Here is a 144179-nt window from a genome sequence, read left to right on the forward strand (position 1 = left end):
CTGCATTCATTCACGTGAGCTGCCAAGGGCAGTTGAGCATACCACAAAGTTGCTCCTCGCGTGCAATTATGTCAGGGGATAGCCATGGGCAGTTGATTCATCTCCATTTAAACAATAATGTAATTTAACAGTATGGATAGAGTGTCAGTTCAAGCAGGATCAGCAGTAGGTAAGCGGGCCCATCTGTCTATTGGTCTCTTCAAATTCATTCAGGCCATTGTACACAGTATCAAGAATGTGTATCCACCTACACTCTTTTAGATTCAGGGAGGAGGTGATATTCCCCCCCCCCTCCCCCCGGGTGTTGGTAAACCTTCTACCAATGGGGCCCCTTGGACCTTACAGCGAATCCTGCTACAGTGCTGCAGAATCCTGGTTTTAACCTTCAGGGTTGTTTGGCCTACATTCAACTTGTTACACGGCCATTTTATGGCATAGATGACATTCATAGTGTTGCAGTTTGTGTGTGTCACCATTGTGTATGTGCACCTTAAGAGTGAGAAAGAAGTGTACTCTACTGTCAGTTTACATGCTTTGCAATGACTACACTTAAAGTGCCCAACTAAAGGGGGTAGACCAAGTTGGGTCCTGAGGTCAGATGCAACTGGAGGTTTCATGTAAGAGTTAACCACTGTTAGAACTGGGGGTCTCTAGTTGGCTCAGGCAGTTACCTTAGTCCAAATAGGGACCCTTGCTTCTAGTCAGGGAAAGGAGTGACACCCTTTTTGATAACCCCTACTCACCCCCTGGTAGCTTGGCACGAGCAGCCTGGCTTATCTTGAAGGCAATGTGTAAAGTATTTGCAACCACACTCCCAGTGACGAAGTGATAACACCACAAATGGACACCATACTGGCGCATTAAAATAGCGGTATCTTTATCATGAAGAAAAATACGGGAAGACCAACATATGCGTATTCGTAATAATTCACTTTGCCGGTAATTAGGCCAACAAACACTTGTAGGTTCTTATGGTATTAATGAGTAGTTTACGATGCTCAAATGCAGTCCTAATGCAATGCTGTGCAGTTCGTAATGCAGTTCGTATTGTCAGACTAATGCAGTTCATAATGCAAGAATAATGCAATCCTCAATGCAAGTAATAAGGCAGTCCGTAATGCAAGTATAACGCACTCCTTAATGCAAGTAATAAGGCAGTCCGTAATGTGAGAATAATTCAATCCTCAGTGCACATAATCAGGCAGTTCGTAATGCAACAATAATGCAATCCTCAATGCACGTAATCAGGCAGTTCGTAATGCAACAATAATGCAATCCTCAGTGCACGTAATCAGGCAGTTCGTAATGCAACAATAATGCAATCCTCAATGCATGTAATCAGGCAGTTCGTAATGCGAGAATAATTCAATCCTCAATGCACGTAATCAGGCAGTTCATAATGCAGGAACACTACAATCCCTAATGCAAGTAATAAGGCAGTTCGTAATGCAGGAATAATACCAGGCCAATTGATGCGAGATTAGCGCGCCACCACTAGGCCCCAACCACAGACAGCAGTCCTGAACTTCCGAGGGCGTCCCCGGTACTGCCGGGCAGGTCTGGGCTGCTCGGGAGAGAGACGGGAGCACTCCTGTACTCCTCCCCAGGCCACACACGCTTGCGTCACCCGACCGGAGTCCAAGCCTTACTTGAGGGATGCGCTGCCTCGCTCTCTCTCTCTCCCCGCTCGTCGGACGTCCTGCTGGGCACTCCTTATGACGACGCAGCTCCGATGCAAGGCGATGCTGTAGCAGATTCCTCTTGTGAACAACTATCACGATTATCTCACGACTTCCTTAGCTTTACGAAATCCTTTAGCACGATGCGGCTCGGGCTGGCAGCGGCAAACTTGATCCGCAGCCTCAGTTACGATGACGGCTCGGACCACAAACAGCTACACAGCAGTGTGGACTGCGGGGTCACTGCAGTCACGGGGCACTTTCCAACCAGCCCCACGGACCCCACGGCAGTCTCAGGCTGCACACGCACAAAGCATCGCTGAGACTCGGTTGGGCTTCGGGTCACACAGTCCCGGGGCAATGCATACACAGGTCTCAGGCTGCAAAAAGCACATGCACACAGCGCCGCTGAGACACACTTGGAAACTTTGATGTTCCTGAGTTTCCACAACAGGGAGCCAGCTCTCCTCGAGCCCGTGGAGACAAGTTACTTTGGGACACCGCACTCAGCAAAGTCCTTTGAAGCAGGGGGACACAGCACACAGCAAAGTCCCTTAGCCTCTCCTTAGTAAAATCAGCAAACCCACAGGCCAGCCCCAGAACACACAGCAAGGGTCAGTCCTTCTCTTCAGTCTCTTCAGCTGTTCTTCCTTGGCAGAGGTTCCTCTTGACCACGAAGTAGTTTCAATCCTTTTCAGTCTTGATCAGTCCAAAGTCCAGGGGTTTCAGCTCTCATAGTTATACCCCTAAATGTCTTTGAAGTTTTTGTGTTCAGGGGCACTGACCCCTGTCCAAACCAGTTTTGGGTGTCTTCCTGCCAGTGGCACCTTCTTCCTTTGATAGTGGGGGTCTGGTTCCTCAATCACTCAGCAGGAGATGGAGCCATTCTTTTATGGAAGCAGCCCAGACCTCTTCACCTCCAGGGGTTACTCCTCCCCCTACACTCCAGATACAGGACAGCCTGTTGCTGTCTCACCTCCATCTCCTGGGTCAAGACATTCCCCAGATCCTATCACATTCAAATCCAGACAGTCAATCCACAACCAGGCAGAGACACACAGAATTGTTAGAACAAAAAAACAGCCACTTCTAAAAGTGTGGTTTCTAAACACACAATTCAAAAACCACCTTCACAAAAATATGTGTTATTAAATTGTGAGTTCAGGCACACTAAACTTCACCTTTACATTTTAAACCTATGGGAAGATAGGCTGGAAACATATTGCACAGCCTTCCCCATTCTGTCCTATGGGAAAGATGGCCTTGCAACAGTGAAAAACGAAATGGAGAGTATTTCACTGTCAGGACATGGTACACGCTTCAGTACATGTCCTACCTTTCACACTGCACCCTGCCCAGGGGGGTACCTTGGGCCTACGATAGGGGTGTCTGATGTGCATGGAAAGGAAATGGTAAGGCCTGGCAAGTAGGTGCACTTGTCAGGACAACATGGCAGTTAAGAAACTGCGCGCAGGCACTGCAGTGGCAGGCCTGAGAGCTCTCTTGAGGGCTACTTGTGTGGGTGGCACAATTAGTGCTGCAGGCCCACTAGTAGCATTTGCATTACCAGCACTGGCACACATGGTGCACTTTAGTAGTAAGGCAAACATACCAATTATGGACAACCAATTACCATAACACTTTACACAGAAAGCATATGCACTTTAGCACTGATCCACAGTAGTAAAGTGCCCAGAGTCCTAAAACCAACAAAAACAGGTCAGAAACAATACAGGAGGAAGGCAAAAGATTCAGGGATGACCCTGCAAAAAGGGCCAAGTCCAACAACCACATAGTCCTTTACATTTTTGGCTCTTTTGACGGCAAAGATGGGATCTTCTGTGTTGGAAATGTCAGTGCTGACCAGATTCCAATATTTCTTGATTACTTTCTTTATTTCATGACTTCTTGTGCTGAAAGTTGTCACACAGACCAACTTCTCCTCAGTGGTGTCCTTGGGTTTTACTTCCAGTTGTGCTTCAAGGGGGCAGTACCAAGCTCTTTTTCTAGCACTCACTAGTAGGCCCTAAGGCAGGGCCAGACTGGGAACCAAAACTGGCCCTGGCAAAGTGCTCGGCCGGCCTCCGGGGGGGTTGGGGATGCGGAAGAGCTGATTGCAAGGGCCGGTTTCGGCCAATTTTGTTACATGGGACGATATTGCAGCTATGCTGCAAAAACGACCCTATAGCAAAAACGGCCCCCCAGGGGCCCAAAACCGGCCCCCACCCTGGCGGCCCACCGGGAAAATGCCCGGTACCCGCTACGGCCAGTCCCGCCCTGCCCTTAGGGTAGCCCCTCTCTCTCAGTCTTGACAACAGGGTGTCAGTTTCTTTGAAGAAATCAGCCCTATGTGAACAATTGCGTCTTAATTTCAGGAATTGCCCATAGCGCAAATTATCCCTCAGGCTCCTAGGATGGTGTGAATTATACTTTAAGAGCGTATTGAGTTCCGTCTACTTCCTAAACAACGTAGTGTAAATCCTTGTGTCTTCAACTTTTAACATTAAATCCAGGAAATTAATGGATTCGTTGTTATATTTCATTGTGAATTTAATATGCGTTGATCTTGCATTTAACCAAGTGTGGAAGTTCTTCAAATCATGTTCAGTGCCGGTCCACATTAACAGGATGTTGTCAATGTATCTCTTCCACATACTTATGTTGTCAATGTATGGGTTGTTCAAGCTGTAGATGTTATCATCTTCATATTTAACCATGAAAAGGTTAGCTAGACTAGGGGCACAGCCTGCACCCTTCGCTACTCCTTTGCACTGGAAGTAGAACTCATCCTGAAACACAAAAAAGTTCTTAGTCATGACGATGCACAATAATTGAACTAAAACATCTGTGGGAATTTGGTGTGGTGCTGATCCTTTATTTAGTACTTCTTTGATTACTCCCATTGCCTGATCTTGTGGAATGGTGGTGTATAGGGATGAAACGTCCATAGTTACCAGAAACTGGATGGTACCATCAAACGGTTGGTTTTCCACTATTTGTATCATATGCATCGTATCACGTACATAGTGCTTGTTTTCTGTTACCCATGGCTGTAAAAAATTGTGGATGTACCTAATTAGTGGTTCAAGAGTTGAGACACATCTGGATACCATGGATCTACCTAGTGGATGGCTTGAATTCTTATGAATCTTAGGTAGGGTGTAGATAGTCGGTATTCTGGGGTTCGGTTTATTAAGATAGTTGTATTCAGGTTCACTGAGGTAGCCCTCATCCAAGCCTTTCCGTGTCAATCTTTGTATCAGGGTGGCTACCTCTGGAGTAGGATCTTTGTTGGTTCTTTGATAGCTTTCGTTAGCCGATAGTTGTTGGTTAATCTCAGCAATGTAGTCCCTGTTGTTCTGAATGACTACTACACCACCCTTGTCTGCGGCCTTAATGACAATGGTCTGGTTACTTTTTAGTGTTTCTAGGGCCAGTCTTTCATCCTTCGTGATGTTGTACTTGATGTACTTCCTTTTGTTCAGTAGTTCCATCACTTCTTTTAGCACAATCCACTCGTAAGCCAATATTTTTTCACTCATTAAAGTTGCTGCTGATGTAAATGTAGATGCAAAAACAACAGTTGATGGACAGAATGCAGAACAATGTCATACATTCACCCCAGTACAGAGATCTGGGCCTAAATCCATCGTTTTTTTGCTCCCCATGCCGTTCCAGTTTGGACCCAGCCATATGCAAATCAGTCTTGACCCTGTGCCTCATGGGAACAGTCCAACCCGAACTGCCAAGCCAGGTCCTCCCTGGACTGGAAACAAGCATCCTAGGACCGGTTTCGGGGTTTCACCCCTCTTCAGCCAGGATAGCTTGATTCCAGTGGCATGGAGAGCAAGGGACCCACGTCTGGGCATACCTGTCCCACTCGGGGTGACCAATGCAAAAACAACAATTGATGGACAGAATGTAGAACAATGTCATACATTCACCCCAGTACAGAGATCTGGGCCTAAATCCATCATTTTTTTGCTCACCTTGCCGTTCCAGTTTGGACCCAGCCATATGCAAATCAGTCTTGACCCTGTGCCTCATGGGAACAGTCCAGCCCGAACTGCCAAGCCAGGTCCTCCCTGGACTGGAAACAAGCATCCTAGGACCGGTTTCAGGGTTTCACCCCTCTTCAGCCAGGATAGCCGGGACCCACGTCTGGACATACCCGTCCCACTCTGGGTGACAAATGCAAAAACAACAGTTGATGGACAGAATGCAGAACAATGTCATACATTCAACCCAGTACAGAGATCTGGGCCTAAATCCATCATTTTTTTGCTCACCATGCCATTCCAGTTTGAACCCAGCCACATGCAAATCAGTCTTGACCCTGTACAGGGTTATCCACACATTTCACGGTTGAACGAGCCCACCAGGTCCACACACGTCGCCCAATACCTGGTGCAAATCCCCGTCCAATATTAGCCAGGATATTGAATTACATGGATCGAGATCATGTGTTGCAGGCGGCAAGAGACAATGGCTCACTACAGGTAGATAATGTGAGAATCTCTATCTTTCCGGCAGTGCAACGTAAACGCTTTTCATTCATGGAAGTAAAAGCACGGGTCTGGGCGGCGGGCCTCACGTTTGCATTGCTTTTCCCAGCTAAACTGAAAGTCAATTACAATCAATGTTCTTTTTTCTTTGATACCGCAGACAGTGCATGGGAATGGCTGGACAAGAACTTCCCGATGTGTTGCCTACCAGACGTCAGGAGACACTGCAACCGAAGTTACAACATGCTGAACACGCAGAGTCTCCCACCTCACCAGCAAGTAATGGAGGGCAGGCAAGAGGAGCTCCAGTCTGCGGAGGCGCTCCATATCCCACGCCCGCCTATCAGTACCAGCCCTTCTGATGAAGCGAATACAGACTCTGACTCAGGAGGGAGTATTGCATTATTCCCATCAGGAACTTCACAGCTTAGTCAAGATCCATTGGGCTGACCCAACAGAGTATAAAGAAGTACTGTCCCTCCGGATAGCATGAGGGGGCGTTCACAGATAATAGCTGATGATGTCGACTACCAAATCTTACACTGTTATATCCTGGAATGGTTGGGGATGGGGTCGATCCACAAACGGCACAGAATAGCTGCACACCTCCACCGCCATAGAGCCCGAATAGTATATCTCCAGGAGACGCATTTAATACCATTAGAGACCAGCAAATTACAGAAACGTTGGAGAGGCCAACTTTTTGCAATGGCGTATTCCGCCTTTTCCAGAGGGGCTTCAATTTGGATACGGGTGGAAGTCTCCTTTTCCCATAGTGAGAGTAGAATAGATGAGCAAGGCAGATATGTATTTATACGGGGGCCCTAGACGGTAAGGAAGTAGTATTAGGCTCCATCTACGCTCCCAATGTTGACCAGGATGCCATCTTATCGCTGGTATCTCAGGCTCTCTCAGTCTGATCTCAATACCCATGGGTCCTGGGTGGGGACTTTAATGCGGTGTTTGACGTACAGCTGGACCGATCCTACCCCCCTTTATCGAATACTCACGATAACACAAGCTCCTACCCTGACTTGGTGGGCACAGGGATGGGACCTCCTGGATGTTTGGAGATTACAACATGTAAATATGTGGGAATACTCGTTCAATTCCCACCTGCATAACTTGCATACTCGGTTAGATCACTTTCTCGGTACACCAGATTTGTCTTCGGCCATTAAACAGAGTACCTACTTGGACAAAACCATATCTGATCATAATCCCTTAGAAATGACATTGAACTGGGGCTGAGTCCCTATGCCTATTTCAACGTGGCGGCTACAGCCCTTACACGTAGAGGATCAATTATTCCGCGCCACGTTAGCTACGACTATAACTACATATTTCGAAGAAAATGAAGGCACAGCCTCGACCAAATCTGTAGAGTGGGAGGCCTTTAAAGGGACTATACGGGGAGTTTCTATGGGGTCCTTGGTAGGAGCTAGAAGAGAGGTAGTTAGAGATATAACAATGTTAGAGGACACTTTGCAGGCATTGGAAGTAGCAGCGCAAGCCGACGAGACGGGAGCAGACAGACTACAAGAAGCTAGGATAAAATATGCTGAAGCATTGGAGCGCTTAAGAACGATCGACTTGAACGCTTATACGCTACGCACACACGCTGAAGCAGATAGGGCTAGCACATTATTAGCATGTATGATCAAGCCCCAACCAACACCCACTCCTGTTCTAGCAATATTTAATACCCAGCACACGTTGGATACTACTCAACCCGAGATAAATAGGACTTTTCAGGAGCACTATATAAATCTTTACACAGCCCCCCCCTCTAGATACGACAGAAGCAACTGTACACTTTCTCTAGGAGATAGACCTCCCCTCTATAACAGATCCAGATGTTGAGGAATTGGCAGCCCTGCTTACTACAGAAGAGATCCGTATGGCAATAAAAGCACTGGCCTGTAATAAGACTCCGGGTTCAGATGGCCTCCCCATCGAATTTTATTCAACTTTTGCAGCGTCATTGACTCCAAAACTACTGCAACTATATACTACCTCACTTTCAGAAGGCACGCTACCCCCTACTACTACAGAGGCTATAGTCACATCATTATTGATGCCGGATAAGGCCTCTACTGATCTCACATCATATAGACCTTTATCAATACTTAATACTGAATATAAAATACTTAGTAAAATATTAGCGTCAAGACTACTCCCTCTACTTCCCAAACTAATACACTCGGACCAATGTGGGTTCATACCCCAATGCAGCACGTCACTAAATATTCACTGTCTACATGCCCTGATACATGCAGTTTCTGAGTCAGCACCACTAGCGGGATGCCTGTCACTAGACGTACGTCAAGCGTTTGATACTTTGAGTTGGTCATATATGCTAGCTGTGCTGGCTAAGTTTGGGTTACCCTCAGAATATTGCAATTGGGTAAAATTGATTCACACCAACCCCACAGCCCGTGCTAGGACAGGTGCAACTATTTCTCCCGCATATCATATTTACCGTGGAACCCGTCAGCGATGCCCCTTGTCCCCCTTTTGTTTGTATTAGTGTTAGAACCCTTAGCACAATACTTACAGCACATAATGACCCCATATGGCATCCCAACGAGTGCGACAACCCACTCAGTATCACTTTGCGCTGATGACATGTTACTGTTTTCTAAAGATCTAAATATGGACATGGAACCTAGTGCAGCCATTTTTTCACGGTTTGGGGAAATATCTGGTCTTTGCCTTAATGCCACAAAGTCAGTGGCGTACGCCTATTAAGACACTTATACTAGACCCCACTCGCAGTTTGGTCAATTACAATTTAAAGTAGAACCCACGACCTTCAAGTACCTCAACGATACGCATCTACAGAATTAGTGCAGACACTATAGATGGGAACGTAGTTAGGGCTATAAACTCTCTTCATTCACAGGTATCGTTTTGAAACACTTTGCCATTAACAATGGCTGGCCGATTGGCTGTGCCTGAAATGGTCATGTTGCCCAGACTCCTACATCACTTTGTGAATCTTCCTGTGATCCTTACGGCTTGGATTTTTAAAACATTGGATACCTTGTTGTTCTCTCTATTATGGGGAATGGGCGGCATAGATTAGCCCTGGCCAAAGTGCAACTTACGAGCACCGCAGGTGGGGTGGGGTCTCCTGATTTTACAGCATATTGCATTGTTGGGCAGTTGCAGTGGCTGGCATATTGGTTGGCTGGTCATAATTTATTTGAAATAGATTATTCTCCTGAACGGCTGCAGCGCAGAACACTACAGGCATTACTGTGCCCTGGGGCGGACAGTATATTGCAATACAATATTGGAGGTAGGCATTAAAATATGCAAAGGTGCCCATTCCATATGCCCCAAATATTCCTCTATGTGGTCTTCCCACCTGACGTGGAATAAAGTCAACTACTCGGTTGTGGACTTGGACACAGGCAGGAACGACAACAGTTGGGGACCTATTTCTAGAAGGTAATTTGATGCCCCATGACGAGTTTGTGCGCATTAATGCAGTCCCAGACACTTTATTTCTTACACATGCGGCTATTACACAATTTATCTGGCGATACTGGCTGATTGACCAGTTTGAGCCCCAAACATTCCAATTATTGCGAGCCATCCACTTAATGGGAAATGGACGCCACCTAGTTAGATGGCTATACCGGAGCCTGAAGGAGCATTTGAATACGTCACTACTATCTCTTCGGCAGAAATGGGAAGTGGTGCTGGCAAGGGAATTAGATGATAGAGAATGGAACTTAGCCCTAGCACATCCTAGGTGGGTTTCCCATAACTTCCGACTAAAAATAATACAGTTATGTATATCACACAGGGCCTACCTCACACCGCTGACACTACAGAGAATGTACCCTACTGCTTCTGCGGACTGCCCACGATGTTCGCATCAACTCGCTGGCTTTACACATATGTTAATGACCTGCCCTACGTTGGGAAGGTTTTGGTCGGAGGTGAATCGGGGATATCCCAACTGACGGGGTGCTCTCCTTGGACGACTATAGAGGCTTGCCTGTTAGGTCTTTTCCCTGTTCCGAAGAAGGCGATTTTTTTGTGCCGTTTTGAGGGGTTGGCTCTGATGCTGGTTAAAAGATTAATTACACAGCGCTGGAAATCCCGCATGGCGCCTCATGAAGGCAAATGGAGGGAGGAGGTCGTTAGATGGGCTGTGGCCGAAGGAGAAGCGTTACGGCGTGAGGAATATAGGGGATTAAGGAAGAAGCCGATTTCACTAGATTGGACCCAACTACGAGAACAGTTTAAAGCAGAAATGGGTGAGGATTCAGAGGTTCCACAAAACACACTGAATGATCATACAGACAGTGCCTGACTCTACACCTAGTTGTGACTTGGACATATGTGTTGGCCTACCTCTTTATTGTTCTCTTCCTCTCTCCCCCCCCCCCCGTTCCCCCTCCCCCCTCCCTTCCCTTGTCCTCTTCTCCAGTATCAGAATGCTTGCCCTGGGGGGCAAGTCACCCGGGCAAGGACAATCGGATTACTGCAGCAAAGTTTACGGGAACGCTTTTGGGTGGGATGTGTTGTGGGAGGGTTTAAGGGAAGATTCTGTTTCAGGGAAAGGTTAAAAGTTTATCAAAAATAGAACCACATGTGCTGTAACGTGTGAACTGGTTTATAGATGAATATATGTCTCCGCTAAAAGCAACATGAGACGCTATTGTTTATATGAATCATATATAAGTATGAAAACACTGTCATGGTATATAGACTGGGTAACATACCTAAAAGCTATGTAAGACTGTATAACATGAATACAAACCTGAGAACTTAATAAAAATATATATTTTTTAAAAACACTAAGATGGTCAAGATTGGTTACGGTCTGGCCCAGCAAGGACCAGGAGACTCACCACAGCAAGGGGAGTCAGGGCAGGCCTGGTGCAACCAGGGGAGCCCAAGAAAAGTAGTGTTGACCCTCTAGAGGACCCACAGGCCGGAGGCACAGGAGTCGTGAGGGGACCTCAGGTAGTTTCACCAAACCTCAGCTTGCAGGGCACAGAGTGCGAAGTGGCCAAAGTGCTTCGTGGGAAATGTGTGCAGAGATTGGGGCTATCAACAGCCCAATGCACGAAGTTATTGGTCGTCAACAAGCATATGCTTGTTCTCAAACTTGGTGAGAGGGCAGCTCGACCTCAGGGAACTTCAGAACCCACCTCCAGGGTTGCAGGAGCCTTCGGAGTGTGCAGGAGCTCAGGATCAGCAGACCGGTCAGATGCGTTACGATGACTCCTTCACCCCAAGGGAGATTCTTCAGTTGTCTGGGAGTTCCACAGGGTCCTGCACGGAGCCTGTATGAAGCACGGACACAGACAAGGCTTTGGACGGAGAGGGAGATGAAGTCGGGCCCAGTCGAAGTCCAGCAAAGTCCAGCGTGTCCAGACGGTCGAAGGTCAGTGGTTTCTTGTTTAGAATCTTGCCCACATTATATCTAATGTCCTGTAGCCAGGTAATCCCTTTTATACCCACGGGAGAGGGTTGGACAGATTCAGGGGATTCTCCTAGGGGAGGGTCTGGACAGAGGGGAGGATACTCCCATGTCCTTTGTCCAGTTTCACGCCAGAGCAGGAGCCAACGGCTCCCAGAACTGGTTTGAGCTGGACTATGCACAGGGACAGCAAATGCGCCCCTCGTGCCGACTTCCCTGGCTCTGAGACAGTGCACCCACCCAGCCCCAATACACTAAATACTATCTGGGAGGAGGTCACACCTCCCTGTGACAGGATGTCTATTGTTCTGCCTTCCCCTGCTTGAGCTTGGCTCAGCAGCAGGAGGGCTGAAATGTGTCTGTGGCTAGCAGCAACCATTTTGTGCTGTCCGGGTCGAGAAGGCTGGTACCAGTAGAACCAGGGACTCAACGAAGCTTGCTTCAGAAGGGGGAATCATACCTCCCACACCAGTTACTGGTGTGGAGGTATGATTCCAAGGTGTTTGATACCAAACACAACATATTTTGTTGCAGCCGTTTTCGAGATAGCATTTACCGCTTGTTAGAAAGCACCTCTACCTATATGTCTGGATAAGTCACAGACAACCCGGGAGAATGGTCTCTGAAAGCTGCAGAGGGGCTCTGCTCATGCAGGAGCACCCTTTCACGTAAAGCCCAGCACCCTGCCTTCAGAATTGATAAGGCCTGCTATAGGGGTGACTTATTGGTTTTATGTGTATTGACCTATATATATATAGTAAACCTATATCTTTCGTAAGTGGTGCAAGCACCAGCTTAAACAGGCTGCAATGGCAGGCCTATAGTTCCATTTTGCATGGCCTCTCATGGGTGGCATAATACATGCTTCAGCCCATGGGAGGCCTCTGGGGTACCAATGCCCTGGGTACATGTGCACCATATACTAGGGATTTATAAGGGTACCTCAGTATCCAACCTGGAATGTACCTAGAACATGTTCTAACATTTTAAAGGAGAAAGCAGATAGGCTGGGGTCCTGATTAGCAGGATCCTAGCCAAACTAGTGAAAACAGTGGGTGCAATCAGCAAAACGTGGGGGTAACCGTAAGAAAAAGATCCTACTTTCCTACACTGTTGAATTTGGCCCATCCCCTGCCCTGACAGACCATTCCCACAACTGCAGCATCATCTTGGACAGCCAGTTATCTATGCAGAAACAGGTAAGTGCTGTCCGTCTGCCTGCTTACACATCCTACGCATGCTCCGTAAGATTGCCAGGTGGCTCCCAAACAACACCTTTTCATGTGTTTGAACCCTATTTTGATAAACCTATCCAGAAATAAACAGAGCTCTCTACATCAGATTCAGAATAGAAACACTGCCAGTGAAATTGCATACTAGTACATGGACCAAGGGAGGAAATAGCTCAGCTGCCTGAAGTTGCCAGTTGTGGAGGGCGATGTCATGCATTTTATGCCTCTTTGCTCTAGCTGCTGGCTAGAAGAGATTATCTTCGCCCCCTCGTCGTTAGTCAAAACATGACACTGTAGAGACACCTTGATTTTTTTGTATGTGCACTGACACTAACTTAATTTTTAATCAGGTCTCTCTCTCTCTCTCTCTAACAGCATAACAGCAGCATCTGATGAAGGTGGACATGCCGAAATGCATCATGCAAAGCTGTAACCGGTGAATAAAGAGTCTCCCACAATATTCCCCGCTGTGGCCTTGTCGATTGCTTTTAAGGAGGTGGTCGTTTGGAGATATTTTGTCGCGCTTGCCAGTAACGCGAAACAAGGCCCCGTCTATCAAGCGTTCTGGATAACACTGGCACATGGACTGTTCTTAATCAAGGTATCGATTCATCCAGGACCGCCTTGAGAACGAACCATGCCAGTGGCTGCTGCCATCGCCAGCCTTTGACTGCACGGGGAGGTGAGCTTGATTCCAGCTTACCTCACGGTCCGGTTTGATTCAATTTTGGGGCTGGACGTAGGGGACTTGAGTGAGCCCTGAACACTATTAATTACGTGATCACCAGCTGCTACACGCCCCCCCCTTGCTTGCCAAACAACAGCACTCACATGAGTAACATCGATTCCTGCTGCTGCACTTACTTCATCTGATGCATGCTGGGCACTGTGGTCTCCCATTTTACTGCTCATTGCAGCAGGGTCAGCTGATCACCCACCAATGGGAGCGCCACAGGAAGTTCAAAGGAGGGAGGAGGTGACAACGGGGTATCAGCAACATCTGATGAAGGTAGACATGCCGAAATGCATTATGCAAAGCAGTAACCGGTGAATAAAGAGTCTCCCGCAATATTCCCCGCTGTGGCCTTGTCGATTGCTTTTAAGGAGGTGGTCGTTTGGAGATATATATATATATATATATATATATATATATATATATATATATATGATTAGCACTTTGCTAATCCTATGCTTAAAGACTTTGCTGTGGAAATGGTAAAGGAATTTGTCCTTTTCTATCTCGGCGTGGATGGCACTGTGCTAATCCTATGCTTAAAGACTGACAGACAAGCAAGCAGACATTTGAGGTTTAGCAAATTTAGAGTGTCGCTGGTGTTGAGAGTGCTCTATACTGGAGCTGCTATCCACCTAAACTTGAGAACTACCCAGAGTTCTCTGCTTCTGTTTCTGTATATATACCTCGGGATACGCATCTACAGAACTAGTGCAGACACTATAGATGGGGACGTGGTTAGGGCTATAAACTCTCTTCGTTCACAGGTACCGGTTTGGAACACTTTACCGATTGGCTGTGTCTAAAATGGTCATGTTGCCCAGACTCCTACATCACTTTGTGAATCTTCCTGTGATCCTTCCGGCTTGGATTTTTAAAACATTGGATACCTTGCTGTCCTCTCTATTATGGGGAACGGGCGGAATAGATTAGCCCTGGCCAAAATGCAACTTGCGAACACAGCAGCTGGGGTGGAGGCTCCTGTTTTTAAGGCATATTATATATATATCTTGGAATGCCACTAGACCTTTATTATTTGTTAAATGCAGTAACATGAGCAAGTGATCGCAAATATTTTTTTTTATATATATTTATGCTTTTGTGTTTCTGTCATTTACAATAGCAGTTAGTGCACGTTATTCCTACTCTGCAGCACTGTATGATTATCAATATGGTCGGATTATTTGTAGAAACAGAATTTGCTCTTTACTACTATTCTGTTTACATACAGCATTGCAGTACTGTATTGTATTGTTGGAAGCAGGAGTCCCAGTCCCGCACTACTGTCACTAAATGCACGACCCGGGACTCCCCGCTCAACGTTAGGCCAAGTAAGGACACCGTTTGAGATAGCCCTGCTCGCCCCCTTAGAAGCTTGGCACGAGCAGCCAGGCCTATCTCCAAGGCACGAGTGTACAGTATGTGCAACCAAGCCCACACCAACCCACTGGTGACACCACAAATGGACTCCACACGAGTTTGATAAAACAAGTATAACTTTATATCAAAAGATATATGATCAGACCACACGATACAAAAGTCAACATAGAATAAAGGGTAATATTCGTTCCGGCTGGTTGGTAGGTTCAAATCCCAACCACCGCTTTCACAAAGCTATGCTGGTCATAATGCTAGAATCACACACGTTGCAATGAACAAACAATAGTGCGCTCTGTAACGACACAATCCTGTGCTGGGCAAAGGAGAAATAATACCATGCGTAATGATCCACTCCGGTACCTTGCAAGGGGAGAAATAATGCAATGCGCACCGCTACAGTCATGTACTGCGCAATGAAGGAATAATGCAAAGCGTCACACCCCAATCACGTACTTTGCAATGAAGAAATAATGCAATGCGCACCGCTACAATCATGTACTTTGCAATGGAGAAATAATGCAATGCGTAGCTACAATCATGTACTTTGCGATGAAGAAATAATGCAAAGCGGGGTGCTACAATCCTGTACTTTGCAAGGGAGAAATAATGCAATGCGTAGCGCTACAATCGTGTACTTCGTTATGCAGAACAATGTCTGGCGTCATAAGACATTTCAGCAGTTCGTTAGCAGCAATATTTGGCAATGTGTATTACGACAATCAGCCTCTTCGATAACAGTTGCCCCCCACACATATCAACAATCACATATAGCACCGGTCCTCCTACGGGCCCCAGTACTGCCACTCCTTTGGTCAGTACAGGCCCCAATCTGAGCCAAAGCAAAGGCTCATGTCGTCAGAAGGACTGAGAGGCCGAGAGAGTGTCCCTCCAAGCCCACACCCTGCCCAGGCAATGCTCCAAGTTACCTGGGGGCGCTACCTCACTCTCTTCTCTTCCCTCCGCAAACCGGGCCTTCCATGTAGAACTTTCTCAATGGGCCTCAGAGGCTCAGCCTGGCAGCTCAGCTCCTCCGGGGCTGCTGGTCCGGGCTGTGACTGTTAGGAAGGTCTCAGGCGGACGCGGGGCACATGTACCCTACGCCTCTGAGATTGCTTTCACTTTGGGTGCACGTTCACCACAGCACCCTCCGGTCTCCTCAGGCATGAAGCCACAGACACAACACTGATGAATCTTCCTGTCGACTCCGAGTGCACGCTCACCGGGCACTCCTTCTTGCGGTCTCAGTTGGCACCAAGACACACACACTGCGCTGCAGAGACTCACTTTCTTCCGGTGCACACAATGATCAGCCAATCACCTCCACAGTCCCAGGTTGCACCAAAGCACGCACACTGCTTTACTGAGACTTACTCCAACTCCGGTGTTCTGATATCCATGCGCTCTTCACCAAAGCCTCCAGCCTTACCTTGACATGCTCACCGTGTCCGAGCCTCACTTCTCCTACAGTGCACTCGACGACCAGACGCTCTTCACCAGCGCCTCTGGTGCACCCTGACACGCACCCAGCGTGTCCGAGACTCTCCTCACCTTCGATGCACACGTTGACCAGGCGCTCCTCGCCAATGCCTCCTGTGCACCACGACACGCACCCTGCAACCTGCGCGTCCGAGACTCACTTCACCATTGATGCACACGCAGACCAGGTGCTCCTCACCAACACCTGCTGTGCACCACGACACGCACCCTGCACGTCTGAGTCTCACTTCACCTCCGGTGCACTCGATGACCAGGAGCTCCTCATCAACGCCTGCAGTGCACCATGACACGCACCCAGCGCGTCCGAGACTCACTTCTCCTCTACTGCACTCGATGACCAGGTGCTCCTCACTAACGCCTGCAGTGCACCGTGACATGCACTCAGCGCGTCCAAGTCTCACTCTTCTTGCGTGTGTCCAAGATCACAGGGCACACCTTCTGAGGGTCTCAAGCTGCCACAACACGCGCCCCCCGCGTCGCCTGAAACTTCTCCGGAAACTTTTATGTTCCTGTGTTTCCAAATAGGGAGCCAGTTCACCTTGGGCCCTTGGAGTTACAAGACACAGCACAAAGCACAGTCTTCTTCAAGCAGAGGGACACAGCACCTCCAAGCACAGTCCCAAGAGCCTCTTCCTTGGTTAAAACAGCAAACTGCAGACCAGCCCCAGATCACGAAGCAAGGGTGGGTCCTTCCCAGCAGTCTCTTCAGTTGTTCCTTCCTTAGCAGAGGTTCCTCTTGACCACGAAATGGGTCTAAGCCTTTTCAGTCTCAATCCATTTTTATTCCAACGTTCAGGGGCCTCAGCTCTCCTAGTTATATCCCTAAATGTCTTTGAAGTTCATATGTGCTCAGGGGTCCCTGGCCCCTGCCTAAATCAGTTCTAGGTGTCTCCCTCCCAGTGTCACCTTTTTCCCTTTGATACTGGGGGTCTGGATCCTTAATCACTCAGCAGTAGATGGGTCAATTGGTTTATAGCACCAGCCCAGGCCTTTTCACCTTCAGGGCTTCTCTTCCCCCTACTCTCCAGATGCAGGGCAGCCTGGTGCCATCTCAACCCCCTCCCTGGGTCAAGACCTCTCCCAGCGCCTCGCACCTCTCAGATCCATACAGTCAATCCACATTCAGCAGAGACACACAGAAATGCTTAAAGCACAAAACTCAGCCACTTTCTAAAAGAGTGGCTTCTGAACACACAGTGATAAAACCACTTTCATAGAAAGATGTGTTATGACTCTGTGAGTTCATATATACTAAACTTCACCTCACCATTTCAAACTTATAGGAAACTAGGCTAACAAAACACATTCTGTCCTATGGGCAGAATTGCCTTTCACCAGTGAAAAACGAAATGGAGTGTTTTTCACTGTCAGGACATAACACACCTTCAGTATATGTCCTGCCTTTTACTTACATTGCACCCTGCACAGGGGTTACCCTGGACCTACCACTGGGGTGCCCACTGTGTACGCAAAAGGGAAAGTAAGGCCTGACAAGTGGTTGCACTTTCAGGACAACTTGCTAACTTGGCAAACTGCGCGCAAGCCCCAACACTGAAGGCCTGAGTTCCCTTCTCTGCACGCCTTTGCATTACTAGCCCTTGCACACACAGTGCACATCACTAGGGACTTTTACTAGTAAGGCAAACATACTAATCATGGCCAACCAATTACCATTACACTTTACACAGGGAACATTTGTACTTTGACACTGGCAGTGGCAAAGCACCGAAAGCATCTAAATTGGCAACTCTAGGTCAGGAATACGGTCTAGGGGAAAGCAAAAGGTTTAGGGGGAACTTTAGCCAAAAAGGCCAAGTCCTACATGTATGATCAATCAGTCAATCAATCAGCATTTGTAGAGTGCAGCACCACCACCCCTGGAATATCTGGGTGCTGTGGTGCAAGGTGTCCGTTGAAAAGCCAGGTCTTGAGGAAACGGCAGGAAGAGGGAAGAAACTAGCAGAAAAGGGCAAAACCAAGGGAAGAAAAATGACTGAGCGGAAAAGGCAAAACAGAGTGCAAACAAAACGAGCAGAAAAGGCAAGACAGAGTAGAAGAGGGAAGAAAGCACTTGCTCTCTATTATTACCATTACATCTAATGTCAGGAGGCCTTGGTCCTCAATTTGACAAGGTATTAATTTACACACTCTCTGCATTTGCAGTCATTATGGGAAACCGTAGGTGCACAGATCGAGGAGGCTTGTTGCCTCATTTTTCTTTTTTTATACTTCTTTGTCACCAGTCTCATGTTTATCTGGCTTTGTGATGGCTTTGAAAATAATGCAGTTGGTTTTTGAAAGGGTTTGACCAACCAAGGTGTTCCAGTGGAGTTCCAGCAGGGTTTGATGACGTGGTCATATTTCTTTAGTCCCCTAATTTATTTTATTTATTCATTTTATTTGTTGTTTTCGTAAAGTGCATCGCTCATCTCCTAGGGGATATCACGAAGAAGAAATCACTGAGAACTTGAATGTCCAAGGCAAAGTTTTTCAGGGGTAGAGCTGGTGCAGCTAGAAGGGGATCAGTCTGGGAAAAGCCAAGTTTTCAATGTTTTTGAAGGTGCTGTGGTCTTCCGTTAGACAGAGGGGCTGTAAGTTCCATTGGGTCGATGCTAAATAGGAAAAGGAGTGGCCCCAAGTCCTTACTTGTTTTCATTATGCCTTGTTTTGGCTGACGCTAGATTCTGAGATCTCAGATTGCGGGATGGTTTGTAGAATTCTAGTTTGGAGCGTAATATCACTGGGCTTGAATTGTAAAGTTCCTTGTGTGCGTGACAGAGGATTTTAAAGTTTGCTCTTTGCGCATAGGCAGGCAGTGGAGAGTTTTTAATATGCTGAAGTTGAGCTGAGTCTATCTTTATTGCAAAATGAGCCTGGCTGCTGCATTTTGCATTACCTGAAGGCGGGAGAATAGATAATCCACCATGCCTACATAAATCGTATTCCCGTAGTCCAGTCGACTTGTAACCAGAGCCGAGACTACGGTTCTGTGCAGATCGACAGGAATGCAGCAAAGAGTTTTCTCAAGAGTTTGAGTATGTCAAAGCATTGACTGCATTTGGCATTGACTTGCTCTAGCCCATATATAGAGTTATCGATCAGAACCTCCAGGTTTTGTGCTACTTTCTTAGACTCGGGCTGAGCCTAGGGCAGCCGGCCACCAAAAGGAGTCGCAGGTCTGTTGAGCTCCCCTAAAAAGCAATAACTGTCTTTTCAGTGTTCAATTTCAAGCAGTGTGCTGTCATTCAGCTTGGCACCTCTGTTAGACAGCTAGTAAGATGTCCCCTGGTTTCCTGGTGCTTTTCTGATGTTTGTCCACTATTGAAATTCCCAGTTGGGTATCATCTGCTTCAGAACAGATATTGACTCCCCACTGAGACATACTCCAGTAAGTAGGATGCCTGTGTGAACTCTGGGATCATGCTGAGCATGGCACGGATTCCATCTAGATATGAAGGTTTAAGGGCTTAAATAGCAGTTCTGGAGTCACTTTCTGGGAGGAACTAATGAATTTTCTTTAGTAGAGACAGCTGTTAAAAGGCTCTCTTGTTTTTGTCCGCAAAGTGTTCCTTAAAGGTGAGATCAGTGTTCAAGATGAAGCTGAGTGACTTAGCATTGAGTGAAAGTTGGTTTTGAATCTATCCAGGTTCGTATCATTAAGCCGGGTTTGGTCTAGTTGTTGTATATTGTTCTTAGCGAACAGCAAGAATTCTGTTTTGGTCGGGTTAATCTTCTGGTTGGTGCTGGGCATTTAGGCCTGGATTAGGTGCAGGCAGTGTTTGAGGTGTTGGATGTTTGGGGCAGTGGAAATTTTCAAATACTGTTATGTGTCATTGGTGTCCTGACGAATTTTGTTGCTGTTATCTGTGAGTGCAGCTCAAAGGGATCCATGTGGAGGGTGACGATAATGGGGAAAAGATGGAACCCTGCGGAAACTCCCCAGTCGATCAGATCTTGTGGGATCTGGAGATGTCCAGAAGAATGAACTGATGTTGATTGGATCAGTAGATGAGCCATACAATTGTTGTTTCCAGTAATTCCCATTAAAGACTACAAGGAATGGATGATGTGTGATGGTTGATGATGTCAAAGGTCCAATAATATTATGTTGCAACGTATATCTATATCTGTGGTCAGGAGGAAGTCATCTATGATTTCTGAGGTAGATGTCTCAGTGCTGCAGTGTGATATTAAGACAGAGGGCATGAGATGGTTGACACTGAGGTGATTTTGAAGATATGGATAGCTTGCTTTTGTGTGATCTTGCCAATGAAGAGTAAAGGAGTGATTGGCCAGTAGCTGCTTAAGCTGCCAGGGGCCAGTGTGGTGTTTTTCAGAAGTGGGAGCATCTGACCTGTCTTAAGACCATCAGAGAAGATGCCTTGAGTGAGGGAGGCTTGGGCGATAAGTAGGGATGAGATTTTCACGAGACAGGACTTTGATGAAGTACACGGGCAAGCCATTATCTTCATAGGCGATGACTTTGAGGGAGTCAAAAATAGTGATAAGGTCTTTGAGAGGGTGTTCAACCTTATCAACTCAAGAATATTGTTGGCCATTAATATTGTTGCAAAAATATTGTGAGATCCAAAATATTGTGTGACATAATATCAAACATATGAATTTCTTTATTTACTTTGTCAAGAAGAGGCTACCTTTAATATTGTTTTAATAATGTTGTGCACATCTGTTTGTATCTTTGTTATGTTTGATTAGTTTGAGTGTTATTAATATTTTATTGTTCATTATTTGTAATTATTTTTAGGTTTTTTTGGTAATAAATTTAAAACATATTTTTTTTATCACTGTAATCTTTTTTTTTTATTTCAAGTCATTTTTATTGAGTAATAACAAAAGAAAAAATGACAAATAGAAATACCATAAAACAAACAATAAGACACACCCTAAGTTATAGTAGTACAAGTTGTGAAGCACCGGGAAATAATGATAATAATAATAATGATAATACCAACAATAATAATAATAATAATAAGAAGAAGAAGAAGAAGAAGAAGAATGAGAAGAAGAAGAAGAAGAAGAAGAATGAGAAGAAGAAGAAGAAGAAGAAGAAGAAGAAGAAGAAGAAGAAGAAGAAGAAGAAGAAGAAGAAGAAGAAGAAGAAGAAGACGCTATAGTTTGCTCGAGTGCCAGGCCTGGACACTCGCAGCGAATCGCATTAGTGCACAGGTGGTCTTCCAAACACATCTACCCCATGAGAGTTGACAAACGATATTATGCAGCATATAGTGTGTCAACTGGGGGGTTATCACAATTGCGGTTGAAGGACTGCAGTGGAATGCAGAGGAGCACAGGAGTGTCATTGTAAATGTGGTATTACAGATTGAGGTGTAGTTTGGGTTTCCACGGGGGGTCATATGAGAAGGATGAGGCGTCAAGGGACTTCCACAGTTTCCTGTGTGATTTACGCCAGGGAGAGGTATGGAGTGCCTCGTTGTCTGCTCCTCTTAGAAAAGACAGCCATTCCTGCCACTTCCTAAAAGAGACCTCTCTGGCGTTTTTCCATTTACTCAGTATAACTTTACAGGCTAGAGTGAGCATGAGATCTAGTAAGTAGCGATCCTGTGTATCCTCTATCTTAGGATCAAGAGCCCCAAGTAAAATATAGGAAAATTCCTTTGGAGGAAAGATGTTGAAAGTCTTATTGATGCATTTGTAAACCTTATCCCAGTATGATTGTAATGTGGGGCATTAGAAGAGCATGTAGGCGCAGTTGCCAATGTGAGAATTACAATGCCAGCATGTAGGGCTCTCACTGAGCTTAAGTTTAAACATTTTCTCAGGTGTCCAACATCTTCTATTTATTAACATGAGTTTGGTTTGTGACAGTATGGGAGATATTTTATTCGAGAATGGGGTCATATGAAATTTTCTCCCAATCGAATGGGATGCTGCTGGAGTTGAGTTCAGGTTCCCACTTTGCTTCACATTTCCTGTGCGATTTGCGGGGTTTGGGGGAGAGAAGTTTGTATATCTTAGAAACATCATGGGAAGCACTTTTGCTCCAAGTCTAGTTTGCCTGTACATGGCCAATTTTAAAGATAAATTCATCTTAGGGAACAACAACTCCTATAGAGAAAACATTTTGATTTGGCGTCGTTATATCGACGATATCCTCCTCTTTTGGAAGGGGGAGGAAGAACAATGCATAACATTCTGTGGGTGGGTTAACTCTCTAGACCCTTTTCTTAAATTTTCCAGCACTATGTCACAAGACAACATCCCTCTTTTGCATCTCCTTGGACAATGATTCCCTACACACAACCAACTATAGGAAACCCACGGACAGGAATAGTCTCCCTGTCTATGAAAGCCATCACCCTAAGGCTCTCAGAAACAACCTACCTGTCGGCCAGTTCTTACGACACCGCAGGAACTGTGATACCCTGACTGAGTTTGAGAAACAAGCCGTGATACTCTCAGACAACTTGACTAAACGCAATTACCCTAAGAAAATAATACGCCAAGCACACAAAAGAGCCCGGAATAATCACAGGGAAGCCCTACTTGAGATCAAGGAGAGACCAAACTCTGAAGCCATCACATGTGTAACCACGTTCACACTGAGCTCGAACAAAGTCCAAAAAGTGATAAGGAGACATTGAGGCATACTAGAAACAGGCACATTTTCTCCTGGCCCCCCACCACTTTTTGCATTTAAACGTACCCAGAATCTGAGGGATCACTTAGTCCACACTCGTCCAAAAACATCCCCTACCACACAAGCGACCCTTTGGGCCCTTCCACCAGTGGAGGGACATTTTCCATGTGGTTCATGCTCTGTATGTGCTCTCACTAAAGTCTCCAAACATATCGACCTGGGTCTGGCCAGACCTTGGCATCAGAAGGGACACATCAATTGCAACACTAAGAATTGTGTCTACACCATCTTATGCCCTTGCGGCAAGAGATACGTCGGCATGACCACCAGACCTGTGAAGATAAGAATAGGGGAGCACAGAAGCACCATACGACGCAAAAAAACCAACACTAAGCTGCTGAGCCATTTCTTTGAGAAAGATCACAATCCTGACAATATAAGCTGAACAATTATAGAATCCAATCCTGAATGGACCCACAGCACGCTGTTCAGGCAGGAACAACGCTGGGTCCACAGATTGAAATGCGACACAGAAGGGTTGAATGATGAGATACCCTGGGCAGAATTGGGAACTTAGGGTCATGATTCACCCTGAGATTCTGCAACTTCCTATTTCCCAGTCATTCAGTACACAGCACGCTATCCCCGTATTTATACACATCATTCAACAGGACATCCTGAGCCTCCTTAAAACCATACTCCATCTACTCAGTCCCCACCACTTGTTTGACTTATAGTCAATCAGAGGCATTATAAGTACACTTGACGAACACACGTCTCTCACCAAAGCCATTAATATGATTATGACCACTCTTTCAACTCATGACACATACCAACTTGTGCACACTCACAATTTGTTCTGCAAAACTGTCAGGAATTGTACTAAGGAAACCTTATCATGACACATACCCATTCGTGTACACCCACAGTTCGTTTTACCAACTTGGCAGGAACTGTACTTAGGTTACCATAATCATCATGACCTGTAATTCACAGTTTTCACCAATCCTTTGACCTAAGGCTTTCATTACCTTATCGTGATACCCGATATGTAACATACGTGTTCCGACCTAAAATTATTCTTTGAGCACATTGGTTTTCATATGGATAAGAGCACACACTATCCTCTTTCAAAATGGCTGCCGCTTTTACCTCCGTTTACAGGTAGTCAGCACCCAGCTTTGGCCCCCTCCCCCCTGAAGCACCACGTCACACGCACGCATGCCCCACCCATCCACAAGGGGCACAGCATGGGAGATATATGTTGGCTACCTCCCAGCGAACAGTGTGTCCCGGCGCCACTAAGACGGACAGGTAGGTCTACGGACGTCTCAAGGGGTGAGCTACTGTAAGTGTCTCCTGAAATCATCATTTCAAGGTACGTGGGTTCTTAACTAACTAGCGGATCCCCGACTCTGGGCAGTAGTAACATTGCATGCCGTGATTTCTACCCACAGATACTCAGCCTCTTGAACTTAGAGAGCGCCGAAGGGGCCCACCTTCCGGAAATTGGGGGTAGGTTTTAAAACGTAGCGCTTCATTATGATTGATGCTTTTTCTTACATGGTGTATGTGACAGTTTTCCCTCGCGTTAATGAATACAGCTAGCTTCCGGCATATCGTAACACCCGTATTTACCCTCATAACCTTAACGCATGTGTCAACTTCTACCAAGCGCTTTATTGCCGCAGACTTCTGTTTGTAGTCATACCACAGCCTCTGGCAGTCGCTTTCTTTAGGGCACTAAAAGCGACCTGATCATTGTAAATTTAAGCATGACGATGTGTAGCTATTGTCCAGCTACCAACGATGTTCATACCTCTTATCTCACCGCCCCCTCGGGGCTGACCTGACACCAGTGTTTGTACGTGCCTGTATATCACCTTATTTGGCTCACCTCAGCCAACCGATACAGATACTGAATCTGTGTCTCCCATCTGCACAGGCAGCGGTGGCGTCTGGAGTTTGGTTCTGACCCACACTACACTTGATGTCGACCTAGTCATGATTTGTGGAGTGAGTCACATTTCTTCTGGCATGCACATACGATCGCATGCAGGGTGGAATGCCAGATCAATATTTAATCCAAGTACCAGTGAAATTCACTGTCTAAATGTGCTGTATGTAATTTTTATATATATATGTACGCCTGTCTCTTTTTATCTCACCAGGTTGGGTTTAGGAACCTGCACCATATGTTGGTTACAGCGCAAAGACGCATCTATACCTGACTAGGGGTACCAAAGGTATACAGGGATCTTATTCCCCCTGATTCCTTAAACATCTTTCCTTTATTCACACCCCTTACGGTCCTGACAAAGCGCCCTTGATCCCTTATTGACCGTCGAGAAGCGTGAAACATGTTGACCATTTTTCCTTGAAAACACACACACATAGAGATTCTGAGGACAAGGGGAATACATTCAACCCCCCCTCCTTATTTGTTGCACAGAGGTAGCTCCAGTCTCTAACTCTTGCTTTTAATCTTGCCATACGGACCCCCGAATAAAATTGGATTCTAGGTATCGTTTGGTAATTTTAACTCACTCACTTTCCTATCACCTTGAGCCAACATACCCACAAGCACAACTGCGGCATCTCCTTAAAAGATCTCCGATAAAGAGCCCTCTCGCGGGGCCCGTGGAGGACAGCAGCGCCACCCCCATGAGGGGCAACGCCAGATGATGAAGCATGACACTCGCAAGGGTGTGTGAGGGCACCATATCCTAAAAGGAGGGATCCCCCATCACTTGTTTAAATAAACCCAACTTTATTGAGATTGACATCTTACAAAACTAGATTTTCAACCACTAATGGTGGCGACTCTTGTTTATTTTTAGGAACAGCTACCCCCAAGTGAATACCGCATTTACCTTTGGGAGCACAGGTACTGGACCTACTTTTCATTAATAGCTCCCCGTCCCCCCCTCTACATTGTGTTGTGATAAAAGTACATAACCATTTATAAAAGGGGATATACACAAGTAGATCATAAATAATACATAACCATACATTTAATTTGCATACCAGTAAAATGAACTATACAATTTAAGAGCTTTTAGCCATGATAAAGTGCATTTCCAAATCTTCCTAGGCAAAGTCCTGGTCGTATGATATAGTACAGTACAATCACATGTTTAAAAACGTAATTCATCAATAGATTTTATTCATAAAACAATTAAAATTGGAAGAATAAGTACAGGGATAAAAAAAATGGGATCGATGTCGGTTGCTAAGACCGTGATTGCTACTTTAAAAAGGTCCACCGTGCACGCCACATTGAGATTAGGAAACGGGATACAGCGAAGACAATGGGGGCCTGGGTGTCATACTTTAGAACTCTAAGTGCCTCGGCACAATGTACGAAGCCTAAATTCTTACAAAGTTGAATGAGCCAACGCTGCTGGGGTAATAAGAAGCCGGGGCAGAGAAAAAGAACATGTAGCTCTGTCTCTTCCTTATAACTACAGGCAGGACAGCCACCAGATTGAGTTTTGGACCATTTGTTTGAAAAGGCACGGAGCGCTAGGATCCTAAGTCTACACTGTACATACAATTTCCTTGCCAGAATTGGTTGTATCTCATCCAGGAAAGATTCCATGGTATTGTAACGCCCTGAACGTCTCAGGATCGTTTAACAGACACGACAATGAGGACGCAACCACTTGTGAAGGGTTAGTTCTTTTAATGAAGGCAAATAAAATACAAAGAACAAACAAAAGTTATAGTCACTGGAATCCTCCAGGCTAAGTACGTTACCAGCCCACAGCACGGATGGTCCTAACCGTCCTCTGCATATACGCCGATCCCGGCGTATGCCAACAGAGGGCAGAAATGAAATGGCCGACAATGCCAATCGGTAGGCTGTGAGGGGCACGAAGAGTGTTGGGGAGAATCGAGGAGTCAGGGAAACACCCAGCCGGGGTCTCTACCTGAAGGGAGCAGCCGCTCAACCTCTTCCTCAGACTGCACCGGGACGCGGAGTCACCTCCTGGTGATGCGTCACCGATACCCCAATCACAAGCAAGAAGACTGAACCGAGAGCAGCCGCTCGATCGATCCTGTGGACTTCCGAGTCTGTAACGCGGCAAACACCTCCTGGTGTGCGTTACAGCTGGCAGTCCCTGTGTCTCTGGTCGGGCTGGGAGTTACGACTCCAACCAGCAAAAGCGCCACTGCGCTTGGACTCAGCCGAGTCAAAAAGCGAAGCTCAATGGTTGACCGGTAGAGCTTCCGGGTCCTTCACAGGTGACGATGGGGCAAGACACGGCACAGGGAGTAACGACTCGACCTACCTCCGTTCTTGCCTTACTGGAGCACCACTCCGGAACACTGCTCTTCACGAAGCAGGTACGTCGGTGTAAACACAATATCCGACAGCCTTGTACCTCCCGGTTCCTCCCTTTATAGGGCGTGTTTTCCTTGAGTTATGTAACAGCTCTCCTGTTTACATAAGGGCGTGTTTCCCTTGAGTTATGTAACAGCTCTCCTGTTTACATAAGGGCGTGTTTCCCTTGAGTTATGTAACAGCTCTCCTGTTTACATAAGGGCGTGTTTCCCTTGAGTTATGTAACAGCTCTCCTGTTTACATAAGGGCGTGTTTCCCTTGTATGACAGGAATTCTTGACAGTACATCCTCCCTCTCAGCGGCTCCCCACGGGTCCAGCGCTGGCAGGAAAACGCCGATGGAACAAGGAGACCAAGCGCGGAGCATGAACCCCTTCAGCCGGTTCCCATGAATGCTCCTCCGGGCCATAGCCTTTCCACGCAACCAGGTACCACAGCTTCCCCCTGCGCCATTTGGACGCCCGTATGCCCGACACTTCATACTCCACCTCCGACTCCACGCATACCGGCCTAGGTGTCCCAGACGGCTTGGAGGGTGCTGGTTTGAGCAATGATACATGAAAGACAGGGTGTATCCGCAATGACTGGGGCAAGCACACCTTCACGTTCACGGGACCCATACACTTGGTAATTCGATAGGGGCCCATGTACTTGGGATGGAACACACTGTTCTTTCGAAACCTCATGTTTCTTGTGGATATCCAGACGTAGTCTCCAGTGCGGTACAGTGGCCCGGGCCTTCTCTTCCTATCTGCCGCAGCCTTGTATCTTCTCTTGGCCTCTATTAGGACAGCCCTTGAGCGCATCAACGTGTCTTTTATGTGTGCCACCCTGTCCGCTGTGGCGGGAATCCTGTCCTCTCTGAACGGATGTAGAAATGGCAAGAACCTGGGATGTTGGCCATAGTTGCTATAGAACGGAGATGACTGTGTGGAGCTGTGAGTGGCGTTGTTATAGGCTATCTCTGCAACCCATAGCAAGTCGACCCATTCTTCCCTGCCCTGGTCCACAAAACATCGCAGATACTGTTTGAGCGTTTGGTTCAGGCGCTCGGTTTGGCCGTCCGTTTGAGGGTGGTAGCTGGTGGACAGGGCGGTCTTAACATGCAGCGCAGTGCACCAAGTCTTCCAGAATTGCGCAGTAAACTGCGACCCCCAGTCCGACACGATCACCCCAGGTAATCCATGCAGTCGTACCACATTCTTTAGGAGTAGTGACGCCAATTCCCCGGCCGTAGGGACTCTCTTGCAGGGGATGAAGTGCCCCATTTTCGTCAAGTAATCCACCACCACCAGTATTGCCGTCATCCCCTGGTCTACCGGTAGGCCCACCACGAAGTCCAGTGATATACTATCCCATGGTCTATCCGGGGTCGGAAGTGGATGTAAGAGCCCTTGGGTTCGGCCATGGTCGGCCTTCATGGTAGCACACGTAGGACACTCCTTCCCCACCTCCTGACATCCACTCTCATGGTTGGCCACCAGAAATGCCGTCCCATGCTAGCCACCGTTTTTTCAAAGCCCAAATGACCTGCGCATGGAGAGTCATGGCACCAGATGAATGCTTGTTTCCTTAGCCTAGGCGTGGGTATCAATAGGCACCTGCCCTTCAGGGGTATCCCGTCCTTCAGCTGCCATTCTCTGTGACTGAGGAGCCACCTCCGCCATGCGAATGACCTGATCCCTCTCTTTATTCCCCTCAGGAAAGTATCCGGTTGGATAACCCCCAATACCATCCTCGGGGAAATGATGGAACGCTCGGTTGCAGGCAATGGTTCCTTAACTGCAGATTGACGGGACAGGGCGTCCGCCTTCCGGTTTTCAGTCCCCGGCCGATATGTGATGCGGAAGTTGAACCCCGCAAAGAAGATCATCCACCGCAGCTGCCTGGGAGAAAGGTGTCTAGTGGCCGTCATGAACTGTAGGTTCCGATGGTCCGTGTACACCGATACCACATGTCTTGCCCCCATCAACCAATGCCTCCATTCGGTGAAGGCGTCCTTGATTGCGAGAAGCTCCTTCTCCGCAATATGGTAGTTGCGTTCGGCGTCGTTGAGTTTGCGGGACATGTACGCAACGGGATGAAGCACCCCTGTGTCGTGGTTGCGTTGGGACAAGATAGCCCCCAGCGCCACATCCGACGCGTCCGCTTCCACCACGTAGGGGAGATCCGGATCGGGGTGAGCCAACACCGGCGCCTTACCAAAGGCGCTTTTCAGGGCCTCAAAGGCTTTGTTCGCTTCAGGGGACCAGACAAACTCCTTGGACTTCCTCAGTAGCTGTGTGATTGGGGCCACCACTCCTGAAAATCCATCTATAAACCGCCTGTAAAAGTTGGCGAAGCCAATGAAACTTTGGACGTCCTTCACGCTTTGGGGCACCGGCCATTCTTTCACCGCCTTGATCTTTCGTTCTGCCATCTCCTGTCCCTCTGGACTCAGCATCACTCCGAGGAATTCCACGGATGTGACGTGGAAGTCACACTTGCTGAGTTTACAAAACAGCATGTTTTCCCTCAGCTTTTGGAGCACAGCTTTGACGTGGTGTACGTGCTCCTCCACACTGGACGAATAGATGAGGATGTCGTCGATATATACGACCACGTAGATATCCAACTCCTCTCTGAATACCTCATTCAAAAAGTACTGAAAGGCTGCCGGGGCGTTGCACAGACCGAACGGCATGACGAGGTACTCAAAAAGGCCGAACCTGGTCTTAAAGGCGGTCTTTCACTCGTCTCCGTCCCTCATGCGCACCAGATGGTATGCCCCTTTCAAATCCAACTTGGTGTAGATACGAGCTTTCTTGACCTGTTCCAGAAGTACACTGATGAGAGGCAAGGGGTACCGATTTTTTATGGTTATCGCATTCAATGCCCTAAAGTCCACACAGGCTCTCAGCTCCCCATTAGCCTTCGGGATGAAGAAGAGTGGCGAGGCGGCCGGAGACTTGGACGGGCGGATGAATCCTAGCCTGAGGAGTTTATCCAGGTACCCCCGGAGATGCACGTTTTCAGGCTCCGTCAGGGCATACAGCCTGCCGCTGGGAACGCTGGCACCAGGTCGATCTGGCAGTCAAACTGTCTATGTGGTGGTAGCACTTCCGCCTTCACCTCATCAAATACATCCTCAAAACTGTGATAAGCCTGGGGGAGAGCCACATCTTTTTCTGCCGCTGTAGCCACCGTCTGACTCCCGCTCTCATCTGCGTCAAGGGATTCCGTTCTTATTCCACAATGCAGGATGCAATACGGTGACGTCATTTCGATGCAATGTGTTGGCCAATCCACAAAGGGGTTGTGTTTCTGTAGCCACGGCAATCCCAATATGACGCCATATTGGGGCGCTCGGATGATGTTAAAATCGATTTGTTCCAAATGGTTCCTCCCATATCTCATCGGAAGGACCCCCGTGTGCTGTCCGATGGGCCCCGTCACCAATCGCCTTCCGTCTACCGCATAGACGTCTTCGGGTACTGCTTTGGGAAGAAGCACTAGCCCTAGCCTGCATGCCTCGTTGTGGTCCATAAACATGCCAGTGGCCCCTGAATCCACCATGGCCACAACGGGTATCCACTGGTCATGCACTCCCACGTGCACCGTGATAAACAGGTGTCGTTGTCCCTTAGTGACCGAGTTGGAAAGTGAAGGGATGGATGAGTGACTCCGAGATGCCCCTTCTCTGGTCTTGGAGTCCTCTAGTTTTCCGCCGGTATGTCCACCACGGCTGTTACCGACCAGTTGGCCCGATAACGTGACGTCTTCGGTTTGGCAGGGCATTCACGTACGTAGTGGCCTTTTTTGCCACAATATAGGCACAATCCTTGTTTACGGCGTGACTCTTTCTCCGTGGCTGTGAGGCTCGCTCGTATTGCGCTGATGTCCATGGGTTCTCCCTTGGATGCGGTGGAAGTTTCAGGACTTCCCACCGTCACATAGGATGGAAGGGATTTTACCTTTTCTCCCATGATCCCCCTTTCTTTCACTTAGCCTATGTTCCAGCCGTAATACCAGGTTGATAAGGCCCTCACATGTCTTGGGTTGAGGGTCAATATGAGCCACGGCGTCCTTGAGCTCATCGCACAGCCCTTGATGGAAGAGCGCCGTCTGTTTAGCAACAGGCCACTTGGTTTCCGCAACCAGCCTTCGGAACGCGTTGAGATACTGCACCAGGTCGTTGGATCCCTGTCTCAACTCAAGCATTTCACGGTCCGCCGTGTACGAGTCAGCCCTTCTGTCGAATACCTTCAGGAATTCCTCGCGAAAAGCACCCCAATCACATAAGAGGGGGTCGTCCCTGCTCACCAGAGGTACGGCCCATTGTGCCGCGTTTCCAGCCAAATAGGATATAAGGAAAGCCACACGAGCCTGACTCGTGGGGAACGCCTTTGGTTTGCACGATAAATGTAGCGCCACTTGTGTGAGGAATACCTGCACTGTGTTAGGATCCCCACTGTACCTCTCTGGTGTTGCCAAGGGGATGGGTACTGGCATTTCCACTACTACCGCAGGGGTCTGGTTCGTGAGGGAGGTGCTGGGCGTGAGCGGGTCCAATTGGATAGCATCCAGTCTGGCTTTTACATCGGCTGTTTCTTGCCTAGAGGCAGCCACTTCAACTTGCATGGCCGCTAAAGCAGCCAGCACATCATCAAGTGTTGCCATGTCTGTTATCGACCGGGAGACAGTTAGTGTTATTAAGGTCGGATATTTTGTAACGCCCTGAACGTCTCAGGATCGTTTAACAGACACGACAATGAGGACGCAACCACTTGTGAAGGGTTAGTTCTTTTAATGAAGGCAAATAAAATACAAAGAACAAACAAAAGTTATAGTCACTGGAATCCTCCAGGCTAAGTACGTTACCAGCCCACAGCACGGATGGTCCTAACCGTCCTCTGCATATACGCCGATCCCGGCGTATGCCAACAGAGGGCAGAAATGAAATGGCCGACAATGCCAATCGGTAGGCTGTGAGGGGCACGAAGAGTGTTGGGGAGAATCGAGGAGTCAGGGAAACACCCAGCCGGGGTCTCTACCTGAAGGGAGCAGCCGCTCAACCTCTTCCTCAGACTGCACCGGGACGCGGAGTCACCTCCTGGTGATGCGTCACCGATACCCCAATCACAAGCAAGAAGACTGAACCGAGAGCAGCCGCTCGATCGATCCTGTGGACTTCCGAGTCTGTAACGCGGCAAACACCTCCTGGTGTGCGTTACAGCTGGCAGTCCCTGTGTCTCTGGTCGGGCTGGGAGTTACGACTCCAACCAGCAAAAGCGCCACTGCGCTTGGACTCAGCCGAGTCAAAAAGCGAAGCTCAATGGTTGACCGGTAGAGCTTCCGGGTCCTTCACAGGTGACGATGGGGCAAGACACGGCACAGGGAGTAACGACTCGACCTACCTCCGTTCTTGCCTTACTGGAGCACCACTCCGGAACACTGCTCTTCACGAAGCAGGTACGTCGGTGTAAACACAATATCCGACAGCCTTGTACCTCCCGGTTCCTCCCTTTATAGGGCGTGTTTTCCTTGAGTTATGTAACAGCTCTCCTGTTTACATAAGGGCGTGTTTCCCTTGAGTTATGTAACAGCTCTCCTGTTTACATAAGGGCGTGTTTCCCTTGAGTTATGTAACAGCTCTCCTGTTTACATAAGGGCGTGTTTCCCTTGAGTTATGTAACAGCTCTCCTGTTTACATAAGGGCGTGTTTCCCTTGTATGACAGGAATTCTTGACAGGTATACTGGTCTTTAATTAATGAAAATGTGGCTGTCAAACAGCCGCAGGACGAGTTTTCCTGAATGTTTGCAAGTTTATAACTCCTAAAGGATTTTACCGATTCCATCCACGAGATTAGAGGGCACCATACCTCAGGAGTGCACCATAGACCTGCTTTAAAAATTCATTCATTTCTAGGTGTAAAGGTTTCAGTTTTTTTTGTTAATTTATTAAACTTAAGTTTTTTAATTAGTATATTAAAGTGTTCTGTGTGAGCTTGTTGTATATATTATGAAATATTAGAATTATTATTATTTTGCATTTCTCTGGCGTGTAGTGGAGTATTATGGGAAATCTGTGTGTTACGTTCATAGTATGTGACTTAGTACAGTCTAGATCTGAGTATGAATGTGGGAATGGGTGGTAAGGTGTTCTAGAAAGGGCACATAGTTATAACCTACCCTGTAGTTTAAAGAGGAATATGATTTCTTGCCCTAGGCCTTTTCTGGACCTAAAAAGACCAAAACGAGCCCAAAAACGAGAAACCTCTAGGGACAGATTTGGGGGAATCAAGTCCCCTTGTCTAGCTTCTTTAGAGACAGTTCTGACGGGAACCAGTGATTTTATTTCCAATAGAGATTGATCTTAGAAAATGCACTAGAGATGGATGCTGCAAAATCCACTTCCTATTGAAATATTGGAAAAGCTTGTGGCAGAGACATCTAAATCCTGTGAACAGGGCAGCAAAACTGTGTAGTATGTCATCTACTTTACAATGGTTTACTCTGCAGGTGATATGGATCAACGGTGATGGTGCCACTGCTCAGCAGTGTGCCAGGTCCTACCCGATGGTGCCGCAGCTCAGCTGTGAGTTATATTCTACCTCTGAAAGGACAATTCTCACCTTTACCTCTAATGGCAAATGGTGCATTTGAAACAGTCCATCAGAGAGAGAGATGGGCATAGGCATGCATTTAACTCTGGGTGTATGTCAACTGTGGTTTGAGTTGTAGCTACTAGTTTTGGTCCAGCTCTTTGAGGTTTACTGTAATCTCCATGTTGGTGAGAGGCAATATGTCTAGTCTTGAATCAATGCTCAGCACCTTCATGTGTGCCCTTCATGATATGTTGTAAAGACATGGAACTTTAAAACCACGACTCCTCTATGTTGTCTCGACCCTGTATGTTTGCCTATTTTTGGGTCTTGCGCTTGGCCCAGATTCTTGAGCATTTGTTCCGAGGGACCTGTGTAGTGTTGTAGTTGTCAACCCCCTCCAGGTTTTTTTTAATGATGCAGAAGCAAATGCTGCTTAAATGAGTTTTGCACAGGTCTGGGAACGTTCGAGCGAGAGTCTTAGCAATATTATGGGTATTTGTGACGCTCTGCACGACAGTATGATTTGGTCACTGACCTAATGTTCCAGGTTAATCTTCTTGCAGGAATTCCAACTTCCAAAAGGGTTCACTAGGTGATTTGTTAGATGTGTGGCAAGAAAGTTGGTTGGGGGTGGGAGGGATTTTATCTGTGCAAACTTGACCCGAAGGTATCAGGGCGCTTTACATGAGCACCAGTTGCGTTACACAAGAACACATTCATTTTAGTTTAATTCAGCGAGACGTTGACTAAGTCGCTGAGGAGACCGTGCCCACCTGCATGTGAGCTGTACTTCTTGGATTGTCCTCAATCCTGTATTCAATAGCCTATACTCCCGCCGAGCAAGAGCCCACCCCTATTATTATCCTTAAAAATATAGGGGCATATTATCAAGACAGGCGATAAAATTAACGCCGCTTTAGCGGCAGAAAACTGCCGCTAAAACTGCGATAATGGGCTTGATAATATGTTCTATGGAATTCCAATTGAACTCCATGTTAGATGTGAAGGACAGCTAACCTGAGCTTCAATTGGAATTCCATAGAGCATATTATCAAGCCCATTATCGCTGTTTTCTGCCGCTAAAGCGGCGATAATTTTATCGCCTGTCTTGATAATATGCCCCTCAAAGCGCTGCCTCGCTCCCCCGCCACGGGACGCAGGACGAGGCAGGGCTGGGCCGGGCCACCCCCCTGACATCTTGGCACTGGGGGATCCCCGTGATTTTTGAAATGGACCCTAGAGTGGTCAACTAAGGACTCAAAAGGTACTGTTCTCTTTTTTAACCTCAAAGTGCATTTAGCCCCGTAGAATGAGCAAGCGTAAGGCAACGGGCTCTTTGGTGGGTGGTGGGGTCACAGGGACTCTTGATGCTTTCTTAATTAGAGCGGAATCATTATTAGTCCATCAAATCCAGCTCACGGAGAAGAGACTTTCCCTGGACTCCATAGTGACCCAAAGACGATCATCTATGGGCAGTTTAGCCATGTCTAAATCACCTAATGACGGGGTTCTTCCATGCCCAGAAAAGAGGGGAGGTGGTAACAACCAAAAAAGCCCAGTTCCCGTTGTTTTGTCCTCACAGGTATCTCCCCCCCTACCCCCACCTGTTGAGCTGCAGTCTGTGGAAAGTGGATCCTTGGAGAAAGCTGTAAGAGATATTGGGGGGGATACTGATTCGGACGCATTGTCATGGCAGGGGGAGGGGACCATCGCACTGGTTGCACCAAGCACAAGTGCTGAAACCACATCACACTCAGGTGGGGAGGTTATTACTCGCTCCAAAAGGGCCGCCAAATTAAATAGTCATTGGACAACGATATTGTTCCAGCAAAGCGAACGAGGGGTGGGGGCCCTCTAATTCTAAACAAAAAACAAAACAAAAGCCCAGACCAGCGCCTAAGGCTATTAGGCCCCCAGATACAGAGAGCATTGTAGATAATCATTTGTGTCATAACTGTGTAGGGGATAACGCGGGGCAGGGAGTGGACACTGAACTTTGGACACGGATGGAAACGTTGTTAACCACCCTTTTGGGGCCCGTACCAGAGTAAATTAGGTCAGTAGAAGAAAAATTGTCGCTGCTCTTGACACAGAACAGTACCTCAATTATTGAGGGCAATGGGCATGTAACTAGCAGCCACAAGGTACAGGAGGGTCCCAGATGTACCAACCATAATATGCAGAGTGTCATCCCCAGGGCCCCTGGAAGGAAGGGCACCCAGTATACACATTAACCCCAGAGGTCATAGGCACACAAGGGAAGGGACTATAGGTCACAACACAAATCAACAATTAGCCCCCATCTATACTGGGGGTAGAGTATCCACAATCTGAGCAAATGTCAGCCCTCATTGTTCGGGGTACCCCAGATTTGCCGTCTTTAGATTGGCCGCCTGCTTCATGCCCATACACAGTGGTTCTGACACGGGTTCCGGCTTGTACAAGTGATAGAGAAGAAACCCCTCTAATGTTGATTAATAAAGCAGCCCACTGGATGAGTAGAAACGCAGAATTCTACATCATTAATCACAAGCATATTCTAATGGTCAGAAGGGTGTCCTTGATCGGCAAGTCCAGGAAATGTTTTCCAGGGGACTGCGTGATCGTGAATTTAAGGCACCCTGAGCTTGTACATAACTTGCTCATGCTAAGTAAGGGGTTTCATCATGATGAGGGTGGCTCCAGCATTGAAATGCTACCCCTGGGCTTCTTTTACAGGCATACAATTAACCCGAACAGCAGTGGTGAACACAAGGGCCACAGGGTGGGAACATATGGGGGTGGCTCAGCAATCTCAGTATGAAATCGGTATGCCTCACTTAAGAATGCGAGGGATCTAAATTATATTGATTGTCTGGATTGGCCGGGGGAAAATAGGGGCGCCCATGGTGTGGGGAGTCATCTTTCTAACACAGACTTGGGAGTAATACTTAGGGCAAATCCAAATGAGGACACCTCAAGTCCATCGCATTTAGAGCTTAGTTACCCACTTACAGAACCCCACAGTCCCCTACTTTGCCTTACACCAGATATTCCAGACGGACATAGCCTGAGGGATTTTAAGATAATCTCCTGGAATATAGCAGGTTTAGGTACTAAATTTAAAAATGAGGATTGGCTAGTTTACATTAAAAATTTTCAGGTTATCTGTCTACAGGAGACGTGGGAGGTAAATAGTAGTACCCTCCACCTTGAGGGTTATAAAACCTATTTTGTGCCTGCAAGTAAGGCCACATCGGGGAGAGCAAGGGGAGGATTGATCACTTATGTCGACCTCAAGTTACAGGGCAGATGGACCGATCTGGTCTGGAATTCAGATTTTATGCAGGGGATTAAATTTTATAATAAGGGTCACAAATTACATTTTATTAATTTCTATAATGCGATTTTACCGGGCCAGAGTACTGCAAGAGTGGACGAGCTGGAGAGTAGGCTCACGTGCATTCAGGAGCAAGGGGCGCAGATGTCCCAGCTGGTTTTAGTTGGTGATTTTAATTGCCACCTGTGCCTTCACCTGAAAGCTAATGGAGGGGACTGGTTGTCGTGCACTCTGGAAGAGGGCCCGCACATGGAACATACAAAGGACGGAAGGCCGTTAGGCAAGCTTCTAAACACACACGCCCTCACACATACCATGGACCTGGCTGAAGCTGGAAAGGATAAAACTGTGCACCCCCCATTTAAAGGCAGAGGAAGTGTTTATTTTATTGATTTTATCTTTGTTTCGAATACACTAAAAAAATGGGTCACAGGTTTCAAAATATGTCTAAGTATTTTCAGTGATCATAACCCTCTAGTCATGTCCCTCGTGGAGTTAAATCCGTACAAGAATCCACAGAGTGTGGGGGGGGTGGGGGGGGGAGGGGTGGCATGTGCCACAGATCAAGGGAGGAGGCTCAGATGGTCACAGACTAACGGCGAAGCTTTTTACAGAGCATTAGCTGAAAATGGCCAACAGCTGATCGCGGACTGTCTAAACCCAAATGTGGAGGGTATTGAACTGGTCATGGCATTCGAGGGTGTTGCCCATCCAATTGATGGTTTGCTTAGGGTCAAAACATACAAAGCAAGAACGGATGACCCAAGGTGGTTCGACCAAAAGTGCTCCCGCGCCCTGAGAGAGCTGAAATTAGCATTAAAATCCTCCCCAAGAGATAAGAGGAGGGTGACCCTATGTAGGGCAAATTATAAATCGGCAGTAAAATGCCGTAAAACTAGTTTGCAGCAGCAGGCTTGGGAGGACTTAAGGGCAGCGATAGAGCTAAAGAACACAACTGCTCTCTGGAAAGTTATAAATGACTCTTGCTTCCAAGAGGCAAATAAAGCAAGGGTAGCTAATCACATCCTGCCGGAGTCATGGTATGAGCATTTCCATGGGCTTTACAGTCACTGCCTGAATGAGGCCCAGACGGAAGCAGAAGGGGGGGAGCAGTCTATCAACCAGATAAGTTTCACCCTGGGGGAGATCAAGGTAGCAATTGAAGGACTGACTCGAAACAAGGCACGGGGCCCTGATGGGATTCCTCCCGATCTTTTCTTGAGCCAGGTAGATCTTTGGGAACCAATCCTGACCAGAGTCATAAATGCAGCAGTAGACACAGGTATGCCACCATCTTGGTACACAGCCATAATCGTTCCTATTTTCAAAAAGGGCAATAAGGACAGCCCACTTTGCTACCGGCCCATTTCCCTTATTGATGTGTCAGCGAAAGTTCTAGGAAGGGCTATCCTCAGCTGGTTAATGGACTGGGCGGAGGATCAACAGATTATCACTGACACCCAATATGGCTTTAGGCCGGGAAAGTCAACCACCGATCAATGTCTTAACCTTTATTTATTGGTAGCCAAGTACACCATTGTCAGTCAAGAAACTGTGTACTTGGCTTTCATGGACTTGACGGTGGCTTTTGACCGAGTCAACCGTAGGAATTTATGGGAAATTATGGGAGGTCTTGGTGTGGACCCTGGACTTATTAACATTCTAAAGGTATTGCACCAGAATACCACTGCCAGTGTCAGATACAATCAGGAGGGAAGTACCACCGAACCTTTCCCACGTTCAAGTGGGGTGAGACAGGGATGTATTCTGGCCCCATTTCTGTTCACCCTGTACATAAATGGCTTGGATCAGGCACTTAGCACTTTAATGGTTGATACACCGCGGATTGGCTCAAGAGGGATCCCCATCCTGCTTTACGCAGATGACGTGGTTCTCCTCGCGCGGACATCCAAAGGGCTCCACTGTTTGATAGACGGCTGTTTCCTTTATGGAGAACCTAGATCTGTCCCCCAATTTAACTAAGGCATACATCATGGAAGTGGAGAAAAAAACGAGTAAAAACTATGTTTACTCGATTGGTTCCCATCACCTGGGAAAGGTGCACTCCTTTTCTTATTTGGGGATAATATTTAACAGTCGTCTTAATTTTAAGGCCCTTGTAGAAGAGAAATGCTGCACACTAGTGAGCTGCTCTGGGTCGATCATGAACTTTGCACGAAGGTTGGGCCGTTGGTCCCCGGAGCAAATACTGAGATTATACAGCTCTAAATGTTGTGCCAAAATTCTTTATGGAAGCGAGGTATGGGGTTTTATTGACACGCAGCATCTGCAGACCGAGGAAATCAAGTACCTCCGGCGCCTACTGAAAGTGCCTCAGAGCGCACCGTCTCACATCATTCACGAAGAACTGGGTGTCAGTTATGACAGAGATAGGCTGGAACCAAACCCCTAACCTGCTGGGCCAAAATATGGGCAAATACAGAGGCCTCATTTAGTAAGCAGATTATAACAGACTGCCTTGCCCGTGACCAGGGGCTGAACACCCTATGGCTTAAGTATGTAAAGGAGACTTTAGAAGCCATAGGATGCGCAGATCTTTTTTTTGTCAAAATTATTTTTATTATAATTAAATAAAAGACACAAACAAAATAACCAAAGAAAAGGGAAGACATGTGACAATTCCGCCATTATTCCCATGCAGGGGAGGTGCACAAGATGAGGGGGGCCGCCATGACTAGCGAAGGTCCTGTTGTCCAGCCCAGCAAGGTAGTAGCGCTAAAGAGGATAATGAGGGGCCAAGACCGGGTCGCCAGATCGGGTACTTTACAGTTGGACATAGTCCGCTCTACGAAAATGTACACCTACAAGTGAATCTCCAGGGCCGGATCAGCCAAGTCCAGTATCTCGGGCCCGTCCCTCTCGGATTCCGGACTGTCACAATTATCTTTCAAACCAAAGAAAAGACAACCAGGGAAACTCCCCCCACCCTCCAACAACCCCCCCCTCCCCCAACCCTCCAGTGGTGGAAGCACGCACTCATACCGTTGCCAGCTCCCCGCGGTATTCACACTTGAAATAGATGTAGGGCTCTAATCGACGGTGGGCACACTGCAGCTGGTAGACCCCGAGAAAGGAAGCGCACTAAGGGCCCCCAGCGGAAAACAAAGTTCTGAAAGTCCCCCAAAAATATGTCCGCCATTCGCTCCATGCTCAACAACTTCCACAACCTCGCATGCCAGAGAGAGATCGCTGGGGCCTCCCTCTTTTTCCAGGCCGCTGCCAAAGTAATTTTAGCCGCCCCAGTGCAGAGCCAGAAGATTTTTTTGTCCGCTCGGGTCTGATGTTCTAGAAGCGGGTCCCTAAGGCCCAACAGCACATGTTCCAAGGAATCCACGACAGGGTACCCCAGGATGTCTTTCATTTGGGCCAGAATCTCTTCCCAATAAGGGCAGTCCCACCAAATGTGGCGGAAGTCCCCCAACAACCCACAGCCTCTCCAACATCTATCCGAGGTGTTAGGAAAGATGCGATGGAGCTTGGCAGGGGGGAGGTACCAATCCATCTTAGTTTTAACATGTGCCTCCCTCGGCTCCATCGAGTGATTGTGTCTGGCCAAATCCCGCCATAGATGGGACCACTCCTCGTTCGTGATGTCACGCCCAATTAGGCTCTCCCAGTGACCCATATATCGCGGCCTAGGCGTGACAGTTGTGGCAAGGAGGTGGCTATAGATGAAGGAGATAGCCCCACGCATGGTCGAGGTGCGGGAGAGAAAGGCTTCAAAGGGGGTAAGCGGCCGAGTGGCCGCCTCCCGTACTGACGGGGATAAGGCCCAGTGTAGCAACAGTCCGTGGTGGAACCTTTCCGTTTCAGCAATTCCGTAGTCCCGCCCACAATTCGGGAAAGTCAACGGGGCAGAGCCGTGGAACAAATGCGTGAGGGCCAGGCAGCCTCCCTCTCTCCAGGTGTCAAAGGGCCCCTCCTTAAGCGCAGGCGGAAAGGCCGGATTGAAGTGAATGGGAGTGAATGGCGATGGGAAGGTGGTCCATCGCTCGTCCCCGGAGACCGCATCCCAAACCTTAAAGGTGGTGCCGGTAGGGGTGCTAAGATAAGCATTCTTGGGCCTATCCCCCTTAGGTTTCCACACCAGGTCCCGGATCGTGTGGCCTGCAACACTCCTATCCATGTGGAGCCAATGCTTTTCCGAAAGCGGCTGGGTCCACTCCACCAAGACTCTCAATTGCGCTGCTTTGTAGTAGAGGTGCATGTCAGGGAGGCCCATCCCTCCCTCCGCCCGTGACCGCCGAAGAGTGGCAAAGGAAAAGCGGGCCCTGCCCCCCTGCCATACAAAGCGCAGCATAAGCGTCTTTATACGGCGAAAAAAGTCTCTGTCTAAGACAATAGGAAGAGCCTGAAAGAGGTATAAAAGCTTCGGAAGGAGTGTCATCTTGATCGCATGAATCCTGCCCATCCAGGAGATAAACAGCGGCTTCCAGCGCTGCAGCTCTGCCTGAATAGTTGCCAAAAGCGGGGGGAAATTAGCCGAATATAGCTTGCCCACTGTGGGGTTCAAGCGGACCCCCAGATCCATCAGCGAGGAGTGAGACCACGGTAGGGGCGAGAGCGGGCGAAGCCGTTCCACCTCCGCCGAGGAGAGCGTAAGGTTGAGGATATACGATTTGCTATAATTGACCCGAAACCCCGCTACGTCCTCAAAGTGCGCCAGGGCAGTCTGCACATGAGGGAGAGAGTGCGCCGGATCCGCAAGGGAAAGGAGGACATCGTCTGCGAACAGGGAAATCTTATGTTGTTCCCCCGTGAAGGGCAGGCCCCGGATGTCTGTCTGTTCCCGGATTGCCATTGCAAGGGGCTCGATACTCAGGGCAAACAGCAAAGGGGAGAGAGGACAACCCTGTCGCGTTCCCCGCGAGTGCGAGAAGAAGGGGGACAGGTGCCCATTTACTGCTACTCTAGATCGGGGGCTGCTATAGTTGGCTTTAAGCATGGTCACGAACTTGTCCGAGAAGCCAAAGGCCTGAAGAGTGCGGAACAGGAACCACCCGATCAAACGCCTTCTCGGCATCCAGCCCAAGCAACACCGCCGGGATACGAAACCGGTTGGCTTTCTCAATAAGGTGGACCACCCTTCTGATGTTATCATGGGTCTGCCTCCCCTTAATGAAACCGGATTGGTCCGGGTGGATCAGTGCCGGCATCAAATCCTGCATGCGCGACGCCAAGATAGAAGAGTAGAGTTTAGCATCGAGGTTGAGAAGAGCTATCGGTCGGAATGATGAACAAACAGAGGGGTCCTTACCCAGTTTGGGGTTCACCGAGATAACCGCCTCCGCCATGGAGACTGAGGACACTCCCGCCTGGGCCATTTCATTAAACAGGCGAACCAGAAACCCACTGATTTCTACCGCAAATGTCTGGTAGAAAAGGGCCGTGAACCCGTCCGCGCCAGGCGCCTTGCGAGGCTTCAAAGACTTAATGGCGTCCAGCCCTTCCTCGCTAGTGATGGGGGCAGATAGCAGGTCGTTCCATTCGGGAGAGACTCGAGGGAGCGGGAGAGCGCGAAGGTAGTCCTCCTGGGCAGTGGGGTCTAAGTCGTCCCCTGTGTAGAGTGCGGCATAAAAGTCCCCGAAGAGTGCTGCTTTGGTTGCGTTGTCGTGTTGCAGCAAGCCGGCGGCATCCCTTATGCCCCCTATGTATTCCCTCTCCCATTTGTGGCGTAACTGACGGGCCAAGTGTCTCCCCACCTTATTCTCCTGGGAGTAAGAGTGATGACGGAGCTTCAAAAGGGTGAACTCAGCCCTGTTGTTGTAGTGGGCCCGAAGTTTGCCCCTGATAGCCATGAGAGAGCGCAGCGTCAGCCTGGACGGGTTGGCTTTATGCGCCTGCTCCACTGTTGAGAGCTCCCCCTCCAGCGCCTCCCGGTCCACTCTCCGCAGCCGATTAAGTGCCGCGTTGAGGGCCAAGCAGCTCCCTCGGATTGACGCCTTGAAGGCGTCCCAAGTAGTGAAGATCGATGTGTCCCGCAACGGGTTGAGCCGAAAGAATTCCCGGATCGCCTTGCGGAGGTCGCTACAAGAAGACTCATCCCGCACCACTGACGCCGGAAAAAACCATCTACGCGGCGCAGACCCCTCCGGAGCCCACTGAAAGCCCAGAGCCAGTAAGCTATGATCAGAAACAGAGAGGGGGAATATCTTCGCGTCTCTCAGGGATCCCTGTAGGGATTGGCTGTATAAAACATGATCCAGGCGGGAGTAAGAGTTGTGCACGTGGGAAAAAAAGGTGTAATCACGGGAACGGGGGTGTAGCGAACGCCACCCGTCCCGCAGACCAAGCTCCTCGAATCGCCGTCGTGTCTCCTCAGCGAAGAGGCCGGCCTCGGCCCTCCGCTGGTGAGAACAGTCCAAGTCCCTGTCCCGTACCAAATTGAAATCGCCCATCAGAAAGAGGCCGCCCTCCACAAAGTCTTCCACCGAACGCAACAGATCCAGGAGGAACCGATTTTGCCCAGCATTGGGGGCATACACCACTAGGAACGTGCAAGTTCTGCCAAGGAGCACTCCCTTAACAACGAGCCATCTACCCTCCTTATCGCTGCGCACCCCCAGCGGATGAAACTGAAGAGTCGAACGAAACATCAGGGCTACTCCCCTGTGCTTTGACGCCGCCGAGGACCTGTAGATAAGAGGGAATTGCCTATGCTTGAGACGGGACTTAATGGGAAGCACCAGTGGTTGATCTCGAGGGGTGGGGAATAGAGGGGGCGGGGGGCCCTGCGGTACTGGAGCACCCGGCAGGAACCTAGGGGTGGGGGAGGCTAGCTGATTAGCTCATGGGGGCCGGGGGCTTTCCTTTTCCTTTCTGCTTGGGGCCTGTCTGTGGTGGTGGGGGGTGGCTCGTGGCTCCTAACACGGCTACTTCTGAGAGAGGTTTATCCTGGTAGTTGTCATCTCGGCACACTGACATGTGGGTGGGGGGGGTGTATTCGTTCAGGGGAGGGTTTGGGGACAGCACATTGGTAGGTGGAAGTGGCCCAGATTGTACCTGGACGTGGTTTTATATGCGGATGGCGGCCACTGGCCAGATGAACATTGTGGATGTCAACTGTGTCTGAGTAATGCAATAAAAATTGTTTTTGCAAAAAAAAAAATGCTTGAGACGGGACTCGTCACTCCGGGTCAGGTGCGTCTCCTGGAGCCCCACCACATCCAGGTGGTGGTCCAGGATGTATTTCCAGACCTTCTGGCGTTTCTGCGGCGAGTTCAGCCCCTTCACATTCCAAGTACCTAAGGTAACAGGCATCCTACCACACTCCCCTCTCTCTTCTCCGCCAGATCTCCCCCTGCTCTACACAGCAACCTCACACCTCCACTAGCACGACCAGCACTCCCTCTCCAAATTCGGGCCAGCAACGCCCCTCGGGGCCATCGCTCTCGAAGCACAGCACCAGAGACTACCAGATCACATCCCGGGTTGTCATGCGGCTCATCGTGCCTATCAGCCAGTAATTGCCTCATGCCTGGACATGGCAAAAAGACCAAGGACCCAAACCCATTCTGCCCCCGACTCCCTCGTCTGCAGCCGAGAAGAGCACTGTCACTCATGCCAGGGCCTCTCTCCATACCCCACCCAACAGACATCCCTCACATCGCTCGCACACTCTCCCCTTGGCCTCCACCACTGGACCCTCCCATCCCCAGGCCCAACCAACCCAACCCCCCATCCCCCCCCTCATCCCGGGAACCCCCCCAACCAGGGACCCACCAAAGAAAAACAGAAATAACCTGAGTATCCAAGAACCCCAAAGCCGGGACCACTGTGGTTATCCTCCAAGTCCCTGAGGCGGGGTCTCCGCCCTCACCCCTCCAGTGAACAGGTCCAGGGCGTTTCCTCACAAAGTACATCAATACCCAGTGGTACCTGAAAGGAGGACGGCCCTCCGCCGCCGATCAAACTGAGGTGTCCCGGGTGGCTAGGCAGCAGAAGAAGAGTCGTGCAAGGCTGCCTCCGTCACGTTCACCACCGAGGCCACCGCGGCGTCTCTCTCCTGCACGCTGGTCTCAGGGTCCGGCCGACCCGGGGCAGCAGAGCGCCCCACTCGTTGCCAAGGGAAGGAGCGCCGACGTTGCCTCACAGGCGAGCCCCCATCTCCCTGCGAGGGGGACCCGTCATCCAAACCAAGGAGATCCTTGGCAGCCTGCAGAGAGCGGACCTGAACCAGCCTGTTTTGCCACTGAAAAATCAGCCGAAACGGGTGCCCCCATGAGTAGGTGATGTTCTGGCCTCGCAAGAAAGACGTTACGGGGCGAAAGTCACGGCGTTTCTGCAGCGTCTACGCCGCTAAATCTTGAAACAGCTGGGGATGGTGGTCCCTATAAAGCAGTGATGGAAACCCTCTCGCCTTCCGGAGTATACGCTCTTTAAGCTGATAGTCGTGGACGCAAACCAAAATGTCCGGGGGAGGAGCCCCTGTCCCTCTTGGCAACCCCACTCGGTGCACCCTGTCCATCCGTACTTCGCAGATGTCATCCTCTCCCAAAATCTGCAGAAACAGGCCCTCCACATAGCCCCGCAGGTCCCCACCCTCTCCGTCCCAAGGTACCGAGCGAATGCGGATATTGATCCGTCGGGACCGATTTTCCAAGTTCTCCGCATGGGCCTGGAGGTCCAAATTCTGTTCTGTGAGCCGGAGAACATCTTGCTGAAGCTGATGGACGTCGCCAGCGAGCCCCAAGTCGTGCTCTTCCAGGGTGGCCACCCTCTCTCCAATACCATCCACATCTCGTCCCGTCAGAGGCCAGCTGGGAGCGGAGGCTGGTGATATCCTCCTTGATAGCATTAAACAGTTCCAGCATAAAGGCCTTGGTGACAGGCGCATCATTATCAGGTGGCTTAGAGGAGGCACTAGCGCCAGGCGGCGTCGAAGGGGCGGCTCCCCGCTGCGGACCGTCTCGTCCGGTTTTGCCCCCACGGTTCTTGCCAGACATCGTGTCCTATTCAAGGTAGTTCGGTGCCACCCACTGGCAGATTACGTGTCACCACCGCCGGTACCTCTCTACCACGTGCCCCCCCGGTCGGGGGAGATCAGTCTCCGGACACGGCCACTCCGCAGTTCGTGCCCAGCGTGGGGGAAAGTCAGACACCGCCCAGCTCTCAGCCATAGGCCGAATATCCCAGCAAAAGAGCCGCTCCACCGCACCACTGGCCACAGGGCAGCTCCCCGATCGGCCCCGCGTCTTCGGGCCCCCGTCTACTCTCCGCCTCTCGGGCCACACAACCAACCGGGAAAGTCGCGGGGCGATGGTCCCCCCAGAGATCGCCGGGAGGAGCCCCCAGAGGTATCGCCCACACCTCGGGCCCCAGCACAAGCTCACCGGGTCCTCACGGGGAGCGCCTGGGTCCAGGTGGAAGCCCTACAGTCTGCGGCTCCTCCAACAGTCCGACTGGGCCAAAGCAGGCCCTCCAGCGTCACTACGGCAGAGCGCGCTCAAGCTCCCATGCCGCATGGCCTCCCAGGCGCTGTTAGGCGATGGCCTCCTGTGGCCGCAGCTCCACTACAGTCTCCGCTGCTTTCAGAAGCCCCGGGGAGCCGGATACCTCCCCGCACACCGCGTCCTCGGGCTGGCCCGGTTGGGGCAAACTCCGGTTCCACAGCTCCTCGGTCTGGTGACTCCCTCAGGCTTCGCCCTCCTCGCCGGGGCGGGGATCCGTGCTCCCCAGGCGCCCACAGCTGCGATCACTCATGGGTTAGGGCGCTCCGCTTCCGCCTGCTGGGTGACCGCTTCTCCTCGCTGCCGCCAGCATAAGCTCCACCCTCGCCGGGAAGCCGGGCTCCACAGCGTCGGCCTCGCGCCGCAGGCGAGGTCCCGGCTCCTCCTCCGCCAGCCGCCCCACAGGCCTCAGATGTTACGGGACAGCCAGCACCTCAGGGGAATCCGCCGGCGACCCCAGATTGTCTCCGCCGCCACCGGACATCGGGCGCTACCGTCGCCAGGTCTTGGAAGTCCCCGGGAGGCCGCTCATACAAAGCTTTGCAGGTTCGGCGCCGGAGGGACCTAGGAGAGTGTCCTACTCCGCCGCCATCTTGACTCCGCCCCCGCGTAGATCTTTTTAATAACCCCACTAAAATGTCAGTGCATGATAAGACTTTGGTGCAGTCCCGGTTCCAGAAGCATGTTATATCACTCAGGGAAGATAGGGAACTGGTTAAACAGTCAGTTAGAGAACACCTCCTGACTAAATCATGTTTGGGTATTGAGCCCTATTTATCTTATTTCCATAATGCTTATGATAGATTTATAATGACACGGTTTAGGCTCAATCTATTGCACCACACACTACCTGATCCGGCAGGATACACCCCGTCCATAGAGTTGAAGGGTCCGTGTGGCTGCGACCATCGGTCTCCTCAGGATACCTTTCACTTTGTTTTATTATGCCCTTTTATTCACTACCTAGGAGTTTGTTTTTAAAAAGTATTTTAAAGACTTCTAGATTTAAACAGGCAAAGGTGGCCCTGTTATTTTTAAAATTGTCTACAGACACATTAACCCTGTTCTGCACTGTAAACTTTTTAAGGGCAGCCATCAGACTCAGAAATACAAGAGGTACCAGATGAACAAATGTGGCTCGTAATACCAGTTTTTAAAAGGCACCAAAAAAAAAAAAAAGAATGAATTTGAAGAGGGGAAGGTTCTTTTAATTGTGATGGGAGCGAATATATATCAATTCTAAGCTGTCAAACTATTATGTTCTTCTCTTAATTTTGATGATTTTATATGTACTTTTGTGGCCCGCGATGTTAGCCTCTCATTGGTCTTTAATATGAATTTCATGTGATAAGGGGTTCCCACTCAGGGAAGGATCGAACATGTATCATTTGAAGCTGTTGATTGTTTTGTTTCTATATTATGATGTATTTGATCTGCACTTTTATGGTATTTTTTTATACCGAATAAAGTATTATTATTATTATTATTATATGCCCCGTTGTTCCTTCAATTTCATGTATGCAGTAGTACGAACTACATGGAGTGCTAGAGTGCGCTGACAAGTCATTTTTAGGTAAATTCTAGATATCACAGAAGGATTCTAAATCCTTCTGCCAAAACATTGCCTCAGAATCTAGTCTTATTAGGGATATGCAGAATGTTCCTAATTTGCGTTTGCGTAACTATGCAAAATGTTGGGGGAAATATGGGAAAGGATACGAAATGTAAATATGGCATCTGGTGCTATATTTTAAAGCGAAATAGAAGGATGCATTTTGCCACCAAAAAAAGTTGCAATTACAAAAATATTTCGAATCACACCTGCTCGTGTGCCCGTCATTCATTTTGTTCCAGGGGTGTAACTATGCGACAACGCGTAATTTCAAAGAACTTTATAATGTCTCCATTTCTTGCATTTAGTGTCATGCATTCCTTAGGGGGTTGAAATGATTACCCCACGTCTGAATGCTTTCAAATTCTGCAGCAAACACAAGAAAACATGATAGCATTCGGGGTGGATTTGAAAAGGAAGCTAAACTACGTTTCGTCACGTGTATAACAGAGCATGTCACCTTTAAAATGCACCTATGGCTGCATTAAGCCACATGCATATACTCTGTCCATGCGGGGCTCCGTGGCAGGTCGCCCACTCTTACCACCACTCCTCGTGCCCTTATATGGACATGAAGGGAGGGACGGACCATCCCGCAGGGGTGCACATTCTACTGATCGCGTTGCTCTCTGTTTCCCGCTCCCGTATCTTAGCACAGCGCGTTCGAGGTGTCCCTCTGTCAGTCACGGCGTCGGTTGCGGTGTAATAACAGACTGAGCACGTCAGGTGCTCTCCAGCCTCGCCCCCCCTCGTCAGTCTTGGTCTCGCCCCCGTAGCTTCGCCGGGAAGTGACAGCTGCGCATGCGCGTCCAGTACTTCCGCCTTCCCGGACAGGAGCTGCGATGGTGAGTCCAGGGTGGGGTCAGTGCCGAGGGGGGTGAGTGAGGGGGTCTTGGGTAGGTGGCGGTGTCCTGCGGGGAGGGGGCACAGGCAGAGCTGGGGAGGGCTCTGTGTGCGGGGCTGGGGAGGGGCATGCAGCGCTTGGAAGAGGGTCTTCTGGCTGGAAGGAGCTGTGTCGTTTCACGAGGGAGGGTCGGGGAGGGGGGGGGGCGATATCAGGAAGGAGAGAATACAGGAGGGTGCAAGGATCAGAGAATAATGTAGAGACCATCCCACCGGAAACGAGGCCGGGGAACTTGGTGGCTGACAGAGGGCTGTGCAAGCCCCCCAGGGAAAGGGGGGTTCAGGTGACTATGTAGTGCACTGTAGGAGGGAGGTCATGTGGGATCCTGGTGGGTGGATTAGGGTCCTCAAACGGTGGAATGAGGTCCTCCTGGAAGGACGACGGACAAGTGAAAACCTGCAGTAGGGAAGTAGGGCATGTGAGGGAGGGCGGGTACGTGAGTGCTTGAGGAGGGCGAGTGAAAACCTGCAGGAGAGATTTGGGGACTAAGGGAGGGCAAGTGATGACCTGCAGGAGGGAGGGCAAGGGAGAACCTGCAGGAGGGAGGGCAAGGGAGAACCTGCAGGAGGGAGGGCAAGGGAGAACCTGCAGGAGGGAGGGCAATGGAGAACCTGCAGGAGGGAGGGTGGGCATGTGAGATAGAGGCAGGGTAGGTGAGTATATGCAAGAAGGAAGTAGGGTATATGAGGGAGGGAGAGAACTTGAGGAGGGCAAGTGAAAACCTGCAGGAGGTGGAGGGAGGGCAAGTGAAAACCTGCAGGCGGGGCAGGGAGGGCAAGTGAAAACCTGCCGGAGGGGGAAGGGAGGGCAAGTGAAAACCTGCCGGAGGGGGAAGGGAGGGCAAGTGAAAACCTGCCGGAGGGGGAAGGGAGGGCAAGTGAAAACCTGCCGGAGGGGGAAGGGAGGGCAAGTGAAAACCTGCCGGAGGGGGAAGGGAGGGCAAGTGAAAACCTGCCGGAGGGGGAAGGGAGGGCAAGTGAAAACCTGCCGGAGGGGGAAGGGAGGGCAAGTGAAAACCTGCCGGTGGGGGAAGGGAGGGCAAGTGAAAACCTGCAGGAGATATTTGGGGACAAAAGGGAGGGTATGTGAGGACCTGCAAGAGGGAGGGCAAGTGAGGACTGCAGGAAAGAGAGGGCAAGGCAGGACCTCCAGGAAGGAGGCTGGGCATGCGGGATAGAGGCAGGATATGTGAGGGACTGCAAGAAGGAGGGCTTATGGGATAGAGGTAGGGTATGTGAGGACTTGCAGGAAGGAGGGCACGTGGGATAGAGGCAGGGTATTCGAGGACTTGCAGGAAGGAGGGCACGTGGGATAGAGGTAGGGTATGTGAGGTCCTGCAGGAAGAAGGGCACGAGGGATAGAGGCAGGCTATGTGAGGACCTGCAGGAAGGAGGGTGGGCATTTGGGATAGAGGCAGGGTATGTGAGGACCTGCAGGAGGGAGGGTATGCGAAGACTTGCAGGAAGGAAGGTATGTGGGATAGAGACAGGGTATGTGAGGACCTGCAGGAGGGCGGGCATGTGGGGATGGAGGGAGGGCATGTGGGATAGAGGCAGTGTGTGTGAAGACCTGCAGGAAGGAGGGCACGTGGGATAGAGACAGGGTTATGTGAGGACCTGCAGAAAGAAGGGCACGTTGGATAGAGGCAGGGTATGTGAGGGCCTGCAAGAAGGAGGGCATATGTGGACATGCAGTGAATGGTTCGTTAGTAGAGGGTCTCCTGCCCACTGCAGGAGCATGTGAGCTGTCTGCGACTGACCCGAATATCAGCGAGGAGGGGGGCAGTGGTACAGGACAGCGGGTGTCGAGACGATATGTAAGTGCCGGCACTTGTAAGAGCCCGGAGAGGAAGGTCCCGGGGGATATGCAGGAGGGCGGCCTGCAGGCATTTGCTGTCGAGGGAACCTGCAGAAGGGAAGGCTTGTGGAGACTTGAAGGGGAGAGGGTACTGGAATCCCTGCACGGCCAAGTGACGAAGGAAATGCCTGTCGAGTAGTGTCTGTAGTACAGTTGAACATATATATCTTTTAAATACCACTAAATTAAACTATTAAATAGTTATCAGCATTCCTTCTGCTCATATTTTCTCTCCAGTTCTCTCTGGTAAATACCTAAAGACTGTCTATTGTAGAAAGTTTGATTGTCTGATTACACTGATTTTGTAATTTCCTGAACCAATCCACATTCGAGCAGCCACTAGTACTCTCCAGAGTTTTCATTGTGATCATTGTTTTTTTTTTTAACTCTTTATTATACTAAACGTAACCATTATACCCCCTTTTCCAGTTGTTTGTGTTGACTTTTAAGGAGCCTTTCTGTCGAATAGTGTGCGTGTTTATGCATTTTGTTTGTGCATTGGAGGGAGTAACAAATGGATATCAGAGGGTCAATAGGAACAGATTCGCTTCAACCTCTGACTAGGTGCTGTGTGAGCAGCATCAGTTCCAGACAGGCACACAGAGAGACAGCCCTCTATCCCCTGTAGCTCTCGCTTTGAGTGAGTGCGGCAATGGTCCAGCTGGTTTACATAAACGAGAAAAAGGATCAGCAACGTGGGCAATGCTTCTTGGCATGCTGCAGGGCATCTTGGTGAGGTTGGAGAGGAATGATCATGTTTTTACTCGGTGGGTGCAGTAGGCCTAGCAGAACATGAGCCTGGCTGCTAGGAGTATGGCTACTAGGTGTACCTGGTACCTGCGTTAGCACCACAACGATGTTGATTACTTTGAGCTGTCTCCAATCTAATGCATTCTATTAATCATTTCTGTATTCGTTCGAATGAAGCAGGAATGCACATTTACTCGCATAATCCAATTATTTTCAAGATGATTTCAACAGATTCAATAGTTGTCACATTTCGAACAGTGTAAGACCCCTTACTTTACTGGAAGAGTTAAATTTTGTGCGGTTCATGTATTTTATTCTGCTTTGTTCTTGCCCAATCAACAGAAAATAATAGAGAACATAATTATTTAACTAATGGTCTTACGCCGTATTTCATTTCCACCTTCTCATGAGGTAAGCTGTTTATTTTAAATGTACAGCTTTGTCAAAATATTAAATACAACCTTTTTTTTTTACTGAATAAAGCCTTAACTCAAGATCTGGTGTCGTCTTTTGTTATGATTGCTCCTGCTAACAGCTGAGAAGGAAACATTTTATCATATTTTGTACACGTGGCTTTATGGTATTTTCATATATCCATCTGTTTTTATCCTTATTTATTTTTGCTGTTCCGTATTCGTTTTGTATTTTATCAAAAAGTAAAGCTGCAAATATTTCCTCAGTTATTTAACCTGTAAATGCATGCTAATGCCTAATGGCTTTTAGAGCTATGACTTGCCATATAGTAGGCATCCTGTTTATTTGAAAGCGTGAACATTATAGGGCATGTATACAGCGGGTTAAACTGCATTAGGAAGCCATGTGTCTGTTTTAACCTTGATGCTTGTAAGTCTTCGTAGGTAATGGGTTGGCTGCCACGGTTTTCATCCTTCAAAAGCACTCACACACAATATTTTCCCCCTATTTTAAAAGTAAGTATGAGCAGGGAAATATACGGTTTCTGCTGGATTTATCAGTCAAATTTCAGTAGAAACAGAAATTTAGGAGCCTTAATTATAGTCGGTGAGTAATCTCTAAATGTTCGCTACGCTAATGCATATTTGCCGATTGTGATATTATCCTCGGCTAAATCTTCATTGACCTTGCAAATTCATCTAATTGTTACAGAGACGAATAGTTTGGGATCATCATCCACCTCCTTACATACCATAATTCTCTGGTCTTAAAATCTTGTTAGTTTCTCTGGAGCGTAATGCAGCTTGTGTAGGGTAAAGGCGTTATTTCGTTAGTTTGTTGGTCGTATCACACGGGTATGCAACACTTAAATTAGAAAACTTCCAGGTAGACTTGAATGTTCCAATTTGTGCCCTCTTAATTTTGGACGTGGAGAGTTGTTTATTTAGTACACTTGTTTATTCATATAACGGTCATATGTACTTTATCCAGATCAGAAGTTGCTGTTCATCGAATCGTCCACTTCGTTCAGCGAAGTTATGCATTCCAACTAATAAAGTTCACGATGCTACTCTTCTCCAAACTATGCACTTCTTGCAGTGCATTTTAGCGCAAACACAAGCATGTTTCTGAAGAGCCCCACTATGCTTTAATATTTCTCATCTGTTCAGTAAACTACGGTTTCCTGATTGCCATTCTGTCCCAGTATGAACACATCAGAAACATTCTTTCCTTTGCAATGTTGAACTATTGTCTATGCCGTGTAGAGGTCATCTTCTACTTATGCTGGTCATCGGCATGTTTTACAGAAAGTTGGCCACTATTACAGATAGTTGTACTTTCTAAATGCAACATTTAATGTGCATGTATTTGAACTATCTATGTTCTGGGTGTGTTCTCTGATTTGGGTCTTTCAGGAGGTTCTCTCTATTTTCAAATACATTCATTTTCTCACGATCCTCTATATTTCTATGGCATTTGCGTAGATCATCTTTAAAGAATTGAGGTATCCCTGGGGAATCGCATAGAGTAATATAGCTATTTGTTTTCTATATATAATTATTTGACTCGGGTCATAGCATTACCTAAGGAACATTGCAGTATACTTTGAGATGTTCACATTTGGGGTGCGAAAATCTTTAGGTTGCAGCCTACTAGACAGTGCAGCTTTCTGGCCATGCTAAAGACATCTTGGGGACTTTCAGAAAGTTGACCTGGGAATGCATTCCTTCCGTTGCTTGCTATTGGCTTTGTGGTTTGTAACTCGCGTTTCTGGCTTTCCATTTGCTGGCTTTATTTACTTAAGGCTGTCCAACTTGAGTTCGTGCCTCCCCATGCCAAAGCTGTGTTTCCAATATTCTTTCACAAACTCTTGTTCTTATCTCGTCACATTTGCTGCTCAGTGTCAGCCTAACGTGATGATCTTGGGTAATTTGCATTGTTATGGCCCATTCACTGTGAAGCACAGGATAAGATCTTTTTACAGGAAAGAGCCAGCCGCATTGTAACACATTTTAACAATGCTTGGTTTTCACTTTGATGGGTAAAGCATATGCTTTATTTATGACATCTGTGGCTACTCGTTTTGGAGACCTGGATAAGTTTAAAGGCACTTTTTATGGAAGCTTTTGTGTTCATGTTTTGCTACCCAATAATTATGTATCCTGTCTTCAACTGTTCCTTTTTCGGAACACATATATTCGTGGATATAAAACATTTCCACAGTTGCCCTTGCAGGCATTGGGGTCGTGATTTGAATGGTGCAGTGGCACAGGGGCCAAAAGCTCCCGGAAACGCACTGAATATCGATTATTGCTGTATTTTACTACTAAGCAAGCCGTCCCAGGTGCAGTTACCTTGCAGGCACTAGGATTATGATTTGAATGGCGAAATGGCATGGGGCCAAACGCTCTAGGAAACCCAGTGACCATGATTATTTCTATATTTTACTGCTAAACAATCGGTCAGAAGTGCAATTACTTTGCAGACGCTAGGGTCTTGATTTGAATGGTGCAGTAGGTGCAGTGGCACCGGGACCAAAAGGTCTAGGCAACCTACTGTTTACAGATTATTGCTATATTTTTCTATCACCAACTCCAAACCAGCTCTGGCCGCTATTCCCCCGATGCCTAACAACCATCAGCCATCTCAGTGCTCCCTGTGGCACAGTGCAATCGCCGCCGCCTCCTCCACCACAGAGCATCCTGACCCTTCCTCCCCCCCCCCCCCCCCCCCTCACAGGCTTCCTCCGTCGCAGGCTTCCTCTTCTCCTCACTTAGAATACTGGCACGTGTACTGAACACCTGCTTTTATAACAAGCATTGGCATAGCCAATAGGTCTCGCCTTTGGGACCTTATAAGTGTTTAGCCATCCAACACTTGATGATGTTGCACCAAGGATATTGTGCTGGATAACTAAACACTTATAAGGTCCCAAAGGCGAGACCTATTGGCTATGCCTTCTATTATCCTTTCCTCCACTGACTGGCATGGTGAGAAACCAGTGCACTCTGCTGATAGTTCACCTCTACCTGGTAAAAGCATTGGGCCTGGCTTGCTTGCTTTCGATGCCCCCCTCTTTAATAATGTCTCATTGTGAAAGCGTATTGGTGTTATAACAAGGACAATACATGTTTGCTTTATTTTTAATCAAATTATTTTAACAAAGCACAACCTGCTATATTAATTACGTTAATGGATTTTGGTGGGCAAGATATGTAACTGTACATTATTGCGGACTGTGAAGTCAAGATTGTCAGAAGAGAAGACGCATGATATCTCCGTGAGATCAAGCGCATGCTGCAGATGTGCATAACTAGTGCTTGTACTTTAGAGTGTGTGTCAATCTCTTAGCGCTTTCGAGAATGCTGTCCCCTTTTGTAGGAAAGAATAGCATCAGCAAGGTGGGGAAACTCGCCTAGAAAAAAACAGGGCACGAACATTACAGACTGGCAGGAAACCATACATTGTGCTCAGCACTCGAAAGGTATTCTCAACCATAGAGCTCACCATAGACTAACCTGTGACCAATTATTTGTCAGTAACCAATTACCATTCTAATTAACCCTTGGAAAAATAGAAGTTTGAAAATCAAAGTTGTAACGTGGATTATTATAGGCGGGGGCCCAGCCCCCAGGCTGAGCATAATATTTACATTATCAGAGCGATCAGAAACACACGTTTGGCAGTGGTTAACACGTGCAAACATGAAAAGAGTGATCAAAGAGGTGACAATTATCTTTTAGGAGCTATTCCAGCTCGACCTAATGTGACCCCACCGCGCTGGTGAAGTTACTTCAAAGTCCCTTTAGGGCACCAAAATGACCTGGGATGTAACGATCACAGACCTGCACCCCCTCGTGTGAGGCTGGTTAACAAGGAGGCCAATCAGCAACACACACGCACGCACACAGACAGCCTTGCCACGTCTCTGTATATATATGTGTTCAACAGCACATCTGCCCTGATGCTGTTCTATAGCTTTCAAATGCACACTACCAGTGCAGAAAAAGATGCAATTTAGGCACAACGTTTGATTCCAACTGCCTTTGCTTTGTTTTAGTTTCCTTTTTATACATTATTCATCTTCATTGTGTTAATGCTGACTTTATTATCAAAAAGACAACGAACTTTGCAGACTAAAACAAGCAGATGCTGTGTGAGGTGAAGAAAGTGGAAGAGAGGCTGTTGGGCGAGGAGGGAGTGAGAGAGAGGGAGAGGAAGAGAAAACCGATCGACCCACCAGACCGTGGTAAAGCAAGGTCTGACGTCAGCGGTGGATACATTACACAATCACACTCTGTGGAACTGAATTGCCCCTGAGGGGGACAAATGGAAGAATATGTAGGAAAGCCATGGAACAGGGTCCGACAGGTCATGAAATAGGGTCGGTGAAATGACAATGTTAAAGTTAAAAAAACAAGCTTGGGAGTTGTGTGTGCGCGTGCGCGCACATTAAAAGAAAAAAAGGACATGAGTGGTCCGCACGCGACGACAAAAGTAAAAGCAGGTTGGTGAGTGGTGTGCGATGTGCGTGCACCATGACGAGAGAGTAAAGCTAGATGGCACCTCTGCTCGTCCTTGTGCGCATAACCGCACTCTCTGCCAGCCAAAAAGCTGTGGTCGGCTTTTTAAAGCCCACACACTAAATGTCTTGCAAGGTCAGCGCATGCACTGGCTCAGGCGAGACCTAAAAAGCACTCAAAAGTTCTATAAAGTATTTCAGCGCTTTATAAGAGCACCAGTTATATTGCACAAAGACACTTTTTATGGCACTGGGGAGATTACGTGATTGGGCCAGGATCACAGGATGTTGAGCAGTTGCAGAGATTGGAACCCTGTTCCCCCTAGTCTGCAACTCTTTCCAGTATTTCACATTTTTAGGTCTATTGTCGCCGGGTTTGCTTCGGAAGTGGGATGGAAGCTCCACCCATGCCTCTTATTGGCACGTGTCAAAAATGGGAGCTTTTAATTGGAAGGGAGGCATGTTTGTACCCTCCCCGTCTCCTGTTGGCCGTGCCTGCCTAGACAGGAGATGTGCACGCGTACGGTGCACGCGCATGGCACACTTCTACTTTCTTCTCGCGGGCGTCTCTTTTGATCACGGTGTTTCAGCACATGCCTGCGCATGGCGCGCTTTCACTTTCTTCTACTTCATAGCACTCCTACTTTAGTTTAAGAAAATATTCTTACGCTCCTCATATTTACAGACTGAAAATAAAGTTATAAGAAGGAAACGGCAACTCATGCCACTTTATTATGCAGTGTGTATCTTCTTACATTTTGAAAGCTCTTCCATTAAAACATTTACACTCTTCTTTTTAGTACGTACCTATTCAAAACTGCTCAGCACATTCACTTTACCAAGAAGCTACGCTTTATTTGGGGGGGGTGTTTTTTTTTTTTTTATATTGTTATAGTAGTTTTTCTTTAACGAGTTACATGTACCTTATTGTTCTTAATTGGTGTCTATTAATATCAATTTTACCCTTAATGATTACATGTTCGTACCCTGCCACAGTCGTCCAGCAGTGTCCGTATGAATGTTAATAGTAACACAGCGCTATAATATTACGGCTTCTTACATGTACAACTCCCAGTTTGTTTGCCTTTTTGACCTTAAAGTGCTGGAAGAGTGCTATGTGCTGTTACTGCCACCCCAATGCACACTACTGCTACTTACTCCTCCTACTTACTCCTCCTGCCGCCATCACTAGCTGCAACATAAGTTATACATCCATATACTTACTACCCAAATACATACCACTACTTGTATGTAAAATACATACACTACACTCCAAACAAAAGCATTAAGCAACATTGTAATTACAACCCCAATAACTCTAACTGATGCGAGACCTGTTGCATTGCAAATGCTTGTTATTCTAGTGATCTGCAACATGGACAAAAAATATTGACAAAGACAATAGATTTCGTATAGTCGAATCCTCTGGGCTTTGCTAATGCTTGTTCTTTACTACATACAATACAATCTTAAAATGCATACCTTAAGAATGTGCGCTGTACTAAATGTCTCCAACATTTGATTTTACTAAAATGTTGTGCATGTAGGACAGCAACACAGGCCATCCAAAGTGTGGACATAACTGACTTGGCACTTCACTATTTTTTTTTTGCAGAGTTTTATATAGCGCGAACTTGACCCGAATCCAATCCGGTATCAGAGCGCTTTACATAGCACCAGTTACGTTACAAGAGGACACACATTCATTTTTTTGTTAGGCACAGGGAGATTAAGTGATTTGCCCAGAATCACAGGATGTTCAGTGTCGTTACCGAGACTCGAACCCAGTTCCCCATGTCTGAGGTCGAGCGCCCTAGCCGTTAATGCCAATTTGGAGAGAGGAGTTGGCCTGTCAGGATGAGTGGAATCATGAACATTTCAAAATTCATAAACTGTTCCTTAAAAAAAAATACTTGCCCTGATTTAGTCTGAAGTACTACTACCAAGATGAAACAGTTTTGCATGTGAATAAAAAAACATTTTTGGAAATTTTGAAGAGACTTTTTCATATTTTACAAGTTTGTTGCAGAATGACTTTAAAAATGAAGGTGGCCCAAAAGTAAATTGTGCACACCTTAGTTACTTGTTTTCTTTCACGTCAATTAACTTGTAAATAAATGCTAGCCTGTTTTGACTTGGGGGCCGCATGCAAAGGTCAGTAGTGTGCTTGCGGCCACCAGGCTATAGATCTACAGGAACGTTATAGTATAGATTATATACTAGTGCTGGCTTCAGTGCAGCATTGCTGCAAGTAAAAACAAAAAAAACCCGTTATAACGCAGTCTACGTTGAGTGTCATAAATCTCTTTTTTTTCTTTACTTTTAGCCATGTGCAACATGGCAAAAAAATATTGGCAAACCGAATAGCTCTTGCATAAGCAAGACCAATTGGCTTTGCCAATGCTTGTTTTAAAAATTCTCGCTGTTGTGCTGAAGTGGATGTAGGGAGCAGACGTAGATAATGCATCTCTTTGCTTTCCCTTAACTTGTATTTCTTAATCTCACCTGATAACAAATCTGGAGGTCTAGTAAAGACCAAACTCCCTTTTTGAAGGCTGAATATCCCATGAGATTCATTTTTTTTTTTTTTTTTTTTTGTGTTTTCTTAAATCTGTTTATTCTCATTTGGTGGTATCATTAGAACACCCGTTTACGTTATGAAACATCCTACCATCATTCAATACAGAACTCATCGTGCTATTACATAAGTATCTTATCTATTATATTTGGGACCTACATCCATACAAGGACATATCGAATATCTAGTTGGCGTTAACTTGTTTCTGTTTCGCTGTTTAGTGTTGGCAGCGCACATATCCCCCCCTGTAGGTGTTCCAGCCTCCCCATAATCTCATCCATTTTTTAGGACAACCTCTGCGCACATATACCTTTTGTTCCGCCATCATGGCCATTTCCATATCTTTACAACATTCCAGCTTCGTGGGGGTGGTGACTGCTGCCCAGTGTTTAGCAGTGTTCCTTTTGGCTAACATCATTCCTAATGTTGCCCAAGTCTGCGCTGTTGAATTAAGGTCTCTCGCCTCCCAAATATTAGAGAGGCAGCGTTTGGGCGCTGGTGGAACTGGGCTCCCGCTTACTCTTGTGATAATGGACATGACTGATTTCCAGTATGACGCTTTTGCGGGGCACTCCCAGAGTGTATGATAAAAGGTACCGGGCGCCCCACAATGTCGTAGGCAGAGTTGTTTGTCGGTTTTCCCTATCTTGTATAAAGTGGTTCTAGTGTAGTAGATTCTGTGAAGGATCTTAAGTTGTACAAGGCGTGGTTTGGAAGGAATCGCTAATTCTCTGGGTGATGCTAGTGCTTCCTGCCACTCGGTATCATCTAGGTCCTCCACCTCCTCCTGCCACTTTTCTCGTTGCTTTTGCATGGGGTCGGACATGTTATTAATGATCTTTCGGTATGTCATAGATGTTGCTTTCGTGGCCATATGGTCTGTTAATAACCTATCCTCCAATGGTGAGGCCTCTGGGAGACTAGTGTCTGGGGGGATAGCTGCCTCTAGAGCGTGTTTGATTTGAAGGTTAACGGAATCGCTCCATGGTTGCCATTTAATATTTGTCTTGTAGTTGCTCAAACAGAATCCTCTTCCCCCGCGCCCAAAGATCTCCCACTTTTCATATACCTTTATTGTCCCAATGCCTGAAGCCTTTACTTTTGCCCAGTCTGTCCGTGTCCCAGAGAGGTGTTGCTTGTGTGATTTTTGTTGTTCCACCCTAATCTTTTGTTTACTAAGTTCCATACCTGAAGTGTGTGATTCGTTGGGCCCATATATCCCTTCCTGCCCCAACCCTAATCTATCAAGGCTGGATTTGTGTGGGGGACATGCAGCCAGTTGTTAATCACTATCAATTGGGATGCCCAGTACTATATTTGGAAGTGCGATTCCATCATCGTACCAGGTTCGCCACAGTTTTGTCATCGCCATACGCGGTGGTTTGTTATCCCAGAGGAGTTTGGTGACTTCTGCCTCTATGGCTCGGAAATAGGACTGGGGAACCAGAAACGGTGTATGTTGAAGGGCGTAGAGGAACCTCGGGAGCGCCATCATTTTAAAAAGTGCCGCTTTACCCCGAAGCGTCAGTGGCAGGGATTGCCAGTGTTTAGTGTCCGTTTGGAGCCGTCGCAGGGGGCCTGGAGGTTCAACGTCATGAAGATGTCTGGGTCATGGGTGACATGAATTGCCAAATACGTGAAACTACCATTAGCAATTGTTACCTCACAAATAGTCGGTAGCGTAGGTGGAGACCCTCTCAGGACATATAAAACGGATTTAGCCCAATTGATCGTGTATCCGGAGTGCCTGCCGTAGGAGCCACATATGTCCAATGTGCTGGATAGGGAACGCCTGGGGAAGGCCATATAGAGGAGAACATTGTCTGCGTATAAGGCTATTCGATCCTCGCGTCCTTCCGTCCATCAAAGCCTGTGAATAACTGGATCTTGTCGTATCTAAGCCGCCAAGGGCTCTAGGACCAAAGCAAAAACAAGTGGTGACAACGGTCACCCCGGTCTCATAACACGATGCAGTGGGAACTCCTTTGGTATATGACGATTAGCAACTACATGAGTCGGGGGACTAATATATAGTAATCTAACCCAGGAACAAAATTATCTTTGTAAGGACTGCGAAGAGGAAGGGCCATTCGATTGTGTCTAGGGACAGTATGATCCCAGCCATTGAGCTCCAGATCGGTTTCGTCCTAGAACGGGCATACAGTGCATCGCCACCCCGCCCGGACTGAAGTCTTATCACTGCATCGCTCATATCTCTAAGTTAAGATCCCTTGTCACAGCTTCAATCCTACTCCCCCAAGCAGATCCGCCAATTGCAGCCACTCAGAGGCTCCATCCGAGACTCCATGTGCTCTGTGACCCCGCCCGTATTTTACGAGGCACTGTAAAATTCAGGCTTGTACTATACCCGTCCTGATGATGATGCTAGTATTGTTTTTAAAACTATCAAAACGTCGTCGACTTGTTTAAACAGCATACTCATTAATCCAATGTGATAAAACAAGTGCATTAACTGTTTTTTTCCAAGCTTGCCCCAGTTATCCGTATTTTCCACAAGCTACCTTTGTCTTGACTGAAATGTTTCTGTCCAAATGTAATTGTTTTGTGTTTGTGTAGGATGCAGGATTGTGTCCCACTGTATTGATGTGCTCCTATTTGTTTTTGCGTTTATAATTCATTAAATTGATTGTCTGGCTGGACATCATCAATATAGCACTGATTCAAGTCTATATTTATCCCATCATTATTGTTTCTTTTAAGGACCATTGTTTTCGTATTAAACTGACACCCCAGGTCCTTATCTACCTTGCGGGTTCCCTTGTTTGGTATAAAATAGGGACAATATGATGGCTTTCTCTTGTATGGTGTGTTTACGTCCCAGTACTTTATTGAGACGTCTTAAATTTAGGGCCGTGTTTCTCCCTGGCATGAACCCTGACTGATCTCGGTGTATTAGTGTAGCTAAGTGTGGCATAAGTCTGTTGGCTAGAGTTTTGGCCAATATCTTGGCCTCTGCATTAATCAGGGATATTTGCTGGTATGAGGCACAGTCCTGAGTAGGCTTGCCGTGCTTGTAGATAGCTACTATTGTTGCCATTCTCTGGTCACGTGGCAGTTCTCCCTTTTCCAAACTGGCCCTATACATATCCAGAAGTTAGGTCGTGAATGTCGTTGCACTTCGCTTATACCACTCTATAGGGATACCATTTGGGCCCAGGGCCTTCCCTGATTGAGTTTTTCCGATTGCTGTCGCCACTTCTTCCATGGAGAGCTCTGCCTCTAATAGCTGAGCGTCTTCTTCTGGGAGCTTGGGGAGTCGGATATCACGGAGGAACTCCTCCGCATCCTCTTGTCTTATTTTACGCGTCGAGGCATACACTTGCTCGTAGTGCTGCGCTATGAGGTCTGTTATGGCTTGAGGATGCAATGTCACTATTCCTGTGGGGAGCTGGAACTCCGCTATCCATCTATCTGCCTTTTCTCTTTTATCAAGCCAGGCCAAAAGCTTGCCCGCTTTATCACCGATTTCGTATATTGTATGTTGAGTAGTGGACATTCGCATCTTCGCATCCACCCACAAGTGGTCTTTATATTCCTGTTTCTTGAGGAGTAATAGCTGCGTATTTGTGTCTGAGAGGTCCTGCCCGTGGGCTCTCTCTAGGTCGCTCACCTCCTGTTCGAGTGTCACTAGTGCTTGAGTTTTTTAGGTCTCGCCTGAGCCAGCACGCATGCGCTGCTCTGCAAGACATTTAGTAAGGGCCTTAAACTTTGGAATACACGCTCGTGCCTGTGCTGTTCTTTTCTTTTCTTCACCCGCTATTGGCCTTTGCATACATCTTTCTAAGAAAGACCGCACGCAATTGGCCAAAGGCGGGTGCATGTCCCGCCTTCTCTCTGCCCTGGCCTAGGGTCCGCGGGAGCGAGCGCGGCTTTCCTCTCTCGTCATTGCTTACTAAGCACAGCGTGCACTTTCAGCTCCAAACGCGGTCGCTTTCACTTTCGCGTACCGCACTTGTTTCACTTTCCCGTTATTCTGCATTGCTTTCAGATAACTCCACTATAGACGTAAAAAGGTTTCTTGGACAGAAACCTTTTCCATCACGTCTCTGTGTGACTGTTAACTAATGGCATGCAGGGCTTAGGTGGGGGCGCGTATGGGCTTACACCTCACAGTATCAGAATTCTATCATCTGGTTTGAGTTAGAGGTAGAGTGGAAGGTTTGAGTAAATCACTGGAGACCTCGACCTTCGTACCTTGAAGTTGGGTTGGCATGAAAAGGGTTGTGAAATATCGCTCGTCGCCCGAGACACATTGCGCCAGGTTAGCCGAGAGGGGGCAGCTATCCGGCTGCAGGACACATGCTAAATACGTTTCAATTGGGTCCAGGCAGCAGGTCTGACTGATTCTGCTCGCCTCCTCAGCACTGCACACCTTCCCCTCGCGAGGAGAGCTGTGAAAGAGAGTCCTTCTCGGCAAGGGAGGCCAGTCTCGCAGCACCGGAGCCCTCTGCATCATCGCGTGCCAGGAAGGCCCCGCTCTCCAGCTCCAGGTGCACGAGGCAGGGCTGCGTTCCTTCAGCTGCGGGTGCGCGTGCTGGTTCCTCTCAGAAGCCCCTTCGAGTCCTGCCTGTCTGTAAATTGATGGATTCCCCGCACCACCCGAGGACCGGGCTGCTGGCCGTGCTGCTGACTGCCCTGCTTGGACAAGGTGAGAGAAAGGACTCTAAGCCTTGGGGACTTCGTCTCTGCTTAATTTGAGAAAAAACACACAAGTGCAGGTTTCTCATGACCACAAAGTAGGTGCTGTCGAATGGTTAGATAACGTTAGTTGTGTAGCTCTGATTTCACCCTATGCCTCCTTTCTTCCACTTCCCTACGTCTTCTCTATTTCTCACTGTTGCACGTTCCTCTCTATTTTTATTTTTGTATCTTTTTTTTTATTCCATGTTTCTCTTTTGCTTGTCGCCAAATTATGAATAAAAATAAGCTCATGGCAGTGGTTCCCAAAAATCGGTGCCGGTTCCATCACCTGCACATTCCTGCGCAAATTAAGCACCGACATTTCTTAAAGTTAGGGACTCGCACCCAATATGAGGTTTAAGCAGAGTGAAGGAGGCTCGATGAGGGAACCGAGCTGTGTGTTTTAAAGCGTGACTTTTATTGGGGCCTTGAATGTGAAGGCAGGTAAGTGGTTTCGCAAAGCACATGGGCATTGAAAGTGCACTGTAGTTTAAAGTTCAGCTTCCTTCCTATAGGCAGAGCAGTATTACCAAAGACGTGGGTCAGCTAGTCCGGTATATTTTAAATCGTCGTACCTAAGACCCCGAAGCGTACTCAGTTGGAGAAGTTACCAGCTCTGTGTTTTTGCTTTGCATTCTGGTATTCGCAGTCCTGTTGTGATCATGACTAGGACTCTTATATTGCACAGAAAACAATCGGGAGCTCTCCGGCGTAGATGGTATAGGTTTACTTGTGAACTTCCAGGTATTGTTAAAGCCAAGGTGTATCACGTGTGGTGCAAGGATTGGTTTCTTGCATCACAGGTTGGGCACACACATTTTGGCCCGTGTGTACGTGTCAGAAAATCCGCACTCTTCGGTGTGCACTATATGCAGTTCTGTATAATGCTGCATATGGTGTCCTTGGTGAGCAAAGCTACTGCACACCGAGCATTACTTGATGAGGTAGTGCAGTGAGAACGGTGGCGCGTGTATCACACCTGCACATGTCCTGTATGTAAGCAAGATTAATAGAATATTGTGCACGGGTCTTCGGTGGCAGATGTTCACAACCCAATGTATTGTAGTTCTGATTCACTTCGTCTGAAATGAAATAGTACCTCAATACAATGCTGTGTAAAAGAAAGGTCAAAACCATTGAGCCATCTTGTAAACTTACATTTAGGAGGGTTCTGCTACTTTCTAGTACAGAAGACATAGCACAATTGCTGTTTTTCTTAGAAATATACGCCTTGTAGTCTCACTTAACCCAGGACAGAACTAGGACCGCCATCCTTAGAATGCTAAGGAAACACCAAGACTAGGCTCTTGAGTTATTCATGGAACTGGGAAACATGGCAGCTTTGTAACACCTCTGCAAAAGGTTTTTGCTTCAAGAGCGTTGTAACTTGCCCCGCTTTTAGAAATGCCTCAAAAAATTACCTATATGCTGGGGAGAGTGAGCTCTGCACATGCACATAGCATCCGCAAAAAATACAGACATGAAGCATATGCATGAGATGGATGAATCCATTTACAGATGGATTTGCAGTTTGATTTTGAGCACAGAGCTGCAGACTGATCAGAGCCTGTGACGTTGCCGCCTACAGTGAGCTGTTGGTCCATATCGACCTATCTATGTAACCTCCTACTATGTTTCTAAAATAGCATTTGGTTTGCGTTTTCTGCGTCTCCAGATGTGGCAATTTCCTTTGTTTATCTTGAGCATGACGCAAAAGAATGGAACACAACGTGCACCGAATTAAGATGGTTATTCGCACACCTAGGTGGGCCTGCATTACTGGCACTTTATTCACATGCGGCAGGTTATAGGTTGGCGATCCACTGAAAGTTCAAGCCTGGCTCCAGATCAACTCGAGCTCATGTTGGAACCTTGCGCCCATGACGAGCTGAACTTTAATGTGTCTTCTGCCTGCCCCCCTCGCTCTACCCAGATTGTGTCTTACTGGCCAAAGCTTCCGACTTTGGAGCTGGGTAACTAGGTTGGAGTTTCAGCATTGGCTCAACATACTGCGATTCTGGGAAAACCACTTCAACTCCCCATGCCTGAAAAATTGAATCTGACATTGTGTAATATAGTCTGTGTTTATGTAAAGCGCTGCAATAGCTTCCGGTCGAGTTCCCTAGTATATACAAGCTGCAGAAAAATGCACAGAGAGGTAAAACAAAGCATGACCTAACAAGCATTGGCATAACCAATAGGTCTCGCCTTTGGGACCTTATAAGTGTTTAGTTATCCAGCACAATATCCTTGGTGCAACAACATTAACTGTTGCATGGCTAAACACTTATAAGGTCCCAAAGGCGAGACCTATTGGCTATGTCACTGCTTGTTCTTTTTTTGTGGTTTGCGATGAGTGAAATTGCCTGTCCACGAAGCCCTGTTTTGTATGCTTCCCACAATATGAGTGGGGAAGAGACTGAGGGTGTGTTTTCATTAAAATAGTGTTTGGTGGTGTCGGTAAGTCCCTTCCAGATTTTGGGGTTCTTAAAGTATCCCGGGTACATAGGGATCATTCGACGCCGTGTTGCCGCGTGTCGAGAGTATAAATGGGGATAATGGTCTGAGATGCCTTTAGAAGATGTGACACTTCTGTGAAGTTCCCTATTTCGTCCGCTGGTGCTAATATGTGGTCTATTCTGGAAAGGCTGTTATGTGCTCCTGAATGATGTGTATTGCCGTGCTTGCGGAAAGCGGAGTCGCCAGATATCTACCAGGTCTATGGTATCTAAAAATTCCGCTAGGCTAGAGTGTGCCCGGTGTTCGTGCCGGGTGGACGTTCGATCTATAGTGTCATCCAGTGTTGCATTGAAGTCACCTCCTATGATTAAATCACCCTGTGGAAGTTGGAGTAGGAATGCGCTGAGTGCCGGGAACACCAATAAGTAGAGCGCAGGGGGACATAGGCTGACACTATATTGTTTACACGCCCCTCCCATTGACATGTCAGTGCAGAAAAGCGACCTTGATCATCCGTGTATGTGCTTTTGATAACAATCTGGTGCGATTTTTCAATTGGTTTCCCCACCCCCGTGAGCCTGACGTAAACTCTGAGTGGACCGCCCACCTATGAATCAGTGACGCAGTCTCGCTGTTCTTTTCCAAGTGTGACATCACCACTGTGCAGAAGGTCCGTGTCTTAGCAGTGCCTTATGGGAAGAAGGGTCCATGGAGCCTATTCAGTTCTCTTTATTGTGGGCCTCCATTGCCGTTGTCCTTTCCTCTCGCTCTGAGGAGTTTGGCCCCGTCGCCTCGCGATTGGTACTTCATCCGGGTTTGCCTCGATGTCGGACCTGACGCCATCCCTCAAGCCAGTCCTGCGCCTCCTCTAGAGTTGTGAAGAACCATGTCTTCCCGTCGGCTTCCACTATCAACTTTGCTGGGAACAGCATAGAGTATTTAAGTTCACGATTCTCGAGTTCTTGTTTTACTGCGATGAAGTTCCGTTGCTGTTTAGCCACTGCGGCCATGTAGTCCAGGAAGAAGGAGATCGTACTTTGCTGATATCGTATCGGAGGGGCCGCCCTTGCTGTCTGGAGAATTAGGTCTCGGTCCCAAAAATTGAAAAAGCGTGCCAGTATGGGCCGAGGGGGCGCACCCGGCCTGGGTCTACCCCCTGGGACACGGTGGGCCCGCTCAACCGAGAAGTAATTGGAGAGTCCTCTGGGTTGCAGGTGGTTCTTGACCAGGTCCTCCACGAAGAGGTCCACCGCCAATTCCCCCCGTTCCCTCGGGCACTCCCACAATGCGGACGTTATTGCGACCGGAGCGACCTTCGTAATCGTCCAGTTTTGCTGCCATTGCTTTTTTTTTTTCAATTTCTAGATTATTCTTCAGAGAGGTAGTGTCTACACATAGAGCGGCTGTTGTCGTTTCTACGTCTGTCACTCTGGAGCTGCGTTTCCTGAAATCCATGCGGATTAATGAAAGTTCAGTAGTTACTGTATCTATGCGTGATTCCAGTGACGTGTGCTCTTTAAGTGTCGCCATTATGTCCTGCAATGTAATCTCTTTTTCTGTTGTGGGCCCCTTGGTGTCCACCGTCTCAGCAGCGGCGCGGTCTTGTGGATTTTGATCCGGTTTCGTGTATGCGTATTTTTCAAGTTAGTTCTGTTGTCACGTGCTGGCCACGGCACCCCATTGTGCCTTGTCTTGGGACGGTGGTAGGTATTAGCCGGCTACTGGCTGGAAGTACTCACCGCCGCCTGGCTGTGCGATCCCTCGGTGCACGCGGCCTGTTGGTTTTCCTGTCAACCAGCTACTGCGCCGGTATCGTCGTATGGGAGGCTCCAAAAGCGGTGGTATGCAGGCCTTTCCTGCTGCGCCCTGGGTGATTTACCTCAATTATCTGACGGAGCTCAGGTTTCAGTCCGGTCCACGGACGGACCCCAGTGCCCCCGCAGAGAACTACCATGTGATGCGCCTCCAGTTGCTCTTCTCTGCTGGGCAGAATCTCAACGGGGGACACCATCCCACAATATGGCACTACAGGCTATTGAGGGTGTCCAGGCTCTTCATTGGTCAATCCCTTATTCGGTGGTTGCTGCTTCTGCTGGACCCTAACCCTTATTGTTAAGCTGCAGATGGGCATCAGCGTGTCCCCCATGCTCTTCTGGAGGCGCCCTCCGCTGCCACTTCTTAACCCGGCTTAGCGCGTCACAGGCACCATGCTTTCCGAGTGTGCCTTACATCGAACGCGAGCGCCTTCATAGTTGCGCAGCCCCAGCCCTCCGGAGAAGAAATCAGCGGGTCTCTTCTCTCTCCGCCACTTGCGGCCGCTTCGCAAGCAGGGTCGTCCTCACCAGAGCCTCAGGAAAGGATTCTCGCGTCCAGGGTTCGTCCGTGCTTATGCTCCACGGGGCACCGGATGATAGCGATACTTAACGGGCACTGGCTACAATCGAGGCCCTGGTCTTAGCGCGGTCTCATGGCTGTGCCTTTCACTGTCGGTCAATCTTCGTCGGAGTAACGAATTGTGGCATCGCGACCAGCTCGCCTTGTTCTGCTGGGGTTCCGACACTGGTTCTACCTTTTTCGGACTGTTTGGAGTGCGGATCAGTGTGCGGATTGATTTTAAGGCCTCTGGGGGCTCAGAGCACTCCTAGGTGGCGCCCATCTTTGTCGGCTGCCGATCACACTTCTTCCCCCCCCCCATGAGATTCTTGAACTTATACTATCGGAAATAAAACAGCTCATCTTGGATGGATATTTGGAAGGTTTTACCTTTTTTGTGCCTACCCATTTAATGGAATTGATTTGACATAGTACCATTATTTTAGGTATAAATATTTGGCCCCTGTGTTTATTTCTTTTTTCCATTTTTGCTACAATTTACTTTAAAAGACTTCCTATATATGATCGAATTTCCTGCTTTTACTTTCTAAATGCGTTTCACATTCCAGCTTATTTCCCCAATTTGTTTTTTTTATATGTGTATTTTATATCAAGTCCTTCTTTGGACTTTATTCTTAATATTGTTTAATCCTTCTAATACTACATAATTCAAGTGGTGCAACCTGACCTCTGTGCACTGTTGCAACAGTGCACAGAGGTCAGGTTACACAACTTGAATTATGTAGTATTGGTTTCATGACATATCTAGACAGCGTGTCAGCCCCTGTAGCACGCCGAATTTTAACTCTTCAAAAAACATTCAAACAGGTGGTTTTCAAAAAATAGGAGTGCTCCTTTATATCACTATTCGTATTAATCCTTCTAATGCCTTTTTGGCACAGAGGCATTACCTAAGAGGCCACAAGGGTAAAATGCTCTCTTTCCAGTTGTTGTGTAATATTTAAATAGGGTTAGGCTTGTTTTTTGCGGGCATTCCATAAATATCACAAGTAATACAAGGCATAATTGACAGTCTTGCTTGGTACCTAGTAATAATCATGCAAGCCACTAGTTTCATTGATTTACCTACTCGGGGCTCGAAAACTAATTAAATTTTTTACTAGCCCTGCAGGTCTAGTAACCTAAAAACTGTACTTCCCTAACTGAAAAGCACTTGATCTCAGTTTCTGGAAGCTGGGCAAATGTGACGGTTAACAAGATTTAAAGGCATTTTTATTGCTCATTCACTTTGTGAGCAATAAAGATGCCTTTAAATCTTGCTATCTCGTCACATTTCCTCTGCTTTCAGAGACCGAGGTCAAAAGTCAGTTTGTCTTCCTACGGAGTAGGACCTAAGAATAGTTCGCCCTAATTGAATCTGGCTCGCAAATGCGAGCGGGCGAGTGAATGTTTCGAGACCTGACTACGCCTGTAGATCCAGCTTCTAACCCCACAGCTGCCCACAGTAAATCCAGACTAACCCCATCGAAAGACTTTTTCTGCATCTCTCAATATTGTTTATCCTTTCCTACTTATAGCAGTGTTTGGGTTTCTTTCCGGTGAATAAGTTCGATCTTGCAATCTCTCTGGACTTAGTTTAATTTTAAATGATTTTTGTTTGTTTCATTAAACAGACTTTAGTGTAATAGTGACCAGCATATAACGCAGGTCATAAATGATGCGCACTACATATACAATAATTTGCTTTAACCCCTTCAGCGCTGCGCGGATTTCCGCGCAGTGCTGAAGGTTCTGAGCGCGGGCGGTGCCATGACGGAACGGTTCCGTCATAAGCACAGCCCAACCGACGTGCATGACGGAACCGTTCCGTCATAAGCGTCGAAGGGGTTAAAAAAGAAGATTTACATTGAATTATTGCAATCTCTCTGGACTTAATCAGTTGTGGTCTGGATGTATTAGGTTTTGTGTTAATCTGTTGGTTCCAATTCACCATTAATATACATTTTATATTATTGTTAATATTATTAGAGAAATTGGCTTGCAAGCCTGTATACAACATTTTCCACACAGGCTTATAAATGTGTCAACTATCGGACTGTTTGCAGTATTTTGGACCATTATCTCATTACTTCGATAGTTGGGTATTTTGCCAAATTGTTTTTAATCTGTAAATGTTCCCAGGAAAACCATTTAGACAAAATAAAATTTTAAATATCTAATGTGTTCTTTCTTTCCTTCTCTTGTGCTTTCTTACCTCCAGTATGTTACTCATCTTTGTAAACTTTCTGAAGATCAATTGGATCTAAAAACGGATTTTTCGTTGCACCTCCTTTACGTGGTTCTCTTGCAAATAATCCACTGAGGACTTCCTTTAGGGATGATACCAGATCATCAGATTCCTACCGTTTGGTTTTTTTTCATGTTCATTCTCTCTCCACTGCGCAGCAATTCAACTACTCTGCTATATTCATAATCATTATACCAACACTTTTCATGTTAATGTGGGTCACATGATCTTAAAAACTATCCTCCATATTGGATCTTGAAAAATTAGCCAAAGAACATTCCGGGTTATAAAGAACTAAAAATGTATTTTGAAGGGAGTGCATTAAACGGGTATAGAATCTGCTTCAGAAGTCTTCTGTTGTTCTCCTTGGAATTATTGCTCTTTCCCTTAGTCTACGTTTACTTGGCAGGTCCATAACCTTTAATCTAGGGTTGCAAATTGAGGGAAGTCAGCCGGGGTTATAGAAAGATTGTTCAACCACTAGATATTATCATGATAGCAACCATATACTAACCCTTCTACAATAATATTCTATATTTTTTGCAACTCATTGGCTTATCTTCCATCCTTAAGTTTTCCTTTGACTATCCGTATTTCTTGGTATTTTTATGGTGCCACTCTTGTACGAGAGGGTTATGTTTTTTAGAAAATTATGGGTCCCTTGTACTAATCTTCAAAATAAGTAATCATGATTTGCGAATAAAAATTTGCAATTTCTGATTACTTTTTTTCGAATGTACTAAAATGTATTCAAATGTTGTTTAGGCCTGGGCTAAAATTACGTTTCGCTCGCGGAAATTGCGATAATTTGACATTTTCGCATTCCGCGGAGAGCGCGAAAATGTCGTCATTTCCGCAATCCGCATTTTACCGGAATTTTTTGCTTGCTTGCGCTGTAAAATAATACATTCTTGCGTGCGCGCGATCGCCTTACCTGAATCCCCGCGTTCGCTGACAAGTTTTCCCGATCCGGGCGCGTTCTCCACGAGATGTTGGATTGTTGGTAGCCATTTGCGCTGTCTCGCGACAGTTCGCGCCCGCAGTAACGTCTTTCTTCTCGCGATCACGTCTTTCTTCTCGCGATCATGCATCGCGAATCAAGTGAAAACAAGATGGCCGCGCCCGTGAGCAAGTAAGTTGGCGAGCCGCGACCACGCAGAAAATACCGCAAACGGGCGGGAAAAAAACTTCCGCATCTTCGCGATATTTCCGCGTGTTTGCTGAGATTTTTAACATTTTCGCGATAATTTGCGAAAGTGAATTTTGCAAATTCCACCCACCCCTATGTTGTTGCAATTTGCACACTGATGTCTATTGAATCCCATTCGTATTTTGCGAATCAACATCTATATTAATAAGTTGGATTACAAAATAATGAATCGTAGTGTGTCACTATTTGACCTAATTCATTAATATGCATGAGGTAGATCTCAAATTGCTGCCCACTACGATTTGCGTGAGTCACATCAATGTTGATCTGCTAGGGTCCCAAAACCACCATATTTGTGATTGCTTTTAAATCAAGATTTTTTTTGTTTAAATGTAGATATGTTTCTACGAGGAAAATAGGATGAGTTTAACATAAAATACAACCATTTTTAAGAACATACAGTGGTCCCAAGGACCACCGCCTGCTCTTAAATAAAAAATATTAATGGCTACAGTCACAGGGTATATGAATGGTTACCACCTCCTTTGAACTTGTTGGTAAAATATTAATTATTTTGCGACCAGATTTGGATCACAAAGCATGAATACATAATTTAAAGAATCTGTAGTTGAAAGTGACGCCCTTTACATTCCCCTTTCGAATACCTATTGGGTATTTACTCACAACCCTCACAATTTGCGTTTTGTGCGTTTTAGATGCAGTTGCCATGGCTCAGATATGACCTTTGTGACTGTAAATTTGCTTTGCAAGTTAGGCCCAACATTTTCAATCCAAAGTGCTGTATTCCACTCATTAACTTGTTGACCCTCTAGGTGAGTGTCTTGAAGTCAGAATATCTGTCTTTTAATTGCCTTTTTGTTTGATATGGTGTTTTCCACTTTCATTCTGTTTCATATACAGAAACGCAACAGAATATAACAGCTGAATGGAATTACTCCAAATTTGGCAGAAATGTTGTTCTTTTCTTAGATTGCATGCTTTTTGTGGTTTGGTGTAAATATGTTTAGCTGTTTTAAAGCTTTAAGGGCTTGTAGGAAAAAATTGTGTTGTGCTGCCATTACAGAACTCAAGGACATAATCCAGGAGTCCTACAAAATAAAACATTGAGCAAAACATAGAAGGGGGCAGGGTAGTAATACCCTGGCCTAGTATTTCCCAAACTGTGGTTAGCGAGCCGGTTGTTGGTGGGTCACAAAAGTCAGAGCAATAAAATAAGATGACTTTAAATGCTGTATTTATCTTGCCACATTTACTGTGCTTCAAAGACATGTCAAATATCAGGCTAGGTCTACTGACAAATTGCTGCTTATTTTTTGACATTAAGGTTGGTGTTTGCAATCTCGTCTCACTCTGCATTCAGAGAAAGAAAAGTAAAGTGGATTATGTGAGAATATTGCTGGTGTACAGGGAGTGTGAAAGGAACGGCTGTAGGATGTAATTATTCTTGTACCACACAAGAAAATGTAAATACTGGCAAGTCAATTGTACATTTTCCGCAGTTTTAATCCAGACACTTTACTTGGTGATGCACAGTTGATATTCACTGAAACCTGATTTTCACACAAAATAATGTTATGCAGTATAGCTGTAGAACAGTTTAACTGTCTGTGCACATTTAGTGGTCATTTCACTGGATATTGTGCTGTCTGTAAATCCCAGTGCACTACAAGTAAAAAAAAAAAAAAGGCCAAAATGGAAGAAAAAAATGTCTATTTTTGGGGTCAAGGTCCCCCTGTGCTCCAGTGGAAGGCCAGCAGGACCGGGAAAACATTTTAAGAAAGGTAGATTGATGGGTGGGGTTCCTTGGGTGGTTGGCTGCTCACGGAATCTTGTCCGCCTGCAGTCGTTGGACTCGGGATCTGGCCAAAACCAATGAAAGCACGCTATCTGAGTAAAGTTCTACTTTTATGCCAGGTTTGGTGTAAATCCATTAAGAGGTGTGGACTGTAGGCACAACCACATTTCCTATGGGAGATACAATGGGAAAACACTTCTTTTTCACCTTGACCTATTTCTTGTTGATCCGTCCATGGGGGCAAATGTTATAGGCAAATCAAAAAATGCCTTTTCAATGGAAATGGAAACTGCTTCTCAACCAGAACTATACAGTAGTGACCCAGTATTCCTTGTGTTAGCACTGTTCATCCATTGGTCTTTTAAACCGCCATTCACATTTTGCTTCTGCCCTCTCCTGCATGTGTGCCAATAGGTTAGTCCACTTTTGCATTTGGCTATCTTGCACCGTGAAAATGTCATTTAGCTTGATCCCATGTACACAACGTCCTAAATGGAAGTACTCTTCAGTGCCGGAGCTTGTAGGGTAATACCATTCTTTGGGCCAGATATATGTTGGTAGCATTTTGCGATTCCCTAATTGCGAATCATAAGGATTCGCAATTAAGAAATCGTAAAATGTAATGTATGAAGGTGTATAGTACACCTTTTGCGATTCCTAAGGGGTCGCAAATGACCTACCTCATGAATATTAATGAGAGAGGTCGCAAATGTCCGACCCCCTAGGAATCGCAAAAATCACTAGGATGGTGGCCTGCTGAGATCAGCAGACCACCATGTCCATGATTACTTTTCAATAAAGCAATCTTTTTTGTTTTTAAAGCAGCCCGTTTTCCTTAAAGGAAAACAAGATGCTTTACAAAACGAAAAATTCAAAGTTTTTTCTTTTCATTTTTTAAGAGCAAGCAGTGGTCCGTGGGACCAGTGCCTGCTCTTCAAAATAGTCTTACAAACATTCACAAAGGGGAAGGGGTCCCGTGGAGACCCCTTTCCATTAGCGAATGGGTTACCACCTACTTGAAGCAGGTGGTAAAATGCGAATGTTTTGCGACCGCAATTGTGGTCACACAACATACATACATACCGATGTGATTCGGTGTTAGGAAGGGACGCCCTAAACACGCCCCTTCCTAATACCGAATCGCAAAGCCATTTTGCGATCCGGTAACAGGTTACCAAATCGCACAATTAGGTTTGCTGCTTCGGAAAAGCAATCTTTGCGAACTCAAAAATGCTAGATACATCTGCCCCATTGTCCTTTAGTTTTTTGTCATTCACATTATATCTTGAAGGTATAGTAATTCAAAGCCAGTACATCCTTTTCTTTGCACCGATAAGAATATTTTTTTCTTCCTGTCCTGTGCATTAAAACTAGCAAGGGTTTCTATTCCTGTCCTTGGTACTCCTGCCTTCTAGGAAGCATGGAATTTAATCAAATATCTACTTGTCTGTGAAACAGAATGCTTCATTGATCCATTTATCCTGTAAAAAAATTCCATGTGTCCCTTTCGATGCCAGGTAATGAACTGAGAAATTATGACTGCGTTCTCACACCAGAGCTCTGATAAGGTTCACTCTGGTTATGTCAGGTCTCTTATTATATCAGGGTTTGGATTCTTGCAAGGCTATGATTTTGCTGTCATTCTGCAAATCTGCATACAGGGACTGGAAGAAGACGGGAAGTAGTAATTCTAGGGTTTTAGTGCAGTCTGCACATACCTACAGACTTGCATGTTTAAAGGTATTCACCAACTCTTCTCTGATCTCTTCCCATATGGTTGGAAATCTACTTCTGGCAAGGGTCCGCGGTGGGTGTAGGTAAAGTAAATTTGTAGTCACTTGCAAATTCAGAAATGGAATTCACAAAAATGTTTGAGGAGTTCTGTTTCCAGGTCTCCTTCTGTAAACTCTTGGGAATCGTTGAAATTCATAAATGTGCACCACGGTGCACTGTTGTGACTATCTTTAAGAGTTGGGCACCTAAATTAGAGAGTTTTTTTTGTGCATATTTTTTTTTTTATTACATTTTATTTAGAAAGCCATCAAACACCAATTTTGCTTTGAGGCTCTTGCTTATTAATCGGGGAGCATCCTGGGAGCATTATCAGTGGCCTCAATTATTAAACTTTGCGAATATGTAACCATTTTATACTGCTTTTTCTATTGAGATTTACCGTTAGAAAAAATGTACATTTCACTACAAAATGGTATCCTCAATAATCTTTTTCTATTTTATAATATTTCATAGACTGCCACACTACGCCCGTATCTTAATGCAGTCCGTGCCACTCTACAGGCGGCACTATGCCTGGAGAACTTCTCATCACAGGTGGTAGAACGGCACAACAAACCTGAAGTGGAAGTCAGGTAAGACTTGAGTTGAACTTGAGTAAGACAAGCCTTTACTGCAGGTGAGAGTCCTTGTTCTGTTAAGCGGGGTCTGATGCATCCATTTTCTAAGGTAATGATTTGTACAGCCCAGTGTCCAGTTTGGGTACCCGACACTGTGCTGCCTAAATTCAGGGCATTTAAATAGCTGCAGGATTCCAAATAAGTAGCTATACCTCTTGCAGGTCTTTAACAGCCCAGACCCTACAGCAGAGGTCTTCAAACTTTTGGATGCCGAGACCCCCGTGTCAACATTTTCAAGCGTAAGAATCTCCTCCTGACAAAAATTTCTAAACCTGTAGACAGGGCTACTGGAATTATGAGGCAGGTGCGGACCAAATTACGCGGCAGGCTTGACTAAATTGTGTGGGAAGAAAATGTAAATGATGTTATGTGATGCAGCGTATTTTGGGATAGCATTGCTTCATATTTTGACATTTGTTTCACACAGTAACACTGAAGAAAGATTCCACCCCATCAGTACCAGTTTATTACCAAAATACAGCAATTCACATCAAAAAGATGTCTAGTCAACCTTTGTGAAGGGCCTTCCACTCTGCAGGAATACGTGCTGCTACATTAGAAGCTCACCTGACCCTGGACGGGAGTGGCAGAGGGTCCCTTAAAACCCCGGCGGTCTTGTGCAGAGTTAAGAAGTTCACCCATGCCGCTTTCCTCTCACCCCCTCCCTCCCTTCCATCCCTCTCTTCTCTCCTCTCCCAACCCCGGAACCCTCTCTCACTTTGCAGGACATTTTCTTTCACCCCATTTTACAACTTCTGAACTCTCCCCATTCAACCTCTCACTTCACCTTTAATCGCGTCTTGCCATTCTGTCTTTTCACTGCCCTCATCTCTAACAGTCTGTTGCATTTATCTCATGGCCTCTCTGGCCCCGTCACCTCCTGTGCCCCTCAGCACTTCTCATTCGCCTAAAGTCTCTCCATTCAAATTTCTGTCTATTTGTATCTTACACCTCTCCAGTCCGCCATTCATCTTTCACATCTCCCCTTTGTTCTTCCACCCCTTCTTGAACCACCGTCCCTCTCCCCTGTTACCTCAGCGCCTAATTTGAGCAAGTTGTTTCCGGTGCTTCGCGCTAGCACCTAATTGTGCACACTGGCACTGCAACAGTCTTCCACATGGTGGCTCTGTCTGTGTAATTTACAGATGAGCAGAACAGCTGTTTATTAATTCAATATACATTAGAAACGATAAACTCCTGACACCCACGCCGTGCTTATAGCATTGGGGGCTTGAAGTAGTCTGAATAGTCGCACTTGTACAAGTGTTATGGTTGGTAGTTGCAAAGGTATTTTCATTGGCCGTGCAGGCCAGGCAATGGGCGAGTGGGTAAAGTTGCAGTGGCCGACTGGTGAGGGCCCTGGCACATGTTGTATTACAAATGAATCACTGCTCAGCACCCACCCCCAGTACTCCCTCTCTTCCACTCACCCATGTTGCATCAAATTATGTTTTTAGGTCGCAGATCTTCTCTCAGCTATCTTCTCTCACAGTTTAACAGTAGCCCTCACCTTTGGCGAGTCCGCACTTCCCTTCGGCACTTCACATTTCTCCTCATCGCTGACCTCTTCAATCGAATTCTCTCGCTCCCTTGCTGTCCTCTCTCATCCTCTCATCTCTCCTCACTGAGCACAGGGTCGGACCTGTATGCTCCTCTCTGCCTGAGCCACTCTGCTTATTGTTCCCTAATTCAGGAAGGCAGGAATTGTCTGTCTCGCTGTTTTGGTGCAGGCCGCGCAGTTATGGAACGTGCACCCTCCTTTGCTTCGGTCCACCAAGAATCTATTATCCTTTAGAAAGATATAAAAACCTGGTTCTATGCTCTGTAGGTCACCCCATTTGGCTGGTTCTCCTTACCCTTCTGTGTTTCTCATTTGCCTTCAGGTGGCAGATGGCTATTAGCCCCAGGACACCTTTTGGTAACAGTAGCGCACTACAAATGTAAATAATAATAGGCAGAAGCAGGGGAGTCACTAGACCAGAACTTCGGAGGGGGGGGCTAACACTTCCAGCCTGGGCTGGTCCTAACACTGGTCACACACAGTGCAACAGTCTTTTTTGGCGCCCCTCCCCCATTTCCTCCTCATCCATGAATTCCCTCACTACCACTCACCAACAATGCACCTCATCTCTCTATAGCACCTTTCTGACAAACATTTCATTTTTTTATAGCGCTACTCATAGTTTACTCACACTCAGTTCTATGATCTTTGTAGCAGGCACATTAACCCTCTGCACTGTGTGTGTGACAAGAGTGCCCATGTGAGTGCACGGTGAGCGATGCAGCAGTGTGAGAGTAGGGTAAGAGGATTGACTGCAGAAGGAGTGAGGTGACTATATGAATTTGGGTGTTGATGTAAGTGCAGAGTGAGACGAATTAATGCATGGTTAGTGATGGGCTTGTTTGAGTGAGTTGCAGATTGAGCATTGAGGGGGACAGGTGAGTGAAGTATCACATGAGTGCAGGGTGAGTAGTGTGCACGTGTGACTGCAGGGTGAGGTATAGGGTGAACAGTGCTAGTGCATTGTGAGTGTAGAGTGATCACTGAGTGCAGGATGAGCGAGTGAGTGGTGTGAGTGCTTGGTGATCAGTGTGAGTGCATTGTGATCGCTGTGAGTGCAGGGTGAGCGTGAAAGTGAAGGGCGAGAATGAGGAATGAGTTGTCTGAATGCAGGGTACATTCCCAGCCACTTGAAGTAACTCAGCATGTAATTGACGGCAGCGTTGGGTTTAAGATACAAGTTAAACTATTGCAATTATGGCATTAATCAGGGATTGAGGGTGGAGGAAATAAATAATATGCTGATCCTGCAACAAACGTCCAGTCCTATGGTTAGGGTTGCCAACTCATTATTTTGATGGCCCAGACGCTACAAAAATAAGCATTCACCTAAAGCCGTATTTTCAGCACTTATCTGTGCATACTTAGAACAGCAAATAGAAATAAAAAGCACTTTTAATTGTGTTCCAGGGCTGCCTGAAAGATCCATGACTGATAATTAAAGAGAACAGAGACAGAAAAGTCTCATAACTAAGCAATACATACTATTTTATTTATAACTCTGTTTAGTGTCAAGAGGAGATCTTTGCAGGCTCTTTAAACAACATATGGCAGGCATTTTTCTTTTGGCTACCCAACTTTATATTCCTTTCCATGAAATGCATTCTCCCACTTCTGCAGTAAATGTAAAATCCAAATGTAAGGAATAGGCAGAGGGGAGGTACTGGAACCACCCAAAAAACTAAGCCTCCGTAACCAGTTTACAAAGGCATGGAAATATGCAAATGGTCTTTAAAGACCTGTGAAAAACTTGGGCGTGCCGGAAATAAGACTATGGAGACTGCCCAGCTGAGCCCACTGCAGCAGACTGGGCTGAGACACGACAGGGGGGGGGGGGGGGGGGGCTGAAGCCCTTGTAGTCCTATGGGCCTGGGCAGAAGTGTGACTGGGAATGTGCAACCCCCTTTGTATCACCCCACGGGCCCCCTGGGGGTCGTGCCCCACAGTTTGAAGACCCCTGCCCTACAGAATGCACAGCACAAGGGTTGATTTGGATGCGACCGTTTTCACAGCGGTCAGAAAGTGTATTTCTCCTAATGCGCTTGTGCTGCGGGCTGCAAAAGTACATGGTTACTTACCTCTAGAAATAGTTTTGTAGCTTGAAGACTTTTCTGGATTAACATCCATCCATCTAGCCTCCTCTAGAATACTTGTGAGTATTCAAACAGTATTAAAACAGTATAAAAAAACATGCTTTTTTAAGATTTACTGAGCCCTAAACATAAGTCGGGGTCACCAAAGCGGAAAAAAGAATGAAGATGACGACCTTTCACTAGGCCTTTGGGGTTGCGTCTGACAACATAGAGGAGAGATAGGCCCATCTACTTGTCATTGCCCGAGAGACAAGTTGGGACTTTTCAAACCAAACAACTAGATAGCTGATTAAAACACATGGTGTAAATCCAGAAAAGTCTTCGAGCATCAAAATTACTCCTACAGGTGAGAAACCATTTCGATCTGTTTCACACTGAGACCCAACTACAAGTGCCCTCGCAATGACTTGAATGGTGCAAAGGAAACAGTCCTTTGAGTACACTATTCTTTCTCTTACTAGGGATCTCCATGTACGAGTTCCCTTAAGTACCTTTGATTCACAGTCATTGTGTTGAAAATGTCCTCCCCTTCATCTAGAGTTATGTCCTGTGCCTGAAGGAAAATAGATCGTTTTTTAGGTCTCGCTGAGCCAGCGCATGCGCTGATCTGTGAGACATTTAGTGAATGGGTTTTCAAAGTGCTGCCACAGGCTTTTGGTGGCCTAAAGCTTGTGTGCACGCGTGCAGCCGCCATCTGTCTTTCCTCCACCGCGCTTGATCGCGATCACTTTCACTTTCGCGGGCCACGTGACCGTATCACTTTCACGGCCGCGCGGTTTCTTCTTTTGTGTCCTCCAGAATCTTCCGCTATGCTGTTTATTTCACGTCTCCTGTTCCACGGAATGCACCTGTCGCCGAAACAGCGGGCTGCCATGTTAGGAATGTTAATATGTGAATTAAGGTGTCAGGCCAGGTGAACCGTTTAGCGCGACAAAACGCAACTCGCTGTATCCGATTTCGCCATGTTGGTCAGCAGTTTCTGTCTTTTTCATGGACAGCCTATGCTCCACTCCAGTGCATCCCGTACTATTGCTGCCGCTGAAGCAATTACTCGCGCCTTTCCGTCAATGGTCAACATTTTTAAAAACAAAATCCTTTCGCGTAGAACCATTCTCAAATGCTTATTTTTCTTTCTAGCCCTCAGATCTCATTATGAGCTTGGACTGGACACTCTTGTTTGCATCGTAGTCTGTAAACTGGTCGTTCTTGTTTATAGTGTAATCCGAATTAACAATTTATTTAAAAACATTGTGGACGCATTTTCATCCTTCGGCTTTCAGAAACAAGAGTCATTAATAAATTAGTTCATTCCAGTCTCAACCTATCCCCCTCAGGAGTTGCCTCTGAAACACAATAGAGAAGACTTGAGGTGGTGCAAAAATAAAATGATGGTACTGTTATACATGCACATGAACGCATATATGTATGTGTCTGGAATAAAATAAATGCGTTATTCATGCAAACTGAGATTGTAGTGTCTTCAAATTTGCCACCCGGTTTTCCTTACTGAGTGGTGGTTAATTTAATTTCGTTTCAAAGCGCGTTTGTAAAATGCATTGTGAGAACCTAAGCTCTCAGTGTGACCATATGTGTCCATTTTGGGGAGTATGGCATTTCAGTAAGCCTTGTCTCACAATAACGCTTCGGTGTACTAACCTCAGGAGAACATAGTCGGGCATGTTTAAGCTAATCTTCCTTAGATCTGGCATGACAGCACAACTGTTGCATTTGCCCGTTGTTGCCATTTTTAGGTTTAGCTTGCACTGTGCTTGTGAAATCTCTTGTAAATAAAATAAGCATTGGCATAGCCAATAGGTCTCGCCTTTGGGACCTTATAAGTGTTTAGCCATGCAACAGTTGATGTTGTAGCACCAAGGATATTGTGCTGCATAACTAAATTCTTATTAGGTCCCAAAAGCGAGCCCTATTGGCTATGCTAATGATTGTCTGTGTTGTCTTCAGTCTTTTAGCTTAGCGGTCTGGTCCCTGAATGTTTATATGAGCCTCTTTAGGTTTCTGACCCATTGGTCTCATGTAGGCAGTCAGGCATGGTTCTGTGACATTGAATTTCAGGAGCAATAATGGTTTGCCACTGATCTATCCCCTCTTCTTTGTATAATGGCTTCGGATGTTTTACTTTTAGCAAGTACATTGAGTCGGACCGGAAAGGTTTGTGTTTTTCATATGTTATCTGAAATTATTACTCTATCCCTGAACCTTAGTCTTGGTCAGACATGTATAAGCTCAAGAAATGTCATCTTTAAGAGCTTTTTTGCTTCCAGGAAGTGGATACTCTCAGAGATCACCCAGCTCTTTCGCAGTGACAGCCAGAAGAGTGCTGTGATGTTTTCAAATGAGATCTTCGAATGGAGATCCTCTAAAATTGTAATGGGTCCGATCTGTGAGTTTCCAAATGCAAGTGACATTTGGGGAAGTCCTCATAACAGTGCCAAACAAATATGCATGTTTGTCAATACAGTGTAGTAATGCAAACAAAAGTGTCCCGAGGTTAAGATTTATAATGTGGAGTGGGACAGTGGAGTGACGCAGTGTTGGGCTGCCATACCAACTTCCCTCTCTCTCTCCCATTTGGGTTTTATTGATCATCTTGGGCCCTGAAGAAGGTGTTTGGTCGGCTGCCCACTGTTGACCGAAACGTGTGTTGACATCTGTGCTACAGCTGTACAGACACCAAGCAAATGTATTTTTGCTCTTACGTGCAGTGGTTTTTTATGTTTGTTGGATATCCAAAATTGAGGAATTATGTTTAGGTAGATTACATGTGCTGGAACATATGTCCTGATGTCTATGAACATATTTGTATTGGATTTAAACACATATATGCATTTTCTGATTTTGTGCATATAAAATTGTATAGAGTGGAATACTCAAAGGAGCTGTACACAGGTCCTCATATGGTGCTGTACTTTGCTAATTACATGGCTTTTAATGATTGCTTTGCCATGGTTTTAATGATTGCTTTGTCATGGTTTTAAGGTATAAGTGATAAGTATGCAGTGTGAGAGAATGATATGTATTTTGGATTTGCTGAATGGTGAGATATGGCAGCTAGTTTGTTATACTAAATATGTATGATTAAGCCTTGTTTTTGGTATTCTTATTTACATAAAATCCTTTGTGATTAAATAAAAGAAATTAAGATTTATATTACAGAAGCAAGTTGTTTTGTTGCTGTTACTCTGTTGTGGGTAGTTGTTTTGTTTGCCAATACAGTGTTGCCTGTTACCTGTGCCTGCTGCGAGCCATAGTCCCTGGATATTAACTCTAGACTTATCAAATTGTTTGGCTAAGCAGCACCCTGTGCCCAGCTTAAGCTCTATTTGTCCTACCTTCTCCTAAATGTAACTTATTAGTAATCTGTTTCTAGGAAGGTGAATATTTGAAGTGTCTGAGTTTTACGATTGATAAAGTAACTCCACCTCGTTTTCTGAAGCCATGTCATCCTTCTGATTGCCAGTGTTTGCCTCCCTCCCTCTGGCACAGCTTGTTCCTTACGTTAATATTCATAACTATGGAACATGCAGCGATACATTTGTATATCGAAGATCACTCCTCCAGGTAACTTGGATTATTTTAATATTCAAGTAAGATGCCCCACTTTATTTCTGTTCTCGTCATTTAAACTTTGCATTTAAGGATGGTGGTTTGTTGTGAACAGGTTGTTCGAGGCTGAAATTCTACAGCCAGACCCATCCATCTGTTGACACTCCCTCCTCTGTTCCTCCCACGTGAACCATGGACGCGCTGTCAGTCGGTGCATTTAATATTGAGCTTGCCTTGAGTGTCTAATGTAGCTGAATGATCAGCCCCAGCGGGACTGGGGTCAGTTATGTCCTCGTGATGTGTGTTTTTTGTTAATGTCAGTGTCAGCGACGAATGTAAGCTAAAACCTACAACCAGCGAAACCCTTGGATGTGATTGCGCTGACCTTGTAAGCAGGATCAGGGTAATTCCACATTCCCTCTCTAAATTGGGACATTTCGTTTATTTCAGGTTTTAAAGTCTTTTTGACAACCTACTGGTCGCTTCCAGTCCCCCTACCATGGCTAGATGTAAAGCTTTCCTCTGTTAGAAAGCTTTTATTACATGCAGATTACTTAAAAAAAAATAATGGGACTTGTGAGTCGGCACTGTGATTATCAACAGTTTGCCTTTATGCAGATTACTTTGAGTGACGTTTCATGTGTATTACTAGTTTAAAGCTTGAGAGCTGAGTGAGCTACACCTTGCTGTAAATGCATAAGATGTATCTTAGTGCAACTAGAAGACATGCTCACTTTGATAAGAATGAACTCCTGGTGGGCCAAGCTACAGCTCCATGTTTGCTGGTGCCTGTTACGTTAAACATTAACTAAGGTAGTGAATGTTATCATGTGCTAGGCATACGCCCAGCCTGACACATGCTTGGATGCGGGTCCAGCACACCAACCTTGTCTTGCAGTACGCAGCGCAGTTCTTGGGCCAGTAATGGTTTTGAATTTATCACTCACTTTGAATATGAGCAAGAACAGTCTAGTTAGTAAGACTGCGCATGTCACTACACGTCTTACCTCACTATCTGCTAACGCAGGTGAGGCCAGCCATAATCTTCAAGAAGCTGTTTCGACAGGTTTGACCTGCAGGTGCAGTGGCATGTTTACAGCTGAGAGATTGAAGAAGTTTGGGATGGAATTACAATCATGTCTGTGCTCTCTATTCCAGATAGGCCTATCTGTACAGGGATGTCAGTGATAATGGCACATTGCAAAGAACAGAAATGTTTTATTGTACCAATACTTCATGCACAATCTCTGACAGGGAGGCCGAAGACCTGTTGGAAAAGTCGTAAATAGACATGAAGACAAATATTCAATACAGAACCAAGAAGCATGAATTGCACACCATGAAAAGTAGACAACTGTTGTGATCTGTAGTCAGAAGAGGTTTCCTGTACACTAGAACATACGTGTCTCTTGTTTCACCGATGGGGATTGTGGCCAGTTGACCAGTCAAAGTGTTCGTCCGCAATCCCCTTAATCATAAGTGGAAAAATCTGCCAATCTACCTGTGCATGTCTGCTTAAAAACTTTGTTGGAGAGCATTAGCTTTAACATAATAGACTGGAAGATGTTTTTATTTGGCTGGTAAAAGAAGCATACTGGGAGAGGATCAAAACCCTTACTAAAGAAAAAGTAGATGGCTAGTCGCAATATAAATGCACTTAATTGAAAAATAAAACTACCCTTTTCTCCTGCTACAAAGACTTTGGAGCTCTTACTGTATGTCTGCTTACACCTTTAAAGGAGGGCGGTGAAATGAGAGGGCAGACAAATGACTGGGCTTGAAAATTCGATGGGTAACTTTTCTGTGGTATTTACGTAAATAATACTTGTGATGCTCAGGCTTTGCCTTGCTCATAAGCTGCTCTTTCTTTATTTACCATTACAGGAGTAGCAAAGAACTGCTTCTGCAGCCGGTGATAATCAGTCGGAATGAGAAGGAGAAGGTCCTAATAGAGGGGTCCATCAACTCTGTACGAGTCAGCATCGCCGTGAAGCAGGTTAGTATCTGTTATGGCATGTCGCTGTGGGCGCCCTCGTGAATGAAGCGATGGAGAAGGTCCTCATAGAGGGGTCCATCAACTCTGTACGAGTCAGCATAGGCGTGAAGCAGGTTAGTATCTGTTATGGCATGTCGCTGTGGGCGCCCTCGTGAATGAAGCGATGGAGAAGGTCCTAATAGAGGGGTCCATCAACTCTGTACGAGTCAGCATAGGCGTGAAGCAGGTTAGTATCTGTTATGGCATGTCGCTGTGGGCGCCCTCGTGAATGAAGCGATGGAGAAGGTCCTCATAGAGGGGTCCATCAACTCTGTACGAGTCAGCATAGGCGTGAAGCAGGTTAGTATCTGTTATGGCATGTCGCTGTGGGCGCCCTCGTGAATGAAGCGATGGAGAAGGTCCTAATAGAGGGGTCCATCAACTCTGTACGAGTCAGCATAGGCGTGAAGCAGGTTAGTATCTGTTATGGCATGTCGCTGTGGGCGCCCTCGTGAATGAAGCGATGGAGAAGGTCCTAATAGAGGGGTCCATCAACTCTGTACGAGTCAGCATAGCCGTGAAGCAGGTTAGTATCTGTTCTGGCATGTCGCTGTAGGCGGCCTCGTGAATGAAGCGATGGAGATTATGGCAAGTGGGTGGATGGAGAGGTTAAAAATAAATCGCTACTCCTAAAGCCCAAATCGAGTTAATACGAAGCAGCAAGCAGCACAGCAAAGGATCAGAAACAATTGTCATTTCAACCGATCAGGGCTTTGGCTAGAAAATGGTTAGTTGGTCCATAGAGATAAACATTCTTAGAAAATCAACCCAGTATATGTATGTTTTCTTTCAGTACATGTCAGTGAAGCTCAGTGCTTGTTAATCATGTGACCGAAACTTGTTACTGTCAGTGAAAATGTACATAATGTGCAGGTTGCAGAATCCCCCACCTAAACGCGCTGAGCAGCCTTGATGGGGAGATACCATTCATACACACAATTAACATTTATGGAAAAGGTGAATATGAGTAACAGGGAAGAAAAAAGGAGATGGCAAGAGTGATGCTGTAGTTGCATTGGCATGGGCTCTATTCCTACATTTGAATATATTCTATTTATAAGGTTCTGGCTTAGATTGAAAGGCGTAGGGGCTTCTGTTGGGGTCAGTTGCCCCTGACACCTTGGTAAGGACTGGCACCAGGTTGTGTCTTCAATAAAGCTTATTTGGAAATCAGTCTCCTCGGTATATCCATGGCATCTTTCCACCACAACGGAAAGCAAGGGTGATGTGGGGTCTTCAGGAGATGTGGGGGCTCTAGGCATGAAAAAGACAACAAAAAGAAACGTAAAGATTTGGAAACAGAGGTGGAATGGAGGTTGAAAAAGCAAAAAGGGACGAAGGAAGAGTTTGACCGGGAGCCGTTATGCGAGGATGACCTGGGCAAAACATAAACTAAAAAATGAGGAAAAAGCGACTTTGTTAAGAGGAGCACAATGGAAGGAAGATGAATGGATGCACCATGGTACCCGCCGCTAATAATATAATAATGAGAAGAAAATAAGATATAAGAAACGGGAACAAAGCCAGAGGTGCAAATTAACATGCATAAAACAATTCGTTATTAAAAGTGGGGTCCAAAAATGCAGTGGTGCAGACTTGGCCTTACGACTACAATTTGGAAAACCCTCTAGACTTGCACGATAAACTTACATTTTTTTATTTTACTATTACATTTTTATAGTGTAGATTTTTGAAGTCTTTTTTAATTTATTTTTTTAACCAAAAAACATATCGCACAGTTATGTTAGCTGTAAGGAAGCGAAGCCTCGTATTAGTGCGTGAAAGTATTTACTCTCTTAAACTCGGACAAAAAGTGATAATTCAGTCATGGTTTTCATTTGGTTACAATTCGTTTATGCAGTGTACAACGCTGTAACATGACTACCTTTTGAATTGACATTGGGCCAGGCAAGTTGCATAGTTGAAGGGAAAAAATTAAAAAACTATATTTTTCCATAAAATGAATGCAATGTGTGAAATAAGATTTGCAACATGTCTAGCTGTAGATTATGTGCTCTGGACACTCTGGTCACGTAGTGTTGGGCGTGGACGTTGCAAGGTTTTTTTTCCAAGTAGAGGCTTCGGTTTTGAGGTGACTTGTGCATGGACATGCGTTCATCAAAAATCCAAGGGTAGGAGAGATGACATCACACTCCTTTTGACATAAATGACACTACAAGAAGTTACATTATATAGTCTTTGACCCTTAATACTCTTCCCCCAGGAAGTGATATCACATGACTTAGATATTGATTTCATCTCGTAATTGACATCGCTGAAGTTCATTAATATCTGCATGATAAATATCGTAACAAACTTAAATGTCTATTTTAGATACCATCTATGTTAGGGTGTTGACCTAGTCCAGGAAAACATACTCTTTGTATTACATAAAAATTGCGTGTTCTTGGGAGGAACAGTGGTATGACTTAACAGTTCTCCTATTATACCCCAGAGCGAGAGAGATATTGAGTCCTGGGGAGAGGAAAGGGAATTTAAAAAAAGCAATAGTAGTTATGTTCACATGCATTAATTGACGCAGGTTCTATTTTGAATATGAACTGTTATTGCTTTAAAATAAATGATTCCTCATTGTTAATCCATTCTTTTCATGATCATTTGCAACGTGAAGTCCGTTGTGCCAAGCACAGTGGTGAAAGTTTGTTTAAAAACTTCATTTTTCATATATTCACAATAATGAATGGCAACGCCTTGTGTTTAAATGTTTTTCAGTTCACTTTTTATTTAATTAGACGAGTGAGCCCTGCACTGCTGAATTTATTTATTTAATGAAAATCCTAAAATGTGGTGTTCTGTCCCAGTGTAAGCTGTCGGAGTAAACCACGCCTATCCAGACCTTCTGTTCTTGCAGTGTGGCTGATGAGCGTTGAAAGTGGTGGGGCGCAATACTTATCCCGAATTGTAGTGAGCAAGCAAAGCGAGTGAAACTGGCCTCCTCGAGTGAAAACAACCTCACTCCAAGAAAAAAATAAAATGAAAACAGTGGGGTGAAATAGTGCATTTGAAAACACAATTTTCAAATGAATTTGCTAAAAAGCCATTGATGCTGAAAGGGCATATATTAAATATTCAAGACTGTTGTGGTGTGCCAAGCCAATCAAATCTAATGTCATTTGTTTCACAATGAACTGTGGGTGCCCTTGTGTCAAGGTTGCCTCCGTAGGTTCAGGTCCAGCATTTTGTCATAGGTACATGCCTTAGTTGTCCCCTTATGCCAGAAATGACATACAATATGTCAGTACCAGAGTGTTGCCATTAGTGTCGTCCATGGTTGACTCTGCATCATAAATCTCCTCTAGTATTTCACTAGTAGCATCTTGTCATGGTTGCCATTCTCCACTATGCCACTGTTTATCTCCTTAATGCTAAGTATTCGCTCCTGTATACCAGTAGCGGCATCTTGCCATGGGTGCCTCCTGTATAACCAGGGGCACCAGCAGATTCGAGAATAACACCATATTCTCATATTCTCATACTCCCATTCTGTCACTCTCCTCCCCACTCACTTGCATTCCCCCATTCATCTTCACTGTCATGCACTCTTATTTACTCATTCGCTGTCACTGACCAAGTCGTGCATTCTCACTCGCTGTCACTTATTCACAGTCTCCCCTATTCTCTCTAACTTTGACTCACTAATTCTCACTCACTCGCATTCACTCATTATTTCACACTCACCGGCACTCGCTTGTACTCTCGCTGAATCAGTCTCACATCCATCTCACCCATTCTCAAACACAGTTCCACTCGCAGTCATTCTTACTGGGATCCAACTTCAATGCCATAAAACCCCACCTTTGCTCCCAGCAAAAACAACTGTTCATGGGAGCCGTAGTCAGTAAAGTGACAGGAAAAGCCTAAACCAGCAACGAGAGAGTGATGGCATGTCAAACGCTGCTTCCCCTTTACCAGCTGTCACATCCTGTGACAGTAAGAATGAAACTGTTGGGAATGGTGGAGTCTTGTATTGCAATAGTACTAACAGCTGCTCACATGCACAGGTGCCCTCTGCACAGTGCCTGGGAAGACAGTCACAAGAGACTGATCAACCTGGAGATCAGGTGTTGGCTGAGCCGAGGGGTCAGCACAACCTTCATTAGAGGAACAAGAGCAACTTGTTACTGTGCAGGTCATTTCTTGCTCCCAGCCGCAAGTTACCATCAATACAGACCCCTCCACTGAGTAGGAAGCTCACAAGGATCAGCTGGTGGTCCGAAAAAATGCCTGCATGTCAGCGTACCTGAACCGATGGCAGTTCAGCCTGCACTCTGGGTGTTTTACAAATGAATTTGCAACAGAACCTTGCCCGTTAGCGGCAACAGCATGGCTGCCATGCACTGTCGGCTACAACAAAGGGGTACACACTCCAGTAGTTGCCAGGCCTTGCTCAGGCAGTCTGGCATGGGCCCGTTCATCATCAAGTCCTTTGTAGGTGTGGACAATGAATGACTGTGGATCTGCTGGGTAGGACGCATCCAAAAGCTCACGAAGGAAGATGCGTGCCCAAGCGCTTTACTAGCACTTCCACTACTGGGGGACTCCCAATGGTTGACCTCATTTCCTCTTATCAGAAAGCAAAAGGCCATGCCCATCACTAGACTAAACTGCTTAAAAGGGACTTAGGCTGGCCAAGGGCATACCTCCTATGTAAAGGTTTACCAAATAAAGCATTTCAATCATTGCAGAGATGGTCCATTTTACCTTTAGTTGCTCATCTTGATAATTGATCAGGTTAAATGCGGTTATTTTCCAGACACACTTATGAAGTGACAGGGGAAGCTTCAGTCCTTCTGCTTGCCAAGGCTTTCCCACTAACCCCCTGGGGCATCTCATTGGGCTTTTCGGGGTTGAGGGGGTCCCCCAGTATTCAGACCACTGCACTATAGCGGTCAGTGAAGTTGACAGTTAGTGGTGCGTGGGATGAATGCAGGTGGGATCATGTGTAAAGTGACATAAGGGGACTTTTCCTTTGTATTATAGAAACAAGAAAGGCTCCATGAAGTTAGCCATGGTACGTTGCTTACGGAAAGGTGCCATTGCTGACCTGTCCTCGTGTGTTTCTTTAAAGACATTCTCACTTTCTGCTTCTTAGGCTGATGAAATTGAGAAAATTCTGTGCCACAAATTCATGCGCTTCATGATGATGAGAGCAGAAAACTTCTTCATCCTTCGTCGAAAGCCTGTGGAGGTGAGTTGAAGTCGGCAGTGAATTTACCTACTGGTTGATGAACCGTTGAGCAGCATGACAGGATTTTAAAGTTTTGGTTTCTTATTTCTCCACCTGTAGGGTTACGATATCAGTTTTCTGATCACAAACTTCCACACTGAGCAAATGTACAAACACAAGCTGGTAGACTTTGTCATCCATTTCATGGAGGAGATCGATAAGGAGATTAGCGAGATGAAGCTCTCCGTCAACGCAAGGGCTCGAATCGTGGCTGAGGAGTTTCTTAAGAATGTAAGTGTGCCCCGATTATTTGCTCTCAATCGCCTTAATTCCTCTTGGACACCATAGCTATTTGTTTTTATCAAAGGCTCTACTTTAAATAGTTGTGCTCTGTACAGTTAAAACCCATCCTTCTGTTATTTTCTCCAATCCCCTTTTGTTTGTTTCACTTATGAAATTGGCATGGTGTTCCAGTGCAGCCTCAAATTTCTTTAGTTTTATAGAAACTCATTATTTGCTAACTTAACCTTATATCAACCATCACAATGTCTTCATGCACTGCCAAGCAAAGGTAACACAGGGCTAAATTTCTCAACCCTTAACAAATCCATTTTAGCTCCTCCACTTATCCAGGACACTTACTGCTGTTGCTTGGTGCCAATGGTGAACATGAACTCTTAAATAGAGATTCTTCTGACTGGGTGAAAATGGGCTTAACACTCCACCACCTCTTCCCTCCTTTCACATAGCAGATAAAGAGTGTTAAGAGTTGTCTGGTCTGATAGGGTATCTGGACTTCCCTCATCTGCCATATCCAACATATATGAATAGGGTCCCTGGAGTTCTCCACAGACATGGTGCTGGGCAGCATACTGCAAAGGTCAGCCTTGTCATGCATACTAAGCAGCAGCAGGTGAACTTAGAAATCTGCCCCACGACACCCAAACCCAACAATGATTTGAAAATGGCATTTGGAGCCCCTGAAATATCCGTACACGCCTGAACTATTTGTTCTGTTTCATTGAAAGAACAGAGCCAAGATGTTGATTCTTGCGTATGGGAGCAGCTGCAGCATAAATATTGCCTTTTCACTGGTCATCTCTGTGTATTTCATGCCTGAAAGGCTTCTGTATTTCTCTGTTAATTAAGCAAACCTTGGTATTTAAGAAGATCAGATGGAAGATTGATGCAAATGACATATGAATGGTTTTTCTTGGGACATGAAATTCATGCTCTCCGGGTTAAATGTGATCCAGATTCACTCTCCTCTTGCACTGCTCTTTCTACTCCAAGGAGTGCCTAAAGCATCAGGATCTCCTGTAGGACGAGGTTACCATGTTCTAAAGTGACGGTGCATGCACCACAAGTTGATCTTCCTGCAGTTGGATGACCAACCAGGCCCCTTTCCTTTTATTTTGGGCAAGGCCAATATTGCTGGCAAAAAAGGTCCTAGTCTAGTAGATGGGACCCACACCTCCCTGCCTATGAGGAGACTTGTCACAAAGCAAATGTCTGGGAGGATACAGCTGAACCAAAGAGCTGTAAAGCCCCAGTCTGAAGCAATGGACTATATTATTTACCCATGTGTACCCCAAAAACTTCCCTCTAAGTGTGTACTAACTTGGTCACACTTCATCACATTTTGAACTGGGAACTGGTCTTACCTGTGGCAGACAGACATGGGGACCACTTCAAACTGGAGATGAGAATAGCAGCTCCTGCCTTGAGTGCAAACTCGGGAGAGGAATACTTTTTGTGGATATTTTCATTGTGTCGGTACTCGCACATTTTGCCACCTTTTTTGAATGAGTTATGGAATGAGCTCCTGTTTGACCAGTCTTAGCCCCTGATGTTGCCAATTTCCCTAAAGACTTAAGATCATCTTTAGGGTTAAACCTCAGTCTCTTGGCCAATATGGCACAACTTGTACTCCCTTAAAGGCATGCAGCCCTCTAGCTGTGCCTGCATGCGTTAACATTTGTGTCTCCTGCCTTGTCCATTATCTTGGTGACGAGACTGCACAGATCCAACAACTTTAAGTTGTACACTGTCATGGACCTACTCCTGGCCTCCTTTGGTCAGGAACATAAAACGTCCTGATGCAGAGGTCTAGTTCCGGAGTAACCGCCACATTCCTGCTCCTTGTTGGGCCGCAGGCAGTCAGCGATGAGGTGGTTATTTAGCTTTGTCCAGAGGTTTATGAAGTTTGTTCTGCAAATAGTTTGCCACCAGAAGAGAGTTAATGCTTTCAAGACCTAAAGTGGAACACCCCATGTTCGAGGCATATGAGCTGCAGATCACACACTGAGGATAAGATCGCCATCTGGTGTTGGGCTCGGATGATTGCAGGTTGTTGTTGTCTTCGGAAGAAGCCTTTGGTCACGAGGTTGGTGACTCCTCCCCTGGACAACAGTGCGCATGAGCATCCACTCCATCGTCAGATTGTTTTTTTCCACCATTGGGTTCGGATGAACTTTTTTCCGCTCCAGCAGAAAACTTTCAGCAATCGATTTTAATTCTTCAATCTTCTTTCCATCGACATCGAAATCATCTCGGACCGGTTCCGGAAGCGGCTGATGGACAGGACACCCTTCAAGAAATGCCCCCGGTGTGGAGCGAAGTTCCCCCACAGTGATCACCACGAGGTTTGTAACCTCTGCCTGTCGCCGGAACACAACGAATCGACCTGTCCAGCTTGTTCCGCTTTCCGTTCCAAGAAGACCCTTCGGGACCGAAGAGCTCGACGCCATATTATGGCCAAACCAGCTCCAGAACCGGAGGACATCTTTGCTCAGGATGTTCCTGAAGATGACACCGAAGATCTCGATCGTGTCCGAGGCCGACGATTCCGATGACCTCATCACTCCAGGGCAGCGTGTGAGTACCAACCCCACTGCCCCTGCCCCATCCAAAAAGACATTGGTCAAGACTCTGCCAGCTGGGCCCAGTCGAGACCGGAAATCCTCTTCAGAAGCCCCGCCCTCGGGCCAGGCTCCGAAGACATCTAAGCCTGTAGGTGGCTCGGGCTCGAGCAAACCTCATGTGATTGTACCCATAACACCTTCGGCACCGAAACTCCACTGTCGGCACCGAAACAGGCTTCAAGACCGAAATCTCCTTCGGCACCAAAACGTTCCTCGGCACCGAAGTCTCCACCGGCGCCGAAACGTTCTTCGACATCGATGCCTAAAAGTCCTTCGGCACAGAAATTTCAATCGGCACCGAAAAAACCATCGGCACCGAAAAAACCATCGGCACCGAAAAATCCATCGACGCCGAAAAATCCTTTGGCGCCGAAACCTGTCGGCACCGAAAAATCCATTGGCACCGAAAACTCCGTCCACGCCGAAAAAAGTTCATAAAGACCCGAAACGGTCATCACCGCCACCACCTTCGGAGCCAGATGAACTTTTTCGCCCAGATCCTACTCAAAAGCGGATCTACATCAATCCCGAAACCGGACATGTGACTGCCGTCCCATACAAGAAACGGAAGCTGGACATCACACCACCTCCAGCTCCCATACGGAAGAAGGACTGTGCTACTTCACCACTTCGTCCTTCCTCTCCTTTATTACCTCCTAACATGTCCCCCCCCCTCCTCCTCCTCCTTCTCCTTTACCTTTACCATCCCCCTATCATTCACCTCCTCCACAGGATGATAATGATGACTTGGGGGGAGGGGCGGCCCCTAATTTATTTAATGATCCTGTTGATCCAAACGACCCTTTTACGTTCCCAGACACAGCACCCGTAGATGACTGGTCTTATCCAATACCTGACATGCCTGACCCCACTACCTACCCCTCCAAGCCCTCCCCTCCTGATGACCACTTAGGGTTTGGCCAACTTATAAATAGGGCAGCAACATTCCATGGCGTCACAATGCACACGGACGCCCTTGAAGAGGACTTTCTCCTCGATACTTTTGAGCAGTCACAAAAAACTGTTCACATACTGCCCATGATTAAAGGGGTTATAAAGCATGCCACTGAAGTCTTTAAAGACCCTGTTCGAGCTAGGGTTCTCAACCCACGCATCGAAAAAAAGTACCGACCAGCCCCGCAGGACCCTGCATACATTAAAGCCCAGCTCCCTTTAGACTCCTTGGTCGTATCAAATGCCAGGAAGCGCGTTAACTCACAGACAACTGGAGAAACGCCTCCCCCGGACAAGTAGTCTAAGCTTTTAGAGGCCTCAGGCAAACGGGTCGCCGCACAGGCGGCGAACCATTGGCGTATTGCGAATACCCAGGCCCTGTTAGCCCGGTATGATAGGGCGCATTATGACCAACTTGAGGACCTTATGCAACATCTGCCTGAACCCTTTAAGTCCCAGGCCACTGACCTCATCCAAGAAGGCAAATTAATCTCTAATGCCTCCATTAAATGCGCCTTAGATGCGGCAGACACTGCTTCTAGGGCGGTCAATACTAGCGTCTTACTCAGACGACATGCCTGGCACCGTATTTCCGGTTTTAAACCGGAGGTTCAAACCGCAATTGTGGCTCAACCTTTCAACCAAGAGCAGTTATTTGGCCCTGCAGTGGATACTGCATTAGAAAAAATGAAGAAGGATAATGAAACTGCCAAGTCTATGGGAGCACTGCAGTCTCCTCAAACCCGGGGTTCCTTTCGTCGCTCCTTTTATAGAGGAGGCTCCAAAAACACGGGAACTGAGACCACATCCACCTTTAAAAATTCGGGACAAACATCCCCAAACAGAGGATATTTCCGAGGAGGTTATCGGGGAAACAATAACAAAGGTCGAGGGCGGGGCAACAACAATAACACCCGCACCTCCCCAGCCACTAAACAGTGACTTGCCACCACTCCCCCCAGACCATTCCACTCCGGTCAGGGGGCGGCTCCAACAATTCCTACCTGTCTGGACTTCCATCACCACAGACAGGTGGGTAAGACAAATTATCCAGTCTGGCTACTGCCTCGAACTCATACAATCCCCCCCAAACATACCGCCCAAACAACGTCCAATGTCCTCACATCATCTCTCTCTCCTCAAACAAGAAGTTCAATCCCTGTTACAAAAACATGCGATAGAACCAGTCCCTCTTGAACATCAGGGAACAGGGGTATATTCTCTATACTTCCTCATTCCCAAAAAGGACAAAACATTAAGGCCCATACTGGATCTCAGACTACTAAACCAGTATATACATTCGGATCATTTTCATATGACCACCCTCCAACAAGTCCTCCCACTTTTACAACAGGGAGACTTCCTTGCCACATTGGACCTCAAGGACGCGTACTTTCACATCCCTATGCATCCCGCTCACAGAAAATATCTACGATTTGTGGTAGATGGGCAACACCATCAATTTACAGTTCTCCCATTCGGAGTAACAACAGCACCCAGAGTGTTCACCAAGTGCCTAGCAGTCGTGGCAGCGCACCTCAGAAGACAACAGATCCATGTCTTCCCCTATCTTGACGATTGGCTCATAAAAGCCAATACTCACCAAAAATGCGTTCTCCACACTCCTCGCACGATTCAAACTCTCCACAATTTGGGATTCACTATCAACTACCCCAAATCCCATCTACAACCTTCCCACTTACATCAGTATCTAGGAGCAACCATAGATACATCCAAAGCCATTGCTTATCCCAGCACTGCCAGGATAGCCAGTATACAAAATCTCATCTCTCAATTTCAAACTCACCCATCTCTTCCAGCAAGAGTGTTCATGCAGCTCCTAGGCATGATGGCGTCATGCATCTCCATAGTCCCACACGCACGACTTCAAATGCGTCCCTTACAGGAATGTCTAGCACAACAGTGGAACCAAGCTCACGGACAACTTACCGATCTGGTGTTGGTGGACAGTCGCTCACTTCGCTCACTGAAATGGTGGAACACCATCAACCTGTCCAAAGGGCGGCCGTTCTTAGAGCCTCTTCCACAAGTTGTGCTAACTACCGACGCATCTCTCACAGGGTGGGGAGCCCACCTCCTTCACCATACCACTCAGGGCAGATGGACCAGTCAACAAAAACTGCTCCACATCAACCACCTGGAACTCTTAGCAGTGTTCCTAGCACTAAAATCCTTTCAGGTACACCTAAAGAACAAAACTGTCCTCATACGCATAGACAACATGACAACAATGTATTATATACAGAAACAGGGAGGGACACATTCTCTCCAACTGTCCCAACTGGCCCAGCAAATCTGGAGATGGGCAATTCCCCAAAACATCTACCTGTTAGCAGAACATCTCCCAGGGATCCACAATCAGGTGGCCGACCTCCTAAGTCGCCACACACAGCAGATCCACGAATGGGAATTACACCCCAAGGTTCTACTCCCCTTCTTCCAAAAATGGGGACAACCAGACATAGACCTGTTCGCCACTCCCGAAAACACAAAATGCCCAACCTTCGCCGCCAGGTTTCCACACCCACAGTCGAAGGGCAATGCCCTATGGATGAACTGGTCAGGCAGATTTGCGTACGCTTTTCCGCCTCTCCCACTAGTTCCATTTGTGGTACGCAAACTGAAACAACAGTCGCTAACACTAATACTAGTAGCTCCCACTTGGGCACGTCAACCGTGGTTCACCACACTTCTGGAACTATCTTTAGTTCCACATCAAAGGCTACGCCTCTCCCCGGATCTATTAACCCAGAACCATGGAGAAATCAGACACTCAGATCCTCAAACACTGAACCTAGCGATCTGGCTCCTGAGGTCTTAGAGTTCGGATACCTCAATCTCCCTCCAGACTGTATGAATATCATAAAGGAAGCCAGACGACCTACTACTAGAGCGTGTTATGCCGCGAAATGGAAACTATTTGCCATCTACTGCGCTAATAATGACATACATCCATTGGATGCTTCCATCCAAAACATCATTTGCTATCTACTACACTTGCAAAGATGCAATCTAGCGTATTCCTCTATACGTTTACACCTAGCAGCCTTAGCAGCCTACTTGCAAAATAGGCAACACCTGTCCCTTTTTAAGGTACCAGCCATCAAAGCGTTTATGGAAGGTCTCAAAAGAATTCTTCCCCCAAGATTACCACCTTCCCCAGTGTGGAATCTCAATGTGGTTCTAACGACTTATGGGTCCCCCATTTGAACCTATGCACAAATGTGAATTACAATTCCTAACATGGAAGGTAGCTTTCCTTATCGCGATCACTTCCCCACGAAGAGTAAGTGAAATACAAGCCCTTACACTAGAGGAACCTTTCTTACAACTACACCGTAACAAAGTGGTTCTTAGAAAAAACCCTAAATTTCTCCCAAAAGTGATTTCCCCTTTCCAACTTAACCAATCAGTAGAGCTACCAGTCTTGTTCCCAAACCCAGACTCCGTAGCTGAAAGGGCACTACACACCTTAGATGTCAAAAAAGCCTTGCTTTATTACATCGACAGGACAAAACCTTTTCGAAAGACAAAACAACTCTTTGTTGCTTTCGCACCACCACATAAAGGCAATCCCATCTCCAAATCCGGTATAGCCCGGTGGATAGTTAAATGCATCCAAATATGCTACCAAAAGGCTAAACGTACACTTACAGTTCCCCCTAGGGCGCACTCCACGCGTAAAATAGGGGCTTCTATGGCCTTCTTAGGTAACATTCCCTTAGAAGACATTTGCAAGGCAGCCACATGGTCTACCACGCATACCTTCACTAAACACTACTGTGTTGATGTGCAAGCCAAACAACAGGCCTCAGTGGGCCAGGCTGTCCTAAAAACTTTATTTCAAACTGCTGCAATGGATACAGGCGACCACCGCTAAGGGGAAGCACTGCTATATAATCTATCCTCAGTGTGTGATCTGCAGCTCATATGCCTCGAACGGAATATGCTACTTACCAGTATGCATCTGTTCTTGGCATGTAGAGCTGCAGAGTCACACACGCCCGCCCATCTCCCCGGGACCTGTATCTGTTCCAGCATCTGTCTTACTTAGACATTACACATGGACATCCTTTCTTTCATTCCTATACACTCCATCTTTTCCCTTCATGGCGAAAAAACAATCTGACGATGGAGTGGATGCCCATGCGCACTGTTGTCCAGGGGAGGAGTCACCAACCTCGTGACCAAAGGCTTCTTCCGAAGACGACAACAACCTGCAATCATCCGAGCCCAACACCAGATGGCGATCTTATCCTCAGTGTGTGACTCTGCAGCTCTACATGCCAAGAACAGATGCATACTGGTAAGTAGCATATTCCTTTCGTCTAACATATTGCCTTTCCGGGACCCTTTCCCTCTTTGCGCCATGGCACACCTTCAAACAGGTGTGTCAACCGCGCAACAGGGAAAGTGCACCCTATTAGAATGAATACGCAGTCCTCAGGGCTATCTTAAACCCGTGCTGTCCTGCTGCCAGCACATTCAAATGAAATACGGAGCGGCTGCTTCAAAGACGCTCCATTTTGCTCTGCCTGCACTTTTAAGAGGGGAGAGTGGTTCTATTGCAGGCGGTTGCAGTGAGTGACTGCATCCGCCTGCAAGGGGATATCGGGGGGGGGGGGGGGGGGTCGGGTCCATAGGACCATCTTGACTCTGTGGAAGGTTGCCATCAGGAGGCGCACTTTTACCTCTGTGCTAATGTCCATAATACAGTGCCGGTGCAGAGGTAAAGAGATGTTCGAGGCATGTGAGCTGTAGATCACATGCTTTGCATACTCCTGCCATCTAGTGTTTGGTCTGAATGTTTGCAGTTTGTTTTTCTTCGAAGAAGTCTTTACCAGTCACAAGGTAAGTGATTCCTCCTTTCGATGATAGTGTGCATGGGCATCTACTCCATTGTTAGATTGTTTTTTTCCGCCATCTGGTTCGGACGTGAATTGCTGTGCTCCGGTTCGACACTGTTCCTTCGGTTTACCCCGGTGCGCAACGCACTCCCCCCTCGACGGTATTGTTTTCGATCGTCTATCCCATTCTCCGCGTATCGTATTTACTTCTAAAAAACCCTCTTTCGATCGGGAAGCTTGTGGAAGGCCGTCGGGCCTACCCGCGTCAGTCCGCCTCATAGTCGATGGAACAGACTCCATTCAAATTCTGCCCTCGGTGCCACACGAAGTTTCTGCGCACCCACTCACACGAAGTAAGCAACCTGTGCTTGTCTCCGGAGCACAGAGAATAGGGCTGCGACGCGTGCAAGGCTTTCCGCTCCAAGAAGTCACTTCACGACTGTCGGGCTTGACGTCACGACCTGCAGAGCCAACACGCAAGTTCTATTCCGGACCTCTTCGGAGAGGATGCGGAACAAGAAGCCGGAGACGCCACGGGAGCCGAAGAAGAACAGGATCCCATCTTCGACTACGGCTCTGAGGGGGATGACACAATCCTGCAAGGGCAGCGTACCGTGAGTACAGATCCTCCCTTGCCCCAAAGTCCACCTCAGTCCAAGAAGGCGGCTTCGGTCCAACCCCCGCCTCTGGGTCACGGTCAGCACCAAAAACATGTTTCCGACACCCGCCATCCGGCTTGGCACCAAAACACACCCAAAAGCCTTCCGGCGCCGAGCCACCCGAGAACAGGCTCCAATCCGTAGCCTTCGGGATCATAGTCGAAGCCCGCCCCGTTCCACGCTGAAAACTCTGGATCCGTAATCATCAGGATCCAAAACAATCGGCACCGAAACTTTCAGCACTAAAACAACCGGATGTGCCAATTCCATCTCAAGAACAGCATTTCGATGCTCCGCCTATCAAACTGGATCCGAAACAGAGACAGTTGTACATCCATCCAACTACTGGACATATCACCACAAAAGGAAACCTGACACAGAGGAGACCTACCACATTCCTTTAAAGAGGAAGAATGTCGGAACTAATCCTTCTCCTCCTCCACTTTCATCTCCTTCTTCTCCTCAGCCTCAACCTTTTAGTAATTTCACCTGAGCACTCCCCACCACATACACCTGAAGATCAGGATAATGACAATGAGGATGGGGATGGGGCTGGGGACATTGCACCATTACTCCCAGACCCATGGGTAGATTATAATACTGACTCTCTCACTGGAAATGATCCTTACCTGTACCCTACCAAGCCCTCCCCACCGGACAACAGCGTAGGTTACATAGAACTGCTGGGTAGAGCTGCCAACTACCATGGTGTACAGCTGCACAAAGAATTCCTTTAAGAAGATTTCCTTTTTGAAACCCTTAGCAGCACACAAAAGTCATCGCACACACTCCCTATGCTCAAGGGTATGATCAGGCAAGTTGATGACACATTTAATGACCCTGTCAGGGACCGTATCCTTACCCCTAGGGTAGATAAAAAGTACAAGCCAGCACCATCTGACCCAGCGTACATAAAGGGACAGTTACCATTCGACTCCCTAGTAGTGTCCAATGCACGTAAAAGGGCCAACTCCCAAACTACAGGAGATGCTCCACCCCCGATACAGAATCAAAGCTTATTGACGCTTCGGTGAAAAGGGTAGCCGCTAAGGCAGCAAACGTCTGGCGCATCTCTAACACGCAAGCACTGCTCGCAAGGTATTACAGGGCATATTGGGACAGACGGAGCATTTGCTCCAATTTCTGCCTGATGAACATAAATCAAAAGTGCAAGACCTAGTGCGGGAGGGACAGCTCATTTCAAATAATGCAATCAGGTGCTCCCTAGATGCTGCAGACACTGCTGCTAGAGCTGTAGTCACCATCGGCCTTTTAAGAAGGCACGCCTGGCTACTTATCTCAGGTTTCAAACCTGAGGTTCAGACTTCCATACTGAACACATCCTTTGACAAAGAACACCTCTTTGGCCCGTTTGTAGATTCCTCACTTGAAAAAATGAAGGACACTAAAGTGGCCAAATCCATGGGAGCCCTTCAACTAACACAAGCACATGGTTCCTTTAGGCGCTCCTTCTACCGCGGAGGGTCCAAATATACCTCCTCAGAGCCCACCACCATGTACATGGGCAACAATCCACTCTCTGCCTCAAAGGGTTATTTCAGAGGGGGTTACAGAGGCAACAACAGCAAAGGTTGAGTCTCAAATACACTTCCCTGTTCTCTCAGCCGAATATTGGACCTCAGAGAACTAAATCTTTACATACATTCAAACCATTTTCCCATGGTAACACTTCAACAAGTACTACCACTTCTGCAAAAGGATGACTTTCTGTCTACTCTAGACTTAAAGGACGCCTATTTTCATATTCGAATCCATCCCGCTCATCGCAAATTTCTCAGATTTGTAATAGCGGGTCAACATTACCAGTTCAAGGTACTCCCGTTCGGAGTCACCACTGCCCCCAGAGTCTTCACACTGCCCCCAGAGTCTTCACAAAGTGTCTGGCAGTAGTCGCTGCTCACCTGAGAAGACAACACATCCATGTCTTCCCCTACTTGGACGACTGGCTCATCAAAGACAGTACGTATCCAAAGTGTCGCTAGCACACTCTCAGAACAATTCAGTTACTACATCAACTGGGGTTCACAGTCAATGTGATAAAATCACATCTCCAGCCTGCCAAGACTCAAAACTACTGAGGTGCCACCTTGAATACTCAAAAGGCTCTGGCGTTTCCCAACGCAGCCAGAATTTGCAACATTCAAGCTTTAGTTCTCCAGTTTCAATCCAATCACTCGCTTCCAGGTTGGGTGTATATATGCAACCACTGGGAATGATGGCATCTTGCATCATGATCGTTCCCCATGCCAGGCTGCACATGCGTCCCCTTAAGGAATGCTTAGCGAGTCAATGGAACCAATCACAGGGTCTGTTAACCGATCTAGTGTTGGTAAGTGGCCGTACTCATCGCTCTCTGCAGTGGTGGAACACACAGATTTTATCAAAAGGACGGCCCATCATAGACACGGTTCCACGGACAGTACTAACAGCGGATGCATCCCTCACTGGCTGGGGAGCTCATCTTCAGCACCACACAGTGCAAGGCCTATGGAGCGAACAGCAAAGGTTGCTCCACATCAACCATCTAGATCTGCTTGCAATCTTTCTAGCTCTCCAGGCATTTCAAACTCACCTGGCTGGCAAAGCTGTCTTAGATTGTTCCGACAACATGACAGCAATGTATTACATACAAAAACGGGGGGGATGACAATCTCTTCAACTCTCCCACTTAGCCCAAGACATCTGGAGGTGGGCCATTCACCTCAAAATCTATCTCCTAGCGGAACACCTCCCAGGAGTGAACAACCAGATTGCAGACCGCCTCATCAGACAGAGGCAGCAAATACACGAATGGGAGCTTCACCTTCAGGTTCTCCTCCCATACGTTGGGGAGTTGGGGAGTCCCTCTGATCTGTTTGCCACACACCAAAATGCCAACGCTTCGCCTCCAGGTACACACACCCGCTCTCCAAGGGCAATGCACTATGTATGAACTGGTCAGGGATATTTGCCTACTCTTTTCCGCCTCTCCCACTCATTCCATTAGTGGTTCGGAAGCTCAGGCAAACCTCCCTCACACTGATCCATGTAGCTCCCACATGGGCCCATCAACCATGGTTCACAACCCTGTTGGAGCAGTCTCTGGTCCCGCATCAAAAGCTGCACCTAACATCCAGTCTCCTCGCACAGAGCCATGGAGAAATCAGACACCCAGGTCCCAAACAACTGAACCTCGTGATCCGGCTCCTGAAGTCATTGAGTTTGGTTATCTGAACCTTCCACAAGACTGCTTGAACATCATCAAGGAGGCCAGAAGACCTACCACAAGAGCCTGTTACGCAGCTAAATGGAAATGCTTTGTTATTTATTGCAATAACAATCACATCAACCCTCTTGATGCTTCCATACAAAACATCATCTGCTAATTTTTACACTTGCAGCAGTCGGGATTGGCTTAAACCTCCATCAGGCTACATCTCGCTGCAATAGCTGCGTATCTACAAAATAGGCAACATTTATTGCTTTTCAGAGTACCCTTAATCAAAGCTTTCATGGAAGGACCATAAAGAGTCATACCACCAAGACTCCCACCTACCCCAGTGTGGAATCTTAACGTAGTCCTCACAAGATAAATGGGGCCACCTTTTGAGCCCATGTATAAATGCGAGCCACAGTTTCTCTTTTGGAAAACCGCTTTCCTCATTGCTATCACTTCACTGAGGAGATTGAGTGAACTGCAGGCACTAACCATAGAGGAACCTTTTTTCCAACTGTACAGAGACAAAGTGGTTCTTCGTACAAACCCCAAATTTCTACCCAAGGTAGTATCTGCATTTCACATATTTCAGTCGGTAGAATTACCTGTATTCTTCCCTCAACCTGATTCTGTTGCAGAACGACCCCTAAACCCTTTAGATGTCAGAAGAGCACTTTTATATTACATCGAAAGAACAAAATGATTTTGTAAGGCCAAACAAATTTTTGTTGCTTTTGCACCACCGCACAAGGGCAATCCTATTTCCAAATCGGGTATTTCAAGGTGGATTGTTAAATGCATTGAAACTTGTTAATGCAAAAGCAAAAAGAACTCTAACTGTGCCCCATAGAGCGCATTCTACTCGCAGGTTAGGGGCTACTATGGCTTTCTTAGGAAACATCCCCATAGTTGACATTTGCAAAGCTGCAACATGGTCTACACTGCACACATTCACTAAACATTATTGTGTAGATGTGTTAGCAAGACAACAAGCTAATGTGGGCCAAGCAGTACTTAAAACACTATTCCAGACAACTCCAGCGACTACAGGTTAGCCACCGCTTTGGGAGAATACTACTATATAGTCTGTGCAAAGTAAGTGATCTACAGCTCACATTCCTCGAACGGATAATGTTACTTACCCAGTAAGCATCTGTTCTTGGCATGTATAGCTGTAGATTCACATGCGCCTCCCCGGGTACCTGTAGCTGTTGCAGTTGTCTCTCTTAGTATACATACATACCCCTGGACATCTCTATTCTTTACTACTAACTCCATTCTCACCCTCGGCGGGAAATCAGTCTAACAATGGAGTCGATGCCCATGCGCAATGGAGTCGATGCCCATGCGCACTATCACCTACCACGTGACTGGAAAAGACTTCTTCGAAGAAAAACAAACTGCAAACATCCGGACCCAACCCTAGATGGCAAGAGTATGCAAAGCATGTGAATCTACAGCTATACATGACAAGAACAGATGCTTACTGGTTAAGTAACATTATACTTCCTCATTTGCATGGGGTCACGCCCCCATTCAAATGAGGGATCGCCGTCTTGAGATAGCGCTGGTACAACGTATGCACCAGCGCTATCTGTATTATAGAAGAAGCCGCACAATCATCTGTAACCCCTTCCGTAATACCAAAGTGCTCGTGGGCTCACAAAGCCGGCTCAAACGCCCATTCTGCCCCGAGGCACTTCAGTAATACAGCCCATGGCCTCCTCAGCAAGTTTTGTCCTGTGGAACCCCCTCTGGTTATGTTGCTCTTTTTTTCTATAGAGCAGACCTTCTTTGGTTTAGGAGTTGGGTCCCATCTGTTCTGTGTCCTATTCTGAGCTTGTATCCATCTACATCATCCGTCCGCAATGGATCAGAGTGTGCAGTGGATAGAACTTGCAGTACACTTACAGGGGCCTGGCCTTCCTTGAATAAACTCTGGCCTTGGTACATTTCTTAAATGTTCATGATGGTAATTATCAAGTCCATAGGAGCTCCAAAGGAGTGTCGAGGAGGACAGGGAAAAGTAGATGATTTATTTTTACAAGACATATCTGTATTTCTCTCCCCCTTTTCTGCAGACCAAAGTTGTTTAGCACCTTAGCCTAGTTTTCCAAACTTCCAAGGTACAAAGTGTGGCCAAGGGCTCTCATGATCGCTTGGGCAAAAAGGCGTATCTGGCCTTTATTCTTTTTACAGGTCGAATATTCGGGTCAGTGATGTGTGTCGGCAGTCTCTTGGTAACTGCCTCCTTTATTCTGCTGCTTGGATAAAGAGTTTGAAAGCAAAACTGCTCTTGGCAGCCTTAGGTTGAAGGTTAAAAACTTTCTACTAGAATTCTGGTGGATATTCAGTATTACAGGGAAGCCCTGCTGACAGGAACTATATTGAGCCCCTTTAACTGTCTACTTTCCATTGAGCATTACAAGGTCTATTTTTGTTCTCCTTACTTTTTAAGTTGATGCTGCATGATGGGTGCGCAATTATTTACTAAACGGCTGTGGAAGTAAATCTGCCCGGATTAACAGTCAACCCCGGGATATTGGGCATTGTCTTGGTTAAACCCATAGGTTTGCTTTGAATGAAATGCTGCTTGAATTGGTTTGTGGCATGTATCCTCTTGAGGACCTTTCCTGGGACTAGTTACGGTTTTCATCATCTCCTTCTGTTTACTAATTACGATTTGTCCTGCTTGTCAAGTAATCAGATATGTTCCATAGAGTTTATAGGAGGCCTTTTGCATTGTGGATGATTTACCATCCACGTTGACACTATGAGCACCTCTGCTATTGCCATGCAACTTCACATGGACTGCATATGTGGCCAATAAAGAGCTTGCTGTTGGATATTAACTGGGCAGTTGTTTTCCAGCTGTAGTGCAAAGAAAAAAATCTAGATTTTCTGAAATTCTTTTCTTTGGAAATCTTTCTCGGGAGTGCTTTAAAGGTTTGTTCATTCGCCACTGAAAGTGTTGTTTAGGTGTCTCGCAGATACGTTGATATTCACACGCTCTCTTAAACAGACACTACTTAATCCTGTACACAAGCACACACCTTATTCCTTCATTGCCCCCAATACCCCAGTTGTATTACAGGTATCCTTGAACCTTAAAAATGCCGAAGACACAAACTAATCCTGTAATGCATTTAGAGCTCATAAGACATATCTGCCTTTGATCCTCGTGTACATTGTACGCCAATGCCTCGGGTTATGACTAATTTCCTCTTTTGTTTCCTCTGACAGTTTTGAAAAACCTGAATGTTCGACTGACGTCTACTGCCTCATGAGCTCCTGTACAACTGCTCCACATCGTCTGGGAAAGGCTGTGTGGGGGAGGATAGGGAAACCGAAGGCCTGATCTGCTGAGGAAAGACATGAGGAGACGTTGCCAAACCTTGTTGATTGTCAAAGGGAACGCAGACTGCGTTCTCTGTTGCCCGTCAATCCTCATGGTTTTGATTCAGTTGTTATTGTGGACCGAAGAAGTATTGTGCTTATTATGACTGCGTTTTTGTATTTTCTAAATTCTTTGCTATAGTTGCTTCATATTGATTCTCCCAGTATGTTCCCCTATTGGTACAACGGCTCTCTTCCTGTCGCACTGATCTGTATACTGAGTGCGTTCAGAAACTGCCTTTTGTTAGGCATACATGCTTCCAAATGGGGTCTTTAATGGAGGGAGCTTGTTGGAAGTGGGGCGGGACTATCAGCCAAAGGTGCTTGAAGGAGCCCTCCAGCTGGTAATGCAGTGATCATGTGGCGGATCAGTTAAAGTGTTCTTTGCCTCGGTCACCTGCTCTGGTGATGTGCCTTCTACACAAATCCAAGAATATTAGAGGATTGGGTCTCTTCGCTGGAGCATTTGCATTACTCTAGTCCACCCCCAACCTCCTTCACCTTGAGGGTTTATTAGGATTTCATGGGCACATCTCGGTGTTACTTGTGCAGTTTGTTGCGCAGTTGTTACTTCTAAGATCAGGAATCTGGGAGACCAGTCACCGGTTAAACATGCCTTTTTCCTTTTGTTACCTTATTTTTAAGACACTGACTAGAGGTTCTTCCACTTTACAACAGGGTAATCCTAGTAACAGGTCACTGAGCGTTGTATATTTGCTACTCATTCCGTTTTCCATTGGGTATGCATCAAATGTGGAAGATGCTTGGCTCTGTCGGGTAACTGTTTCCTCTTCCCCTTTTTATATGTCCTCTGGTTGGGATTAGGATTCTGGTGTGGAAACGTTGCCGATATCCACACAGTTTTATTCATACGCTTGCTTTCAACCTGAATCTGGTACAATATTTGACTGGATTAGGTCAAACAAAGGACACTGTTTGCTGGATCACCCGGTCCATGCAGCTGCAATTTCTTATTTAAAAGTGTATGGGTACTCACGTTCTTGTCCCTTGTGCCAGCACATACCACAAATCCTGGTCTAAATTAGAACAAGTGGGTCATGCAGGTGGAACCACCCACATATCATGTATTACATTTAAGGTCTGAGTGAAACAAATTGGCAGTTTGATAACATCAGACATTTTTGGGCAACTCGGGAAGTCGTATGGTATTTTGTCTGGAAATGGCGCAGCAAATCAGAATGGAATTGATGCCAGATGAAGCTCTCCTTGTGTCCACGGTACTGTTTTTAATCTTCAATGTTGGGCCGCGTGGTAATTCAGTTAGAAAATGCAAATTCATGTTCTGAAAGAAAATCATCTCAGAGTGTCTCATGCAATCATACATTCCTGTCCAGCAAGTACCTCCTTTTATATACAGGGTTTCGTAAATTAGCAGTCCGATGGCCTTTCAACAAGGTCTTGGAGTGAATGGCGACTCGGGCGTATTCCTTCCCCTACTTCAACTCCCTTCTCTGCCCTCATTTCCTGAAATTAGTGGGTTCACCCTGCAACAGGGGAACTAAGGACCTGTACTTTTTGTTCTGCTTTTTGCACCTTCTGTATACTTTTTCTTCATATTAAAAGCTCTTTTTGTCCAGCTTCTTGCATGGTGTTCAACCTTGAAATCACTTATGCTTTGATGGTTTGTTTATTGTGCAGAGCTACATATGTATGTATTCATGGTTGCAGAATTTGAATAGCTTGATCTTAACTGAAGTGCAGCGGAGCCCTGTACAGGGTCGAACACAAAGCTACCATCAGTGAGAAAGCGAAGGGACTCCGGGGTTCTGAGAGCAAAAGTGGAAGGTAACTGTTGTGACGTACTAGCTACATCTGTGTCATAATACTCTTAATAATTTTGAATTTACACTGATCTACGTTTGCCTAGAGAGAGGGGACATATGCGTCTGCAGCAGCTCTACGTTCATAAAGGCTGTATAGTTTTGCATAGTTTGTCCTCCATCCCAACTTTTGAAAGGTTACATTAAGTATTGCCCTCCTCATAATGCTTGCTACCTAGAATGCATGTTCATTTATATATTACTTTTGTATGGCCGTCCACATGATGTCTAATTTCTTGTAATTACACTAAAAGCTATTTCCCCTTTAATTTTCTTCTTCACAGGAGCGTACATTACAACTAATCCCCCATGTTCAGCATACCCTGAGCGTTCATGCAGTTCCGACGACCAGCATCAAATGCCCAATCATTTGCAATATTTTTCCGACATCTTTTTGCTGCTGATTTACATGCTGTGCATAAATAATCCTGGCATCTGCTGTTGGGCTCAGAAAATGTTAAGCTCTTTTTGTCCAGATTTTCTTCCAGTAGTCTATAGACGTGTCTAGAATCACTTTTCCCTAAATAACCTTAAAAGCTCACAATTTGGTGTCAGAATCATTTTTGATTTGCACTGAAAATCACTGACCTGGCAACTAAAGAAATAGATCTTTCAGGGAGGTTGTGGATCCACCATGCCCGGTTCCTTGCGCATGTGAGGCATCGCTCTTTCACCTGTAATGGCTAATCCGCTTCCAAGTGAGGGGAATGGGAAAGGACAAAGAAGAGACAGGTAGCTCCTCGGTGTGACTTGGGATGTTAGTGTAACTTCAGAGGCATTTGTCTGAACTGATTCTGAAAACCTAAAATGAAGGAGAGTTATTGGGAACAGAGAGATAGTTATGGCTCTTCTACATTCTGCACTCTGGAAGTGCCTGAAATTCATTTTTGTCTCTACCACTATGTTCATTACGAACCATTCAAATTAGTATTTTTGAACTCGCATACTCCATGTGAGAAACATAATTGTGAAAGAAAATTTATACCGCAATTGACAAGATGATTTTAAATTCTTTACGAAGGTTTCTGAGCTTTAAGAAAGGATTTTATTTATAATAGAAAATAAGAAAGAATACAGTGTAATACATACAAGATGAAATCCATAAATAAGAACTATTAAGTTGGTAGATGAAGCATATAAGAAAGAAAAGTAACAATCGTACATTTAACTCTTACCTAACCACTGTATAATTATAAATAAATAACGCAGTAAAGTGAAATGGGAAATCAATTGCTAAATATCATAAAAATCATACAAAACTCAATTCATGGGGGTTTAGGCACTTCTTAAATACAGGGAGCATGAAGGCCTGTCTTGTTTGCAGATATGTCTAAAACAATTGGTGATGGGTAACAATAAAACTTCATGTTTGATAGCAAGGGACACTGGAGTAACAAACACTCTGTCTAGTCTTTGATTGTAACAGACACCATACCACCAGGCCTAGAAAGATATGGTAGTACCATCCTTCCATGCCTTAGTGATCTGTTGAAAAGCAACTGCTAGGAGTAAATCAATTATGTGGAAATTATTGGATTGTGTAGCCCAGTCATCAGAAACCCTACCAACGAACAGATCAATAAAGTGTAAAGGGATTTGTGTGTGAAATATATTATTGATTTGTTGCCAAACCCGCAACCAAAAGTTGTAGGCATGAGAACATTCAAACATATGTTTCAAGTCTGCTGAAACAGCATTGCATGTCCAACAGGAAGAGGAGAGAGTGGAGTTCATATTGGATAGGGAAAGAGTAGTGTACATAAGTCTATTGCAGATCAAAAACAAAGACTGAGTAGTAGTAGCTGCTCTAGACGTTTTCCTTATTTTAGTCCAGATTTTATTCCAAACAGAAAAGGAGGTCTGGAGGTTGACTACCCAAGAAAGTTCCACGTCCATTTTGGCTCAAGTATACGGAGGGGAGATTATCTGTTTATATAATTGAGATGCCGAAGGAGAACTAGTTAGAAGTTAACTTATATTGTGATTAGAAGATGTAGCAGTAGGGACCGACAAAAGTTGTTCGTAGGTCAATTGAATTAAAGAAGAATATTGAGATTCATAGGAATTAGGTCAAGAGAAATGTGCTCGAGCAGAAGGAAAATAAATAAATGTATTCTTATGAAAAAGCCAACGAAGACCTCTAGCATGCCAAGCTTTCCAAAAGATATATTTGTTATTAATCTTAAGGAATTTATTGTACCAAACAGAAGATTGTAAAAACTGTTATTTAGGGTCTTGGTAAGAAGTAATGATAGGATGTAAACATTTACAAGTGTTATTAAGGATAGGAAGAGATGAAGATGGGTCTCTGTGTAAGAGTTATACATTCTTTAAAAGGGAATGGATAAAGAAATAATTTTTCAATATTAGTCCACAAGGGTAGGCTGAGTACATCGTCATCTTGTAATAAGAAGATTGAGGGGAAAAAGCTGTATGATAAGAATGAAAGTCTGGAAAGTTTACTCCCCCCTAATTTTTAAGTTTATGAATAGACATACAAGCTTTATTATTATTCCACAGTAATTTAGACAAGATCGAATAAAGTAACTTATATTGAGAATTAGGTATATTTACAGGAATGTAAGTTATAAAAAAGTATTATAGGTACTAGCATCATCTTTATAGCGTCTAGGCAACACCATCAAGACAAAAATAGAGGATTCCATTGGGACGTAAGTGAACTCAATGTTGTATGTAATCCCTTAAATTTAAGAGAAACCGTTTCTTTAATAGATGGAGTAAACCATAAGCCAAGGTATTTGATTTTAGCTGGACTCCAGTGGAATTGATAAGAGGCAAAATCAGCATGACAGCAACACTTGTTTAATGGAAGAATTTCACACTTGTCTGGATTCAATTTATAGCCTGAGATTGATGCAAAAAGTTCCACCTCTGATGAGAAAGTTGGTAACTAAGTTTGTGGATGTGACATAAATAATAGAATGTCATCGGCATAAGCAGAAAGTTTCAACTGATTATCACCATATTGAAAACCTGTAATTTGGGCATTTAAACGAATATTGAACAAAAAGGGTTCGAGAGCAAGAAGAAAGAGAAGAGTAGAAAGAGGACATCCTAGTCGAACCCCTTGATAAAGTGAAAAAGATGAATAGAGAAGGCTATTAACTAAATTGGCAGATGCTGGAGAGGAATACAATAAAGGGACAGAATTAATAAAAGTAGTACCAAACCCTAAAAGTAGTACCAAACCCAAACCAGGATAGAGTAGTAAAGATAAAAAGCCAGCTAACTCGATCAAAAGCCTCCTTTGCGTCTTAAAAGATAGCGGCTAGAGAATGTTTATAGGAGATTGATTTGGTAAGGACATTAAAAAATAGACTAGTATTATATATGTCTGACCTTTAAAAAAAATTGTTCATGACAAATCAATTGAGGTAATAGGGGTTCTAAACGGAGAGCTAGAATTTTGGCAAATTTTATAGTCTACATTAATTAAAGAGATGGAACTGTAGTTTTTACACAATGCATGGTCTTTATTGTCTTTAGGAATAAGACAAATTAAGGCATCTTGAAAAGAGCCATTAGACTTGTGAGAAGAGATAAAGGAGAGAAAGGGTTGATGTAATTTGGGAACGAGTAGTTTAGAGAAATGCAAATAAAATTCTATAGTAAAGCTGGCAGGACCTGGTGCTTTACCCTGTTTAATAGTGTGCTAGCGTTTGAAATGTCCTGAATTTGAATATCATCATCTAGTGATGAAAAATCAATGTTGAATTGAGAAGGAAGAGTAATTGATGACAAATACTTAAGAGTATCTTCTTGAGATATGGGAAACTCTGGAGTATGATTCTGAAAGCATTGAGTAAATGCCTTTAAAATGTCTTGGTTTTTATAGACTGTGTTATTAGAAGAGATGAGGATAGATTCAATTTCAATCTTAGTTCGTTCTTTTTTTATCTTTTAGATAGTTTGCTAGCAATTTACCAGCTTTATTTTGACCACAGTAATATTTGGCGGAGAATTTAAGCAGGAATGAGTTAGCACTTTCTGTGGATAATTTGTTAAATTTGAATTTGGATTTGATAAGCCACCTAAACGTGTTTTAGAATTACCTTGAAGATCAGCTTTTTCTAGTTGTTTAATACAAATTGTAAGTGCCTTCAGTTGAATGAAAGATGCTTTCCTTTTACAGGATACAAAAGAGATGATAAAGTCTCTAGAGGCAGCTTGAAAAGTACCCCATATAACCTCAAGAGAAATTGTTGCGTACTCATTTTCCAGAAAGAAAGTATTCGGAAACAATTTAAACCTTTGAGTGAAGTTGGGGGTCTAATAGGAGGGAATTATTAATTTCCACAATTTAACTCCTTGAGTAGGTGGAAAAAGATCCAAGTCCAAAATAACTAGAGCATGATCTGAAATTAATATGGATACTATACTTGAGCTAGTAACATTTTGTGTGAGAGATTTCGAAAGGAATATAGTCTAGTCGAGATTGGGAGAGGAGAAAAATGTGTACTCTTCAAGTGTAGGATTGCATAATCTTCAAGGATCTACTAAAGATCTCTGATGGACAGCAGACGTGAATTGAGAGTGCATGCGAGATGGAATTAATTTAGATTTAGAGTTCCGATCAATAATGGGATCAAAGACCATGTTACAGTCCCCACCAACTATTAAATAATCATCTTTGTAAGACATCAATGTAGACAAGATGTCAGGCCTAAAGGTGTTATGTGGGGAAGTGGGTGCATAAAGGTTAAAAATGTTCATGGGTATTTTATTGACTAGCGATGAAATAGAAACCCATCTGCCCATCGTATCAGTATCTTGTGTGATCACTTGTACATCCAACCGTTTATGGCCTAAGATAGCAACACCATTATGTTTCCAAGTTCTGGAAGAAGCAAAAACATGGCCCACCCATTGTCGTTTGAGTTTAGATATTTCTTTGTCCAGAATGTGAATTTCCTGCAGCAAGGCTATATAACATTTTAAGTGAGAAAGATGTGTTAAACCTTTCTGACATTTTAACGGAGAACCCAAACCCTTAACATTCCAAGAAACAAGTCTTAAACTCATCTATAGTATAGTAGCACGAATAGACGTTTGAGATAAAGAGCAACATTGGTTAAGACATACTAAAATTGGAAATGCAGTAAACTTAATCGAAAAACCATTTGCAGTAAACCAACAAAATTGAATAGCATGTATATAACACATGGTTAAAAGTATAGAAAGAATGAAAAGCCAATATAAAAATAATCATAAGAAGAAAAGCATGTAAGAGATATGAAAAAGAAGAAAATGATATAGTGATACATATAGATTGTCTGAAAAGAACCTGAAAAAAAGAAAGAAAGGAGAGCAAAAAGGAAATGGTGAACGAGAAAAAGAACTTGACAAGTAAGGAATAAATGGACATACCAAAAAAGACGGGGACGAATTGGGGATGATGACACCACATAAGGAAGAACAGTCGGCCAGAAAATCCATGACTGAACGGGAGGGAAGGGTACACCAGCCTAATGGGTTGAGAGAATAATGATCAAACACGAAGACCCACCTAATAAAAGGAAAGACAAGACAGAATAAATGAGTAACAGTTAATGACCATACTCACAATATATACTTATAACCGACCAAGAGGCACCAAACAACAACATATGACAACAAAATCAGACCCTTGAAAGTCTGGTTATATCCATTTCTTCCTCCCTGCAATTAACCAAAAACAGTTGCAACTCAGCCGGATCTTCAAAAGTCGTAGTTTTGGTTTTTAGAAGTCACTTTAAACAAGCAGGGGTGGAAGAGACCAAACTGAGCGTTCAGATTGCAAAGAGCAGGTCTTGTGTCCAAAAACGTCTTCCTCCTATCAGCTGTTTCCTTAGCAAAATCTTGGAAGAAGAAAAGAGTGGAACCCTGCCAAGATATTCAACCCTTAAGGTTGGCTGCTTGAATAACTTTCAACAGATCAGTATACTCCAAAAAAATAAATGATGACCCATCTTGGTTTAGTAGATGAAGATCAGGCACGTGATTCACGACCCAGACGAAGAGCTCTTTGAATGTTCAGAGTTTGGGTGGTCGGTAGATCAAGAATCTTCGGAAGACGACCTGAAGAATGCGATAGGATCCGGACCCTCCAAGCCTTCTGCTAATCCTTAAATATGTAGGTTGTTGCACCTGTTTCGATTTTCCACTTGTTTCTTGAGGTGATCAATTTCCAATTGCATAGGGGGAACCTTGATCGCCACGGCTTGAAAAGAGTCTTCACATTGTTCCATTTGCACTATTTTATTTTCCATGCACACCCATTTATCCTCTACATTATAAAGACGTTTATTGGTTTCCTCCATATAAGATCGAAATGCTTGGATCTCCTCAAGGAGCAAGTCCATGGGACTAGGTGAAGGAGAAGTAAGTGGCGATGGAGGATCTTTTTTAACGCGTTTGCAAGCTTTAAGTGAAGAGGAAGTATTTGCTTTAGATGCATGCTTGCCACTTGAAATTGGAATATTTGATTGTAGCATAGCTCCCATAGAACGAAGAGTATTATTACAGTCCGAATCCTCCATGCCTGTTAAAAGGATTCTAAAGGATTATAATTAAGGCTCCCTGTTTTCCGTTTTTACAGATTTTTACAGATAAATACAGACAGAAAACATTCCTTTTCTTGTCTGTATTTATTTTTTAATGTAGATAAAAACGGAAATTGGGTTGCATTTTGAGTATTTCTAAATACTTTCTGTCATGACTTCCATGCCAATACATGTGTGGATTGATAGATAAGGTGGTTAAAAAAAGAAAGGAATTTTAGTAGAGAGGCTTTACCAGCAGTAGATATGCACACAGTTGATATTGAAATTTGCATATTTTCATATATGTACACTGATTTATCTTCTGTGGGTGTTCACAGCACTGAATCCTGACAGACATTCAAGCATGAGTTCATATTTGTCGGTTAAATAAATGTGGAAAAATACTAATTTCAGCTTCATTTTTCCACAGAACCCAAAACAAATATTGATAAATACAGATACAACTAGTAAAAAATAAATATGGATAAATACAGACGGAAATGGCAAAAAAATAAATACCATAAAACCGGGAGCCCTAATTACAATCCTCTAGGGGTACTAATGGAGGAGTAGCAATGGATGTGCAACTCACAGACTTCGTTCTCACCATAAAAAGTGAAAATTAACTTCATTTCGAAACATCCAAGGAGAGAAATACAATCCCCGTAGGAGAGATTAAAATGTTGTGGGGAAAAATAAACATGTAGCCAAGTAGAGCTACACAATGCGGAAAAAATTAGAGCTAGTTAGCCAGGTATTTAACTTGTGTAAATACCATGAGGAAAATAAAACGGGCGTTTAGGCAGAAAAGTAAATTCTGTCGTACAAGAGTATTTCATTGTGGCGAATGCCGGGCTTATTGGTGGAAAAAAAAACTTGCATTAGTGTGAGGAGAAGCGTGTAAGCCAAAACACCGCTCCATGTGACGGGAGAAGCAGAGCGGCAGTAAATCAAAATGGCGAGCGCGAGTTTAGGCAAAGAAACGTGCCCGCCGCAACAGCAATTACCGGCGTCCTCTCTCGTAGAGGCTGCTTCCGAAGTCTCAATGCTCCATTGTGCCACAGGACTACAAATGCGTGCAGAATACTGCACTGAAGCTGCCGGGGAGGCCACAACCCCCCGAGATGTCACAGAGCCACGTTAGCAGGTGTCCAGCTTTGTCAGAGCCTAAGCCACGCCCTCCTCTTCGAAGGATTCTAATACCTTTTTTTTGTAGCGTCTCTAACTTCTTTATCAGAAAACATAAAATGCGCCACCATTGCAACAAAGAAGTCTGATAATTCTGAGATTAAAAGATAATAAAGCCTGATCTGTACACAGGCTACATTTTGTTTTTGAGGGGGGCTTTACAGACAACAATTGGGCAGAAGAAAAAGAGCAGAAACAAAAGTCTTAATTTGTCTCTCTAACATATCCCAGTTACTGAACTTGGGCAGAGGTTTCCATCTGAGCTGGAAAAGCGAATTAATTTAGAAACCCATGAAATCTTTTGACCAGTGTAGAGCAAATAAGGCACGGGGCCTAATGTGAGCACAAAGCGTGTGCGCATGCCGCCTCACCCCTGGACTACCATGGAGAATCTTTTGAGGCAAGAAAGAAAATGGGTCTGGCAAAAGCTTTAACCTAGACAGCAGTACATAAGCAAAGGGAGGAATAACATCCTGCTATCTGGCAGTGGGGTTATTCAGAGTGACATTTTGCTCTCAGTCATGAGAGAAAAGGTAGTTGAATTAATGAATGAATGCTGCTTGTGGAAACGCCAAGGACAACAAATAAAACTGGATGTTTTTCCCAGGATCAAAGGCTCGCTTATCGGGCTGCACAGCCTTAAGGAAACATGGCCGTCTTCTCGCAAGAGATACAATGCCCTTTCTACCGGAAGCAGAGTTATGGCCTGCCTGTATTTCTGTGCATCGCGTACATAAGAAGCCAGCGATTTTACATTAGGGCCAGGATCGGAGACACTACAAGAAGCCAAGGAGTGTACAGTAGGACATCTGGATATACACTCCCTGAGATAGTTTGATGTAGACCGTTCGGTTCATAATAGACACCATGGTACTCTTGTGACGAGCACGCTAACCTCCAGTTATTTCCATTGAGAGTGGCGCAGAAGGACTACTAGATGGAGGTAACCCCGTCAAAAGGATCCTCTGTGGAGCTGCTAATTTCCAAGATTTTGCAGACCAACTCAAGTCCTGTGTGAAAGATTTCAAACTAATTGTTATACAAAATTACCTCATTTAAATATGACTCCAGTACAATATACACTGTCTTGAAATAGCACCACTTTGTTATTCCAAGGATGATGATATTACCGATTGTACATTTTGGCAAAATATCATTGTGCTCTCAAAACGTGGACATTGACTCTTCAGGTCAGGGGAGGATAAGGGAGGAAGTTTTAATGGATTTAAGGGACAGTTGTTCCTCTCTGCAGAAGCATCCCATAAAGCCATTGAGGATTATTAAGGTGAAGAGCGTGCAGAGCTTGCGAGAACAGAACCACCAGACCTTCCTAGGGTGTTGATAAGCAAGACTTGCTATTCTAGAAGATTAGTTCGACCTAAGAGAGGAGGTTTAAGAGGGACTTACTAGGGACGTCCACTGAAATGCCCACTATAGACACCCCCGTAGAGGAAACTGCATTCGGCTCTATATTTAAAAGAAGCCACAGATTCTGCTTCGAGAGGTGGAAAGGTTCATATCCAATTTTATACGAATGCTGCATTAACAGACTTCTGTAGATAAAAAAGGTAATGCATCTGTTAGAATCCTACAGATCTCGTAGGAACAGGATTGGTTTGTGGTGTTACCGCTTTTGATGCAAACCTTCTCGTTCCCACCAGCACTGGAGACTGGAGCTACCCCTCGCCTATGGCAGGTCATCCCTTGCTTTGCTGGCAGATATCTCACTCGGTGCCAACAGCAGAGCTATCATTCGTGGCTACTGAGGGCTGAGCAATCCCTGCATTGGTGCAAACCTGCCTGACTATCTGTCTACTTGAGTTTTTGTTTTGCTTGAAAGTATATGGGGAAAGTAAACCTCGGCGATGACTCCAGTGGAGAAAGAGAGCCTCTGAGGGGGCTCTGGCGGGACGAGGACTCGCAACTGAGCAGAAATGTGCGAGGAATATCGGACTCAAAACCACAGGGAGGGTATACTGAGGAGCATCATAAACGAGGCAAACCAGGAGTAGACCTGGCACAACTACTGGGAAACAAGAACCCACCCAGCGTGACGTTCCATTGAAACCTAAATTGGGAACGATGGACGTCCACAAACCTTGCACTTGAACGACTGAGAGGGTCCCTTTGTTCCCACTTTACAGCACTGCCATGCCTGACCATGTCTGGGCAGATGGCTTCAAGATCTGAACACCCCTGCAAACCACCACCCAGAGACAACTCACTAGGCACATGGGCTAGACTGAGGTTGCACGTTCCACCCAACTTGGGGTGCACCTCTGTGAGGATAATCAGGACAACCCTTCCAATGTGGTTTGGAAACAAAATCCCCCAGTGAACAACCTCTGCTGTATGAATCGCAACCACAGGCAGATGTCAGCGCAAACCACCAATAGGCGAAGTAATAGACCGATGTTGCACTCTGCAAATACCCAGTCACATAAGCCCCATAAATTAGTTTGGTCTCCCAAAACCCCACCCTCTCACTTTTGACCGGAGCAAACCAAGTCTCTATGGCTGCTTCCCTCAAGTTTTAATTTTTCCTTGCTATCTTTACAATTTTGTGTGGCCTGCCAATGAGTCATGTGACCTTACCCGCTGGTCTCACCACCTATCCTGCGCCAGCTTATTACCTCTGTGGTTGTGGTGCAGATTAGGGTATACAAATTCTCCCTATTTCCACGGATAGAGTAATTTCACAGATACACGCACATGCACTCATCATACACTTGGGCCCATTTCACTAACATATACTCGATTACTCTATCAGCACTGAACCTGTGGAGAGAAAACTCCTAAACACCCTATATCTACACTGAGGCCAATAAGATCAGTTTGATACTGTCCTGAGTCATGATCTAAACAATCTAAACAACAATAATCAAAATAGAGTACTCAATAATTGACAAGAAATAACCACCAACACTGTATTTAAAATAATGGTACTTTATCTAAAATTAGTCAAAGAAAATCAATCAAAGTAAATCATTATTCTCATAATTACCTATTCTAGCTAAATGTCATAAATGGGTCAGGACAGGTCTCTCAGTAGAAGTCTCCCAAGTCGCCGTCCTCACAGCATCGATCCTCACCAACGCAGGTTTGGGAAGAAGTGGCCTTAGACCCTCTCTAGGCTAACAATACTTATAGTAAATCTTGCAAATTAAAGAAACATAAAATGTTCTAAATATCCGCTGAACCGCTGAGCAGAGCGAGCAGGAAAGGATGTAGCATCGCTACATTTGGAAAAATCTCCGCTCAGAAAAATCACAAAAATAAAAAGACGGAAGAAGGAAACTCGAGTTTTGCAAATGTTTCTTTCACGTTCACATTTCCTCGGAACCAGCATTGTAATCACAAAGTTCATTGTGGCTCCCTTGTCCTCCAAGGACACTTGGACTCTCGCCCAGAGCTGCTGTCCTCACGGAAAACTTTTAAACCAGGCGAAGACTGTGGTCAGATGACTCTCGACCATGTTCAGCAAGGCCTTCTCATCAAAATTCGATCACTCAAACGCAGGCTTTAAACGGCAGCCATTTTACGATAGGCCAAAACAGACCATCTTAATTAAAAGAGACAAAAACAACGTTACCACAGCATAGTGATTAAACAGTGTTAACCCCACTAATACCCTTATGTGTATGTAATTATCTAGCCTTTGCAACACAGTAAAGCATTAGTACACGTTATTTCAAAAGCGTTTTGTGCTTTAAAACAAACAGCACTTAGCAACATTCATTTAATTAAACCTGCACATTATTATTAAGCAACATGAATGCATTCCCACGTGTAGTTTTCTCTTGTTAGTTCGTGTTGATTGATCAGAATTTCACACAAAACAAATAATTAACAGTTACAAATTAATATTTTTTAATTTTCGACATATAGACAAACCGGAGCTTAAAAACCCAATAGATTTTCAACAGAAAACTCTGCTCCAGCAGTTGCAGTGCAGAGACATGGTGAGGCCCCCACTTGCTTGAGCCCTACTCCATTTGCACTTGAAAAGGCATGAATTGATTGTTCCCTTTTAAAAAATATATATATATTTAAGAGGTTATTTAATAAAAAATGACAGAAGGATTTGTAATGTTTATCTGTGCTGCCTTGTGTATCATTCTTGGTTACCATAGATTGTTTCCCCTCCCCCCACTTCCCCTCCTTGAGTACCAGACTCCTTCCCAGGGCGTGGCTAGTTTTGTTTAGGGACCCAATATTCCTCCATGGGTTCGCACTTTCATAGTCCCTTACTAACCCTGTTCGTATGAGGCGGCCCTTCTGCGGGTTGAACTCCACCTTGGGCTCAGCTCCCAAGACTCATTGTACAATGGATTACTTGGAAGGTGTCCCTTCTGGCATCTTGAGCCATCGCTGCTCCTGCTGGGGGTGCTCTCAGTTCCTTTGCTGGTGTCTTGGAAGTTCCCCCTTCCTGGGCGGATGCGCCTCTGCCACCCCTGGTGCTGTGGGGGGTCCCCCCATATCAGCCAAAGAGCCGTTTTATTTTTTTTAAAAAGGGGGGGGGGAAGTAACTTTAGTACAGGTGTTTGATACAATAGACATAGGCTTTTCCTGCATCTGACTAACAATACATTGTAAAACTTGTTTTTAACTGTGGGATAGCATAGGTTCTCAAGAGAAACCAACTGTTGGGACAGAAAACATCTCCTGCTTGGCCCTGGAGGATGCACCACTGGCCTGAGTACACCATAGCCTGACAATCATGTGCACTAAGGGCTTTGTGTGACAAGGAAGAAAGCCAAATCTGGCTCTGGAGTAGAGGGACACACATGGTTACCCTCCTTTACTGAGCATGGCTGCCGTCAGCTCGCCGGACTGTAGAGGGCTGGCTCTGGTGGCAGTCACAGATGATGGTGCCAGGACAGGCATTTTACCTCTCGTCTGGGAGTTTTATGCTGGATTTTTATAGTGGGTTCTCCAGTCGCCAGCAACCGGTTCCTTCGCTACCTCCATGTAGAACATGAGTGATGCATGCGTGATTGACCCACGTGTGCAGAAGGCTGAAGCTGCAGTGTCGATTACATGTGGTGGCTACAGAGGAACTCATTTTGATTTCCTCAATCACTTGGTACATAAGATGGAGTTTAGAGAGAACCCATCGAGCCGTGTGCAGTGCATCTGCAAACCATTCCTCTGGTCTTGTAGTGGAATGGACTCTAGAGAGTGGAGGACGGAAACTGAGGTTCCTTTGCCGCTCCACCCTTTCCTAGAAGTGCACCCCCCACATGTTAACAAGTAGTTAAGTGCAGCATCCTCTCTCTCCCCTTTGTGTTTCCTGTGACGAGACTGCCAGCTCCACCAACCTTCCTAACACCTGAAGACAAAGACTGAGGCTGGACCTGTCTTGGAGGAATATAAAAAAAGGCAAGAACTGCCTGAAACCAGCCGCGGAGCTGGACAGGTGGAATAGACAAACTGCAACCTTAGTATAAAAATGGGACACGATGCGAAGACGTCAGAATCCCAGGCTCCAACGCTAATGGTGACGGAGAATCTTTTGTCTGGCAGTGGTGGGGGATGCTGATGGTCAGCTCGGTTCGTGGAGCAGAACCATAGAAAGTTCTGCAGCCTGCCAAGACACGAGCCGCCTGAGCTCTGCCTTCAGGGAATGAGCTGACTGCCCAAGAGACGTACATGAGGAAGACGCTACCGTGTACAGGAGGACTGGTGTGTAGCTGAGCCAGAGGTGCAGAACCCAGCTCGCTGCTTGACTAAGAAGGATCTGAGCTTCATACTAATACCACTTCTTGACTTCTCACAACGACAGTCAGATATGGGGTGATATTATGAAACTCCATCCCACCAGATCTCTCCACAATGTCTTCCATCAAACCTATGCCTGCTCAGGACCACAAACCTTAAAGACACTACCTCAGAATGGACATCTTAGTGCAGTAACAATCTAAGTGGACTGTGATCATACAAAATACCATAAAGGCGCTCAAAGCTACCAGCTAACCAGAAATTGCCCCTCTCTCTTACACACACTTCCTTATCCTTCACACTTGTGAGAATGTACCTCTTTTGCATGGTTAGCCCCCCACTTTTTGCCTAGTTTTGATGTGGTTTCAGATGTGGTGCACATGGTCCCTGCCAACCAGGTCCCCTGTACCAGTGCTTCTCTCAAACCAAACACAAATCCCCAATTGTTACTTCTGCCTCCTGTAAGTCCCTAGTAAATGGTACCCTGGGTACCTAGGGCCTGGAAGCTGAAGAGTTCCTTGGGACCCCACTCACTGAGACCATGCCACTGCCCTTGTAGCTTGCATGCCCCTGTGAGGGAGAAAACAACAAAGTCGACATGGCACCCTGACTGGGTGCCATGCCAACTAGCCCTGACTGACAGTATAGGTAAGTCACCCCTCTAGCAGGCCTCACCACCCTGAGGCAGGGTGAGCTATACTCCAGGTGAGGGCACATCTGCATGAGCAGATGTGCCCCTACAATATTGGGCACCACTTCCCAATATATTAAGGGCCAGTGGAGCCATAGAGCGTATAATAGCTAGGAACTCGACAGCTCGAGCTCCACAGCACCATGATGGCTTTACTGAACATAGGAGTGTTTGGTACCAAACTACTCCACTAAATAAATCCACACTGATGCCAGTGTGAGATTTATTGTACCATGTACCCTTAGGGCACCTCAGAAGTGCACCCTGAATCCCTACCCATTCTGGTGTGGTCTCTGACCGGCTGTAGGCAGAGAGCCACCACCAGGCATGTTTCTGAACCCCTGGATAAAGAGTTGCTGCTCTCTGTGACCAGAAACAGTGCACATCCTGGGCAGAGGTGTCATGCCTCCTCCCCCAGGATGGGCATGTGCACGAAGAGGGAAGCTTCAAGGGCCTTCTGGCTTTGTAATGCGACTGAGAGCCTCTGCTGCTAGCAGCAGATGGCAGCCCCTGGTTTACACTCCCACCTTTGGGTGGGAAACCCAGCATCAAACTTCAAAAAGGTAGGAGGTGTGCCCACCTCTGCCAACCCTACCCCTAAGGTGGGGGAAAGCGAGGCAAAGCATAACTTCAAGTCCCTGCCATCTTGAAAATGGGGGGGGGCCCTCCAGTCAGGGCAAGGTCTATGTCCTCTCTCATAGGACGGTGTCATAGTAGAGGGTGTAGCCACCCCAAGTAAGGTGCCCCTTGGCCCTACCTGCTACTCCCCTAAAATGGCTCCTAAAGTTTGTATTTAGGGGGATTCCCCCAGACCTTACTCAGATCTCAAAAGAGAGAAGACACCGTGCAACAGAAGCTAGAAGACAACTGCCTTATCCCCAGCCCTACCGGCCGGTCTCTAGCTTTGACGACCCTGCAGCCTGTCTTACAACAACGACCTCTAAAACCCCTGGGAGGACTGTTGCCGTCAATAAAGACACCAGTCTCCCGAGGACAGCAGTCCTGTCCAGAAGAAACCGACTCCAAAGACTCCAGATCCAGGAGGATCCGCGTCTCCTGCCCACTCCGCACCCGATGCCCATGACCAGAGTCTGGGTGGATCACCTGTGCAGTGAAGTCTCCCCGGTAACCCTGACCTTGTGTCCAGCATTGACTGACCTCTCCTGCCCTCCACGACGTCGCCTGCAGTATGAATCCAGAGGCTCCCCCCGACCGGCTCCGGTAAAAAAAGTTGACGTCCAAAGGCACCCCTTCACCGGAAGCCCCTGGGCCTTGGTGAGTTGACCCGACAGTGCCCCTGCACCCCCTTACATCCCAACTTACCCCTGCTGTTGCTGGTCTCCCTCCTGCCGCGTCCGGTGCCATGCCTGCAGCCTCTTTACCGTCAAGAAGATCATTAAAAAGCATTGCTCGCCCAATATCGAATTTGCACCTTGCACCTGGCTGCCTCTGTGCCGCTGTTGGTGTATGTTTGGTGCTTCTTTGTGGGCCCCCCTGTGCTTAACCTAACCCCCAAAGCTTGGCCCCTGCAACCAATCTACTTACCTGCAAGCAGTGTGGCTCCCGGCACCATCCCATGTCTCCATTGGAAAGCATTGGGTTGAACTACGATTTTGATCTCTGCACCCGACTGCCCCTGTGCCGCCGCTGGTGGTGCAGGTTTGGTACTTACTTGACCCCTGGCCCTTGCTGACTTTTGGGTCTGAAGACTGAATCTGTAAGTTGGATACTCACCTGTTAAACTGCACTATTGTTTTCCCCATAGGATAACATTGGACAGTTTGAAAAAGTTTCCAAGTTTCGAATTTTGAACGTGAAAAGTATTTTTTAATTAAAAACTAACTTAACTTATTACGAAGACCTGAGTCTTAAAATAAAGTACAAACTAAGTATAATTTTCTAAAATTGGTCTGGATCTCCTTCTTGAGTCATGTGTCCATTATTGATCACGGTTGTGCCATAGATGTCTTGCACTCCTCTGTGTTAGTCCTAAGGCTGCTTGCCCGCACTACCACTAATAGAGCACTTTGGGTTTTAGATTGAGCCCTGTACACTTGGTGAACAGCATTACCACCTAGTGATATTATATACAGAGCCAGCCTCCTACAACACTGCTAAGCGCTGTGTCGCATAACGTAATAACCGCACCTCAGTGGTCGTCACATTCGACATGGAAACACTTCCCACAAAGGATCAAAACAAAGACAGTGCATTTCCAGCCACACACCCTACACTGTGTTGCATGCTCACATGTAGGGAAGTGTCTTAGCACCCCACATAGGAGGACTAAGCACTACATAATTAAATGTTGTAGTACAGTACAATTTGTGCTTCCGGATAGCAGTGAGCCATTGGTACCTCGTGGCCCCTGCAGTGTGCCCTGAAGTTAAAGTGCCTATGATGGCTTGGTGTTTACGGAGATCACATCACGTAGCCTCCCCAACCCCTGCAATGAGGCCTAGTGCCTGTGTGACACTACAAACCATGACCACACATCAGTGCTCACACTCTCGGAATCTCAAAGCGCCTTGAGAGGTAGACACTACAACGAGATTGATTTCTGTGTTGGTGGGTCTCCCTGACCTCTGTTGGCTCACCACTGCAAACCTGCTGTGTTGGGGGGTCTCCCTGACCTCTGTTGACTCACCACTGCAACCTGTGGTGGGCTTTTCCTTTTTTTCGAGGTGAGTTTTGTGTTGGGCCTGAGAGAGACATGCCTGGAAAGTGCCATGTCCTGACTGAGTGCAGCATCTTCACATCACCTCTGCCACATCGCACACATGTGCAATAGCACGAGGCCAGAGACCCCTGTGATGTTGGCCGGGCTGGGGCTAAGTAATTCCAATGGTTCCTGGTGAGCAATGGAGGACTGCACATGACCAGCAGCTGTGCCGTCCCTACATGTTGATGGCAAGAGAAGGAAGACCCATGAGGGCAGTGTACAAGGTGCAGTGTACGAGTAGAAGAAGGGCTGTGAACTTTGGAAACCCCATCAAATTATCCAGTAGAGATGAGTGAGTCAACTAACAGGGCACGACGAGCCAAATGTCTGGCTTGGCTCTTAGATCCTGTGCATGAGCCGAGCCCTGAAAATGTTTGCCATGTAAATCATACAACAGAATATTGTAAAATATGATGAAGACTCCTCAAACGTCAAAAATGCTTTTCTTTCAAATGTTGAAGCTTTGACATTAATACGTCACATTAGGCACTGAGAAGTTCTCATTAAAAGTGATCGTTTTTAAACATGAACTTAGAACCATTCCTGCCCCCACCCCTACACTGGCGACAGTTTCATTGGTGAACTAACAGGTAAGACAGTTTGCCATGTGCACCCTGGCCCAGCTTCTTAGAGATAAAGTAACATTATAGTCTATTAAATCAAACACAATAGGTTTTTGAACATCTACTGTTCTGATCTCACGGATTTGAAGGTGCTTTCATATGCGAAAGTGAAGAAAAAGGAGGATAAGTGAAATGAAATATTTGCTTAAGATCACACAGTATAAACGGGGAAGCCGTGATTAATCTAGGTTTTCTGGTTTGACTTTGTACAAATCCGCCACTAAATTGGTATCTATTTGTCTGTCCTTTTTACCTCACATGTTAATGCTTTGTTTTTACCTCTTGCATAGGGAAGAGCGAGGGTGGCAGGCAGACACAACATGAAAGCTCGGCTCTGTATGGGCTCGTGGTTCCAATGGGACCTCGAGCTGAGCCAGGCTTCAGGCTCGAGCTGTCAGCGGCTCGCCAACCTCTATTATCCAGAAGTGACTTTGTGTCGAGTTTTGTGGGGAGCTGGAGAGGCATGGGGAACAGATCAAATGAAGTGCCCCTCAAGGGCTCTATGCCCTTTGTAGCAGACTGTTATTTTCTGGAATATTACCTTAACTGAGGAAGCTGACAGAACATGCCGCAGTTAGTTTCCCTGTGTGTTGATATTCCGCCCTTTGAATTTTGCATATATAGTATTTTGTTATTTCTTGTATTTTTCATTGCTTTCTGAGTTAGTCACGTGCCACCTTTCCAAGTAAGCCTTGGGCTGCTCAAATTCGAAGTGCTAAAGAGGTGTACTTGAAGTTCAGTTTTGGGCTGATAAGTATGTCAAGCCCCAAAGATCAAGGCCTCTGTTTGTTACATTCTGAGCACAGCCCCCCTCCGCCCACACACACACCCCCTGTCTACTCTGGGACTCCTGGAAAAATGTTTATTGCCAAAAATAGCATATAAACTATACATGTTATTCACAGTGAAACTTTTTTAAAGCGATTCAAAAATAAATAATGCAATGTTTTAATAATGCATCTAGCATTGTAAGAGTGTATTTTGGTTGCTGCTGTGGCTCGTGATTTTATTGTATTTATATAGCGCTTTCCTACCCCTTCCATGCCACCACCACGGTGCCCATGGCCTTTGTTACAGCAGCTTGCTGTCTATTTCCTTCCTCAATGTGCTTCTTCTGTGCCCCCCATCTATGGTGGAAAAAAGAGAGCAATTGGCAGCCCGGTTTCTGTGGGATCCTGGGTAGGAAATCAGCAGTTTACCGTGGGGCCCTCCGATTTATTCAAGAGAAAAATTAAGTCCCTTGGGAGGCCCATGCATTGAACCCTTGGAGAAAGACCAACAAGCAATATTGAAGCAGGATAAACTTCTTCTCTTCTTCAGTAGATTTAACTCAAAGCAGGCGGTGCTCGTATGATGGTGCAGTGCAAATGATTAGTGAAATAAGTGTAATTGTGCACAGCGAATCAACAGAGAAGAACAAAGGCAAACTATCAGCTGTATAAACATTTCATCGTAAAACACAAACCCAAGGGTTGCTACAGACTTCTAGATTGCATATTAAAAGGCCACCCAGTAAGTAAAGAAAGATGACGTTTCGACCAAAAAATTAATTTTACAAAGGGTCTTCATCAGGACAACAAGATGATTGTAGCATCCTCTGTGAATATAGTTTTGTATGAGAAAATGCTTGTCAATCCAGAGACATCTATCGTTTGTCAAAAACATTAAAAAGGAGCGCCAAATATGAAATACCTTAAATCTGAATTCATTTTGACGAACTATAGAGGCCTTTAGAATTGGCCAAGTGTTTTCTGATACAAAATAATACACCTAATGGTTGTGACCATCATCTTGTTATCCTGACGAAGACCCACTGTTAAATTAATTGTTGGGAAAATATCTATAGTTTGTCAAAAGCAAAAAGAGAATGCAAAATGTGCAATACTTTGTATCTAAATTAATTCCAACAATCTGTGTCTCTGGATTTGCACAAGAGTGTTAGATTCTTTCACCTACATGGAAGCAGGGATACTCGAAATATGGTGCTCACATCACATGCAACTGCCAGCACACACCAGAAGCTGCCAGTTGGACTCCGTCTTCAGACTTACCACCATCCACGCACTCAATCCTGGAAGACACGTCGACTGCGCAAAATCCTTGCTAACACCACCCATGGACAGTTCTCGTGCAGACCCTGCCGCAGATCCTTCACCATCGACAAAGCTCCCACAACCGTGGAAGGCCCGCCTGATGCACGCACCACCGAAACCCTAACATGCATCCTCCTCAACTTGCGCTCCCTGCACCGACGCACCGTAGAAATCTGGGACCTGACCGACACCCTCTCGACCGACGTCGCCTTCTTCACGGAAACCTGGACCAATGCTATCTCGGGCCCCGACATCGCCACAGACATCCCCGACGGCTACAAGATCCAGAGAAAGGACCGCCCCCACCACCCAGGATTAGGACTCGCCATAGCACACAATACCCCCTCTGACTCTCCACATCCAGCACGAGTGACTCCCACTCCAACATGGAGCACCTCCACTTCCAGATCCAGACCAACCCCAGGACCACGCTATGTGGCACCCTCATCTACAGACCGCCAGGACCTCGCACCCAGCCCGCCACTACCATCACCGAGCTCGCCGCACCCCACGCCATAACCTCCACGGACTACATTCTACTCGGTGACCTGAACTTCCACCTCGACAACTGCAATGACCCCAACACCACCACTCTCCTCGACAACCTCTGACTAAAGCAGCTGGTCAACACGCCCACCCACAGAGCTGGACACACCCTCGACCCCATCTTCACGGGAGGGACAAACATCCGCTTCAGCCACACCACCCAGCCCCTCTGGATGGACCACCACTGCATCCACTTCACCTTCAACACCACCACCGCACCCAAGCCCGCCACACGCCCTCCACGACGGAACTGGGGCAAGGTCACAGAGGAACACCTCAACACCACTCTCCTCCAAATCCCCCCCCCGCGCCACGACTGACACCAACTCTGCAGCCATAGAATTTTCACCGCTGGATCTACTGCTGCGCCGACAAGCTCGCACCCCTCCACCAACCTGGCAAACTACGCCCTCCGAAGGCCACCTGGTTCACCACAGAACTACAAGAAGCCAGACGCTCCTGCAGACGCCTAGAGAAAGCCTGGCGAAACTAGCAAAGCCCGGAACAACCACAGGAACGCCCTGAAGGAATACCACCAGTGCATAAGAGACACCAAATGGACCAAGTCCAGACCAACGCGGCCAACGCCAAGTAACTGTTCAACGTCATACAGCAGTTTGCAAAACCCACCAGCGAAGCCACGGACGTCACACCTTCCCTAGAACTCTGCGACTAGCTCAGCTCCGTCTTCCATCTGAAGATCAAGGTCCTCTACGACAACTTTAGCGAACTGACGCTGGACACCACCAGTCCCATCATCCTCCTAGACCTCTCCGCAGCCTTCTACACAGTCTCACACGGCACGCTCGCAGCCAGACTTCACAACGCGGGGATATAAGGAGCCGCCCTCGACTGGATCCAATCCTTTCTATCCGGCAGCACCCAGAGGATCAGACTCCCTCCTTTCCTCTCCGAACCCACCGACATCAACTGCGGAGTACCCCAAGGATCATCGCTCAGCCCCACGATCTTCAACATCTACATGGCCCCCCTCGCCGCCATCGTCAGACAGCATGGGCTCAGCATTGTATCCTACGACGATGACACTCCGCTCATCCTCTCACTCACAAAGAACCCCGAAGACACCAGACTATGTTTCCAGGAAGGACGGAAGAACGTGGCAGCCTAGATGAAAGACAGCTGTTTCAAGCTCAACTCTGAGTAGACCGAGGTCCTCATCCTCGGACCCTGCACCTCTGCCTGGGACAACACCTGGCGGCCCTCTGCCCTCGGGAATCCACCCACCCCTACAAACCACGCACGAAACCTCGGCATCATCCTCGACTCCTTCCTCTCCATGACCCGCCATATCAATGCCGTCGCTTCCACCAGTTTCAACTGTCTAAATGGATTCCCCCCCCCCCCCGATTGCAGAAGGACCCTCACCCACGCGCTCATAACCAGTAGACTGGACTACGGAAACGCCCTATACGCCGTAATCAACAGAACTCTTCTGTACAGACTCCAAACCATCCAAAACGCTGCGGCTAGACTCATCCTCGGGGCACCGCGTCACGAACACATGACCCAACACCTACGAAATCTCCACTGGCTCCTCGTCAAGAAGAGGGTCACCTTCACACTCCTCACCCACGCCTACAAATCCCTCAACAACATCGGACCCAAATACCTCAACGAGAGAGTATCCTTCCACGTACTCGAGAGTAACCTCCGCTCCTCTGACCTCGCCCTGGCAGAGGTCCCCTGCATCTGCAGAAACAGAACAGGCAGGAGAACCTTCTCCTACATCGCAGCCAAGACCTGGAACGAGCACCCTGTGAACATCAGATGCTCCCCCACCCTGCTCACGTTCAGGAAGGACCTCAAGACCTGGCTCTTTGACTGTTCCAGAGCTGCTCTCCATCCCCTCCCCCCCCGCGCCTTGAGACCCTCACGGGTGAGTAGTGCGCTTCTATAAACCACTGATTGATGGTAGCATTGGTGGCCAAACCTTGGTGCGAGCATCTCGTGGAGATGTCGGTACACCATGATAGCATTCTGGGATAGCCTGCATGTTATCCCTGCATTTCCCAGCCTTTGCTGTCTTGTGCTGAGTCTGTGAATGTCCTGCGCTCTTCCCAGATGACTGAAGCGTGGAATGCTCAATGCCACGGTCGGACTATGTTTGCTTCCTATATATCGGCCTAACTTGTTTTACCTTTTTATGTCACTAAAGCCAACCTTCTTTGGCAATCCACGACTTCTCACTGAACATTCCGCTCACCGACAAACGCTACAAAGCACTTTGATGCCTTGTCAGGAGGACTAAGCACTATTTAAATGAGATTACAGCACACAACAATAAGCGCACTTAATGTCGGGTGCAGTCTTGTGAGTTACACACATCTTACAAAACCGTTCTTTAGAACCAGCTCAAGCTGTGCAACCTTTTCTTATCCTTTCATTGGAAACACAGTTTTTAATTGGTTAAATTCGTCTTATCCCTGCGAAGTGTCCGTGCTTAGGGATATGTCACAGGCATAAGGCAGTTAGGCCAGGGGCGCAACTAGACCCGAACTTCGGGGTGGGGGGCTAACACTCCTAGCCAGTGCTGGCCCTAGCACTGGTCGCACACGGTGCAAGATTCTTTTTTTGGTGCCCCCCACACCCGCCCCCCCATTTCCTCCTCATCCGTGAATTCCCTCACTACCACTCGCCAACAATGCACCTCATCTCTCTATAGCCCCTTTCTGACAAACATTTCATTTTTTTTATAGCCCTACTTATAGTTTACTCACACAAGGTTCTGTGATTTGCATTGTACACGTTCTTTGTAGCAGGCACATTAACCCCCTGCGCTGTGTGGGTGGCAGGAGTGCCCATGTGAGTGCAGGGTGCGCGATGCGACACTGAGAGTAGGGTAAAAGGAGTGACTGCAGGGTGAGTGAGCTGACCAGGGCTTTAAGTAGGCCGGGCCCTGCCGGTGCTCAGCACCGGCAGTTCTAAAAAGCAGGTGCCGAGACTGGTCTCTATCAGGCTCTCCATTTTCCCCCTCACCCTCAGGGTGGAAAAAAAAATCTTAACTCTCCAGCAATACCACCCATTTACTGCCTTTGATGTAACTGCAAAGAGACTCGTTATAGTTTTTTCAGTCTCATCATCTCAGCACTGAATAATGTTCAATGTAATATACAACGAAGCCAATAGTTGTTGCTTATTCATCTTATGCAACTAATAACCATTGAAAAAGCCAATAGTCCTGACTTGTTGTAGCTGTAATGTTACTTGTTGTATTATATATCTGGATGCAATGACAGAAGCAGCAAGATCCCAGTCGGGCGGCACACTATCCTTAATTACATTTGAGAGGCCCCCCTTCCCCCCAGTTTTTTCATCCCACTTAAAGCCCTGGAGGTGACCATATGAATTTGGGTGCGGCTGTAAGTGCATAGTGGGAAAATGAATGCATGGTTAGAGATGGGCTAGTTTGAGTGAGATTGCAGATTGAGCAGTGAGGGGGACAGGTGAGTGAAGTGTCACATCAGTGCAGGGTGAGTCGTGGGCTCGTGTGACTGCAGGGTGAGGTACAGGGCGAACAGCACAAGTGCATTGTGAGTGCAGAGTGATCACTGTGAGTGCAGGGCGAGCGTGAAAGTGAAAGGCGAGAATGATGAGTGAGTTGTCTGAATGCAGTGTGCATTCCTAGACTCTTGAAGTAACTCAGCGTGTCTGACGGGGGCGTAGGGTTCAGATACAAGTTAAACTATTGCTTTTGTGGCATTAATTAGGGATCGAGGGTGGAAGAAATAAATAATGTGCTGATCCTCCAACAAACTTTCCGTCTTATGATTAGGGTTGCTAGTTCATTATATTGATGTCCCAGACGGTACAAAAATAAACAGTCACCTAAAGCCATATTTTCAGCACTTATCTGTGCATACTTCGAACAGCAAGTATAAATAGTAAGCACTTTTAATTTTGTTCTAGGGCTGCCTGAATGATACATAACTGATAATTAAAGGGAAATAAGACAGAAAAGTCACATTACAAATGAATACATGCTTTTTTTTATTTCTAACCCTATTTAGTGTCAAGACGAGGGGCCCGATTCACAAAAGTAATCGGAGACAAAATCGTAACTTTACGACTTTCGGTATTCACAGAAGGCATTTAGGAGTAACTTTACGGCTAGAATTTTGTGTCAGTTAAACTTAAGTTTGTCTTAAGCCAAAATCCTAACTTTAGTACTCCTAAATGCCTTCTGTGAATACCGAAAGCCGTAAAGTTAGGATTTTGTCTCAGATTACTTTTGTGAATTGGGCCAATGTCTTTGTAGCCTCTTTAAACAACACATGGCTGTCATTTTTCTTTTGGCAACACTACTTTATATTCCTTTTCATGAAATGCATTCTCACCCTACAGCGAAGGAATAGACAGAGTGGGGGCTCAGGGGTACTGGAACCAGAAAAAAAACAGCCTCGGTAACCAGTTTACAAAGGTTTGTAAATATGCAAATGGTCTTTAAAGACTTGTGAAAAACTCAGGCATGCCAGAGATAAGACTCCAGACACTGCCCATCCGAGCCCACAGCAGCTTGAGCTGAGACACCCGACAGATGGGGGTGGTGGGGGTGAAGCCCTTTTAGCAGGGCCGGTCCTACAACTTCTGGGGTCCCAGGCGAAAGGGAAGATGTGAGGCCCCTCTACTTTGCATGTAACATCTCAAGAAGTGACATCACAGAAAGTGACATCGCCGAACTATTGATCTTTTTTGGCATCACTGAAGAGACCTAATGTGGATATCAGTGACATGGACATAACGATAAATATACAAATAATAAGTTCATATATTTTAAAACTGTATTAAATGGATTACATTTGTCACATTCGATGGAAAAGCTGGGCGCAGGTCTCACCAAGATGGATATTTGTTACTCCGTGTGAACTGATTGTTTCCAGATGAGGGCACGATGAAGATTCCAGTTCTGTCTCATAAAGGCGAGAGATCCTGTTGAGGTAATGAGGGGTGGGATCATTCAAAATATAAAATTAAACAAGAGAAAACTTCTCACAGCATGGATATAATTGCAAATTTCAAAAGGTTCCGTTATCTTTCAGTGCCATTATTTAACCCCCTTAGCATGACATTAATATTTAGTCATTTGTTTTGACGTAAATCCTCTCACCAGTATCCCACATGCAGATGCTAAGACTCGGGAGGACAATCTTTTTTGTGTGTGGGCTGTTTACTCGCTAGAGTTATGTTAAGTGCAAAAACACAACACATATAATACAAAAATACAAGCCACCATTGCAAATAGATAAAGATTTTACATAAACAAAAAAAAGACTTAAAACAACTGAGACCACTATTAAATCATACATTGACTTGAAGGTATGCTGCAGCTTCAAGGGGTTTTCAAATCAACGTTTTTGATTTGGTGTTAGAACTGTAGGACGTGGTAGTGGCCGGCTTTAGTGCTGGTGGAGCCCTGTGCGACAGTGTTTGTTGGTGCCCCCAATGACTCCCTCTGCCCAGGATTCCCTCACTACCACCCTTTAACAGTGCCCCTCAACACTCCATAGCCACACTCTAGCTCAGATGCATTTAATTGTATTTACAGCGCCACTGATACCAGTCTAGGGTGTCCAAGCACTTTATATCACACACATTACACAGAGACAATCAATCATGCGTGTGTAAATCACTGTATAGGTAATGTTACATAAGACAAAGGACTGCAAGTGAAGGAGTCACATGTCATCCATACTGGTAGGCAGTATAGTTTAATGATTTGTCTGGAGAAACACAAACTCTGAATTTAGAACGTAATACCATGGTTGGGGGTTCTCTTTCATAACCAGAATTGATTTCTATCTAACAGAACTGTTTTTGCAACATTAGGATAATCAAAGACTGGGGGAAAACCCATAATGCTCTAACTTATACCTTGCAGTTCGCATGCAGCTCTAAAATGACAGTTACTAGGTCACTGTTCTATGTTAGGATTTTAACTTATAAACTGCAAGTAACAAAAGGATCTCTCTGACAAAAGCAGTGACCCACTGACCTATTTAAATTATGTGCACTTTGTGATGTGCATGGTTCATGTCCTTTGAAGCAGGCACATTAACCCTCTGCACTACCTTTTCATGAGTCAAAACTTCCACCTGACAAAACTCCCTCTCTCTCTCTAGGAAGAACATTAATAAGCAGAGTTGTCGTGACATTTTTATTGTTGCCGAAAATTGCTGGAGGCAAGGAAGGAGGCAGCAAGTGCTTTTAAAAACATAATATACTTATAAACATGATGCCCCAACCCGAAGTCAGCACCCGGGGCAATCGCACCGGTCGCACCGGCCAAGAGCCGCCCTGCTTCAGGGTCCTGTGACCTCAATGACAGAGTCGCTGTCGCTCTAAGGTGTGCTGCTTCGTAGGCCTGCCCGCAAGACTAGAGTTGAGCTACAGTATGGATTGTGGTGGACAGGCCCACAAGATAACCCACATTTGCCACAGCAAGGGTCCACCAGCTGATGCTAAGACACCTGGGCTTCTAAGGTCTTGCTGGGCCTTCTAAGATCTAGCACGGGAATATGCTCCCTCAGGAGAGTGGTCTGCGGGACTGGTCATGAAAGCTGAACCTGGTTCCTGAGTCCCAAATTCGTCAGCTCTGACAATAGTGGCACTCCCTACTGAGAGAAACTCGCACTGCCTTCAACTACAACCCGATGGTGCCCGCTATAAACACCTGAATGCGACTCAGTTCAAATTACGCACTAGACAAGAGTCATATGCTGCCTAAAAAAAAGTAACAACATCCCGGAAAAAGCAAACACTCAAGGGAATGCAAGATTAAGTAACACGTGAAATATTAGAAGGAACAACATGGTTAGTTTAACGCTTTTATACTTATTATTCAGAGATCAGTGAGTGCTTTTGCCTGAAAAGTTATGGACATGATTACAGGGCCCGGAAGGGACCCGTTTCAATGTCCATTACTTAAATCCTTACAAAACGTACGCGGTATGGATTAAAAAGACCACATCCATGAACACAGAGCCGCTGTACACCTTTTATCTTCAAATCCACCCATCAACCAGGTATTGCCGTACCTCCAGGAATGGTGCACTTCCCCACCCGGGGGAAACTATGTTGTTCAAAGAAAGACGAGAAAACAAAAGTAACGCTTCACTGAAAAACTCTGTAAAGTGGCGCTAATGTGTTTTGGGTGTGAATAAAATCAATCTGGCCACTTTGCGACCCACTCTGTCTTGCTTTATTTAGTTTTTTTCCACATTTTTAACCTTTTATTCTCTCCGTCCCGAGGCTGCAATAGAAACGTTTCTAAAAAAGACATTTCCAGCAAATGTTGTTTTGTTGGATCCATTTCACTGAGGAACAAATAAACAAAAGAAAGGAGAGGAAAGAGGGAGTAATGGCTACAAGGCCCAAGAAAGGGGGCCTCCACACCTGGACCTTGCGGCTTGCTCCAGTGCTCCAAGGCTTAGGGAAGGGGTGTCCCCTCCCCTGGCCCTCGAAGCAGTAAGGAGGCCCTTTAGCCAAACACTGCCCTACCACCGGCAGTTCTACATACATTTCAAATGCACATTCACATCAAAAAAATCTTTGCTGCAGGTGATGTAAAGGTTGATAAAAGCCAGTTGAGCTGGCTGCTCCCACCTCCCCTCACCCACCTCTCCTTACCTATGTCCTGGAAACTAAGGGGCCTTCTGTCGCCTAGAAACAAAATGCAGAAAGAGTGCCTAGAATGGCCGGTGCTTAACAGAGGCGCTGCCCCTGACTGTGCCGGCCCCATTCTGTCTGTCCCTCCACTCCCAGGAATGCCCCCACGCCCTGACCAGCAAGGTCAAGACATCTCGCATTTGTATTGTGACTGCCTGGAGGAGAAGGTGGGCTAACTGTGAAAGTGTGGCCTTTCCCAGTGAAACGGGCCCCCTGTTTTTTTGCTGAGCGCGAGCCCCTGGGCAGCTGTCCACACTGCCGATGCCTAGCACTGGCTCTGCCCCACTGGGCCCCCTGTTTTTTTGCTGAGCGCGAGCCCCTGGGCAGCTGTCCGCACTGCCCATGCCTAGCACTGGCTCTGCCCCACTGGGACCCCTGTTTTTTTGCTGAGCGCGAGCCCCTGGGCAGCTGTCCGCACTGCCCATGCCTAGTACTGGCTCTGCCCCACTGGGCCCCTTGTTTTTTTTTGCTGAGCGCGAGCCCCTGGGCAGCTGTCCGCACTGCCCATGCCTAGCACTGGCTCTGCCCCACTGGGCCCCCTGTTTTTTTGCTGAGCGCGAGCCCCTGGGCAGCTGTCCGCACTGCCCATGCCTAGTACTGGCTCTGCCTTTTAGCCCTATGGGCGTCGCGCTCCTGAGTTAAGCATCAGTGCGTAGCGTCCCCAACAACTCTCCGGCCTTACTCTCCGCTCCAAACATCCTTACCACTTTTACCTTAACACAATGCTTGCACTTTAAAAACCAAAGAGGTTCCATCTTTGCTGCAAACAATAGTTTGTGAATTACCCCGCAGTTCCAGCATTCATGACTTTTCAGTCCATGTATATGTCCATCGGCTACGTTTCGTATATGGCGCTCTTCACAAACTTTAGAACAGTTAACACATTCTATGCCTCTATCACTAAAGTGCTTAGATAACTAGACTCCTGGTGTAGCGCCTCTTCCATCAATGCCTTAAAGCACCCGCTCTCTCTACGCATTTAAAGCGCGGTTAGACGTAATTTGTGTAATCTGCTGTAGTTTAATTACATGAAATTACAGCAGAATTAAGTGGAACGACGCAACGAGTGTAACCCAGTGCTATTATCTTAGCGCAAATAGCACTATTGCGTCAAAAATTGACCCAAAGAAGTCATTTGCACCAAGAAGAGAGCACCAAATGCTACAGAACGGCAGCAGCCGCTCGTGCTCGCGGAGTGTTTTGTTCTTGTGCGCCTGCGGAAGGATTTTTGTGCCACGTGAGGCATAATGATGCAAATAGTGTTATTTCACAATTTGCTGTAATTTAGAATCAAATGAGTAATGTGACGTTACTTCAATTACTCCTGCGTAATTATAATTTCGCCAAGGCCTCATTAACACCAGACCTTTTGAATTTATCAACGTTTAGGTTTTTTGCCTGTAGTGATGCATTGCCATCACTAGGGGAAGCTCTGCGTATATGTTTTAAAATGAACGTGTACTTCTCTTGCGCACGCTGTGGCAATGCTTTCTGAGGCGAGGTTGTTTCTCTTTATACAGTCCTCTGTGTGCCAGGGCTGTTCTAACTGTTGGTGCCTGTGTTCGGCAGGGGTGTTTGTGTGTACCGGGTCTGGTGGCTCAGTGGACTAATGCGCCAACTGTAGAGGACTGGGTTCGAACTGATGGTCACAGGTTCTAATCCCGGCGGGTCCACTCAGCCTTTCATCCTTCTGAGGTTGATAAAATGACTACCATTGAGTTCGGTAACAATAAACTTCTGATATTTAGTGCCAAAATACCCTTGGGTGAAAGTGCGCTTTACAAATACGTTATGCGTGTCAAATACACATGTTGTGTTAGTGTGAGAAGTGGTGAGCTGGTAGTGTGCTCTCGTTGTGGCTGAGAAGCTAGCACGGCTTTTGTTTCTTGTGAATCCTGGCTGCTGCACTACCCTTCTGTTGGTACGCACTTCTTCGCACTGAAGACAATATTCTAATGTCCAGGAAGCCCCTCCCAACGCAGCTGTTCTGTCAGTGTTTGGAGCTTCCACATTCCATTAAACCACTGCCTCTACTGTTATAATTCTGATAGGTGATGTTACATCCTCCTTTCCTAAGAACGTCGTCAATGAGTGCAATTAAAATCTAATCCAGAATCTTTTCTGTTTGGGACAGGTGCTTGCATTGCTGTACTGTACTTGTGCTCTCTGTGTGAATGAAGCTTGCCTTGCTGTACTCTACTGGTGCTCTCTGTGTAAATGAAGCTTGCATTCCTGTACTGTACTGGTGTTTTCTGTGTGAATGAAGCTTGTCTTGCTGTACTGTCCTGGTGCTCTTTGTGTGAATGAAGATTGCCTTGCTGTACTGGTGTTCTCTGTGTGAATGAATCTTGCTTTGCTGTACTGTCCTGGTGCTCTATGTGTGAATGAAGCTTGCCTTACTGTACTGTCCTGGTACTCTCTGTGTGAATGACGCTTGCCTTGCTGTACTGTCCTGGTGCTCTGTGTGAATGAAGCTTGCCTTGCTGTACTGTCTTGGTGCTCTTCGTGTGAATGAAGCTTGCATTCCTGTACTGTACTGATGCTCTCTGTGTGAATGAAGCTTGCATTGCTGTACTGTACTGGTGCTCTCTGTGTGATTGAAGCTTGCATTCTTGTACTGTCCTGGTGTTCTCTGTGTGAATGAAGCTTGCATTGCTGTATGCATTCTGTGTGTTTCTATAGCCTGCGCTGTTCCTGTGGTACTGTCTCTCTGTATATGTGAAGCTTATTGTTGTTGCATGTGCTTATTGCTACATGCAGCCTTTGGAAGAATTACTGTAGCTTGCGCTGCCCCCTCTCTACCTGATGTCTCAATATAAATAAGTCCGGATACTGAGGAGAACCCAATAGTAATAAGGGGTTCAAAATGCTTCGACAGCAAACTTGGGGAGTGTCAGTGTCTTCCTTGGACACAGTCTTACAGCAGACCTCCAAAACAGACTTCAGGACTCAAAGTTCTACTGTGACAGAAGTGATCTAGAACCCCCAGTGGACACCACCAGCAAGAGGGTCACTGCATTGTGTGTATTATCAGACTGCTCATAAGAGCACGTTTTTGAATGTTATGTTTTTATGGTATTTGTGATGTTAACGCCATGTACAGTGTTGGATAGCGCAACCATGCCTTTGTTGATTGTCTGAATGTGGACTACCGGACATGTGTAAGTGTATGGGAAATTGCACAGAAGATCATGAAATAACTGCTAATAAATACACCGGTTAAGACAATTCCTGTGCTACACTTTGAATTTAAAGAGATGTTTGGAATAATGACCGCTAGGGCAATTGGTTTTATATATCTTAATATATAAAGCAGCATTGCTACCGTGAGTGTTGTAACGATTCTGTATGTGTGCGTTACTCCTACCTGTGCTGCCCCTGCTCTGTACATATGTGACGCTGCATTGTTGCTGCATGTGCTTAATTGATGAGGGGCGTGTTACTGTAGCTTGCACTGCACTGCACTGCACTGCACCCGCTCGACCTGCTCTCTTTATATGTGACGCTGCATTGTTGCTGAATGTGCTGTATTGATTCTGTATGTGTGGGTTACTCTAACCTGTGCTACCCCTGCTCTGTACATATGTGAAGTCTGCATTGTTGTTGCATGTGCTTAATTGATGAGGGGCGTGTTACTGTAGCTTGCACTGCACTGCACTGCACTGCACCCGCTCGACCTGCTCTCTTTATATGTGACGCTGCATTGTTGCTGAATGTGCTGTATTGATTCTGTATGTGTGGGTTACTGTAACCTGCGTGCTCCTGGTCTGTACATGTGTGAAGTCTGCTTTGTTGCTGCATGTGCTGTCTTGATTCTCTTTGTGTGCTACTGTAGCCTGCGCTGCTCTGTACATATGTGAAGCCTGCTTTGATGCTGAGTGTACTGTATTGATTATGTGAGTATTACTATAGCCTGCGCTGCTCTGTACATATGTTAAGGCTACATTGTTGCTGCATAAGCTGTATTGAATGTGTGTGTGTGTGTGTGTGTGTGTGTGTGAGTGTTACTGTAGCCTGCGCTGCTCTGTACATGTGTGAAGGCTACATTGTTGCTGCATAAACTGTATTGATTGTGTGTGTGTGTGTTAGTGTTACTGTAGCCGGTGTTGCTCCAGCTCTCAACATATGGGAATATGTGAAGTCTACATTGTTGCTGCATAAGCTGTATTGGCTGTGTGTGTGTGTGGGTGTGTGTTACTGTAGCCTGCGTTGCTCCAGCTCTAAACATATGGGAAGGCTGCATTGTTGCTGCATATGCTGTATTGATTCTGTGTGTGTATGTGTGTTACTTTAGCCTACACTGCTCCTGATTTCAACATATGTGAAGGTTACATTGTTGCTGAATATACTGTATTGATCCTGTGTGTATGTGTGTTACTGTGGATTGTGCTGCTGCTAATAACATTCCTCTTGTTCTAAGTGGACACAATTCACAAAGGCATTGTTAGCTGTGAATGTAGGTTTAGCCCAAGGCCTTGAATTAACTAGGCCTGGACGGTGAACTCCGCTCCGGTCTCCGAGTTTACAAAGCATTCTGCACTCCGCGGAGCATGCATAGTTCCAAAAAACTTGCGGTGCGGAGTTTTTTCCTTGCTCGCGCTCGCTAATGTTGAGTTGGTGAGCGTGAGAGAGGAAAATCCAACGCTAGACCTCCTCCCAGCAAGATTTATCAACGTGGGTGGTCGTGCATGATCGCGATCGCTTGCGTTGAGAGAAAAAACGTTTGCGCTGAGGAAGCTGCTGCACGAGTAGGAAATCTACTCGAGCGGCAGAAAGAACCAGCGCCTTCTTGCGCGGTGCATGGTGCTGTTTGCTCTAATTTTCGAGCACAGGACAAACACCCAGCGCCAAAAATCAGCGTGAATTCCGCTACTTTGCGGGACTCCACGTAGCCCGGCAGAGTTTTTTGGTCACCTCGCGGACTTCTGCATAGCGGAACTCCGCCCAGGCCTAGCATTAGCCTAACTGACTCAATAGCCAAGCAGCCTCTGGAAAGAATAGCGGGAGACCTCAGTTCCAACTAAAGAGTCCGAGTTATCTTAGGAATTCATCTGTGCAGGAACTTTGCTGTTTTTACAACATTTCATTATTTTAATGTGAGAACATTGACAGACGTTTATGTAGGTCTATTTCAAAGTTGGTGCGTGTTTGCTGCTCACGGTACAGAGGCACTAGGGGAGCAATATTTGCACAAGACCATGTGATTGGGCACTTCCTCCCACAGGGTCACAGACAATACAATACGCATTGGGTTATAGTGCATAGCAGCTTGTAACCTGATTCTGAGTAGCCACAGAGTAAACGAACATTGGCAAATCCAATAGGTTTCGCCTATTCGAGAGCAATTGGCTTTGCCGATGTCTTTTAGCCATTTTGTATGGCAGCATGGGTGCTGTGCAGCATGGTTAAAAGTTATTTTTAAAAAGCATTTTAACGCGGGAACAGCAAGGTTAAAAAATACTATGATGAGTCCAAGGAAGAAGAAGTTATTTGGACAACAGGGGTGGGGGAGGTGGGAAGAAGCAACAGAGATGGGGGGATGGGAGTGAAGATGCAACAAGGACGACTGTGCTATCTAGAAAGAAAAATAGTCCCGTAATCGCAGCGCCAGCAACAGAAGGATCCTAAACAAGATGCAGCAATTAGTGCTTTGTCCATGCACCAGAGGAAAGAAGGGGAAGGGAAGCCGGCATGTGCTGCCCAATTAATTTAGGAGGCAGCAAATGAGAGTGACATTGAAGCCCACTGTAGGGAGCTGGGTTCTTGTTGCAGTACCCTCCAGCCCCCTGGCATTTGATGCAACTTTGACTGAGGTGTACTGGGTTCCTGCTAACCAGGTCCCCAGTACTATTGTGGCGTTTCCCTAAAAAATGTCAATTGTTTCCCCCAATTGGCAAATACCTTCAGCATACTCTGTAAGTTCCTAGTAAATGGTACCCCTGGTACCTAGGGCCTGAGGTACTAAGGATCGCTAAGGGCAGCAGCATGAAATGTGCCACCGTAAGGGAACCCTCACCAAACGTATGCAAGGCTGCCATTGCAGGTTGCATGCCTTGGTGCAGACAAAAGTGAAAACATGGCATGCCACACATCCCTGCGTGCCACGTCCCCTAACACTGCAATGTAATATTTGTAAGTCAACCCTACAGCAGGCCTGACAGCCCTGAGGCAGGGTGCTGAATATTCCATGTAAGGGCATACCTGCATGAGCAGATATGCCCCTGTGCTGATCAGTCCTATTACTGCCCGTACAAGTGACCAGGCAAGCCATCTTAAGACATGTGCTGGACACCTGTGAAAATGAATTCCCAGCTACATGATGACTTCACTGAACATAGGGATGTTTGGTATCAAACATCTCATATAGGTAAACCCACGCTAATGCTAGTGTTGGAATTATCAATACATGCACCCAGAGGGCACCTTAGAGGTGCCCCCTGAAAACCTACCAGCTTCTGGTGTGCTCCCTGACTGGTTTCTGCCAGCCTGCCACCTGACGCACTGTTCTGATCTCCTAGGGTGAGAGCCTTTTGCTCTCAGGAGACCCAGAACTAAAGCCTGTCAGGGAAGAGGGTGTCATACCCCTTCCCACAGGATGACCTGCTGATTAGCCCAGTGGGCTACTGACCCTTGTGGTCACCACGCCTCCTATGTGACCTCTTCCCGTTGGAAGTGAGCATAACTCTGCCCCAGAATTCCCAAGTATAGCATCACAAAGATGGCTACTTCTGCAAAATCGTGTCCACCTCAGTTTAGCCCTCCTTAGGGGTGGTACTAGCCTGGGGTTGGCACGCCTACCTGACTATCTAATTTTCCTGCCTGTACAGGGGACAAGGAGGCTCTGGACAGAGGGTGTCAGCTTCCTCTCCTCTGAGGGGAGCCAGATTTGCATTTCAAAGGTGGCAGCTCTTTGAAGCTTCCCAGTTTAAGAAGGGGGGGAAGGGGGGTGGTTGAGCTTGTCCCATATGAACAGCTGGTGGCCGGTGCAGGTTGCTGTGAGGGTTGAGGAAGGCGGTAGGCTTGTCCTGGGGTTCGAAGTTTCTGTAGAGGGTGATGATCTTGTTGTGGAAAAAGTTGGCAAGGTTGTTGCAGAGTTCTTGTGTGGGTGGTATGTTGTTATCTTGGCTGCTGGATCGGACAACTCCCTGACAATGATGAAGAGATCTTTGCTGCGGCTGGAGCTGGATTTGATGTGATCCGCTGGGCGTTCTCCCTCAGCATCCGGTGGTGGAGGTTGAGAGAAGTTTGGAAAATGCTCCTGCCGGAGGTGTTGTTTGCGCGCCGTCTTCTTTCCAGTGGCTTGTAGTTAGGTTTTGCTGTTCTCAGTTCTTCGGTGTACCATCTAGCCTGTTTGGTGGATCTCATGTGCCTGTTGGTCTTGATGGGGGTGATGCTGTCAGCGCAGTTGGTTATCCAGGTGTTGATCTTCTTGACATTCTGGTTCAGGTTTTTGGTGGCA

General features: G+C 46.3%; 1 protein-coding gene across 1 annotated transcript; it reads left to right on the plus strand.

Moving 5' to 3' along the window:
* The first annotated feature begins 49017 nt into the window (after positions 1–49017).
* On the plus strand, positions 49018–108667 carry ARPC4 (actin related protein 2/3 complex subunit 4). The gene is made up of 6 exons (XM_085624278.1): positions 49018–49272; positions 76448–76566; positions 85714–85825; positions 90978–91073; positions 91173–91343; positions 106918–108667. Exons 1-6 carry the CDS (start codon positions 49270–49272, stop codon positions 106921–106923), a joined length of 507 nt encoding a protein of 168 aa, XP_085480404.1. The 5' UTR covers positions 49018–49269; the 3' UTR covers positions 106924–108667.
* Positions 108668–144179: the final 35512 nt, after the last annotated feature.

This window comes from Triturus cristatus, chromosome 9, assembly GCF_964204655.1.
Source record: "Triturus cristatus chromosome 9, aTriCri1.1, whole genome shotgun sequence".
In the NCBI taxonomy this organism is placed as follows: Eukaryota; Metazoa; Chordata; class Amphibia; order Caudata; family Salamandridae; genus Triturus; species Triturus cristatus.

Excerpts from the sequence above, each read along its gene's own strand:
- ARPC4 (XM_085624278.1), top strand. Across the intron at positions 76,567-85,713 it reads AAACCTGAAGTGGAAGTCAG|GAGTAGCAAAGAACTGCTTC; the intron begins GTAAGACTTGAG and ends TTACCATTACAG. Across the intron at positions 91,074-91,172 it reads TTCGTCGAAAGCCTGTGGAG|GGTTACGATATCAGTTTTCT; the intron begins GTGAGTTGAAGT and ends CTCCACCTGTAG.